This window comes from Dama dama, chromosome 32 (assembly GCF_033118175.1).
Source record: "Dama dama isolate Ldn47 chromosome 32, ASM3311817v1, whole genome shotgun sequence".
NCBI lineage: Eukaryota > Metazoa > Chordata > Mammalia > Artiodactyla > Cervidae > Dama > Dama dama.
The window spans coordinates 39,507,218-39,629,113 of record NC_083712.1 but is presented as its reverse complement, the minus strand read 5'-3'; the positions used below and the strand labels follow the sequence as shown (position 1 = coordinate 39,629,113).

The window sequence follows — 121,896 nt, the reverse complement described above, 5'->3', positions numbered from 1 at the left end:
AAGTACCCAGTCAAATACTTTGTTTGCACACATGGAAATGCATGGAAATTTATATGGCAAGGTCTGAATTCCAAAATTCGTTTTTTAATTAACACAGCCAACCAAATGCATAAAACCTCACAAAATGAGTGTAGTGGAAATGTCTTCTCTTCTATTTTTAGACTGAAATATGAAGCCCATAAAAGCGAGGCTGTCATGAATCTTCATGTTTGGGGATAAAGTGACTTATAACCAGGGGTGGGTGGGGGAAGAAGTCTCCACACAAGCCACATCTAACAGTGGTAAACAGTTTTTATTCAGGCAATGAAACATGGAAAAAATATATTAGTAATCATTATAATAATTTCATTTGTGTGAGTATAACTTTTACAAATATTTACCTGACATATAAAAGGGAAATCACTTGTGCATATAAAATTTATGTTGATGATTATTCCACACAACACAATCCTGACAGCAGTAGTCAATGCAGCGTTAGATTCCTCCGGACGAGGCTCCTCACACACTTCATGGCACCCATGGGAACACAGTGGAAGCAGATGTGCAATTAATTAACATTACTTGTTGGCACATTAGTAAGTACACAGGGGTGTCTATTGGCAAATACACACTTGGCTACAAGCGACACTGAGAAGTTTGCAACCTCTGAGATTTGAAAGAAATGCCTGGATCCTGTCTCACTGGGTGGAGGACCAAGCGCGAGGCTGAGGGTATAAAACCTGCAGACCACCCTGCATTGGCAGGGGGTGTGGAGGAGGTTGGGGGGTGGTTTCAGAGCTCACATTTTCATATGTCCCCTTGAAAATTATCCAGAGAGCATCACTTAACAGCAGGACAGGGAGATACTTTGTGGAGCACATTTCAGATGCCACTAAAAGGCAGAGGGGGAGAAAAGTGGCGTTCTTATGATTCTAAAGTGACGATGGGTACTGGGAAGGTTCAGGCCATACCTCAGCGCCGCGCCTGGCCTTCGCCGCCTCAGTCAGAGGGCTGGATGGACGGCTGCCATGGCCAGCATCGTTCGACCCATCTCCATGGTACAACTATAACCAGAGGGTGTGTACAGATATGTATGTGTGTGTGTGTGTGTGTGTATAGTAGCTGTAACCATATTATAGTTAATAAAGTCATTCCTTAGGAATCTTGTTAGTCCAAATCTAACTGCATGCTAAGAGGCACAGAAATGGGATTGCATTTGGACGAAAAAAACTATGAAAAGTGCAATCTTTAGTCTCCAGAATGCTAGCTCTGGGCACTAGGGAGGGAGTCTTCCCTGGAAAGTGTCATTCATACGACCTTCCAGAGGAGATCCTTAGAGAGAGGGCTCTAATACGTCTATTCCTTTGCTTTTTCTACATGGGAGACTCAAGGTTTGAGAGACAGACTGCTTTTTTCAAGTCACTGAGATCTGGAGGCCAGTCAAACCTTTTTGGACAGAAGTCTCCTTGAAATACTTCTTCATGAAAAGCTTTGAAGAAGATGACCCTATAGACCTTTGGCTTGACATTCTGGGATTCCCAGACTGTTATTTGTTCTTTAATAAGGAAATAATAATCTGCCATCTTTTCAATTCTTCAGAATATATACATCTTTACTTTAAAATGCTTTGCCTGAATCATTGAATCCTTCCAACCTCTAGTTTCTCTCTTCCCAACAAGAGGATAAAGTAAGAAACCACCCGAGTCCAAGAGCAAACTTGCACGGTTAACAAAACTACAAAGACCACCAGTCGTGGACGATTCACGAGACAGCTACGAACTGCAGCAAAAGACCAAAAGGGAAAAAAGAAAAAGGGAGCTTTAGGGACTTTACTCCACTGAAAAAGGACATGCTGGATCATTTCCAGTTAGTGCACTCAGACTCGCCAAACTCCTGTTCTTACAACTCCGTTTTGAGCTTCAGAGTCATCGAGTCTGTTACCTGTCGGTACCATGACTGCTTCCCTATGGCTGCGTTGAGTCAGCCCAGGGATATCTGGGGCACTTCACTCTCCCAGCTTATAACCAGTCAGGATGAATCCGGGACCCAGCTAAAAAGTGTCCAGGTATTTGTGTGAGACTTGCAGAAAGCATGGGATGGGAAGAAAGGGTAACTGGCTGGTGAGAAGATCTGACTTGAGCCATCCTCCAAAACCCAGTGTGAACCTTTCCTTGGACTCCATGTCACCTGGGAAGGCTGCCAGGTCCTCGGCGTCTCTCACGGTCACGTGCCTCCACACTTCCTAATCTTGGCTGGGTCTGAGGACACTAGAAGCCATAAGCAAAGTGGGCTTCTCACTGTTTCCAGGAGCATCTCCAAACAAAGGAAATGTCACGAGGTCTCTCAATGGCTTAGCCAACCAAGTGACAGACTGAGGAGTCTGGTTACATCAGATCCTCCCGTTAAAACACTTCTCGGTAAAGACCAGCTGCACTTTGGCAAACTCAGAAATTAAAAAACAAAAACAAAAAACGGCTCTGGATCCACAGCCTCAAGCAGACCACTCACGCTCCCAAACCACTGTCCAGGCCAGCGGCTTTTTCTCATTTCCCTGTCATGTTTGTCACGGGGTGAATTACTGCCCAATTCACAAGTAATTTGGCCCACTGGTGTTTTGGAGCAAAACTCTAGGCTATACTCTTATTCCCCAGAGTAGGTCTCTTTCCCTTTTTTAAATAAACATACTTCATTCTGCTCAGTATACTCTCTTGATGTGACAGTTGTACCTGCTACATTTTTTGTCCTGCAGGAGACTATCCATCCACTAAATCAGAAGGAAGACCATTTCCTTGTAATGGCCATGGCAGAATGGCCAGTGGCAAACATTATTTAATGTGGGCCTTTTCGCTTTCCTCATGCAGTGACTTTCCTCAGTAGGGTCTAGTTTCTCAGGGGTCTCTTCCCACTAGCGTGCTCAGGAAGGATTGTCATCACCTCTGTTTCAAGACACAGCTACTATTTTCTCTTTCAACACAAGCAAGAAGCCTAAAAAAAGAGGACTGTGGGATTCTAATGGAGACCATGATAATAAGCCTTTCATGCTTATTATGAAATAATAAGAGCAATATGAAACAAGTAAACACAGATACGTCACCAAAACACAGCAGCAAAGAGGTTTAGCAACGTTTCTTTCTGCAAAACTGCGAAGTGAGTTTCTCTAGTTGTGAAGAGTTGGAAGAGGGTATGGTCACACGGCCTGAGACACCTGCTCCTCCAGGGCAAAGGCTACAGCAGGGCACTCACTTCAAACCACGGGGACTGCTTCCAGGGCCCGAATGATTGTCACATCACTTCTCCAAACACAGATCATTTCTGCTTTTCTGGTTTGTTGTTGCTTTTTTTTTTTTTTTAAGTACAAAATGTTAAAGACAGTAGGCTTTAAAATACAGCCTAAGCACCAATTATGGGAAATGCATATCAGTAAAACGGGACTTCTGGCTTGAAAAGACATTACTGACCTCCGTGGGGCTAAAGATTGCACCCGTGTGAACAGTACGACGCTAAAGAAAAGGTCACCTTGAGAAAGCAAGGGAGGGTCTCGACGAGGCACAATTCATTGCTGAAGTTGTATCATGCAGTAGTTTTACAGGAAGAGGACCACAACTTACGTGTACTGGAGATAACACATGTCACCATGAAGACGCTCCGGGTGTTCAGGTTAAGACAAACAAGCGCTTTAAGATGCCTGCGTGGATTTGGTTTTGCCTATTGAACGGGAGGGGGTTCACACGGGAAATTTCCATTCGGGGGTTAAGGTTCCCCGCCACTCTGAATGGAGTCCAGGAACAGCTTGAGGAATTTGGTTTTGTGAGTAGGGGTCTGCTCCCTCCGCCAGTAGTCAAACAGCTGTGGTTTAAAAATACTCAAAATGCACTGATTTGGGGAGTGACTCATGTGATTTTCCTGCCCGTTTGGTTGAAAATTGTTAATTATACTATCTTTCAGCTTGAAAGGATTTTTTTTTTTTGAAAGGATTTTTTTTTGGGGGGGTGCTTTAGGGGAAAAAAAATCTGAAGACTAATTCATCACACTTGCAAAAATCCATCTGCTGCTTTACCTTACAGTTGCTAATGGGGTTCATTAAAGGAGGTCGTCTAAACCTTTTACAAGCAGATTTCCTTTGCATATTGCAAACAGAAAGAAAATAGAGAGCAAACGTCACTCTGGGGCAACAAATAGAAGTAGAGGGGACTGATGGCTCCAGGACGGACTTGCCAAACCCCAGTTGTGAGGGAACAAAGCAGATCCCCTGGGTCTGAGGACTAACCCCAGAGGGGTGGCGGCACCCAGGCTGAGGGCCGTCCAGACAGGGGGGGACAGGATGCCGTGGCCAAGGGTCCCCCCTATGTGACACCTGAGCCTGAGGTTAGGAGCCATGCCACACATGGAGTCTGCGGGTTTCACCTCTTCAACCCCCCAAATTCTGCAACTGGCATTTTGAGCCACAACTCTGTTTTCAGATAGGGTTTTAAGTTTATGGAAACATGCCTTTCTGTAGAGAAGTTCTTATTTGACTATGCTTCTGGGGGGCGGGGTAACAAACCAGCATCACGTATAAATATGCGCATATGTGTGTAAGACAGTGAACGTGTCCATAAATAGGTACTCAACTGGAAGTAACAATAGGCCAGATCATCTCCTCAAATAAAACCACTAATATTGAAAATTAAATGTAAAAGATGTAATAAATAAACTTAAAAAAATCAGGTGGACAGGATATGGTCCCAAGTAATAGCCATCAAATCATAAACTGAACACACCTGGGCAAAGTAAAGAAGACTTTAAAACGAACCAAAGATAGAGAATCGTGCCCAGAGCCCATCGATGGGATGGTCGGGCCACTCTCTCCGCGTCTGCGTGATGAATCCTCCAGCGTTTTCTCGGGGCGGGCGTGTCGGCAGCAAAGCGGGACAGGCAGCAGTAGGCATGTGCTTTCATAAAGTTTTTTTTTTTTCTCTGCAAAGGGGCAATTATTCCTGGATAAGGCAAGAAAATCGTGGTCACGAGAGAAGCAGCCGAATGCAGATCTGCTGAGCTTACAGGGGAAACTCAGTCAGTCTTTCCCAGCTTGGCAATCAGCTCGTCGCAGATTTTCGTCAGTTCTTCGATTTCTTGGTTCTGAAAAACAAACAATGGGATGATGCACTGTATGTTCCAAGATGAAAGGATTACGGTGAAATCGTCCTTAGACTGCCCATACCCTCTCTAGACACCTGACTCAGTGGTTCTTCACTGTTCTGCATCAGAAACCCTTTTAAAGAAAGTTTTTTGTTAGTCGCCTCAGTCGTGTCCAACTCTTTGTGATCCCATGGACTGTAGCCTGTCAAGCTCCTCTGTCCATGGAATTCTCCAGGCAAGAATACTGGACTGGGTTGCCATTCCCTTCTTCAGGGGATCTTCCTGACCCAGGGATGAAATCCCAGTCTCCTGCATTGCAGGCAGTTTCTTTACTGTCTGAGCCATTTGGGAAGCCCTTTAAAGAAAGGAAGGCTCTATACCTTCTCCCCTAGGAAATGATCATATGTTCGCCAAGTTCTGCTTAGGCTGAGTAAGGGGAGAGTGTAATGACTGGCCCTCTGAAGTTTGCTTCTCAAATGTCCTCGCTGTCACGGCAATCACTTGGGGGTATTTGTTAGAAATGCCGGATATCTGGGCCTCACTTGCTCCATCAGCGTCTCCAGAGACCTGGGATTCTGGAGGCTAAGATACCAAGGGCCACCGTCTCTGGGGTTATCAGACCCACCCAATAAAGCCCCTGCCCTGGTGGAACAGATGCCACAGTCCTGAAAACACGTTTGGAAACACAGTAACAAAAAAAGAAGAGGCACAAAGAATGAAGTCTAAGAACCACTGAGCAGCGATGGTTTTTGCTTATGTAGCAGTGTCTAGACCATGGCACCGCTGACATCGGGGCGGGGCGGGTCTTGATTGTGGGGTGTCCTGTGCACCTTGGGGTGTTTGGCAGCATCTTTTGCCTCTACCCACGAGATGCCCACAGCATCTCCCAGTCAAGACACATAGACCACATACACCTCCAGATTTTGCCTAATGGCTCCTGGAGGGCAAAACTGCAATGAAGTGGGACAATAGCTTCATGTGTTACAGAAAAAAAAAAGAAAAGAGAAAAAAGGCAACCTCGGAGCCTAAGCCTTTGGTCCACTGAGCTTCCGTGAACGCGACTTTCCCTCTGCCCTGCCTGTGGGCAGGTCCCACTCACGCCCCCCTCCTCTGTCTCCACTCCAGTAAGTGGACTGAAGCGTCTGAGCAAAGACGCAAGGTTCCTTCACCCAGACCCAAGATGAGGGAGCCGCGGCTGAGAGGGAACACCAAAGGCCTCCCGGGCATGACACCCCACCCCTCGTACCTTCTGCTGAAGGGCCCTCTCCAGAGACTCCACCTTCATCTGCTCCTTCCGGAGCCCCGCGTGCAGAGCCGCGCTCTCGGCCTTGGCTTTTGTTCGGACCTGAGCAATCTCCTCGTTGGCTCTGTCATGGAAGGAGGGGCAAAAACACACGGCCTGTCATCGTCGTGGCGCAAGAGCCAGGGAGCCGACACTTGTGACACAGGACGAAGTCAGCTGACTTCACCACAGAGGGGAGACAGCAATCAGTGAGCTACAGGATTCAATTTTAATTTATAAAAATTTAATTACACATAACCGCTAAGGAGATTTCCCTGGTGCAAACTACTGGCAGAATTCATCTCAAGGCACACGGTGCCCTTCAAAATTCACATGCCACCCGAGAATGGAATCACAGGCCAGTTTCTACAAAAATCTTAGATTTTTTTTTAAAACCCAGTACAACAGTAAGTAAGCAGGATCTTTGTGGATTAACACAGCTAACAAGTCAGGAATACCAACTGTTGGCATCTATGAAACACAGACCTACAGGCAACTTTATTAAAGAGATGCAAAAGGAAAATTTAAAAACCACAGATGTCATTTGATAAACAGTTAATTGATGAAAAGATGCTAAAAACTCACTGTAATCAGAGGTGTGCAAATTAAAACGATAAACTTTTAAAATATATCAGCTTGGCAAAAATTAGCCAGGATGATCTTGGCCTGTGTTGGCCAAGATGCAAAGGTAAACTGGCTCGGGTGCTGACGGGGAAAGAAAACCCACAGAGCCCTCTCTGTGGACACGGTCCAGCAGGAACACCTCCGCCCAGTGAGTCCATCCTGGCCATCTCCCCCGAGGAGCAGGCGCCCCAGCACCACACTGACGGTAGAAGGTGTTCACTGCTGCACTGCTCGCAACAGGAAAAGGGTGAAATGCCCATCCACTAAAGGGATGAGATAGTCTACAAACTAATAATTAGATTGAACAATGTTCTGACATGAAAAAAAAGGGCCATAATATACGATTACGTGAAAACAGAAACCTGTATAATACTGTATTATTTTTTTCAAAAAGTCCAAAGCCATTGGGTAGTATTTGTAAAGGCTCATAGAAAAGATTAGAAAGACACAAAATAAACCTTTAATACAAATACCTCTGGGGGTGGGGAGGGAAAAGGGGAACTTACAAGGCTTTACAAACAGGAAGGTGGCAGAATGTACAAGGATGTATTACTCTTTAGTTAAAAAATAAAGTTGGGTACATCCTTCATAGATCCTTTATTCCCCAGGATACATTCAAAATGCATCAGATTTAAGAATAAAAAAATTAAGCCTTATTTAATAACCTATAATGGAAAAGAATCTGAAAAAGAATATACATATGTATAACCGAATCACTTACTTGAAACTAACACAACATTGTAAATCAACTATACTTCAACTAAAGTCAAAACAAAACAAATTTTAAAAGACAAAAAGAAAACTAAGGCATTAAAAGTACTGGAAGGCAGGGACTCCCTTGGTGGCCCAGTGGCTGCGACGCCACACCACATGCTGCAACTAAGACCCAGCACAGCCAAATAAATCAATAAAATTAAATATTAAAAACATGTTTAAAATAAATAAATAAATAAAAGTACTGGAAGGCAAACATGGGAAAATGTTTTACACTGAGCATGATGAAGATCTTTGTTATTATGACAGACGATCCTAAAGCTATAAAAGAAATGACTGAGAAATTACACTATATAAAAGTAAATTTTTGCATATCAAAAAAACACTATGGGTGGAGCCAAAAGGTAACAAACTAGAAAAATTATTCACAACTCATATCACAAAGGGCTGTCATCTGTAATATATTTATAAATACATAAGCTGACACTAGAAAACTAGGCAAAAAAGAGTCATTCATGGAAAAGCAAATATATGTATAGATGGCTGCTAAAATATGTTCAATTTCACTCATAAAATACATATGAATCAAAACTACGTTGAATAAAAGAAATGCTCTATTGCTTGCCAAAATAAAAGAAGAAACTCAACTAAACTGAAATAACCATGTTTCGCTGGTTAGATGTAGTGAAAATCTGAATCCTGATCTGTTGGTGAAGCTGCATGGGAAAAGAGCTGCTTTCACACACTGCAGAGTTGTAAAGTAATAAAAGTCTAACGAGGGCAACTGGACAATATGAGCACAGTTATAAATCCATAAATCCCTTTGCCCGGCAGTTCACATACAGGGACCTCACCTGCCTCCCAGACGATAATATCTGAGGTTACTCACTTCACTGCAGCACAGTTTGCAGCAGAAGGTGCTGAGTAACCTAAGTGTCCAACAGGTGGGACTGGTTAAGTAAAGGATACATTCCGACAACGGAACACCAGGTTTAAAAAATAAATAAAGAGGCTCTTCACGGGTTGACACAGAAAGATTTCCGAAATAAACTGCTGAGTGAAAAAAAGTGAGTATGCTACTGTCCGTATATTAAAAAAAAAAAAGGAGTGTCTCATCACATTAAAAAAAAATAGGACTGTGATAGAGCCTCAGCCAGCTCGATGGTGGTGCAAATGTAAGTGCATCAAATCAATACTGTACACCTCAGACTTACACGACGTCACTCACAGCCCAATACAGCTGGGGTGGGGGGAAGAGGAGGGGGAGTATGTCTGGAAGGGTAAAAGGATGGTGATGTCCTGCGGTGAGGCAAGAGGTGGGAACCCTATGGGGGGAGGACGGGGTGGGAGGGAGAGACTGTATCTTTTCATTCTTTTTAAAAAAAATTTTCATTTTGTATCGCGGTACAGCTGATTAATAATGTTGTGAAAGTTTCAGGTGGAGAGCAAAAGGGACTCAGCCACACTGCACCCTTTCTCCCCAAACGCCCCTTCCGTCCAGGCTGCCCCGTAACTTTGAGCAGAGTTCCCTGTGCTGTATAGTATAGGTCCCTGTTGGGTACCCATTTTAAATAGAATCGTGTGTACACGTCCATCCCAATCTCCATAACTATCCCTCTCCCTTACCCTTACCCCCAGTGACCATAAGTTTGGTCTCTAACTCTGTGGGTCTCTTTCTGTTTTGCAAGTTAAGTTCATCTGTATCATTTCTTTTTAGAGTCCACATATAAAGGATGTCACATGATATTCCTCCTTCTCTGTCTGATTTACTTTACTCAGTATTCTCTTTGTTCTTTTTAATGTTTGAACTAGAGGAAGATTTCACCTATTCCAAAAAAAAAAAAAAAAGAAAGAAATGAGCTGATTTACAAAACAGAACCAGACTCAGAGAATGAACTTCTGGTCACCAGGGAGGAAGGGCAGAGGGGGAGGGAAAGCTGGGAGTGTGGGACTGACAGGCACACAGTGCTTTATTTAAAATAAAATGCCTTTCCAGAAAAATAGAACGACAAAAAAAGCACACACACACACACATGCAAAACAGTGATTCTTTTTTTTCTTTTCTCTGTTGGTCTTCCCACAACAACATGAAAAATGAAATTCTTCCGCACAGGCTCTTACTTGTCTAGTTTTTCCTCAGCGTGGATCTTCAGGGCCTGATACCGTTGCTCTTCTTGTTTAACTCTGGCTAAGTAATCTTGAGCACATTTTTTCAAGGCTTCTTCATTCTGTTACCAAGTGACAATTTAAAAGGAAAAAAAACAGGTCATTTTGCTTCTCTTCTACTAGTAACCTACCATGCATCAAAAGCTTTCCTTTTTTAAAACATGAGAAAACCTAATTACATTCAGATGCCTTCAAATAAGACTCCATGGTACTTTGAAAAAGGCACAAATAATTCCCACTGAGGAAACTGTAGATAACATCATGTATTAACTTTCAAATCAGACAGTGAGCTACACTGACACGCCTGCTTCAGGAAGTGTGCACGCAGGAGTGTGAAGTCGCTTCAGTCACGTCTGACTGTGTGCAATCCTGTGCCTGTGGCCCCCCGGGCTCCTCTGTCCATGGCATTCCCCAGGCAAGAATACTAGAGTGGGTTGCCGTGCCCTTTCTCCAGGGAAGCTTCCCCACCCAGGGATCGAACCTTCGTCTCTTATGTCTCCTGCGCAGGCGGGCAGGTTCTTTTCCAGTAGCACCACCTGGCTTTAGGAAGGCCAAAGTTATTCAAAACTGAAGGGCAGGACTTCCCTGGTGGCGCAGGGGACATGGGTTCGATTCCAGGTCTGGGAAGATTCCGCATGCCGGGGAGCAACTGAGCCCGTGGGCCACAGCCTCTGAGTCTGAGCGCAGCAACTGCCGGAGCCCACACGCCTACAGCCCGAGCTCCACAGGAAGCGAAGCCGGAGCCAAGAGGGGCTTGCTGCAATTAGAGAAGGCTTGAGCAAAGCAACAAAGACTCGGTACAGCCAAAAACAGACAAAAAAATTGAAGGGCAATCTGATTCCTGTTTTGGACACCCTGGACAGTCATTTTTATTTTAATATGAAAAAAAGAATACTCACTGCTATAAATGTGTCTTTAGTGATGATGGGTGACCAAATTAAGTCAATATGCCCACTTACACCTAAATTTGAAACTTCACACTTTCTTCTTTGATACTTTTAGCTTAAATTTTTCTGTGCTACGGCTTGACTCCCTTTTACTGTTGAAAAATTGGTGAATGACCAAGAAGAACGTTTCTAGAACTCTTCCAAGGTCTGAGGGCCCCAGCTTCTTACACGCTGTGCCACACTCTGGTCGTGTCCAGGGCTTGTTGCCCTGACTGAGGAGAGGAAGGATTCAGACATGCCACCCCAGGTCCCCGATTCCCTGCTTCCAGGCCACCCACACCTTGGGCACATGGGTTTGATGACCCATCACCAAGAAGACACACCACATCACCAAGACGACCCACCACCGAGGAGACAGAAGGCAAAGGACAGGTACCTTCTTGAACCCTTCCAGGACGCCCTTCAGGTTCTCATATCTCCTGAACAGGTCGGACAGGGACCTTTCCACCGAGTTGAGGTCGGCCAGGGCCTGCTCCTTCTCCATGGTCAGCTGCTGGAAGCTCTTCTGAGAGCTCATGCTTGTCCTCTGTTCATCTTCTGTGAGTCACGATCAGAGAACACGCATTCACCCAACGGGCAGTTCACAGCTGCCCTCCTGAGCTGCGAGGCAGCACTCTGGGGGGGTGGAGGGGGGAACCCAGCAAGGAAGGTGACAGGTTTCCACCCTCAAGGTCTGGCACTCTGGTGGGGGAGACAGGCCACAGGTGGTTGGAAAAGAATAAAGCAGGACAGGAGGGTGGGGTGCCTTTTACACCAAACTGCCAATCAGAGGAGAGATGTGAGCAGAGACCCAGAGGGCAGGAGCCATCGGGGGCATGGATGGCATAAGTTATCATCTCAGCACTTCGGTTAACACAGAGAGACCTGAAGTGACTTAGGGAGTCAGTCCTTATGACAGCGGCTACAAGAGGTTCTAAATTCAATGCAGAAGGATGAAGCGCTGTCCTTTCTGAAGGCCCTGATGGGTCTGACGCAGGGAAAGCGGGACCTGCAGTTGAGTGAGGCCCAGAGACGTCTCACCGGAGGGGGCGGGGAGCGGGGTGGGAGGAAGGATGTGGCGAGGCCGCCCACCCTGGTGCTGGAAGTGTTCATCCTCTACAAGGAATCTAATCTTAATGGTCCTCAATATTTGCAGATTCTGTATTTGTGAATCCGCCTGCTCGCTGGAATTCCTGTGTCGCCTCCAAGTCAAGACATGCAGTGGGTTCCCAGCTGTTTGGGGGCACGTGTGGGGCGGCAGAGAACTGGGGTCACCCGCCAAGCACGTTCTCACCTAAGGCTGGACCAGGAGGTGCTCTGCCATGTTGCACACTGCCAACAAGGGCCCTATTTAGTCTACTTTGGGCCTTATTTTTGCACTTTTGTACTTCCTGTTGGGAAATTTTAAATGGGCCCCAAGCCTGGGGCTGTGGAACTGTCTTGTATCCTAAAAGCTACAAGGCTGGAGGTGTCTCGGGGGAAAACACACATGAGATGAGCTTCGTCTGGGTACGAGCTCAGTATTAATGAAACAACAATACACCCTGGATAAGGTTAGGTATTGACAAAATTGTTGCGACCTCAGGCTCACAGGCATCTGTTTTGCCTTCCTGAGGATCAATGGGTTAGAATTGCCTAACTCAGTGTTTGTGGCAATTTTATAAAAACAACAACTGCATATAGTGAGAATCAACTGTATCTCAGGGATGGACAAACTGAGATTTATATTCTGATTTGAAAATCAACTTTGGATCCTGAGGTTCATATTCTAGAGAAAAATTTCCTTACCAATCATTTGGGCAATGGTCTTCTCATACTCAGCCACAATTTTCCTTAAACAGATAAAAAGTCTTATCAGAAGAGAATATCCAGACAAGGGAAGTTGGACAAATGCTGCCCTAAACAATTAAACACAGTAACATGTACTGACAAACTTACATAGCCCAGCTACCTGCTTTGGGGTGCCCCCCTGCTTTTTTTACATGTAAGATTTGTTAATGCTCAGAAAGGCTTTTCTTAAGGTTCTGTTTAACAAGGCTTACATTTTATTTGGGCTTCCCTAATAGCTCAGTTGGTAAAGAATCCGAGGAAACAAATGCCTTCATTTTTCTTTGCACCTGTGTGAACGACCCCAAGGCAGTCTATGAATTCTCCCTAGAGAAGTAACTCTTTTACAAAATGAGTTAATGATATCCTGGGGGCTCCTCCTAAGAGGCCTGATCCGAATTCAGGCTTTCCTGGCCCCAATCCACTCTTATAGGCAGTGGGTCCCCTGTGATTCAGATCCAGGTTTTATTTTATTGTCCTAATTCCAGAAGCATTTTAGTTATTCAAAGTTATTTAAAGATTACCCTGTCCTGTTCATGCAGGAAAAGTGCAATCTTTTCCTGACCCTCCAGTGACGGGTGCCCCTTCCTGAGACCCCTGGTGAGAAGAACCACTCCCTTGGTCCTCACTCTGATCAGGCATCCAAGTTCTCATGAAGGCGGCTAAAAGCTCCCCGAGATCAGGGACTGTGCCTTCCTCCCCAACAAGCCAGCACAGGGACCCAGCAAGCACTCAAAACACCAAATAATACAAGAGCCACACACTAGAGTGGACCCATTTAAAATGTTTCAATCAAGTGCCCACTGAACGGTTTGTAAATTATTTATGCCCCCCACTCTTTGATGCCATTTTTAGTTATTTCACAGCTCTTAAATGTACGAGTGAATAGTAAAAATAAAAAGATTCCAAGTTACAGTCAGTCAGCTTTGTTTCCTGTTAAAATGCTTTTTATACTCTATCTTGTGGCTATGAAATCTGAAGCTACCATGTATAATTCATTTTAGAAAAGGATTATGGATTGTAATGCCTCCATAATTGAAGATGTCAATAAATCTTATTCTATATTTCAAATGGGTATTTTTGCACAAATTTGTCTTTTCAAAAGACAAGGATTCTGTGGGTTCTGCTTACTTGTCATGTTCTGAACAACCCAAAATAAGCTACCACATTTGAATACAGAAACTGGTCAGTAATCCTCAGGAAATGACCTTACCCATCACAAATTAAGGTGCAAATAGCAAAGCCCTCAAGTTCTCAAGAGCTGGTTCTATGTAAGCAAGTACTGTGCTCACTTCCTTTCCACTAAATCTAATAATACATAAAGGTACCCACCCCTCTCCCAAACCTCCAGCCTAACCTCATCTCCAAGACTTCTTGTCGGGTTTCTTCGTATTTTTTCTTCCATTCATTCGCTTCAATCTCTTTAGTGATTATCTAGATTATAATGCAGACAAAGCTTAGTTTTACCGACTCAGTCTCTTTACAGTTTGAATTCAAGACTAGAGCCTGAAAACAACACACAGCCAATGATCATCCCAAGATACTCATGCAACATTAGGAATAAAGAACCTCAACTTCTGTGTGTAATGTTCATAGACACTGGGGAAATGTCAGCCACATAAGGATGCTGAAACGTGGTCACCAGGGTGAAGGGGAGCAAGAACCTCTCCCAGGAAAGCCCCAGGTGGGAATTACCATCTCTATAAACTCCACGTTGGTCCAGGGTCTGGCTCTTGGCCTAGAACCCTGCTGGGTCAGGACGCCAACAGCTGAGCCACTGGTCTGGCAGACTCCTCTTAAAGGTAAGACGCCAGAGCCCCACTTTATTAGTAATTAGGCTGAGACATGAAACCGTCACAGGATCAGAGCCGGGGGAGCTGGCCTGGCCAGGCAGTCTCTTTCTGCTGAGATTTCGGACTGAGTCAGAACAGGGCTCAGAAGGTCAGTCCCTCCGGGCAGAGGCACCCAACTCAAGGTGGGCAAGATCCTGCTTGTTAGACCAAGACCCATATCCTACATTTGGGAGGCCCATGCTAGCTGGAAAGAAACACTCTAAATTTACGGTCTCAGGCGCCTCTTCCCCTGAACAAGGCTCAGATGGGTACCTATCGTTCTCCTGCGATTATACTTCCCTGTGCTTCTTTCTGATTGGTACAATCTTTATTTTGGTGCCATGAAGCAGGATTTCAAGAACCAGAAGCCAGCCTCTCTGCTTCAGGGAGGAAGCAGGAACACCTTTGTGTTTTTTTGGTCACTCTTTACAGCATACAGGATCTTTTCTTAGTCCCCCCTGTAGGGGTGAAAGTCTTAACCACTGGACCACCAGGGAAGTCCTAGCACATCTTTGCTTTGATGCAGCTGGTCAGTGGTTATCTCATAATTTTAACTCTCAGAAGAAAGAAGACACTTTTCTCATTTACAAGACTTTGTGGAGCCTCCTGACCACAGCGTTTTGACAACAGGACTAGCTAACACCACTAATTACCAAAGTTACTGCTCTGTTTTAAAGGTTTGAAAGACCTAGGTCAGAAGTACTTAATTAACCATTTTCATCACATTATAAAAATAAAATCACTATACCAAGGGAATTACCTTCTTTTAAAAAAGTGGAACAAATCCAAGAAACATATAAACCAAACACATCAAACACAGCACAGAGCTGTAAGGAGAGGGTGGAAAGGAACTAATGGTACCTAACAAGTATCTTTCCTATTTTCCAGATCACCCAGGAAAGGCCTGGCAGTGATCTATTTCAAACAGAAGACGTTCAATAAACATGACAGAGGAACTTGAGAGTTAATTAAAGAATGGATGAAGGTAGGAAGCAATTTTATATTCCTACAAGTCTAGAATTTGAGGAACTCTTAGGCATGAGTCTATATCCTCTGTAAAACGAAGGTGCTGACTTAGTTACATATGTGGGTAAAGTTGGAAAAATTTGGTACTTAAAACTTGAAGGATAAGTGATAAAGAAGTGTGCTGAAAAGTTCTCAAGGACACTTCCAAGCGTCAGCTTTGCCCCTTGGACACCAGAAGGCCAGGACTGCAGCTCCAAAGGGCCGTTTTACAGGGAGCCCTTTATATGAGCTCTCCAGCCGGGGAGGAAGAACTCAAGCCAGCGGAGATGGAACCTCCTCACTGACACACGGGCTTGACAAAGAAATGAGCAACAGTGGACGTGGCACGGAAGCCTTCACCTCTTCCCTTATCAGGGTGAGCACGGCGGTCTTATCTGATTCGCTGAGGCAGATGCCGTCCAGGGGGCTCTCCACTCCGCAGCCCACGGACACGGGGCTCTTCTCCACCGGGGACTCCAGCAGTGCCTGTGGGGGGAGCAGGGGCAGGTAAGACGTATGGGCCTCGGCTGCTTAACCCCAAGTACCCTTCCACGACTTCCTCCTGATGAGAATGACCACATCCTTTAAAAACAGGTTGGAAGGGCGGGGGATGGGGGGAACCAGAGGGGGGCAGGGGAGGGGGGAAGGAACCAGCAGGGGGAAAGCTTTAAAACAAAAACAAAAAATTAAAGAATGACCTTACCATAGTGAGTGGGGAGAGGGGGAAGGACAGGGGAAAGGGATGGTTAGGGAGTTGGGGAGGGACAGGTACACACTGCTGTATTTAAAAATGGATGACCAACAAGAAGGACCTGCTGAATACAGCTCAGGGAACTCCGCTCAGTGTTCTGTTGCAGCCTGGATGGGAGGGGGGTTTCGGGGAGAATGTGTGTGTTAGTCGCTCAGTCATATTGGACTCTTTGCAACCCCGTGGACTGTATCCTGCCAGGCTCCTCTGTCTGTGGGATTCTCCACGCAAGAATACTGGAGTTGCCATGCCCTCCTTTAGGATATCTTCCTGACCCAGGGATCGAACCTGAGTATCCTTCGTCTCCTGCACTAGCAGACGGATTCTTTTACTTCTGAGCCACCAGGGAAGCCCTTGGGGGAGAATGAATACATGTACATGTAGGACTGAGTCCCTTCGCTGTTCACCTAAACTATCACCTTTTTAACTGGCTATGCCCCAATACAAAAATAAAAGTAAAAATTTTTTTAAAAAAGGAAAAAACATTCTAATGAGTATCAGGCAGGTCTGAGATTCTCTTTTAACAGGTGACTTAAGAGAAGTTTTCTTCTCATTCAAAAAGGAGAGAGTGCAATTATCTCAGAGGTCAGTCACCAGACAGTCATGTGCAGAAGAGAGAAAAACACCTGCTGTTAATATCCTGTGAACCTGGGGATCTCTGGGGATGACGTGGTCCATGGAAATAAATTTCAAAACGCGTGTCAACCTTTTTACATGCTGCCTCCTGTGTACTATGCTTTGGCCACTTTGGATGGAAATGTTTCTAAAATGACTCTCAGGCCTAAGCAGGCAGAAATGGCGAAGACAAGTGAACGCCGACCCCACCCCGGGACGACCTGGGGTCGTTGGGAACGGGAGAGGCCCCGAGGACTGGCGCGCAGGCCCAGCGGTGCCGTCGGGGGCACAGGCGTCAGGGTCTGGGCTGCAGTTCCTCCTCCTGGACCTTCCTGCCAGAGTTTTTAGCTCCTTTCTGCTAACATGTCACCTTCTGAGGTGCCAGCCTGATTTTTTACCATAAACATGCGTTCCCGGAGCCATGGGCGGTTAGGATTTTGTTTTTCACAGGGATGTGGACTCTGTACCACTTTTCTTCCTAAAAAGCATTTTTGAGGGCTATTTCCTCCCACCTACGTTAACTTTTTGCATAAGTGGAGAAAAATCTGATCCATTAACACCCAAAATGCCAGCCAAAGTGACCTGGGAATCTTTTTTTCTGTAATTATTAGAATTAGGGTTAGGATTCTGGAATAATCTTAATAATCTAAAATGTCAGCATGACTGACCAATTAGTTTACTGATTATAATCGATCTGGTTCTCTGGTGTCTTGTTTGAATCAAATTTGAATAGGAAATCCAAGATCAACTTAGACCAGGGGTTTGTAAACTTTTCAAGGTCATTATGGACTCACCCTCGCTTTAGAAAACACTCAAGACACACTCACCCTCCCTCTAGCAAGGACTCAGACACACACACAGTTTCTGCAAACAGCTTCACAGCCCTCAGCTGAGGGCCCAACACAGAAACCCTGGGCTGAGGCCACAGATACGGGAAACACACAAGCCACAGGCTGGCAGCGCCCTTCCCAACAGCGTTTGGGGGAGGGCGGCCCACCACCTGACAGAAGCCCAAGGCCCCCAGAAACACTCTTATCTTGGGAGAGACCCGTCACCAGAGCCAGAAGGCAGTCTCTAATAAGACGGCCCCAGTGACCCCAGCTCCTGCATGAGTTCTCCTGCAGCCTCCCACCACCCTGAGTTAGGCTGGACCCAGCGACGCTCGTCTAGGAACAGAAGATAGTAAACATCACCGGGTGTCACTGGTTTACAAACAGGCTTCAGGCTGTGAGAAGCTCTGGAGAAGCCATGTGGGGAGGTCCCGTCGTGTGAGAGGGCCTGAAGTGGATCCACCCCAATGGAGCCGGGAGGTGCCCGCAGCCTGTGACAGACCCCGAGTCAGGGGCACCCAGCCAAGCTGCTCTGGGACTCCTGACCCCAAAATTAGGAGACCAAGAGCGTGTGCTGTCGGTCACTTGATCACCAGCACACTGGACATCTGAGTCACCCCCTTACCTCTTGTGCCACGCACTCCTCATCAAGAAACCTCCCTCTGGGGACTTCCCTGGTAGGTCCAGTGGTTAAGCATCTACCTGGCAATGCTGGGGACTCAGGCTTGATCCCTGCTCAGGGAACTAAGATCCCACATGCCATGGATCAACTAAGCCTTCAGGCTGCAACTACTGAGCCCTTGAACCACAGCTAGAGTCCGAGCACCGAAATGAAAGATCCCACATGACGCAACGAAGACCCAATGCAGAAAAAAACAAACAAAAAAACCCAAACAAAGAAGAAACCTCCCTGCAGCAGTCATGCTTCCCCTGTGTAACTCGCCTACTAGGTACTGCCCACACTTTTTTAAAAAAAATTTTTTTTCCATTTATTTTTATTAGTTGTAGGCTAATTACTTTACAATATTGTAGTGGTTTTTGCCATACATTGACATAAATCAGCCATGGATTTACATGTGTTCCCCATCCCAATCCCTCTCCCCACACTTTTGGTTCATCTTGTTATACTGCTGATTTTAAATGAATACATTTTATATCAGTCTTTTGAATAAGTCAGAATCCCTGGGAAACTGGCCCCCTGTGCCTTCCATGACCCTCATGTTAGAAAGAATTTGGGAAATAAGCCAAGTTTTCTTGGTAGGGAAAATATTTGTCTCTTCTGGAGTTCTGCATCTCAGTCATCTGCGAGGGGATAAATGAATTCGGCCTGCCTGACTGTTTAACGACTTCGCTCTAACAGACGAGGTATCTGGAAGGGGCAGCGTTCTGCGCTGGAAGATCAGACAGACCTTAGACAGAAGTGAACACACCCAGAGGCCTGGGCTCTCCCTGGCCACTCCCGCTGCCTGGCCATATGCCACAAGCCTAGTGCTCAAAATGCAACAGCTCTTATGAGGAATTTATAGCTGTGGCCTATTTTAGCTGCCTTTCCTGGTCCTCTAGGATTTATTTAGCTTTCTTACATTCCTCAGTCCTTCATGATGTTTCTCAAACAACACAGAAAGCCTACAGAATCTACCATCATCAGAAACTGGCCTGGCCATCTCTTCCAAGGCTGGGCAACCTAGTATGTGTTTAATAAAGATGTTAAACCAATCAGATCACTTATCACTTACATTCTTCCGAAAGGATCCTGCTTCACATCTCCTAGTCCTTATCCCTGTCCCACAAAGCATCTACCCTTGAGGACCCATGAAGACCTGTCTACAGACAGTGGGGCCCAGGGATGTCTTGGCTGCAAGTTGACAGTGAGCACAAATGCCACAAAGTAATTCTCTGCACTTGTCCTGGTGATGGGAGAATCTGGGTTCCTCATCTGTCAGGCTCATCCCATTTGTTCTTGAACCTGTCAGAGCAGGGCCCCCTCCCCCCACCACTTCTAACAGAGACACATTGTGAACTTAACGTTTGAGAAGTTTAAGGTTTCTCTGAAAAAAAAAAAATAAACTCAATCCTAAGTTGAGAGATGCTGCAGACCAGCTGCTGAGAAGTGAGACGACTGTCCGCTGGCCTTAGTCATTTCACCCTGGCCATTCCCCCGAGCTGGATGGAGGATGCAATAGGAACGCCCTTCGAAGTGACACTCAGAGGCTCACAAATGCAAAAGCTAGATTGAACACATTTCTCTCCTTTTTAATTAATTGATCTTTTTGCTGCCCTGGGTCTTTGTTGCTGTGTGCAGGCTTTCTCAAGCTGCAGTGAGTGGGGACTACTCTTCGTTGCAGAGCATGGGCTTCTCACTGCGGTGACTTCTCTTGTTGTGGAGCATGGGCTCTAGGTGTGGGGGCTCAGTAGTGTGGCACACGGGCTTAGTTGCTCCCGGGTGGATTCTCTTTTTTTTTTTTTTAGTGTATGTGCTGCCGAAGAGAGCACCCAGGTGGATTCTTAACCACTGGACTGCCAGGGAAGCCCTGAACAGATTTCTTACGCGGTGTTTTGAATATCCCAAGTTCTTTATGCAGGGTTTATTCAACATTCTAAAGAAGTAGAAATTAATTTCAGCCAGTTCAACTGGGATTACCATTCAAAGATCATGACCCAGGACGTGCTCTTTGCAAGGGGCACTGCAGAGAAACCCCCTCAAATCCCAGAGGAGTGCTTCTGTCGAGAAACAACTGTCCTTTGTGACGTCCCTGACCCGTATGTGCATGTCCTCCTCCTGCCTGGTGTCCACAGGTCCCTCCCCTGCCCCACATCACTCACTCTGCGCCCTCCAAGGAAACACGTGGGTCATGGCCCAACAGTGAGTCATGAAAACAGTTCCTGGAGCAAACAATGTGCATTAAAAAGCTGTAACAGAATAGGAAAAAACCAGAATGAACCACTGGAAGAAACGTGGAACTGTCTTGTGCAATTTGTTTTATAAAAATACAAACGCACGTGTGGAGAGAGTTTCCTATGTATCTATTAGTTAAGATGCAAAACGTGGGCATTCCCGGTGGTCCAGTGGTGAGGTCCAGTGGTGAGAGTGGTGCTCTCACTGCTGGGGACCCAGGTTCAATCACTGGTCAGGGAACTAAGATCCTGCAAGCCTACTGGAGTGGCCAAAAAAAGATGTAAAAATGTATTTTTACTGTGGATCAAGGTAAAGAATGTTTCCATGGCAAATTCACCTACTCCTTCAGCTTCAACCATCCTAAGGCCCCTCAGATCTATTAAAGCCAAGCCACACTTTTCCTGAGCTTGGGCTGTGTACTTCTCACTGCCTACAGGACATGTGAACCGAGAAGCTGGCCACACAGACGTCTCAAGGCCACATGTCTAACACTGAACTTGTACGATTCCGCTCTCTCTGTATTCCTAGTATACTGGCTTCTGTGTTCAGCAGTGTTCACTGTGGTCAAGGCTGGGATACAGCAGTGAGCACAGTCATAGCTCCACCTCGTGGAGGAAGCCAGGGAGAAAAGACAGTGACCCCAAGGGGCAGGTCCACAGAACTGAATGAAACCCCGTCTGCTTGGGCACGTATGTGATGTGGGAAGGAGGCAGGGTTCGTGCAGAAAACCAAGTCAGCAGCAGTCGAGTCTGAGCTGAGCCTAGAAACAAGGAAAGCCAATGAAACAGTTTAAGCAAAAAGGAACAACTCCAGCTTACGGAAAAGGAGGACAGAATAATCCCTGGAAGAGGGAAGTTTGTTAGGAAACTGCCACCATATTTAAAAAGGCTGGTGGTGGCCACAGGTTTGACAAAAGTGGATGGATTTACAATACTTAATCAAAGTTAATTCCACTAATAACAGGACACATGGACACACTGACACCCACAAGGTCACTTCTGACGTACTTGAGACAAAAATGCACAAACTGAATTTCCTGAGGAAACACTAGATAAGCCCAAATCGAAAGAAAGTTGACAAAACAACTGACCAGTACTCTTCAAAAGAGTCAAGGTCGGGGAGGACAGAGACAGATTAGGAGCTATCACAGATTAAAGGAGACTGAGAACACGGGAACCAAATGCCTTGTGGGGTCCTGCCCTGGATCCTGTGCCAGAACATTACTGGGGCAGCTGATAAAACCTGAATACGGTTTACAGACTGGACAGCAATACTGCACCAGTGTTAATGAATTCTGATAACTGTATTGTGATCACAGAAAAGGTTAGTGTTTGAGGAGCATGGATGGGTACAGGAGGTACAGGAATTCTCTGTACTATTTTCGTAAGCCTAAAAGTTAAAAAAAACCTGTTTTTAGCTCAGCTCAAATCCAGCCTTCCTGACACCTGCCGTAGAGTGGGTCAGCCCTGGGGACGCAGCCTGTGCAACACTCACCACATGGGAACCATTTCCACCTTGCATCTGTGGCCAGGGAAATAACGGAAGCCGTGTCTAAGTTAAAAATTCTCAGAAGCCGCGTTTACAGAGTGAAAAGAAATAGGTGAAATCAATTTTAATAATATAGTTTCGTTAAAACAGCAGATCCAAAATGTCAACATGTCATCAACATAAAAAGCTACAGGCATTTCATTTTCCTTTCTTTTTGGTATGGCGGCTTCAAATGCTGGCTGTACTTTACACCTGGGGGACATCTGGGGACATTCAGCTACCGTCTGAGCACTGGTGGTCTCACTCAAGACACCTCAGACAGGCGCTGAGCTTCCCAGGTGAAGGAACTGAGCTTTATTTCTATTTCGTGCCCATCACCAAACACTGATGAGAATTTAATTACTGAGTTAACATGGGTTTCAAAACAAAAACTGAAAGCTCCCATGCCCACCCTGCACCCCCATGGGCCTGGGAACTCACGGACACAGTGGATCCATCCTTCTCCATCTTCTGACACAGATCCTTCTCGGTGCCTAAAACACAGAGGGTCATTTTTATAGTCATCCCGAGAGGTGGGTGCCCTTCCTTCCCACTGAGAGACTCCGGGAAACCCCAGTGTGGGCCTGGAAGGACATCTATGGACCCCTGAACCCCAGTATCTCAAGACCCTCAAAGGCACACTGCATTCTGTTGACCGCTGTGCTGTGTTCAAAGTCCAGAACGCCCAGAGGAAAGAGGCGCCAGTCGGCCACAGGCAGAATCGTGTCCTCAAGTGGAGAGAACGGCAAGACTGCCCCCTTGTGTCCATGAAGAGTTTTGCAAATGAGCTGTACTAACCACAGGATCATTTCACAAAAAGGAAACTGTAACACTGGAAAGTATTTTATTACCAAATTGAGGAGAGAATCTAAATCCCAGCCCTGAAGGGTACCCTCAATGGAATTAATGTAGCAGATCAAAAAAAAAGGCTCTAAATTTCGATGCCTGGAAACTCAATGTCCTCTCCACACCCTTCAAGCTGGTTTCCTCATTTCCACTCTACCACGGGAGTCAACATTTACAAAAAACCAACACTATGATTTTTCTAATTAAAGGTATATGCATCTGCTGAAGAAAAATTTTAAATATGGAAAAACACACAAAACTCTAAAGCTACAATCCTCCACCTACAATCACAAATTATTATTTTAGGGCACTGTCTAGAGTGAATTATTCATAACACAAATGTGACCATTGGTATTCCACTTAGAAACCCTATACTCAAAAGCCCTAATTCCTCAGGACAACCTTGCCTCGAGTTCCCACTGGCCCAGGACTCACAGGGAACTGCTGGGAATTTCAGCTGTGTGGCAGGCTCCTTCCCATCCCTGTGAGAGATTCCCTGGGGCACCTCTGTGTCTGTATCCATCAGGACCCAGTCCAAGGGTGACCCCCGGGAACAGCTCAAACACTGTACAATCACACCCTCCCACCCCATGCTCAATACTCAGTCATCAACAGGGCTAATAGGAGTCGCTGTTCTGTTAGCAGAACCCCAACTCTGTAAGCTTCGGCCAAAGGAATCTCCTCCTAGTGAGGAAGGGAGTAATTCAACAGACATGGACAAGGCCCCTGCAGCAGGGGAAATTTGAAGATGAATCACTCCCAGTCCTTAAACCTCAAGGAGTTATCAAAGATGACCTTCTGTAACTACTACACAGAACAGGAACAGAAGAAGAAATGCAGTGGGAACCAAGTGACTTTTCTGAGACAGACCTACAAGGAGGGGCAAAATTTCTACAGGGTGAGGGTACAGAGAGTATTTCATACACAAGAAATAAGTGTAGGCATGAGTCCTTGGGGTGAGCCTGAGTAACAGGTAAAGGGGCACAGGGGGAAAAGGCAAAAGGGGTCTTTGGGGAAAATGTCAAAGCAGGAAGAGGCCTGGGAAGAAATCTGGAACAGTCCCCTGAGTGTTTATTTTACAGACAGGAAACTGAGACCTGGATGGGGGCGGGGTGGTGGTGGTGGCTGGGGAGATAACTCTTGTAAAGTGTAGATTTCCACCTGCTTCTCTGACTTGATAGATCATGACCTTTTAAAATCTAAATATAAAAGCCCATTAAATTATGTTGCTGAAGATACTGAGTTTCCAGTAATGGTTAATGAAGTCAGGAACAGGGTGCCAAGCCCCTCACAAGTCAAGGTTAAGGCCACAGATACAATCTGGGACCTGGCAAAGGGCTTTGGATCTAGAATGTTCTAAGGTGGAAAATAGCGAGAAGCTTCAGCACAGGGAACTACCTGTGCTCCCTGATATAAATGCTGCCTGATATAAAACAGATAAACAGTAAGGACCTACTGTATGGCATAGCGAACTATATTCAATGTCTTGTAATAACCTATATTGGAAAAGAATCTGAAAAATACATACACACACACACACACACATACATTACATATATATATAATTGAATCACTTTGTTGTATATCTGAAGGCAAAACAACATTGTAAATCAACTGCAATTTAAAAAAAAAGAACACTGTCTAGTGAGGAGACATGACTTACTATGCATAAAGCACTCTAACCTGTGCCTACATGTGGAAGTAACTATATCTGTTAGTTACTACCATTTCTATACATGAAACAAGGAACTAAAAAATCACAACATGGTTGCAGATCACTACACAGGAAGCTGTGGCCAGACTGAAATAAATTATTGAAAGATATCAAGCAGTCCCACACACGGGTGTCTCCATACACTCTGTCACACTTATCCACATGTTGCCTGGCATTCCACGGATACCCCTTGGTGTCTCCTCTCCAGGCAAAGAAGCAAAGCACAGACCAGCAGCCTAACCTATCCTTCAGGGGGCCCGGTTCTCCAATCGCTCTAAGCTGCCTCCTTGCCCTAGGCTTCCAGGCATTTTTATGCGTATGTACGTAAGAAAGATGAAGATTTGCTTGCGTACCTGCTTCTGAGGATGAAAACGCATGATTTATGGCAGACACAGGAACATTGGAACATTCAAAGTACTCCAGGTCGTCCTCTGGCTCACCTTTCCCCTCGGCCCCAGTGGGTTTCTGACCCGATGACGTGGACGCCAGCTTCTCCTCATCGGTAGCATGACCGTCCCTGTTAGAAATGTCTGAGATCTGGGAGATCACTGCTCCTTCATCCTGGGAAAGGCAACAGAGGCGATGCTACCATTTAGGAGGGGAAAATAACACGTCAGGAACGGCAAAGCAGCCGCCATTCCATACAATGCTCTCCACGGACCTGGGTACCAACCAAGGAAGAAGCTGCAGCCTCTGAACCATGGAAGGTTGTATTTTCTAGGGCTTACCCTCTGTGATTCAACTCCAGGGTTTGAAAAATTAGGCTTTTCTAGCCTAAATTATAAGAAAGAAGCTTAAGTGGCCCAAGGCAGTAGTTTTCACACTTTTACCTCTAATAGTTAATAAATTACTTGGGAAAATTTATGTACTCCACTGTATTTTCAGGTGACATCTAAAACCTTTCAGTATGAGTTTAAACAGTCACAAAGGACATAATATCTGCTATGTATTATTTATTTGCTTATTTATCTTTCCATCCAGTTTTATTCAGATATAATTGACATACAGTACTATATAACTTGAAGATGTATAGCATAATGACCTTACACACGTTATGAAATTATTACAGTAAGTTCAGAGAACATCTATCCTCTCATATAGATACAAAATAAAGGAAAAAAATTTTGTTCTATTTTAAATACTGATTTTGCTTATTAATTCAACTTAGTTACTCTAGTGATCCGATACTTTATCATCTATTGAAAACTGAACATGAATATGCTCTTAATGGTCAGAAATTTACATCATTCCTTTTCTTCTCTAAATTTGTATTTCCTCTTTACTTCCATTGAGAAATTATCCCAAAGAAATATATTTGCATGCCTGAAAGTCTTTTAAAGTTCTACTATTATATTTATTAAAAAAATCTTTTTTCTACAAGCCTAAGTCTTTAAGTCAGACTTTACTTTTTTGGGCTCCAAAATCACTGCAGATGGTGACTGCAGCCATGAAATTAAAAGACGCTTACTCTTTGGAAGGAAAGTTATGACCAACCTAGATAGCATATTAAAAAGCAGACATTACTTCGCCAACAAAGTTCTGTCTAGTCAAGGCTACGGTTTTTCCAGTGGTCATGTATGGATGTGAGAGCTGGACTGTGAAGAAAGCTGAGCGCCAAAGAATTGATGCTTTTGAACTGTGGTGTTGGAGAAGACTCTTGGGAGTTCCTTGGACTGCAAGGAGATCCAACCAGTCTATCCTAAAAGAGACTGGAAGGACTGATGCTGAAGCTGAAACTCCAATACTTTGGCCACCTCATGCGAAGAGTTGACTCATTGGAAAAGACCCTGATGCTGGGAGGGATGGGGGGCAGGAGGAGAAGGGGATGACAGAGGATGAGATGGTTGGATGGCATCACCGACTCAATGGACATGAGTTTGAGTAAACTCCGGGAGTTTGTGATGGACAGGGAGGCCTGGCGTTGAGATTCATGGGGTCACAAAGAATCGGACACGACTGAGCGACTGAACTGAACTGACTGAACTGAAGTCTTTAAGTGTCAACATTTTTTTTCTTCTGGAGCGTTATTTCATTTACAAATGCACAATTTATTCTAAAAATACTAGTGTTTGGTAAGTACAGTCAAACACAACGGTAAATTTTTTAAAAATGGCAATTATAACATTTTGTTGCACCAATTTTAAAAACTTTTACAGAGTAATAAGTGTTATTTTTCTGAAGCAAGTCCAAGGTAAATTTTTCATGTGGGTAGTTTTCAAATTATCCTACTATAGCACAGGGAACTCTGCTCAGTGTTATGTGGCAGCCTGGATGGGAGGGGAGTTTGGGGAAGAGTGGATACATGTGATATGGATGGCTAAGTTCCTTTGCTGTCTACCTGAAACTATCACAACATTGTCAACTGGCTTTATTCTAATATAAAATAAAAAGTTTAAAAACAAAGGCAAACAAACAAACAAAAAAGGTAAATTTCTCATGGTTCTTTTTGCCTGCTCTTTAGCAGCATTTGAAAGTGGACAGTTCATACATTTGTAATAGATGAAAAATCAAATTGCAAATCTTTTTTTCTTTAATCTTAAACTATGTACCAAGTTTTGGTCCTAACTGTGTAAGTTCAACTTAAAATGCATTCTATTAATCAATGAATGTACTTCTGTAATGGTTATACTGAAATAAAATTTTAAAAAGGAAAAAAAAGTAATTCACTGCAATCAAATGGGCCTGGGTTTGGGGGGAGGGGTTTATTTGTGTTTCCCAATTAATTCATATAGTCAAGGATAAATATTTATTGCTAGAATGAAACAAAGGTCAGCATCAATTTTATTCCTGCTTTCCATTTTTATAATTAATTAGAAGCCAGAAGACTTACTAAAAATAAATAAGTGAAATAGAAAAAAGTTTGATAACAGAAACATCTCAGTTCTTTGAACCCCTTTCCAAGTTATGTACCAAAAAATTCTATCATCAATAATTTTCTTTTTAATGGAGATGTAAGTGACATATATCACTGTGTCAAAAGTTATTTTTAATCATCAGCTGACAATTCAGGTTCTCCTATTTGGTGGAAAGCAATGAACTGGAAAACCATCAGACTTTAAAAATATATTATCCCGTCATTGCAGTTAATCACCTTAAAACTTACACCAACATTTCAAATCCCTCTTTAGTGCTCAGAGATTCCATATCCAATAGTACAGCAATAAGACGGAGAATGAGAAGGAACTTTCCCCTCCAAAAAGTGAGAACAAAGTAACTGTGAAGGAACAGGCTTCCTTTGTCTTAAAGGGCCCTTTCTCAGATCCACTTAGGAAGTCAAGGGCCTGGGAATTGACTTCCTTAAAGCGGAGTACTCAGATCCCACTGGAAAAATCTTCGTTAGCCACCACCCTCAGGGGGAATACTGGTCTAAGAGATAAGCTGACGACAGGGACAGACTTACCTGAGAACACCCATCCAAAGCAAGAGACTGGGCTTCATATTTCTTCACTTTACAGCCACTCCTGGGGAAAAACAAACAGAACACCAGGCTGGTTTGGCATCACATGGAAAAGCTCCAGGCCGTGAGATGGAGCAGACAGCGGTATGGGCAGAAACCAGCCAAAGCGCACAGCCCCACACGAGTCACACCACCACGCGTCAGAGACGGGAACACCTTCCCGCCTCTGAATCCTCTCCTGAGAGACAGGACAAGCGAAAACTGTAATTCAGTGACCCCCTTGCTTGTTTCTGCGGGATGCTAAACACCGGCTCTCAGGCCCCTATGGTTTTTAACTGTAACAGCGTTCCCAAGAGCAGCCCCAGCATCTGGAGACGGCGGGTCACGTGATCCGCGCTCACCTGGCTTTGACAGTCACCAGAAAAATTACCACGCCGGACCACATTCTTTAAAAATTCTTTATTGTGGTAAAAGCCACAGAAGTCTGGTAAGACAGCTCCAGACCTGTGTGCTCACAGAGGGCTGTGGGCAACAGAAAGTATGAAGATAAAATATCTGAGCAATCTGTTACCACTCCTATTCAGTTGTAAGATAGAAAATGAACGTCATGGCCGGAACTGGGGACGCTCACACCGCCCACTATGTTTAAACTTGCATGTAATTTGTGATCTGAAGACTAGTCCAGATTCTGTTCTGTTTTAATGAACCTAAAACTTCCAATACCACCACTCTGACCCACTCACCCCCATCACCAAATTGCAAGTTCTTCTTGTTTCGTGGGACAAAAACAAAGACCAGCATATACGGTACCAGAATATGGACCCCCACCTTGTCAGTGACTGATTTTCTTTCCTAATGCCTGAGTGTCACCCTGCTATCAAACTCAAGCTGAGCTGACTCAGTAAAATGTATCCCCTGTGCGCCAAGGCGGCGGCCTTATCCTATCAAAAAAGTCAACTGTTCCTGCCGTGAAACAGCACAGCAGTTCCTCAAACCACCGCGGGGATGACCAGGCGGCCAAGCCAGCACGCAGCATCACAGCGCCACACGGGGCGTGCCAAGCCAGGGACGCAAGCTCTCTCACCTAAGGTGGGAGGGCCTGTCTCCAAGCCTTTGCGTACAGATGGCAAGGCTAAGCTGACTCATGAAGTGGCAAATGAAATGCGAAAAGTCATCAGAAGATTCAACTCAGAAAGGGAGGCCAACATGCTGTGGAGGAGATGGTCCAGGGAGGGTAAGGGAGGAACTGCCAAGGGTCCCAGGGGAGCCGGAAACAGCAGGAGTACTTACAACAGAAAACAGAGAAATTTCACTTGTTCAGTAGTCCTGATGCACCAACAAAATTAGAGACGGGAAAGAGACAGACAGATGGAGAAAAAAATCATGTAAAGCCTGGAATATTTATCTCTAGTCTGGCAGATGTAAAGGCTGCAAAGTTCTATGAGATGAGACAAATTATAAATGTCAGATTCGTCAATATGACCACTAGTGAGTGAATGACTCTCAGGAGTAAGAGTGGTAGACACTCAGAAATGCCATGCGGTCAAATTTAAGGATGAAAAGTAAACTATCAAATAGTTGTAAATGTAAAAAAAAAATAACATTACTTCTGAGTATGTTTACTCTTAAATGTCGTCATCCAGATTAAAGACAATCAATGCATGAATAAGATATAATTGAAAATATATCTGCTTATACCTACTGTCAGTGTATATCACTAAGAAACTCAAAATGACTTTACATAATTTATCTTATTTGCCCGACAAAATCCCAATCATAGGATGATCTATTTTATTTCATTTTTATTATACAACAGTGACTATATTTCCCTGTGCTATACATTAGGTCTTTGCTGTTTATTTTATATATAGTAGGGTGTATCTGTTAATCCCAAACTTCTAATATATCCCTGTCCCCTCACCTTTCCTCTGTGCTAACTGTAAGATTGTTTTCTATGTCTGTCGGTCTATATCTGTTCTGTAAATACATTCATTTGTATCATTTTTTCAGATTTCACAAACTGAGTGATGTCATATGACATTTGTCTTCCTCTAACTGCAAAGTCAGTGAGATTTTGATAGATTTGGCCAAGAAGATTTAAATATCATTTGAAATTAAAAAAATTTTTAAGTTAAAAAAAAGATTAGTAAAGAAAGTTTAGCATGCATTAAACTGTCTTTATACTGGATGTCTCTATGTTACAGGAGAAGAATCTGAGACGCCAGTTCTACCATCTTTTAAGAAGTCACACAAGGACCCTGTGAACTCTCTGCTAGGTGCTACCTACTTCTACCTGTTTACTTCCACTCTTTTCTACAATAACAGAATTTGATAAATAAAACCCCAGAGTTACACAAGGGGTTGAGCATCTTTCTCCTGTGGAAAGAAGGAGACAAGAGTCTTGGTTGCATAAGAGTTTTTTTAAAAAAATATACATAAGCTATTTTAGACCAAGTTCATTCATCAAAAACAGACTGGGAGGAAAATGCTAGCAAGTGAGGGAAGTATGTCTGGGAGAGGGTACTCCTTGCTACCGAAAACAAGATGTAGGATAAACTTTCCTCCCTTTGCATTTAATTTTATGCCACATGAATGCACGGGCTACACACCTTCAATAAGCGACTGAAAGAGAGGCTCCCAATGAGCCCTTATCAACCCTGAGAGGTAGGGTCACTAATATTTAGAGGACCCCATATTAGGAAGCACTTAGGCAAAGACCTGGCCATCACATCCCCCAGGTCACAGGTAACTAGATACAGGTAACTAACCTGAGCCACAGAAGAGCACCCTGAGGACACCTGATCAATAATATTTTTTGGCAACTGTTTAACTGCCCGTCTGGCTCGGCAACCACTTAACAATCGAAGAACAGAGCAAGAACGACAGATGACCTTTCATTCCCTTCAGACTTGGTGGGGATATTCTGAGGTTGCTGAAGATATGAGTCAGATTCAGGCAACTGGTTAAAAGATTCTTGATTCTTTTGGGAAACTCACTTCCTTACTAATAAAAGCCAGAAGTTTGACCAGGAGACGTAAGAATTCACAGTAGCTCTGAGTGGTAGGCTTGTTTTCAATAGGAATCACAGCTTTCTGTTCAAGTGGAAAGACATCCATACGCCCCTTCCCCATGTTACTGACACTACACGGGTAACCTGCAGCCCTGGGACCTTTGCTCCATCCAGAGAAGCTGCAGACGGTGGCTGGCACTGATCCTTGAGTTTTGCCTATGACACCCTACAGCTCAGACAGGATTTCTGAAAACCATCAGATCTCTACCTGCTTAGCTCATGACATTTTTTTTTTTTTAAAGGCAGGAAAAAACGTATCCAAGGTTAGGGGGGAAAGAACTCAGCGGAATAAGCTGAGAATTCAGAAGCAAGGCAGACATCTAAAAAGGAGACCCTCTGGCATCTCTGATTCCACAGCAGAATCAGGCACAACAGTGAAGGCTGTGTCAGAGGCTACAAGCTGTGTGTCTGCCCTGGGGGCCTCCCCCCAAACCAAAAGCAGTGGCCAGACTCTCAGAGAGGACACAGAACACAACGCCCACGCCCGGCCCCACTCACGTTATTAAACGCGACTTGGCCTTCTTGGGTGATTCTAAGATTTCATTAACATGATTACCGGCGGGAGAACCAAAGTCACCGCTGGTGAAAGTCATACTGGGTTTAAAGGGATCCTCGGACTCGTCAAAGTGGTCCGGGTCAAAGTGGTAGGAGCCCTGAGCGGAGAGCGGGGGCGAGTGCTGCCGCGCCAGGGGGCCCCCGCAGGGCCGCAGGGTGGGGCTCGCCCCGGGGCCCGGCTCCGATGGCACCCCGGCGCCGTGAACCTGTGGCATGACTCTGCTGCCCAGTTTCCGGCCGGGCTTCCTCGGGAGGGCTCTCCTGGACTCCGTGGTCTCCGCATCTTCGGCGAAATCGAACTCGCATTTCAGCGGGCGGCTCCTCGCCTCCTCCAGCTGCTCGGCCCCCGAGTCGTGGGCATCTCCGCCTGGCGTTTCCATCATCTCAGGGGCACACTTCTGGCTCCCGGCCTTCCCATCCTCCCCATCGGGACGCACACCCTCCGGGGCAGAGGCCGCTTCCAAGAGCTCGCCACCCAGCGCCTTCTTCCGCAGGGGCACGGGCCGGGGCTTCCGCAGGCGGCTCCGGCCGGCCCCGGGCTCTGGACGCGGGCTGCCCGCCCCGGGGTCGGCTTCCCGGGCGGCGCCCGCGGTCATGGCCTCGTCTTCTTGCGCGCGCGCGGCCGGGCCGAGGAGTGCGGCCGTGCCGGGCGCCCTGGGGAAGTCCCCGCAGTTCCTGGATTCTATGGAAAACGGCCTCACGACGGAGATCTTGCTCGCATCATGTTCGGGTTCTTCTCTGAAATCCTTGACTGCGCGAGACCCGCTAGCGGGCGGCGCTGCCTCCTGTCCTGCGGATTTAGAAGCAGCCGCAGATGAACAGTTTTCAACCACTTCTGCTACCAGCTCTTCGTCCACTTCTTGTGAGTCTGAAACAAAACAGAAAAGCCATCGGTTAACAAATGACCTTTTCAGCATTAGTGAATCTTCTCTACTAGCTGAACCCACAGGGACAGATGGCAGGTTCTCCCCATTTTGCTTTTACAAGCATCCCTAAGGTTCTGTAGCCATGGTGGTGTGGCCCGAAAGGGGAGACTGGTGGTACCTCTAAAGGGTGCCTGTGTATTACCCAAGTCATGATAATAATTTACTTGGGCTTCCTTGGTGGTTCGGTGGCTAAGACTGCACACTTCCACTGCAGCGCACATGGTTCAGTCCCTGGAACTAAAGATACCCCATGCTACCCATTTCAGCCAAAAAAAGTTATACAAATAACGATTATACCGAACAGAGCTATTTAAGAAAAGGCAAAGTAGATCATGGGCCCCCTGCAAAGCCCATTAAAATGATGCTGAAATTCCATAGGTTAAAACAACTGGTTTGGAAGAAGCTTTGGACCCTGACAGCTCACAAACAGGGATCTCATCTGGCACGGACACAGTTCCCAAGCGCTGCCTGAGAGGTTCAGGGTCCAGATTTTTATGCAGCAACTGGATTTTAATCTCTGGATGTTAAAAATAAGAATTCCTTCTTCTCCAGGATAGAATTTAAATAACTGGACTGTTTTAAAATTAAATGAAACACTCATCATGGTTTGCTCAGAATAACTTGTCTGTACATGTAAAAACTGAAAGCAGCAAATAAAAAAACTAATTAGAAAAAGCAGATATAGCAAAATGGTTTCAGGAACAAACATTCCTTATTTTACTAAGACACAAATCATAAAATAAAAGTTTTACTTCTTTAGAAGCTTTGTCTCCAGCTGACCTGAATTCTCTCAAATCATTTGTGAAAATGAAAGATCCTTTTTAATCGGGGTCTAATAAGTAGAATCACTGCTACCAGGAAGTTGTGTAAATGAGGGTATTTCTTAAAAGCACAAATGAAGATAGTGCTTTCTTGACTCAGGTATCTGAAGTGACAGCAGAGTAGCAACAAAAACCAAGTAAACTGGTTATTATCATACTGTCTCATGATTTAACAAAGACTCAGAAATGACCATCGAGTCATACTTCCTAACTGTAATCCAGGATCAAAGAGCTGAGTGTCACTAGGAGAGGTTTTGAAAGCACTCACACATCTTTTTACACGATTCCTTTATGGTTGGAACTGGGCAGTGCGTTTACAAACTACTCTGCACAGATGCTTCAGATACTCTACTAATGTTCAATATGTCTTGTTCTTAAAGATATATTTAACTGTTATTAATGCTAGAATTTAAAAAAAATATTTATTTTTATTGGCTGAATCGGGTGTTAGTTGTGACATGCAAAGTCTTAGTTGCAGCATGTGGGATCGAGTTCCTTGAGCAGGGATTGAACATGGGACCCCTGCACTGGGAGCGCACAGTCTTAGCCACTGGACCACCAGGAAAAGTCCCCAGTGCTGGAAATTTTTAAAAAGCTCTCAGTACGTGGTATCTAGGATTGAACATACTTCAAAAGGATTTTCTTTTAAAAGACAAAGCCAAAAAAATAAAAAATAAAAGACAAAGCCGCTGTGGCAAAATCTTGGTAACTGTTGAATGCAGGGCTGGGTATATTGGAGTTTTCATTGTACTATTTCCTCTATTGTATATGCTTGAAATCTTGCAAAATAAAAAAATTTAAAACTCAACTGCCTTACACAGAATTTTAACGAAAACATTTTAAAGTGTACTGACTATTTAACTTGAGTGCATACAGATTCTCTATTCTCCCTCTACATATTCTCTACATATTTGAGCTGTGATGAGGGTGTTATTGTTTCTCTGTGCTGATGGGAGGTAACAGTGAAAACATGCCATCAAAAACCCGGGGCTGCAAAAATCTACATGTGACAGTCTTGGTTAGAAGCCAGGCTGGGTTTGGGCACGCCTACTCACACCCTAGCATCAGTCGATTGAAAAAAATAAAAAATCTTTATTATCTCAAAGTACAGAAAATAACTACTTATTTTACATGAGCCACAGAGAATGTTTAAGCAGATTTACTTATAAATCAGATTTATGTTCTCAACAGCTCTAGCTGAAATGCAGGGAAGGGTTGGAAGAAGGTCAAAAAAGGAACAAATAGAACCGCTAGTGTGTTATTCTGGGGCTTCGACTAGGGCGGTGCTAATGCAAGGGAAGAGACGTGCACAGCAACTGAGAAAATGAGGTGAGACGGAGAAGGCTTGTGAGGCGCTGGATGCAGAGCTGCAGAAGGAGGCGTCCAAGTCGGCATGCACGTCTTCAGCTCGTGAAACGAGGGGAGGGTGCTACTACTCAGACTCGGGGGTACCAGCCAAGGAGCTTGGGGCTGTCAGACTGGGGCTCGAGGTCTGCCCTGGACGCAGAGCTGTCTGGGACCCTGAAGCAGAGAAACTGAGTAGGAAGTGAGTAAGTAAACGCAGAGAGATCTAAGCTGCGATGAGGACGGGACATAACTGAAGCGATGACGTTCATGTCATTACCTTCAGAGTCAATTTCATTCTACATTTTTAAGGTACAAGCTGATTATCTTTTTCTCTAAAAAGTTTACCTAAAAAAAGATTAATTTAAATAAAAACTTAAAGTGTATCTTTTGTAAATTAAAAGTAATACTATTAATAATGATATCTGTACCTTTATTAATAATGATACAATGTCAGCTATGTAGGAACATATCCACACATCTTACTTAAGATGCTTACTGAAACATCTGTGACATGCTATCTGGTATTTGTTTTAAAAATAACTGAAGTAATAAAACAGAAGAAAGAGGATGAGGGGATGATGGGACCAAGTCTGAGAAAATCTGGACAATGATTTAACCCAGGAGGTAGGAACAAAGAGGCTCCATTTTTCCATATGACATTGGGAGCTGAGGACAATCAAAGAAAAACTGTCTTTTGTTACGTAACTTCTCTCCCAATCTCTCCTTGCCATTGAGACATTCTAAACGTTTACGGTCAGTCTCTCTCACGGGAGCCCTGTCCTCTGTGTTCTTCCCCTACAGGCTGGAAGATCAGTTGAAGCGAAAGGGTGAGGCTGAGACAGGAGAGGACAGTGTCTCCAGCCCAGCGGCCCCGTCCCTTCTGGCAACATTTGGTCATTTCCTGATCCCTTCACCATCAATCCCACACCTCCCAAAGATGGAGAGAAGACCTCTGGAGTCGCCCTTCCCTGAGTCTCTCCTAGCTTTCTACTTCTGCCCTAGTCTCCCCTAGCTTTCTACTTCTGCCCTAGTCTCCCCTATCAGCAAAGGCAGGGCCTTCCCACTTCCCATCCCCCTCCACTTGCATCCACTCCTCCAGACCCCAACCTTCCCCATGACCACTGGCCATGAGGGATGAGGGATGAGGATGGATAAGACTCGGCAACCTGGGGACACCTGCGGGGCTGCTGCATCCTAGGGCACACCACCCAGCAAGGGGGAGGGGAAGACAGACAACACCCCTCGCCTGAATTCAGCCCCCAGTCTGAGCAGAAGACCCCCACCCAGCATTTCTTGTCCAACTCTAGGCAGGTGCCCAGTGGGCAAACCTGCCCATCCTAAGTGCACTCCCCGCAGGCCCCAGCCTGGTCCAGCACCGTCAGTCACCAGGACAGAGCACTGCCAGGCGGGGAGGGGAGAGGACAACTCACTGATTTAAGCCAGGTTGGAGAGTTTGTGAAAATGTAAAAGCAAAAACCAAGCTTCTCACCTAACTTGAAATGATATGTCTGAGTAAGGTTTTATTTGCATTTACACTCTCCGTCAGCAAGCGTCCCGGTGCCAGCTGACCCCGCCTACCTAGGGCTGCCCCAAAACAGGACCTAAAGGGCAAGCGCCGCACCGCTAGTAACTGAAGAAGTAAAACAGCCAAAGTGTCCTCAGGCTCCGGGTAGGTCTCCCACTGGTTAGCATGAGTTCTAACCTCGGTCTTCGGTCCTGGCTTTCATCTCAGAGCCCGTTATATAACTAACCTCTATTCATCCTTCCATTTTTACACAAATCCTGCTCTCCTTCAGAACCTTCCTCCCAGGGGCGCCGATAAGCTATCTCCCTGGAACGAGTCTCATGCGTTTGGATTCTGACAAGCACAGCACTGCCTGGTGGCATGGTGAACAGACAGAGATGAGATCAGTGGATGATTTCAAAGCAAACACTGAGGAAATCCAAAAATAGACCGATGTTCCCACTTCTGCCACGTCTGTTGCTGTTAATCAAACTCTTCCTTTCAAAAAGCACCCTCCCCTAGATCTAAAATGTGCGATGCACCCATGGGTGCCCTAACACAGATGCCTTTTATGCTTATTCAGGATGTAGGCTAGTCTCTTGTAAAAAGGGATCTTCCCTCCCCCCGCTTTTATATTTTTAAAAGAAAAGGCACAGAATGCCAAAATTCAAAAGGCTGAGGTAACAGCTTGACTTTCTGCTTTGCGCTCTGGTACGATGAAAATATGGGCTTCCCTTGTTGCTCAGTGGTAAAGATCTGCTTGCAATGCAGCAGACACAGGTTCAATTCCTGGGTTGGGAAGATCTCCTAGAAGAGGGCATGGCAATCCATCCAGTATTTTTGCCTGGAAAATCCCATGAACAGAAGAGCCTTGCAGATTGCAATCCACAGGACTGCAAAGAGTCGGACACGACTGAAGCGACTAAGCAGCAGTTGCAGCATGTTGAAAATATACTGGGTTCAAATACAAGTGCATGAAAAACCTTGAAAACCTCAGAAGAGGGGGAAATGCCATGCACAGAAAATATTTTTGAAACTCAGAAATGTATTCAGCTAGCATATACTTAGAACCTGCTCAGCTGGCTGCTTCCACATGGATAACCTCATTTAATAGGAGGTGAACCGCAACCACTCAGAAAACACTGTATATTAACACTGCAGATTTGGCATTTTTCTCAAATATGCTTGACTCTTCCACCTCAGATTTTAACTTTCAGGTGAAATGCTGTCAGCAAGCTCCATTTGGATCTGCCCATCACTTCCTCTGCTTCAGCTATAAGAGGTCTCTTTCATGGCTTTTTCTTTTTTGTGTGTGGACCATTTTTAAAGTATTGAATTTGTTATAGGATTGCTTCTGTTTTAGTATTTTTGGTCCTGAGGCATGTCAGATCAGTTCCCTGACCAGGAATGGAACCTGCACCCCCACACTGGAAGGTGACATCTTAATCACTGGCCTACCAGGGAAGTCCTCTCTCTTATGGGTTTCTAAGTACTGGACATGTGGGACTCCCCTGGTGGTCGAGTAGTTCAGACTCTGCGCTTCCACTGCAGTCGCCCAGGTTCCATCCCTGGTTAGGGAACTAAGACCCGACAAGCTTTGCAGCAGGGCCAAAAATCAAAACAAATACTGGACATGTAAACTGATAAATCCACCAAAATTTGAACAGGCCTCCTGTGTCAACACACACGCCGGCCTCCTTCTAACCTCAAAATTAACCAGCACATCACATCCAAGTCTAGGATGCAAGGTCCGACTCTGAGGCTAAAACAAAATCTCTTAACCAATACATGAAAATGAATGTCTGTGCAATAATTCAGGAAGAAAGGGTCTCAGATAAATGTTCAGAGGGTCCATGAAGCCCCAGAAACTCAGTGAAAAATTACATCAGAGCCTTCTCCAGGGAAGAAAATCCATAGCCTTCTCCAAAGCCTAGCCTCAGAAGCCAAGGAGCAGAAGCTTGTATTTCAGCACCATGTTTAGGGCAGCTCAAAGGGCTCCTCTCTTTACTTGAGAGTTACAACTTCAACTGCCTCCCCACCCCCCATCCACCCTGCAATCACCACACCGAGCTTTAAAGGACCCTTAGCTACTGGGGAAAATATCCTAACATCAAAGAACAAAGCTCACCACCTTTCAGAACATTCCAAGGGAATGCTGCAAGTGCTGTTTTAAGCAGTTTTAAGTGTGGAATGAACGTCTGAGAGGGTACACTCACCAAAACACACATTTCAATAGTCTGTTTAAACAGGACTTAGTCACTGGCTCTGCATATGTTCACATTAAGATGGGAATGATGGGTGGGTGGCCAGGCCCGAAGGGGCACTGAACGTGTGGTGAGAGCTGGTGGGGGTGGTCCTGGCAGGGCACTGGTGTGGAAGGAAGGGGCGCTGGGACAGACTACCCCATGGGGAGTCAGGCCTCTGAGGAACAGACCTGGGTGAATACTTTCCTTCTTTGGAGGGTGGTTTGGAATTGGAGGGCAGAGTAAGGGCAGGAGGCAGCCAAAACCTGGCCTAAGTCCGCAGAGCTTTCTCCATGCTCTGCTTAAAGGAGCCCCTCACCTTCTCTAACTGCCAGTGCCCGAGGAGCCTACCCTCGAGGGGCCGCCGCACTGCCAGGCTGCAGGGGCCCGGGGCCTGCACTGGCCCCGCAGAAGCCCAGTGTCTGAGGCCCCAGGGAGACAGGCGTGCACACCCGATGGGCAGGGGACACAGGGGTCGTGGCCGGACATCAGGGGACTGCGTCCAGCACGACTGGTACCGAGCAAGGCAACAAGGTGGAGAAGAGGAGGGAGTCAGGCATGGACTACTGGGCTTGCTTGGGGACGGGGGAGTTTACAAATAAGACTCATGTGATCACAAGGGAAGTTAAGGGGAACACACAGATGGTGTGGGAATGGAGGAAACAGGTTAATATACTAACACAGACCAAAAAGACTTTAATTCTACCAAATGCAATATGTGACTCAGTTTGGGTCCAATGTTAAAGACATTCTAAGGAGAACTGGGGAAGCCTGACTGAACATGGCCTGGGTTAGATGGTATTAATTAGGTTAACTTTACTGATATGATAGTCTTATGGTTAACAGGAAAAGCATCTTTACGTTTTAGAGATACATATTTAAATATTTAGAGAAAATGTCTCATCTTATAAATCCTTCAAAAAAAAAGAAGCAAGCATGGTAAAATGTTGACTGCTGTAATGGGGTGATAAGTACATGGAGATTCATTATACTTTTCTATTATTACATGCTTACACTTTTCATAAGGTTAAAAAAATAAGAATATCTAGAAAACACTTTGGAGGGATGTATTTTTAAATAGTTCATCCCTTAAATTGGGACGAGGGCTTATTTTTTTTCTCTCTTATCTATTTTCTACTTTGTGTCTGCAATGAATCGCACGTAGGTCATTTTCCACAGCTACATACAACAATACATATTTCCGCAGAGTTCAAGACAACAAGTTCCCTCTCTTCCCAAGCGCCCTCTGCCTCCCACCCCCAGCACAACGCCAAGGAACAGAAGCCCAGATCCCTATGATCCGACCACCCCCCCCCCCCCCCCCCCCCCCCCCCCCCGCCCAGTGCCTGGATGCACTTGACCGCTTTCCAAACCTGGTTTCAGAAAACAACCTCCAAACACAGCCTGTCACAGAAGGACGAGAAGCAACTTAAACACACTGTCGGTGCACCATGCGACCAGACAAGACATTTCCCCAAGAACTGAAGCAGGAGGGTAATCACAGTCTGGCTGTATCAGCAAGTGTAAAATTGGCAAGCAAATGGCAGGCGGTTTCAGGCAGAAATGGAACAGCACAGGCTGCGGGACGGAGCCAGAGGTGAGCCAGCTGTGTGACGGTGGAGGACGCGGGAGTGCCCGACGGGCAGACAGATGGAAGGACAGTCCCAAGGCGGAACAGATGCATCTAGTGCAGTTGTCTGCAAAGGCTCTCAGAGCGGCGAGAGGGCACCTGCCCTCCCCTCTCCTGTTCCTCCTCCCCGCCCCGCTCCCACCCTCCATCCTAAAACAGACACTCATCTGTTCAACGAACGACAGCAATACAGACGTCACACTACAAGCAAGGTAACTTTGCTTTTTTAACATTTATTCATTTATTTTTTATTTATTTGGCTGTGCTGCGTCTTAGTTGAGGCACGTGACCTCTTAGATGTGGGATCTAGCTCCCTGACCAGGGATTGAACACAGGCCCCCTGAATTGGGAGCAGAGTCTTAACCACTGGACCACCAGGGAAGTTCCATGTCAGGCAATTTTTGAGGGTCTCCAAATTCCTTTGTTGTTCTAATCACTGCTGTGATGAATAGTTTTCTGTACGTATCTTCATACTAGAAGAGGTAGTATAATAACAATGGCCTCTGTCCAAGGTTCCTGGCACAGAGCTCCTAAAACCCTCGGAAGTTTCCTGGATGACTGGAGTGTCATGCGACTGATAACCAGCCCCCTTTGATCACACCTGAGTTTAATGAGGTGTCTCAGGGTGGAGGCCCCCGAGGGTGTCCAGATGGGGCTGGTCACCGGAAAGACCAGACTCGTGATGAGAAGGTGGGAACTTTCGGGAGCTGGCGACTGATCGGGTTATAAGAAGTTTTCGACGGTGAGAGTCACAGGGCCCCCAGGAAGGTGGACCCACAGAGGTGCTGGCGAGGTGCCTGCCCCCACCTGGCCCCTGCAGCTCTGCCATTCGCCTGATCCTGAGTCAAACCCTTTACAGTGAACCAGTAAGCGGATCTTCCTGAATTTTTTTTGAGTCCCTGTAGTGAATTATAGGGAGAAGGCAATGGCACCCCACTCCAGTACTCTTGCCTGGAAAATCCCATGGACGGAGGAGCCTGCTACGCTGCAGTCTATGGGGTCGCTACGAGTCGGACACGACTGAGTGACTTCACTTTCCCTTTTCACTTTCACACATTGGAGAAGGAAATGGCAACCCACTCCAGTATTCTTGCCTGGAGAATCCAGGGACGGGGGAGCCTGCCGTCTATGGAGTCGCACAGAGTCGGACACGACTGACGTGACTTAGCAGCAGTGAATTATAGGAGCTGAGAGGGGGTTGTGGGAGCCCCCTCAAAGCTGCAGCCAAGCAGAAGGGAAGTGTGGGCAGCCTGGGGACCTGGGAAGCACCTGACAACTCAGGGGAGGGTAGCCTTGGGGGACTGAACCCTGAAATCTCTGGCGTCTGATGCTAACTCTGGGCATTAGTGCCAGACCAGGACTGGACTGAGGACACCCAGTCCCTGGGTCTACCCCTCATGGAATTGGTGTTTGAAAAGACACCACATATTTGCTGTCAAAAAGAAAACCCCTCTCAACTACAAGTGCTATTTACATTTATTCACATATTTACGTATGCTAATAACCTACAGGTTGACCACAGGCAGTAGAGAAATATAGTCTTATCTAGTAGTAAAATGAAGGTTCTGTCTCCATGTGATGGAAAATGCAGCTTGAATTCACGGTTACCCAGGGCTGAGGAACTTCACAAGGGAAACCAGGCAGACGCTGCAAAACGTCCAGCAGTGATAACCATCCCTGCCTGCATCCCCCAGGAAAAAGAACAGAGGGAAAATCTCCCCACAGCACTGTTTACCCTTATCGCTACTAGCTGTCTGATTCCAGGTCAATGATTAAAACAAAACAACATATTGTGGTGCAACATTAAAAACTGTGTTTGAAGCAGCTAATGACATGGAAAGATGCTGGCTGTATCTTATTAGAGAAACCAGTTTCTAGACAACACTGGGACCAGAGCCTCGGCTTCACTTTCAGAATGACTTATCCACAGACTGCTTTTTGTGTAACGATTTTCAGGCAATAAACCTTAGAGAGGCACTAAATTATCCCCCAGTGTTTCAGATGTATAAACAAATGACTAATATTAAGCCAATCCTCCCATTTCCAGGCCCAGAATCCTTCTTATTAAGCACAAAAATCTCTTCTTTCTCAAACCTAATCCGCTTCTACCCTTTCTCCTCTGTCTTCATCTCAACACAGGACTCTTGTTCCAAGATAACCCAGCCCCACCCCGCCTTCTTTTCCCAAGACAGAAGGGTGGGATTTATTATTGTTAAGGGCTGTTTGTGAAGGATCTCCCTCCTGACAAAATTCTTCATAGTTACACTACTATTGTAACTGTGCTGCGAGTTCCAGCACTTTATTTCACACTCACAACACCCCTACGAGGTGTTCCTTAACCCCATCTTACAGGTGACGAGCCCACAGCTCAGAAAGGTTAGAACCGAAAGCAAGGGAGCAGGAGAGAGGAGAGATGTGGAGCCAGGTCTAGGGTACAGGCGGGCCACGGCTCACCCATGCTATGCAGCCTCTGAATTAATTCTAGAGCTGTCTTCAATCACTCAATTTCTCTTCACTCCTGGGATGACTCTTAGAAAACCCTAACAGGGCCACAAGCCCAAGAAGAAAGGTTTTGAGGTGGAGGTTCAGTGCTACAATAGGACACAGTCAAGTATATCGCTCTGCGGTATTACGTCTATGAAGGGGGCGGGCACCCGAGTTAGGATGGAAGCAGGGACTGTCGGTGTCTAGGAACAAACCATCCATGCCGTGCTTCTGAGCGCTCACAGGTCAGGGACAGAACCACATGACCAAGTTGGGCTAGACATTCAAACAGGGGGGACTGGGGGCTTCCTTGGCAATCCAGTGGTTAGGACTCTGGTACTTTCACAGCCCTGGACCTGGGTTCAATCCCTGGTCGGGGAACTAAGACCCCACAGGCCACGTGGAACAGGCACAACGAAAACAAAAAGGTGGGACTGTTCCTCCCTCACTGCAGGGAGGTGATCTCACGGTTTCACACAACCCCCTGGGTGCAATGTGTCTCATAATAGGCAAAGCTCAATCTGACAGCTGCGAGAACAGGCCCCTGGTTATCAAGGCCCTGGGCCTGGACTTCTGAACTCTAGCCCACAGGGTGGGTCTCTGCAATTCGGGACCAAAGAGAGGATATACGCAGAAGTAACACAAACTTGGAGGGCCTGGCGATGACAGAAGTTTGACAATTGTATTACTGACTGTGAGCCAAGCTGACTGTGAGTCACAACACTAAGAAATCCTACATAAAGATCCAAACCAGATGTTCAGTGTCAGCACTCCCTAATTAGCTTAAACCCTTAGGTGCATCAGGACCTGAAGCCTTAAAATCAAATTATAAAATAATGTCTAAGATAATCATCTACCCAACCAGCCACAGCCCCTGTGAACCTGCGGCACGCGCTGCGCCCGGCAGGAAGTGACCACAGAATAGGCACGTGGGGCTTATAATCCCGTTAAGGAGACGAGAGCCATGCTCCAAGCCCCTTCGGAGAACAGTCAGGGGTTGAGCTTAAGGAAGTTCCTACCACCTTCTCACGTGACCTCCCCTGTTCCTATGGAGAAGATACCACCACTGCTCCACCTCTGGACTTGTCTTCCCTTTCTAAGAGGGTTATTTCCCCTATGAATCTGCCTCCATATTTAGCAAGAGGACTTTTCTTCATTTTTGAAAACCACCTAAGTTGTATTTTATTTTTTTATTTTTATATTTTTGGCTGTGTGGTTTATAGAATTCTTAGTTCAATCCCGAGTATATAGGATTCTTAGTTCAATCCCAAGTACATAGGATTCTTAGTTCAATCCTGACTAGGGATTGAACCCGAGCCCTCCATGATGAAAGCACAGAGTCTTTACCTCTGGACCTCTAGGAAGTCGCTAGGTTGTATTATAAAAGGACTTTTATTGCTGACAGAGCAGTAAGCTGGGAGAAGGTGAGATGAATGAATGCAGTGCCTCTAAGGTACAGGTTACAGGAGAGAGGAGGACATCTGGGGCTGAACCAAGCTGAACGCTTGTCCTCAGGCCTCCCTGAGGACAAGAAACAGCAGTTCTCGGGGCTGGGCAGGAGCTGAGCTCCTAATGCAGCACTGATGCCCTCCAACCCTGAAAGTTTATAAGCTATGTTCTGCTACCCCTCAAGAAGCAGGTAGACAGGCCCCGAAACCACTTTAATTCCCCTCCAGCCCAATCTTAGCTTATATTCCTTTGGTAACAAGGTCGACAATCTCACCCATGAAATGCAACTCACAAAGGGGGAATGTAGTAGAAACGTGAAGTTGCATTAACTGCGGACAGTGGTGCCCTGGAACTAAAAATTTACAACAAATACACTACTTCACAGTCACATGGTCTTCAAGGCACTTCCATACATACTGCTTAGCCTGATCCTCAAATCCACCCTGTGAAACAGGCACAGCAGGGCTTATTAATTAATTCTGTTTGAAAACAAGAAAATGACACTATGAATAACTGTATGTTAACAAATTTAATAAGTTAGATATAAGAGACAAAAACCTAAAAAGACACAAATGACTGAAACTGACTCAAGAGGAAATAGAGAAATCTGAATAGATCTAAGATAAATAAAAGAGACTGAATTAGTAAACTAGTAAATTAAAAGCTCACAATCACATACACAAAAAGATCTGAACCAGATTGGTGAATTTTACCAATCATTTAAAGAATAATTAACATCAATTGCTCACAAACATCCAAAGACTATATAGGAACAGGAAACACTTCCCAATTCATTCCATCAGGCCAACATCACCCTGATGCCAAAACCAAAGATATCACTGAAAGTACAAAACCAAAACAACTAGAGACTAATATTTCTTATTGAAAATAAGCACAAAAATCCTCAAAACGCCAGCAAACCAAGTCCACCAACACACGAAAAGGCATGATTCACTCTAGGAACGCAAGGGTGGTTTAACATCTGAAAATCATTTAGTGTAACGTATCACAGCAATAGAATGGAAGACAAAACCCATATTATCATCTCAATATAAATGGAAAAAGAATCTAACAAAATCCAATGTCTTTTCATAATTAAAAAAAAAAAACCTCAACAAATAAGGAATAAAAGGGAACTTCCTCTGACTTCCCTGGTGACCCAGTGATTGAGACTATGTGCTTCCGCTGCAGGGAGCATGGCTTCGAGCCCTGGCTGGGGAAATTCCACATATTGCACAGTGTGGCAAAAAAAAAGGACTCCTTCAACTTGATAAAGGACATCTATGAAATGTCCACAGATACTATCATATTTAATAGCAAAAGATAATATCATATTTAATAGTAAAAGCTGAATGCTTTTACCCTAAGATCAAGAACAAGGTAAGAGTAAGACCGTTAGCTCTCACCACTTCTATTCAAAATTGTACTCAAAGATCTAGCCAGGTCAATTAGGCAAGAGAAAGAAAAAAATGCATCCAGATTGGAAAGGAAAAGTAAAACCATCTGTACTTTCAGATGACACAACTTTTTATACAGAAAGTTCTGAGGCATCCACCAAAAATTATTATAACTAATAAATGAATTCATCAAGGTTTCAGGAAGGATCAATATGCAAATATCAACTGAATCTCTATACACCTGCAATGAAAAATCCAAAAACATAATTATGAAAACAATTCCATTTACAGCAGTATCAAAAAGAATAAAATACTTTGAAATAAATTTAACAAAGGAAGTGCAAGATGTGTTTTATAAAAATTACAAAATACTATTTGAAGAAATCAGAGAAAATCTAAATAAATGGAAAGGCATTCCATGTATATTTAATATTTTTAGGGTGACAATCTGCCCCAAACTTGACTATAGTTTGAACACAATCTCTATCAAAATTCCAGCTGACTTCTTTGCAAAATTAACAAGCTGATCCTAAAATTCTTGTGGAAATGTAATAGACCTGGAATAGTTATAACAAGTTTGAAGAAAATATAACAAAGTTGGAAGACTGACACTGATTTCAAAACTTACGATAAATCTACCATAATCAAGACAGTGTGTTTAAGGAGAGATATACAGATCAATAAAACAGAATCGAAAGTTCAACTCTTACATCTTTTGTCAACTGATTTTTGTCAAGGGTGCAAAATTAAATAAAAAGGGGGAAAAAGTCTTTTCAACATAGTGCTGAAGCACTGGATGTCCACATGCAAAATAATGAAGCTGTTCCACTTCTTCACAACAGGAATAAAAACTAGCTCAAGACTGATCAAAGACCTAAATGTAAGCGTTCAAACTATTACAAGTTTTAGGAGGAAACACTGTAGTAAAATCTCTATGACTGTGGTAGGGCAAAGCCTTTTTAAATATGACACCAAAAGCAGGGGAAAAAAAGAAGTACATAAACTGAACTCCATCAACACTAAAAACTTTTACACTTCAAATGCTATCAACAAAAGAGTGAAAAGACAACCCACAGAATGGGAACAAAATATTTACAGATACCTTATAGGGGACTTGTATTTAGACTACATAAAGTACTCTTTACAACTCTCTAAGATAAGTAACCTAATTAAAAAATAGGCAAGGAATCTGGATAAACATTTGCTAAAGAAGATACACAAACAGCCAAAAAGTATGTGGAAAGCTGCCCAACATCGTTAGTCATTAGGGAAACACAAATCAAAACCACCACGAGACATCACTTCACATTTATGAAGGTGGATACAGTCAAACAGATAACAAGTGCTGACTAGGATGTGGAGAAACTGAAAACCCCCATATACTCTTGGTAGGGATGTAAAAGGGTGCAGATACTTTGGAAAACAGTTTGACAGCTCTTCAAAATTAGAAATATTTACCTTATGACCTAGCAATTGCACTACTAGGTATACAGCTAGAGAAATGAAAACCTTACACCCATATAAAAACTTGAGCATGAATGTTCACAGCAGTATTATTCATAACAGCAAAAAAGTGAAAACAACTCAAACGTCCATCAACTGATGAATGGGTAAATAAAATATGGTTTATCCAGAGAATGAAGTATTAATCAAGAAGTAAAAAAAACAATGAACTACCAATATATATGCTACAACATGGATGAACTTTGAAAAACATTACGGTAAGTGAATAGAATCAATCAGAAAAGACTACTACATATTGTATAATTTCAATTACACGAAATGTCCAGAATAAATAAATATATTGAGACATAATACAGTAGATTATCAGTTGCCTAGGACTGGGGGTGGCAGAAAAATGGGGTCATGACTGCTAATAGGTACAGTATTTCTTTGGGGTAGGTGATAAAATATTCTTAAAATTAGGTTGATGTGATAGTTGTACAACTCTGTTCATATATTATAAACCCTTTAAATGGTGAACTGCATGCAAGTGAATTATATCTCAATAAAACTGCTTACAAAAGAGAGAGAACAGAGACTCAGAGGGTAACAGGGTAGAAAGCATGTCCTGCAATTCCTACAACATGTTCTATTACACCACAGACTTATTACACTTCAGAAAATGCTTTAGATAGTCTGTTATGCGTGTCCCATACTTGAGAGAGCTGGTAGGTCTCAGCATCACATCAATTTGGGATTTCAAATTTTTCTCAAGGAAGCCTACCATGTGCTAGATAAACTCTATTTACAGAAAGAGGTGAAAAAAGTGACATCACCCTTCTTTCTCTAACAGATGCAGCCGAGTGTAGGAAGCGTCTTAGAGACATCTCAGCTGGCATGCTCAAAAGGCTTTTGGTTTGTTTTGGGGGTGGGGGGGGTTGTTTTTCTTAAAAAAATTCTTCCATTTATTTCTTGCTAACATTTGCCTTCTCAGACCTCCCTCACACATTCCCTTGCTAAAACTACCTCCTGGCTGCAAAAACGTCTGGGGAAGCCAAGGAGGCCAAGGGGCCTGGGGACCAGAAGGCAGCCGGCGCCCTCCAGACTGAGGCCAGCAGGGATCTTACCCCGATTCCCTCTGTGTCCCCGAAGCAGAAACTGAGCGCCCAAGACAGAGCTGATGCGCAGGGTCCCTGCTGAGCAGACGTCTGATATATACAGGACCCCCTGCCACCTGATAACCTGTAACACAGAACAATGTGTACAGGGTAAGCGGCACTACAGCCGCTCAGCGCTCCTACCCACAGGAGGAACACCTGTTCTTCACTTGACACTTTCCCTGTGAAGACCCCGCCTCCTTTCAGGGTCTTTCCTCCCAGTCCTGCTCTCCCAAGTTTGAACCAAGGTGGGGCTTCAGAAGGGAAACAAGGCGTCTGCTCTGAGAAGACTGTTAATAAGGTACACATTCACATTTAGGCAAGTGTCCAAGATGTTACCTTTTTCTCAGTTTAATGTCTCTGAGTTCCCAGTCCCTCAAATTCCCCCAAAGTTGAAATATACTTCATATATGCATGCTCTTAGCCACTCAGTCCAGGACATCAGCCTTAAAATGGAGTAGGAGTGGACACAGTATACTGTCCACAGACAGGATAACAGGACACAAAGGCCTCTTCCAGGACTGCCGGGTAGACCCCAATGGTGTGGGCTGCAGGACTCACGTTCCCGACAGCCACGGGGCCCCAGGTCACCCAGAGAGCCTGGGCGTGGCGAGAGGGGTCCAAGCGGATGAGTCAGGGCAGGAAAAAGCAGAACCGCTTCTGAGGTAGGCTGCAATGTTAAGACGTCACTACTAAACAGCAGAAAAACACCACCAACACACACAGACACCCATGCCCGAATCCAGACAACATACTGTCTAAATCTCCTCCTCCCCGCAAAACCAAACAAAAATATCACCCAGGAGCTGGGGGAGGGGTGGGGGGAAATAACTAATTTATTTGCTTTTTGCAACAGTCAGAGCCAGGCGCTGGAAGCTTCTAACTCCTGAGAGAGGCAAGACTGACATGCAAGACTCCGCAGGTAAAGAACCACCTGGAAAGTCATTTGATAAACTGGAAAAGCTTTGTGCTAAGGATGAAGAAAGTGCCTCAAATTTCCAAATGAGTGCTCTGTGCTGTTTTATTTAGAAAGAGAGCCAAACCTTCCCCTCTGAAGGCCAAAGTTACCATAAGATAAGAGGGTGGGGCCCACAACCAGGAGGAGTCCGCCCTCCCCACCCTGAACCCAAGGTTCCCTGGAAGCTGAGCCAATGACAGGTGTGCCTTCTCTTCGCACTCAGGAGGTGCCCTGGGGTTTTGCAGCCACCTGGATTTGCTTAAGGCTGCATTCCCAATAAAGCCGAGACCCCCCCCCAAAATGGGCAGAAGCCCCAGAAGGCCCCCCAGAGTCATCTGCTCCCTGTCCCCAGCAGGCAGCAGCAGGAGCAGAGGAGAAAGGGCGCGTGCTAATAGTCGGCTCCTCCTCGCAGAGACCTGAACTTCACTGCAGCCAAACCACAATACGCAGCTCTTCAGAAATCATTAGGAGAGCGTTCACAACACCAACTGCCTCTCTCACAAAGTAGCAACCGCCCACACTGAGCCGGGAAGCTGACACAGGATAGAGAGAAAGAGGGAGAATGTTTGACAGGAGAGGAGGCTCCAGACAAAGCGACCAAACACCTCTGCGGCAGGAGCATCCCTGGTGGTCCAGTGGGTGAGAGACTTTGCCTTCCATCTCGGGGGGTGCTGGTTTGATCCCTGGTCAGAGAGCTAAGATCCCACATGCCCAACGGCCAGAAAACCAAAACATAAAACAGAAGCAATATTGTAAAAACTCCATAAGGACTTAAAATAGTCCACATCAAAAAATCTTTTTAAAAAAATAGGGGCAGAAGGAGGACCAGAGAGACAGAGCAAACAAGAGATTGACGGCAGGCAGCCTCCAAGGCGGCCCCCAGAAGTCCCACCTCCTGGGAGTCACACCCTTGGGCTCGGGTAACCAAAAGGATATTGGAGAAATAACAGTATGGCTTCTGAGGCTGTCATCAGACACCGCAGCTGCCATACTGGAAGAACGCTCAGGCAACCCCACAGACAGAGCCCCACCGCACAGTAAAAAACTGAGATCTTCCACCCACAACCAGCACCAACGTGCCTGGCATGGCTGAGGAGGCGTCCTCTGGCCCTGGTCAAGCCTTCAGATGACTAGGGTCCCAGCCAATGCCAGGACTGCATTCTCACCAGGAATCCCAAGCCAGAACACCCAGCTGGGCTGCTCCCAAGTTCCAGACCTCTGAAAACAAAGTGAGATAATAAACATCCAGTGGCTTGAGCTACTACCCAGTTTCAGAGTTATTTGCTATGCAGCCTTCAGTTCAGTTCAGTTGCTCAGTCATGTCCGGCTCTTGGTGGCCCCATGAACCGCAGCACGCCAGGCCTTCCTGTCCACCACCAACTCCTGGAGTTTACTCAAACTCATGTCCATTGAGTTGGTGATGCCATCCAACCATCTCATCCTCTGTCGTCCCCTGTTCCACCTGCCCTCAATCTTTTCCAGCATCAGGGTCTTTTCCAATGAGTCAACTCTTCATATCAGGTGGCCAGAATATTGGAGTTTCAGCTTCACCATCAGTCCTTCCAATGAACATTCAGGACTGATCTCCTTTAGGATGGACTGGTTGGACCTCCTTGCAGTCCAAGGGACTCTCAAGCGTCTTCTCCAACACCACAGTTCAAACGCATCAATTCTTTGGTGCTCAGCTTTCTTTATAGTCCAACTCTCACATCCATACATGACCACTGGAAAAACCATAGCCTTGACTAGATGGACTTTGTTGGCAAAGTAATGTCTCTGCTTTTTAATATGCTATCTAGGTTGGTCATAACTTTCCTTCCAAGGAGTAAGCTATGCAGCAATACAGCCTCTTAAGAAGCTCCTCCTCCTACGCCAAAATGGGCGCAAAGTCCCAGGAGGCTGCACACGCCCCCACACACCTGCCTCTCCTCACCCACACACGACTCACGGGTGGAGAGGGAAGCAAAATGAAGGCAAATGTTCCAGGTGCCTTTTTATTTCTCACGGACAAGCAGACACTGAGCACAAAGGAAGCAAATGTTTTTAATCCAACACTACTGCTTACCCAGTGATGCTTTTACTTTTCCCCCTTCTGACTCGATGTCTAAATCGTACTGTAAGCTTCTGATGTTCAAAATTCCTAAAATACATTTTACCCTTCATACATCATATATGCTAAGTTAACATGTGTGAAAGATGTAATCTCTTGATGATTTTTCTTCAAATTACATCATCTTACAAGATACTAAAGAACATGCTTTCCCCCATTACATACTCTGTCCTGGCAACATTTTAAGAACTTTTCATTTCCTCTGATAAGTCATTTCCTAAGTCAGTGAAGACAGAGATTCATACATTCCCTGCAGAGAGAAGCTGGGTGTGTGATCTTCAAAGCTGAATCTACAGGACTTCCCTGGGGGTCCAGTGGCTGAGACTCCACCCTCCCAACGCAGAGCTGGATCTTGGTCAGGGAACTGGATCCCACAGGCCGCAACTAAAGATCCCGCAGTCAAATAAACAACCTTCCTTTTGAAAGTTGAATTTATGACCCCACTGTACTACGAGCAGTATAGGCTCCGATTGTTTCCCAATTTCTAGACTGGAAACCACGGGTGGTCTATTTCAGAGCATCATTGTTATGAAGCCAAATAAGATGCTGAAAAAAAAATGCATTCAATACATATGATAAATGCAGCTGGAACAGAAAGTTGGTGGTCTGTTAGGTTGGAATTCTGCAGGGGGAAAGCTGGAGATCAATAATTTGCTGTCGTTATTTCCAGCAATGACATAGGGAACAGGGACTGGCCAGGACAGTATCCGGATCTGCCAACAGAACTGCCAGATCACATTTTTCCACTTGTGAATTAATAAGATAGTCCATTTGGTTACTATTCTCTTGCCAAGTCTGGCCATCATCAGTCTAGGCTCTGGGGATCTGATTATATTTGTGCAAGCCCATGAAATGAGGTTCATGTACGTGTGAAGGTGAGGGTGAGACCTTGAACTTACAAGCTGCAGTCCCTTCCTGGGCCCAAGGTTAAACCGTTCCTGGACACTTCAGTGACCCCTAGTTATCAAATCCCTACAGAGATGGCTATTTTGGGTGGATAAACCATGGTCTTCCTGTCACTCACCGGAGTTCAGAAGACTGTGACAAAATGGTATATTCTGCGAGGGCTTCCTATGAACAATATTATTACTAGTCACTTGAAAAAGAAACTATGACTGCTCTTTAAATGTGTTAAATGGCATCAGACCACATCCATTCTGTAGGTGGAGCACTGCTGTTGTTGTTTAGTTGCTAAATCGTGTCCGACCCTTTACGACCCCATGGACTACATGTAGCCCACCAGACTCTTCTGTCCATGGGATTCTCCAGGCAAGAATACTGGAGAGGGTTGCCACTTCCTTCTCCTGGGGGTCTTCCTGACCCAGGGACAGAACCCAAGTCTCGTGTTTCCTGCATTGGCAAGCAGGTTCTCTACCACTGTGCTACCTGGGAATTAAGCGATAGCAATGCAATTTAGCAGGGCTGCCCCTTCAGTACACCAGAGAAAACACCTCCACCGTCGGAAGCTCTCAAAGGAAGCTATACTGTTTTATCTGGGGCTCAAGTGAGCCCTAAATTGGGAAATGCAGGTCTGAGGTGAATATAATCATCACGATATTTAAGAAGGTCTTGAATTCCTATTCACATTAAAAGAATAATAACTACTTTGACAGTGACTAAAATAAAATCTTCATTTCCAGCAGGCAGACTCTGCCCCTGCCCCCAAGATTTTTATTTAATACTCTCTGAGTCTCTGCAGGGGGAGCACCACACAGAGGTAGCGGTGCTCCTTACACGGCTCCTTTCTTGTTGCTGTTGTTTAGTCACTAAGTCGTGTCCAGCTCTTTGTGACCCCATGGACTGAAGCCCGCCAAGTCCCTGTGTCCATGGGATTCTCCAGGCAAGAATACTGGAGTGGGTTGCCAGTTCCTTCTCCAGAGGATCTTTTCAACCCAGGGATTGAGCCTGTGTCTCCGTGTTTCCTGCACTGACAGGCAGATTGTTCACTGAGTCACCAAGAATGCCCACATGGCCCCTTTACGTTGTTATAAAATAAAGCAACAAAGCCGCACGGCCGCATCCCATTTACTAACTAGTGGGAATTTCCAAGCAGAGAGCTACAAACATTACACAGGGCTGGGGGTGGGGGATGGAACTATATCATGCTGCCGAGGTTTTTAAGCGCATTTCAGAATAATATGAAATAGAGTAACATAGAAACTTAAACTGTGAAAGAGCCAATACAATAAGAGCATTAACCTGGAATGCTGCTGAAGGAGCCACTGGGGTGGACTGTCAGGTAACATGAAGGGTCCTCATTGGTCGCACTGTGTGTGTTATGTCACTCAGTCGGGTCTGACTCTTTGCAACCCCACGCCAAGCTCCTCTGTTCATGGATTTGTCCAGGTAAGAACACTGGAGTGGGAAGCCATTCCCTTCTCCAGGGGATCTTCCTGACCCAGCAATTGAACCCAGGTCTCCTGTATTGCAGGCAGATTCGTTACCATCTGAGCCACCAGGGAGGCCCGTTAGTCCCATTACCTCTAAGACATTCTAACAAAGCAATCCCTGCAGCAGGAGCCTGGACAGGGCGTCAAACTAAGTCCCTAGGAGAACCACACTCAGATGCGACTGGAACACTTCAATGTTTGCATATTTGCTTATACAAGTAGCCCAAAGCCTTAGGATCAAACATCTAAGACTCAGAGTTTAATAAGATTTCCCTTCTAAGTCTTACATAGGTACAATCTAAACCAATCAACCATACAACTTATACCAAAAATACACCACAGCAACAGTCAAATTACAAATTCTCAAATACCCAAAGTTACATTAGAAACAAAAGTGAAAAGTCTCTGCGTTTGTACTTGTATTAACTGATTGCCAAATTCTCCCCACTCTTCCCTAATTTCCTTTTTTCTCATATCTTTTAGTCAATTGAAAATTGAGTATGAACCAGACTGAAACGTCACTTTGTGAGGGAGACAAATAGCCAGCCCAAACCAGTCTTTCCCTGGAACAGCACCCAGTACCCACAGTTCATTTGCTAATTAATCAGCTACAGCCTTGTAGCTTTTTCAAAACTAAAGTTCAATTATAAAGGTCATTTTATACAGTACTTAAACTTTATCATTTTACCAAAATCATCGCAAGCATGAATCAAGGTCGGCAAACTTCCTGTAAAGAGCCAGATTGTAAATATTTCAGGCATTTGCCTCTGTTCTGAGTATTCAATCTGCTGTCTTACTGCAAAAGCAGCCAGACTACACCTAAATGCACGGCTGCGTTCCAAAATGAAACTTTACTTATGGGCCCTGAAATTTGATCTTCGTATATTTTGCACACAAAATATTGTTTTCCGCCATTTAAAAACGTAGAAACAGTTCTCAGCTCTCCAACAGAACAGTAATAGGCAACAGCAGGCCTATGAGCTATTGTTGGCTGATGCCTTATTTACACTGACCCAAACTATGTCAACAAACAAGTCGGCAGTCCCCACAGGCCTCCGGCAGTAAACACCTATTGACTGACCCTGTTTATCTCTCTCCTGTTCTGGAGGACTATCTTATGTGTTTGGTGTATCTACTCATCTAATCAACACATCAAACAGGGTAACTGTTCCAAGGGCATAGAGAGCTTCAATGTGAATTAAAAGTCCCTCTCTCAAAGAAAGGTAACAATTTGTAAACAAAGGCCTGTGTGTTTGTGTGTGCGGGCTGGGGGAGGCTTCAATTAACAGAGGACAGCAGAGAACAGCCACTGCAGCTTTCACTTTTATAATCTAAAACACAGGACAAAACCACAGTCCATCAGCACTGGAAACAACAACAAAAAACAATGAACTTGGGACTGTACCTCTCAAGTGATGTCTCCTGAGTGATGTCTCCTTACTGATACATCTCCCAGCAAAGAGAAAGAACAGTAACATCAGCAACTTAAACACCCTTTGCAAAGCTTATAGATCATCCTGCCAGAAGACAGAGTCTTACATGATCTACAAGTGCTGTTCCCCTGCATCAAAGACTAACCATCTTATTAGGGGGCTTCCCACGTGGTGCAGTGGTAAAGAATCTGCCAGTCAAGGCAGGAGATGAGGGTCTGATCCCCGGATGGGGAAGATGCCCTGGAGGAGGAAATGGTAACCTGCATCTGTATTATTCTTGCCTGGAGAATCCCAAGGACAGAGGAGCCTGGTGGGCTGCAGTCCACAGGATCGAAAGAATCGGACACAACTGAGCAAAACTGAGAATGCACACCACCTTATCAGGAGTCAAATAATCAACAATTTTTAGAAAGAGAACCTTCCAGGCCGAGAAATTAAGACTTCAACATTTAGACTCCAGGAATTTTTGCCCACTGATATCTTCCCTGGTCAGACCTGTGCTCTGGCTGTATTTTTACACTCACTGTGTACGCATGACAAGGCCATCCACAGAACTCTGGACAAGGACTGGGGTTGGGGGAAGAAGCCCCAGAGGGCAGGATACTGCCAGGCCGATGGGGAATCATCCTGTTATTTAAAGACACTAAATGGCAAGACTTCATCATGTGTACTGCTTGCTTCCCAGTTTGCTCCACCTGCCACTTTCACGGTCCATAATCCTGAGCTACTTCACTGAGCTTTCTTGATCCACGCTCAGCTGCATCTGACTCTTTGTGACCCCATGGACTGTAGCCCCCAGGCTCCTCTGTCCATGGGATTTCCCAGGCTAGAATACTCCAGTGACTTGCCATTTCCTCCTCCAGGGGATCCTCCCGACCCAGAGACCGAACCCACATCTCCCACGTCTCCTGCGTTGCAGGCGGATTCTTTACCGCTGAGCCATCTGGAAAGCCCTTTCTTGGTCCGTGACTCTCTAAAAAGAAAAATTCTAAAGAGACCGAGAAAAGAGAGTCTGAGCCATAAGTGACCAAAACTTGTAAAAATGAGTCAGTGGTACAGGAAGGACCAAACAATTGGGTCTGTGTGGTTCTGGGGGCCTGGGCCATACTGGCCTCCATTCAATTAGCGAAGAATCTGTCAGGATGAATCAGACCACCAGCTGACAGGATGGTGAGGAAGCAGGCGGCCCAGGCTGAGCAATTCAAAGAGGCTTTCAAACTGTCTTGTGAGCTTTATTTAAATTTGAGGGGAAGGCCACAGAAAAGCTCTCTCAGGGTTTCAAATCTCCCTTCAGATCTGCCAATCTTGAGAGAAGAAAGGGGAAGCTATGAAGCAGCATCTTCTGTCATGGAGACTGCTACCCAGCCAAGTGGCACACACAAGTCCTCCAACACGCAAAGCTGCCTGTTCCCATGCGGTCTCTGCCTGAACTCATGGTAAAAAAGCGACCCAGGGCCAGCTAAGTGAATTTTCAGCAGGGCAGCACAATATGGAGCTCACCATTTATTGATTTATTAAAAAAATTTTTTTAGCCACACCACGTGGCGTGTAGGATCTTAGTTCCCTGACCAGGGATCAAACCTGTGTCTCCCTGCATTGGAAGCGTGGAGTCTTAACCACTGGACTGCCAGGGAAGTCCCTGGAGCTCACCACTGAAAGCAAAACCAAATCACAAAAAGCTGGTTTCATTTCCCCACTAAGTCCAGCTCCATCACGAAATCCAGCACAGACTTCCTGTGAGCTCCCCGGGCGACCTATGAGGAAGTTGCTAAGCAAGGAAATATAATAACCTTTGGGAGAATAAATGCACGACCTGATCAAAAATTAGGTAACATGGTAACTGAAAGCTGGCTCTATTTAGTCACTGCAGGTGACAATGCCACTCACCGGAATAGAGGAAACACAGGAAAAGGACATCCATCCCAGAGTCCCTTTTCCAGACAGCAGCCAGCTATCCTTTGAAAAAGGAAGTGACAGCACTGTCCCTCTGTTCAAAGCCCTGCTGTGGGTTGGACTATATTCCCTCCAAAAGATAAGCTCAAGTCCTAACTCCCCACACCTGGGAATGTGGTTTTATCTGGACAGTTGAGCCCTGAACAATGTGGGGGTGAGGGGTGTCTATCCCCAACCACTTAGCACAGGTGAAAACCCTCCATATCCACATTTCTCTATCCTTGGATTCAACCAATCGTGGACCGTGTAGTACTCTAGGACAGTGGTCCCCAACTTTTTTGGCACCAAGGACCCATTTCACAGAAGATAATTTTTCCATGGATGGGGGTAGGGGATGGGGAATGGTTTCAGGATAACCCAGTTGCATTACATTTACTGTGTACTTTATTTCTATTATTATTACATTAGATCCACCTCAGAAAATCAGGTATTAGATCCTGGAGGTTGGGGACCCCTGCTCTAGAACATACTTAGTGAAAAAAAATCTGTGTCAAGTGGACTCCCACAGTTCAAACCCATGTCGCTCAAGGCTCAACTGTAGTATCTCTGTAGATGTAACTAAGTTAAGAAGAGGTCGACTTGGATTGGAGTGCTCACTAAATCCAATGACTGGTGTCCTCTCAGAAAGCCACATGAAGAGACAGAGATACACAGGGAGAAGCTGACCAGGTAAGATGGGAGCTTTGCTGCCACGGGCCAAGGAACACCAGGAATCACTGGCAACCACCAGAAACTAGAAGAAACTAGGGAAGAAGCTAAGGAAGAATTCACCCCTAGAACCTTTGGAAAGGGCCAGGCCCTGACAACACCTTGATTTCAGACTTCTAGCCTTCAGAACAGAAAGGGAACCAATTTCCACTGTTTTAAGCTGTCTGGTATGAGGCACTTTTTAAAGGCAGTCCTTCCGATCTCACTCAGAAGGAAAATGAATGCCTTGTGACAACAAGACCCAGACCGTCCCCTACCTGGCTGACTCCGGCTCCCTGCCTAGTCACTGCTGCAGCCACCCGGGCCTCTTCCCTGACTTCCAACATGCTGCCCCCCTGGGCACTTCCCTCCCCACCCCTCCGCCTCAGGCTGGTGCTGTCACAGACCTTCCCAGGCGCCATGCTCTCTGCTAGAAGAGTTTTCCTCAGGAAACTGCACATATGCCCCGTCAATTCTCCTGCAGGACTCTGTTCAAGTCCGCTGATCAGTCAGGTTCCCCACCCCATCAGTCTTCAGCACCTCCTACCAACCCTCCCCCAGCTCTGTTCCCCCTGCCCCAGCTTCATTTTTCTCTGTCGTACTTAGGACCAAGCTGACAGGTGTGTGCGTGCGTACTAAGTCACTTCAATGGTGTCTGACTCTTTGTGAACCCAGGACTATAGCCCGCCAGATTCCTCTGTCCATTGGATTCTCCAGGCAAGAATACTGGAGTGGGCTGCCAGGCCCTCCTCCAGGGGATCTTTCCAACCCAGGGATCAAACCTGCGTCTCCTGCACTGCAGAAGGGTTCTTTACCGCTGAGCCACCAGGGACACCCAGCTGACAGGTAGGTACATTCTGCTTGCCCTCTGAAAGGCCTGTTACCCTCCATGATGCTGGCCTGCAGAGATGACTATTTTCACTGCTGAATCACAGCCACTCTAAACAGCTAACTGCCTGCCATCAGGCCAGGTGAGATTTTACTTCGAACTGGCTGAGGGACAAAAACGGTTTCCGCTAATTGAGAGGAAGAGCAGCAGCCTCTGCAGATAAAACGCAGGCTCAAGGTTGGGCTCTGAGCGCAGAAGGGCATCTCCATGCCAGGCTTTCTTGGGTGTGCTGGCGCTCACCACCATCCCTGGTGGAAGCAGGGGCGGTGAAGAACTTTGACACTGCCTCTTAAGATTCCTGCTTGTCTAAAAAAATTCAGCCCCTACCTATAATTCTTGTCTCCAGCCACACCCTGAAGAAAATGCACAGGCCTGAGAAATGTGTGAAGCCAAATCTAAACACACCTCCATCCCGACATCACCACCCACATTTTTGTTTTTCAGGGCCCAGCAGGAATGTTCTGATAATGATAATTTCTTACTGCAAAATGTACAACCTACTTAGAGAAGAAAGCTTCTGGCTTCCACACTCGGAAAAATACAAACAAACAAACCATTTCAAATATGCCACGAGCTTTCAAACAGCTCCTGCTCAGTAAGGAGACAACCCCCTACCTTTTAAAATGGCCCTGAATTAACACTTTCCCTTCCCTTATTTACATTTTCAAAACTTTAAACAACAGCAGCAAAAAAAAGGCAGAACAAGGGAAGTCTTTCCTTACCTTGGGTCTTGGCCCAGGAGCCTGCCAGTCCGAGGTTTGACTCACAGGATTCCTTGAGAGGGGATCGGATGGGCGTTTCAGTTTCAGGGGTCTCAAAATTACCTTCAGAATCCGAGCTGCCAAGGGGGAAAAATGAGGAATTACCACTTTCAACGGTATTTCCAACACCCCTTTACAGGCTACATCTCCACAAGGTCCAGTATTTCTTGCTAACTTTGCACCCCGCGCGGGGGTCCTCAGTGTGGACTGGCCCGGGGTGGGGGGTGGGGGGAGGGTGCAGTGCTGTAGCAGCGCCCTCCTCGGGCTTCCGTCTCCCTGAAATCTCCTCCATCCTCCGGGGCCTTTCTCCAGCAACGTTTATTTCTGAGGTCATCCTTCCCTCTGACAGCCCCCCAAAAGCCCCTTCAACAGACTCCTTTTCTCACAAGAGCCCTTTGCCAGAGGCTTAAAAATTCAGATCGCCCCTCAGCCTAAAATCACGAAGCCGGTTTTCTCCACGATGCCCTTTTTCTGGAGTTAGGCCTCTCTCTACCTGTGTGCAAGGCACCCGGCCAAAGGCCGAGGACGCTGTCACCTGCCTCCCGCAATCACACGGGTTGACAGCTTAGGAGAGACGACCATTTCTCCTCCAGCGGCCAGGGGGCCCGGCATCTCGCGACCTTCTTCACCAAGGCTGCATTTTCGTTCGGGGACACAGGGGAGTCCCAGGAGGGCCTTGGAGCGACTTCTTCCCCGTAGGGATGGCCCCAGGTGCCAGCGGGTGTGATCCAGGACTGTGTCTGTGTGTGTCTCCAGAGGGTGTGATCCACGACTGTGTGTGTGTCCTGCGGGTGTGATCCACGACAGTGCGTGTGTTTGTGCAGGGGCGGGGGCTGGGGGCTCGAAGCTTAGAGAAAGGGACCGAGGCACACGGGGATGCGGAGAGATTGCAGATTCTGGTTTAGGTTCAGAAAGCTCACACTGAAACGAGGGGAGGGAAACACCCGGCGGGAGGGCACAACGTCCTGAACTTTCGACTGCACAGCGGGGACCTGGTTACGGGCAGGGACGGCAGCACTGCCAAGAACACGGTTAACGCGGGTGGCGACCGCACACACACACAGACACGCACACGCGCGCGCACACATAATGAGCCGCGGATGGATGGATGGATGGCAGCGCGTCCGCATCTCGGCAGCAACGCGTGTACTTGCCTGAAACTCAAGGATTTGGTCTCGGCTTGCGAGTCCTCGTCCTCGGGGTCGCCCTCGGGCCCGGCGGCCTCGTCCTCTCCGGCGCCCCCGCCGCGCACCGCGGACCACGTCCATCTCGCCCACTGCACGGGCGACAGGATCTGCCAGGGGCTGAACGCCATGCGCGCGGCTCCTGGGAGGAGGGGAGCGGGGACCGGAGAGCGCTTTTTCCTCCCTTTCAAGATGGAGGGACCCGGTGACAGGGGCCCGGACGCGCTTCCAGCGGAGGCGCGGATGTGGTTTCCCGGGCGCCGTCGGGGGCGCGGGCGCAGCGCTTCCTCTCAGCCAGCCAGCCGGCCGGTTGCGCGCCGCTCCCTCCTCGTCCTCCTTCCCGAACGCGCGGCCGCGGCGCCGAAGCCCCTCCTGGGGCCTCCTCGGGGCGGGGTGAGCGGAGCCCGGGTCGGCGGCTCGGCCTCGGCGGCCCGGCGGCCCGGCGTCTGCGTTCCGAGGGGCTCCCGGCTCCCGCCTCCTGGCCGGCCGGCCGCGCCTCAGCTGCCGCGGAGCCGCGCCCCGGGAGCCGCCCCCCTCGGGCCGTACCACCTGCGCGCGCCGCGAGGGGCGCCGACGGAGGCGGGGCTTCGGAAGCGCGCGGCTCAGCGGCCGGGCCCCCCCTGCCTTCGCGCCGCGGTGGTCGCGCCCGCGCTGCGGGGGAAGGGGCTTGGCGGCTGCTACTCTGGAGGCGGCGACTGGCCGAGGACCTGGGCGCCGTCAACGGTTCTGCCGGCTTCCCGTTTTTCCGAGTCGGCGCACGCTTGGGTGTCCCTCCTTCCCTGTTTATTTTTTCATCTTGCTACTGCGACTTAATGGCGTTGGTGATACAGGCTCGCAGAGTTCAGCCTCTTATTGTAAAAAAAAAAAACCACAGAAAACCAACTTTTGAGGCCGCTGTTAACGGCGTTTTCCCCTTTCTGACAGAACGGCGTGGAAAATGTCAGCCTTTTCACCCTCACCCGTCAGATCCCTCAGTGGTGGTACAAGAGTAGCCAAGGGCTGGAATTTTTAGATGCTTTTTTCGCTCCCCAGTCCGCACTGGTGGACGCGCCGTGGCCAGGTCTTGAGTAAAGGGTGCTAAATGACACTGAAATTATAGCCTGATCCGTCTCCCATTCTCTGTCTCTCTCTCTCTTTTTTTTTTTTTTTTTTTGAGGCTTTCTTTTCATAACTTCGGTTTCTGACTCTTGTTTGCTGCTTCGAAAGTCGGTCAACAGGCCTGGTGATTTCAGCCTTCAAAGGGAAAAAAAAAACCCAACTCTGTTTGAAGGGAGAGGGAAGTAAGTAGCAGAGCTGTCCTCGGATTTTCTTCATTTTCATTCCAGGAATTCAGCTTAGGGACGGCGGAATCAATTGCCTCAATCGACTGGGCTTCACGATCTCCGTGCCTGGATAAAGGCGTTTCTTATCCTACTCTTAATTTTCAGAGTTGCAGGTTCCCACAGAAAGAGCAGCTCCAGAATTAAGAACAAAGGCTGACACTGCCAGATAGACGTCTTCCCCTGAAAGTGGTTGGCATAGCATACTGTTGATGAATCATGACTGCCTTACACATTTTGATAACAAGAACAAAAGCAAAAATGATGCAAGATAAGGCCTGGCGGGTGGGTCTTAACCATAACAGAAGGGCAGGTGTTTGCCTGAAGTCTAGACAGGAGGGCTGGGGTGTCTGGATACTTTACAATTCATCCAGCTCCCAGAGATAAACACAACAGTTTTGATCGTTCTGGAGACTACAAAATAAGCAAGAGTTGTTTTTTTAGGTCTACGTGAAATATGCCACAACACTCTCCCACTGTTTGTATTTTTAGGTTTATGGCTCACCACACAACCCTTCAGATTATAAGGTTCCCCAGGTTCCTGGATCTGACACAAGTGTTTTGTTGCTTGGAAATGATATTGTCCATATACATCAGTGGGCTTCCCTGGTAAAGAATCTGCCTCCAATGCAAGAGACATAGGAGACGTGAGTTCGATCCCTGGGTCAGGAAGATCCCCTGGCAGAGGAAATGGCAACCCACTCCCAGTATTCTTGCCTGTAAAATCCCATGGACAGAGGAGCCTAGGGGGCTACAGTCTAGAGAGTCAAAAAGAGTCGGACAGAACTGAGCAACTAAACGCACACACACACACACACATCAGTAATTGTCATATGCTAGGTCCTGTTCATTTTACTCCTGAATGTTCTCAAATCCTTTCATTTCTCTGCAATTCCATTATGATTCCTGCAATCCCCATTTTTCATAGATCCTCTGTAAATGTCTCCCAACCGGTTCTACCTCGGAGAGTTTTTCCAGCCCAGGTCACCTTTGCCTGGCTGATCTGTGACTCCTACTCTAGCCTTGCTGTTCCTCTGCTCCAGCCCTTTAAAGTTGTAGCCATAATCCCTACAGAATTGGTTCTTAACCTTTCCCATGTCCAAGAATCATCTGTGACCCTTCTTTAAAAATCCAAATCCAGGGGAGGTCCTCAGTGGTCCACCAGCTATGACTCCAAGCTCTAGGTGCAGGGGGGCTGAGGTTCGATCCCTGCTCATGGAACTAGATCCCACATGCCTCGACTGAGACCCAGTGCAGATAAATAAACATTAAAAAAAAAAAAAAAAAAAGACAAGCACTTAGACTGGGAAAAAAAAATTTTTTTTTAATCCAAATCCAAATTGCCCCAGCAGGTTCTAGAAATTTGTATTGTGACTAATTGTCCCAGGGAATTTATTCCACAGGATAAATTTAGGAATGATGACTAGCTTGAGTTGACTAAATGTTGCTTCTGGAACAATTTCCCTTTTGCCTGCACACTCTTCCCCCTACCCCCCACCCTGACCTCAAGCCCTCAGACCTTGAAGGTCCAAAGATACCAGCGCAGGTGTCTCCTCTGGGAATTCTCCCTGCTTTCTACCATCTCTATACCCTGAACATTCACAGTGACTCTCAGTGTGGCTCAGTGCTAAAGCATCTCCCTGCTATTGCAGGAGACATGGGTTCAATTCCTGGGTTGGGAAGATCCCCCAGAGGAGGGCATGGTAATCCACTCCAGTATTCTTGCCTAGAGAATCCCACAGACAGAGAAGCCTGGTGGGCTACAGTCCATGGGGTTGCAGAAGAGTCAGGCACTACTGAGCGACTAAACAACTATTAATAGTTATCACCAGAACAATAGGCATACATCAGGATGTCCCAGGACATAAGGTCACCCTACACACTATACATAATATGTTTGTTTACATGTCTTTCCCACGTCTGAACCATAAGCTTCTAAACAGTAGGGGCCACATCGTAGTTATGACTTATTTTCCTTTGCCCAGAGATCATTACTGGACTATACTGTCAGTAGGGTGTTGAATTAATGTGCAGAAAAGGAATATTCCAGTTTACAAACAGACCTAAGTTTGGCTAGCGTGCCAGAAATTCCTAAAGCCTGACTCTTCCTGGCAAAATCAAGATTTTGAACCAGCCTACAACGGAAACCAGAGAAGTGATGGCCCCAGCAAGACAAACGCTTATACAGAAATTTCTTGAAATTGGAGAAACAAAAGCCCAGGTTTCTGAAAATCTCTGCAGATTCCTGGACTTAATGGGAACAGCAATAAAGTAAGTATTCAATAGCTTGAATTAATTTTATTGTCTAGAAGAACAAATAATGAGGCTGATACATCAATTTTCCTATAACTCTGGAAAGAACGGGCAGTGTTTGACCAAGAAGGTAAATCAAATCACTTTGCTGCTGCCCTTAGCTTCAAGGACTAGAATGTCTACAAATGGAATGTCTTTGTTTTGGAAATGACCGGAAGCACAGGAAGGGCCCATCTGTTCTCTTCCTTCCTCTGCTTCTTGCCCTTCACAGAAGCTCTGGGTCAATACTCCACGAAAATCTTTTTTATTTTATTTTTTAATTTTTTTTCCACGAAAATCTAAAATGAAACTCCTTGAAACATCCACAGTGGTGGCCGGGGCAGACACACACACCTTACCACTAATGAATTCCCCAGAGGAATCTGCGAAATGGGTCTCTTTGGTAAAAAATAGAATAATATAGTAAGCCAACTCCACACAGGCAAACAACTAGTCATTTGTATGGCACAGCTACTGTGAGAATGTCGGGGTTGGAGGGGGTTGTGGCAGGAGGGGAGGGCAGGGGTAGGGCAGGGCCTGACCAGGAACAATTCCTAAACCTAATTAAGGTGGCGGTGGTGGTTTAGTTGCTCAGGCAGGTTGCCCACCAGGCTCCTCTGTCCATGGGATTCTCGGCAAGAATACTGGAGTGGGTTGCCATGCCCTCCTCCAGGGGATCTTCCTGACCCAGGGATCGAACCCAGGTCTCTTGCATTGCAGGTGATTCTTTACTGACTAAATCACCAGGGAAGCCCATTAAGCACTAGATCTTAACTCATACTGAACTTGATCATGCAGTGGGGCGAGCAAACACAATGCCCTTCCTGGATAATGTGTTGGACATGACTTAGCAACTAAACAATAAAGACCAATCTTTCACTTGAGAAGTATCGGAGCTGCAAGCAATCCACGCACAATGGGAACCCTTTTACAACAGAAGGAAGGAAAAACAGCTACTGTGAACAAAACCTTTTCCGACGGCCAGTGAAACGAGAAGGCCGTGTGTATGAGACGATGTTCCCAGAGAGGACGAGGGTGGTTCCAGTGTGGCAACGGGGAAATCACAGAGTTGAGGTCACCACCGAGAAAAAGCTCAGGCAGGCAGGCAGGCAAACGCATCAACTTATCTGTATTTCCTAACAATTTACAAATTCGGTGAGCAAAAGATACACCTAACTTCAATTAAGATGAAATGCCAAATTGAGGGATTCCCAGGTGGCGCTATGGAGAAGGCAATGGCACCCCACTCCAGTACTCTTGCCTGGGAAATCCCATGGACGGAGAAGCCTGGTGGGCTACAGTCCATGGAGTCGCTAAGAGTTGGACACGACTGAGCAACTTCCCTTTCCCTTCTCACTTTCACACATTGGAGAAGGAAATGGCAACCCACTCCAGTGTTCTTGCCTGGAGAATCCCACGGACGGGGAGCCCGGTGGGCTACCATCTATGGGGTCACACAGTGTTGGACACGACTGAAGTGACTTAGCAGCAGCAGCAGCTGGCGCTAGAGGTAAAGAACCTGCCTGCTGATGCAGGAGATGCAGGAGACACCAGTTCGATCCCTGGGTCGGGAAGATCCCCTGGAAGAGGGCATGGCACCCCACTCCAACCCACTCCAGTATTCTTGCTTGGAGAATTCCATGGACAGAGGAGCCTGGCAGGCTACAGTCCATGGGGTCACACAGAGTTGGACACGACTGAGCACACGCATGCCAGATTGATGAATGTCATCAAACCGGAGGAGTGGCTCTAAAGGGCTGAGAAAAGGCACCGGCCCATATGACTTGAAACAGCTGATGGCAACTAAGTTTGGATGACTCAGTAGAACCTTGACAGACCATCTCCCCTCCCAGTCCTGCTTTTGAGAGTCACCTTGTTCACAGAACACATGACACAGTGGGGCGTTCCTGGTGCGTGCTCACTCCATCAGCCCCGCCACCGGATGGTCTCGTCTCACCCCACTCACTGAGCTAAACCCCCTCAACCCTTCAGTTTTGTCTTGCACATAGGAGAGCAGAAGGTCTCTAAGATGCAATGATAACAGTACCTTACATAATCAAGTTTCCTCCGATCCCTACAACACTCTCCGGGAGTGGGGCCGGTTTTCTCATCCTCAGTTTGCTGATGAGGTAACTGAAGCAGAAAAGGCAGTCACTGGCCTAAAACCGTGACACGGGGCTGACTCTGGAGCCTGGTCTCGTACCTTTCAGTACTCTTCTTGAAGAACGCAGAAAGCACTCGCAGCCACTTGGCGGCCTGAGATTCCGTCAGTGGGACACGCTACTGAGTTTCTTGCTGCTGCTGCAGTGGTGGCTTCCTGCTTACCTGGCCAGGGCTCCGAAGTCCTAACTAGGAGTACCTCACTCCACCCACGAAGAAATGCCACTGCCAACAATGGCATCTGAGGTATTCAGGTTAAGTTCAAAATTACAGTCTTAAACCTTGCAAGATCCAATGTTATCCTTTACCTGCAGGCTACAGAATCTCAAACTTCCCTCCAACATGTCCAAACCAGGGGACTTATATTAATACTATGCGTTTATACCAAAAATTACATCCTAAAGAGAACCCTCTTCCTCATTTTTTTAAAAAACAGAAAACCTGGATTTATGCCCATGGCTAAGAGGCTTGAAGAGCTCCAGAAAGATGAAAAGGGATCCAGATTGCATCCATTAAAGACTTGGCCAAGCATCCCACCTAGAGGACCTGCTCAAAGACCCTTGCCCAAGCTCTGCTCTGGTGAATGACTCTCGTCAGGTCCACTTTCTCATTTATTTTGTTCTCTATCACAAAAGCAAAATTTGACTTCCCCAGAAAGTATGTCATTGCACCCAGATCACAATCAGACCTAGAGGAGAACATGACAGCTTTCAGAGAAGTGGGAAAAGGAATAGATATATGTTATCATGTTTACACGCAACTAGTGTCATGGAGGGGCTTCCCAGATGGCGCTAATGGTAAAGAACCTGCCTGCCAATGCAGGAGACACAAGAGACTCGGGATCAGTCCTTAGGTCAGGAAGATCCCCTGGAGGAGGGCATGGCAACCCACTCCAGTATTCTTGCCTGGAGAATCCCATGGGCAGAGGAGCCTGGTGGGCTACAGTCCACGGAGTCGCAAAGAGTCAGACACGACTAAAGTGACTTAGCATGCAGTATCATGGAAGAACCCATTCTGTGAGGTTTTTTTGCTCATCCCCAGCAGATGTCATGACTACATGTTCACTGACTTTATAAGAAAGTTCACTTTCACTGGAATGTTAGAGTACTAGAAAAACAGCTGTTGAATACAAAAGATATAAACAGACAGGTCAACCAGTCCGTCCTATGTGAGGAAAATAACCCAAACATTGTCACTGATCCTTCACCAACTACCACAAATCTACAGTTGAAAACAAACACAAAAGACCCACTGAGAGCAGTGAACTATCTTTAAATTCAGAAATACCTAATCCTAATAGATAAAGGTTTTTCCTGCTAAACAACATCACTGCAATTGCAGAGCCTGTTCAACAGGTATATCAGAATTACTGATTTAGCACATTCTGTTTTCTTCTGTGGAACTTACATTCTTTTTAGAAGATGAAACATTAGAAAAGGTCAGAGAGCTCCAAGACAGAGAGTTTCATGCATAAGAAACGCATCTGAAACCCTAAGTTGTTTATGAGTTTAAGTTTCTAATAATACACATTGCTCCAAATCTGAGAGATCTACTTTACTTCATGAACCTGTGAGGGGAGACTGGAATTGAGACTATCTGGAGTGAAGGAGGCTGAAGGGAATTTGGGAAACCTGGGGAACCTAGGAAATTAAAATAAAATGCCATTCCTTCTTCTGTTTTGATTCCCTTTCTTCTACCTACCTCCAAAACAGAATAACCCCCCCCCCAATAAACCTCTCCATGTATTAGACTAGAAGGTCATTGATCAGATGGCCTAGATTTTCCGAGATCATCCTGATGTCAAATATTCCATCCACCATCCTCATAAATACATGTCCCCATTTTCATTTATGAAACGTTGTCACTAAGAAGTTAGAAGGTATGGGGACTTCCCTGGCGGTCCAGTGGCTAAGACTCTGCTCTCCCAACACAGGGGGCCTGGGTTCGATTCCCACCCAGGGAACTAGACTCTGCATGCTGCAACTAAGATGGAAGCTCCCACGTGCCACTACTAAGACTTGGTGCTGCCAAATAAATAAATACTGAAAAAAGAAGAAGAAGAAGAAAAGAAATTAGGGTACAGACTGGGAGGGCACTTAGAAAGGGCAGCAGAGATTCATCGTAGGAAGATGGGAGAACGGTATGTACTCAGAAGAAAGAATAAAACCACATAAAGGTTTCCAGAGTAATTGGGAAACCCACTCCACTGAAGGGCTCACTCTGGACATGTGCGGGGATTTCATCACAGGACCTCATGTGTTCGTGGCTGAAAATCTCATGTTTCTCAAAGACAAAGATAGGAAGCTAAGAAGCAAATTCCATGACATGGTATGCAGCCTCCTGTTACTTCTGGCTTTTATCCTTTTACAGTAAAAGTTTCACTGCCATAAGTTGGCTCAGAAACTACATGTGTGTGGAAATTCAAGGAAACTATGTCCTTTTATATCTCTGTTACAGTACAAAGCAGGGAGAAGGGAAGTCTGTCCTTTCTGTGGGTGTTAAAATTTGTGAAAGTGCCAAATATTAACACATTGCTCATTTTCCTCACTAATAAACACAAGCTAAGTGACTAGCTGAAAGTCAAGAAGGGGATTAGTTCTGCAAACATTTAGAAACATTTATGCAGAAACAGGCATATCCTTGTTCTGTGAAACAGAACAAAAAGCCCAGAAAGGTAAAATATCTTACCTTGTCTTACAGGTAAGATACAGGAATTTGTTATATGATAGAGGAGAGGTTACAATACAGTGGGGAAGGAAAGATGACTTAATACTTGGTTGAAGGATTAATTGGTTGGCAATGGGAAAAAGATCACATTCAACCCTTACCTCAGAGCATATACCAAGATAAATTCCAGATGGATTAGATGGCTAAATAGTACAAATCAAACCACGGGGAGAAAACCATCCAGAAGCAACAGTATCTGCCAGAGCTCTGTCAGAAGGCTGACTGTCCAAACTTCGGAGTAATTAACAAAATAACACACAAAATAATGATCGGAGATTTGGCTCCATAAGAAGAGGAAAACTCCTCATGTCTGCCTTCAAATTAAAAGGCAAATCAAGAGACATCCCTGGTGGTTGAGTGGTTAAGAATCGGCCATGCGGTGCTGCGGATGCAGGTTCAGTCCCTAATTGGGGAACTAAGATCCCATAGCCATGGGGCAACTAAGCCCACACACCACTAGAAAATCCACGCGCAACACAACTAAGACCCGATGCAGCCGAATAAATAAATACATATTTAAAAGGTAAATTGACAGGCTGAAGAAAATAGTGGCAACCCAAAGCTGGCACTGTTATTATCTAAGGAACTCAGTAAGAGCTCCCCTCTCTCCTCCTCTGAGCACTCACTTCTTTCTAGCAATCCTCTGTCTGAATGTCTTTCTACTCTGAAGAGACCACAACACCATAAACAAAAATCCACCAAGTTTGCGGGCTTACAGACACCCCCATATCTACTCAAAGGAAGGCGCCCCCTTTATGGGCCCTTCCCAGCATTGGTTCTTGACCTCTGGACCACCAGGGATGTCTCTTGAATTGGTGAGTTCTTTAATGAGAAACCTGGCTAAATTCTGGTAGATCACTGGCTCCTGTTGCAGAGCCCGGCTCTAGGGCGCAGGGGCTCAGTAGTTGGGACCAGACTTGGGTGCCCCGTGGAATCTCCCCAGACCACGGAGAGAACTCGTGTCCCCTGCATTGCAGGTGGGTTCTTAACCACTGGGCCACCAGGGAAGTCCAAAAATAAAATACCTTCTGTGTGTGCTCTCTTTGAAGGTACCTCTTGAATCCAAGTGGTTGTTCAGTACTGTCAGAAATATTTACTGTTTGTTCCAGCTGACAGCTACGAAGTATCTCTGTGGTCAGAAACTGGCCACGATGCAGAGCCTGATAGAAAAACTTTTAGGCCTGCTTCCCTAAAATAAAACTATGTACTCAGAGGGAAAGAAAAACCTTCTAAAGCCCCTGTAAAAGGATTTATAGGTGGATCGACCTATGATATCATTTAAATTGCAGCCCAATTCCTCAGGAATTAAAAGCAACTGTCCTTCTCTCACATATCTTTGAAAAACCAGAAATTCTGCTCCAGCAACTCTTATTTAGGTCATCTCTTTAAAATACCAACTTCAAGGAGGCGATTCTTATCAGGAGGAAAACAGAAGGGATGAAAGTTATTTTGAAACTTAGGCAACTGAAAAATCCTAAAGATCTTCTCCATAAATATTAATAAAATGCTTTAGCCATCTGAACAGGTCACCTTAGGTTACTGCAGCTGTCAGAAATATAATTTGGATCCAATCTCTTTTATACTACCTGATTCATGGCTAAATCTTTCAACAAAAGCTATAAGGTCTCTGTTGGCATCTGTCTCTGGGTGTGTATGTCTATGTATATGTGTTGTATGGTATTATCCACCTTCGGATGGTATTGCTAAAATTAATTTGTAGAAGAGCTCTATTTAATTGGCTTGAAGAGAATAAAGCACTTGTATGTATGAAGGATACCTACAACTTTCAGAAATATGATAGAAACTAACTCAAATATTTTTCAAGTTTACTTGATCTGAGAAAATCTTTGGTAAATAAAGTCTAGTTTAAATTTGTTGGCTAGGTATGTCTTCAGAATTATCAGCATTAAAATAATGACAAAGCACATTATCCTAGTTGGGTTCATTGGTTTAAAAAGTTCATGTTATCTCTGTTATGAAATTTGTCAGCAAGAAAAATAGCTTGGGATGATGGCTGATTTTGTCAAAACATCTTATGAAAGTTTTGAGTTTAGTCTAGACATAATTATTGAGAACAGGAGAAATAAATAAGACACTGCAGAATAAAATTTTTATGTGAACATTTGAAATAATCTCCCCAAATCTTTTTGGTAACCTGAAACCTTAAAGTTTCGCCAAGTTCAATTAAATGGTGGATAGTTATCAAATATCTAAATCATTTACAAATAAAGCAAAATAATTATTGAACACAGATTTGTCCATTTGGGGATTTCTTCTACAAAGGAACTAAAGATATTTGGGTTTATTAGTAAACATGTTTTGTGCCCCATTGAAAAATTTACTATGAGAACACGTTTCTACAGATTATAGAAAGCATTTATACACAAACACATACACAGAGTATTTACAAATTCACCAAGCCACAGAATGCTAATATAAAAGAAGGTTCACAATTGTTTATCACTTTATTTTCACTAAAAATTAAGGTTTTCAGCAGCCATGAAATTAAAAGATGCTTGCTCCTTGGAAGGAAAGCTATGACAAACCTAGACAGCATATTAAAAAGTTGGGACATTACTTCGCTGACAAAGGTCCATGTAATCAAAGTTATGGTTTTGCCAGTAATCATATACAAATGTGAGAGTTGGACCACAAAGAAGGCTGAGAGATGAAAAATTGATGCTTTTGAACTGTGGTGCTGGAGGAGACTCTTGAGAGTCCCTTGGACAGCAAGGAGATCAAAACAGTCAATCCTAAAGGAAATCAACCCTGAATATTCACTGGAAAGACTTATGCTGAAGCTGAAGTTCCAACACTTTGGCCACCTATTATGAAGAGTTGACTCACTGGAAAAGACCCTGATACTGGGAAAGACTGAGGGCAGAAGGAAAGGGGGGTGACAGTGGATGAGACAGTTGGATGGCATCACCGACTCAATGGACACGAGTTTGAACAAACTCTGGGAGATAGTGAAGGACAGGGATGCGGCAGTTCATGGGGTCACAAAGAGTTGGACACAACTTATTGACTGAACAACAAGGAAAATCACTGCCTGACAGGCTCAGGAACCCCAAGATATTGAAAAGAGAGGAATTCAAACTATAGGTATTATAGATAAACTCTCACTCCTTCAGTGGAGTCCTTCTTTGACTTACTTTATTTTGATTGGTTTGTACCATGGGGATACATGCACTCCAAAATGCACTCCAAACATTAGGAAATTTTCCTGTTTGTAGTAATCGTAGTAGCCTCCCTGTCATGCTGTATTTTCTCAAAAGATTGAAATGTATGTTCGTAGCCACTAACCACCAAGAAAATGATCTCCCTGAGACTGGAAGGCCAGGAAAGGAATGAAGAAAATGACCAGCTGAAAAAATGTGAGCCTGAAGTTACAACCTGTAAATACCACATGGAGAATCAACAAAAACTGAGAACTTGAGAACAGTAGCTGAGAGTGGCACTAACACCTTACATTTTTACCACATTTCTCAGTGACAAATGGGCTTCCATGGTGGCTCAGACAGTAAAGAATCTGCCTGCAATGCAGAAGACCTGGGCTTGATCCCTGGCCCAGAAAGACCCCCTGGAGAAGGGAATGGCTACCAACTCCAGTATATTGCCTGGAGAATTCCATGGACAGAGGAGCCTGGTGGGCTACGGTCCATGGGGTCGCAAAGAGTCAGACAGGACTGAGTGACTTTCACTGAGTCTGATCAAAAGGGGGAACTGTTCAAAAAAAGACAACAGGCCCAAATGGGGTCACTTGTGCTAAGCCTACTATGCCAAATGGAGACTTAATACCTAACCTGATTGCAGTTTCAGCCTCTCGCAGGAATATGATCTTAACCAGACAGTCTGGAATTCCCTGGTCAGCACTAGGGAGGTAAATGCCTCATAGCCCCCTACTGCTAGCCCCCCATAGGGAAGTGATCTTGCCTGAAAACGACCCACCCTTGTTAGTTCCTCTCTCCTGTCCCTTCTGTCCATAAAAGCCTTTCATTTCATGCAGCTCCAGGGAACTCCCTCCTATTAGCTCCATAGGATGCTGCTTGATTCTTGGCTCACAGAATAAAGCCAATTTGATTTTTCAATTGACTTGGTTGAACTGTTTTCTAACATTCCCTTTAGGTTGGTTTCTTCCAGGAAACCATGTTGATGAGGCAGATGGCACTCTTGGGAGCCTTTCTTCCCATCTGGGAAAAAGCGCTAACATAGTGGGGCTCTGTGGAAGAAGGTGGCAATGAAGCAGGCTGCCAAAGCCCCATTTTGTGAAGCAGGAAGCTTAGGAACTTGTGGGGGGGGGGGGGCTCTTTTGAAAAAAATTACAAAAGAACCTTACAGAATGCCAGAGCCGCTCTGGAGATCAAGGAAGGGCAGCCCAACTGAGGAGTCTTGAAGTTCAAGCTTCATTAGCTTCATGGTAAATTCAAATTGGTAAGTGGAAATACTGATACACTGAGGGAAAGGAAGGTTGGATCGTGGACAAGGATATTATCTTGTTTGGGGAGATTTCCTTGAAAATAATGGTTTTTATAAATCCAGAAATACTATATAGTAAATATGAGAGTCTTATCCCAATTCAAAGACTAATAACTGGCTTCCCCAGTGGTTCAGTGGTAAAGAATCCTCCCGCAATGTAGGAGCCACAGGAGATGCGGGTTCAATCCCTGGGTCAGGAAGATCCCCTCAGGAAGGAAATGCGACCTACTCTAGTGTTCTTGCCTGGAGAATTCCACGGACAGAGGAGCCTGGCAGGTTACAGTCCATGGGGTCCCAAAGAGTCGGACACAACTGAGCGACTCAACAACAACAACAACAAAATAACTGGCTGATACTCTGTAAATGAATTAATCATTGTTATCCTTTGTCTGTAACACTAACTGGTGTTAGTGATGATTTTCAGCATGTGCGTGCTCAGTCACTCACTCACGTTGGACTCTTTGCAACCGCATGGACTATAGCCCTCCAGCCTCCTCCATCAGTGGGACTCTCCAGGCAGGAATATTGGAGTGAGTTGCCATTTACTCCTCCAGGGGATCTTCCTGACCTAGGGATAGTACTGGTGTCTCCAGCATCTCCTGCACTAATTGGCAGGCGTAGTCTTTTACCACTGAGCCACCTGGGAAGCCTGACGATTTTCAGCACTCACCCAAAAAAGGACTTCCTGAGTATTTTCTTTTTTTTTTTAATTTTAACTTTTTGACTAAGCCATGAGGCATGTGGGATCTTAACTCCCTGACTAGGGATCAAACTCTCACCCCTGCATTAGAAGCACAGAGACTTAACCATTGTGCCGCCAGGGCAGTCCCTAGAAACTATATTCTTATGGACTCATAATTAGTTAAAAAATATATATATATATATATGTATATATGCACACATATATGTGTGTGTGTGTGTGTGTGTGTGTGTGTGTGTGTGTGTATATATATATTTGACCATGCTCCATAGCTTACAGGATCTTAGTTCCCTGACCAGGGACTGAACCTGGGACCTCGGCAGTGAAAGTGCAGAGTCATAACCACTGGACTTCCAGGGAATTCCCAGGATATTTTGTTAAAATTATCTTACAAAACTAGTGTAAGCAAGGTTACCCTTACTGCTCTTTTCGGCACCTCACCACATACGATATAGTAAGATCATATGTATTTTCTATTTCCTTTGGTCAAGGCATAGCTGGCTACTGAGTAGTTTCCTGAACTAACAAGTCCCTGACTCCCAGCCTAAGCATCCACCCCAGATCTCGCAGAACCATAGGAAGTTTTAGCTGGAAAGGTCCTTTGCCAAAGATCACTGGGCCCAGTATCCTGGTTTCCGGACAGGTAGGTGAGTCCTCGGCGTCAAGGATTTCCTGAGGAGTAGCAGGCACTGAAGTCTGCATGGCTGGGACTCAGACCTCGTGGGGAGGACATCTGAATTCCAGGCTTTCTCCCCAACCCTTAAGGATATTACAGGGAAGCAAAATTCACTACCCCAAAATGTCTCTTTGGCGTGTGGATTATTTCACACACCAAGGTGAAAATAATCAAGGCCCCAAAACTCAGGAAGAAATTCTGACCTTCCCCCAACTGATTAAAACCATTCAGATAGGGGAGTTCCCTGCTGGTCCAGTAGTAAAGAATCTGCCTGCCAATGAAGATGACACAGGTTTGATCCCTGGTCGGGAAAGATCCCACAGGCCGGGAACTAAGCCCATTCACCACAACTACTGAGCCAGCACTCTGGAGACCCAGAGCCACAACTACTGAGCCTGTGCGCCCCAGAGCCCATGTTCCGCAATAAGAGAAGCCTGTGCACCGCAACTAGAGAGTGGCCCCCACTTGCTGCAACTAGAGAAAGCCTGCAAGCAGCAGGGAAGACCTAGTGCAGCCAAAAATAAATAAATTTAAAAAATTATTTTTTTTTAATTATCAAATCGAGGTCCTCTTCCCAGGACAGAGCTGTCACCAGGGTCATCTGCAGAGTGGGCTCAGCGTGGCAGGGGCATAAAGACCAGGGTCCTCTCTGGGCCCCAGTGTCTCTGCAGGCCCAACACACAGTTGCTTACCAAACATTTGCTTTTCCATCTTGATGTGAATTCCCTTCCATCCCTCCAAAGTCCCAAAACATTACCTCCAACATCCGTTCTCATCTTCAGCTGAAGGTGGTATACAAGGTGAGGGTTTCTGCCGCTTTGGTGAGTGACTCAGTTTTCCTGGGTCTCTCCCATGGATGTATGTTATTGAACTTTTGTTTGACTTTCTCCCGTTAATCTGTCTTGCTGGTGGTTTAGTCGCCCAGTCGTGTCTGACGCTTTGCGACCCCACGGACTGTAGTCCGCCAGACTCCTCTGTCCATGGGATTTTCCAGGCAGGAATACTGGAGTGGGTTGCCATTTCCTTCTCCAGGGGATCTTCCCCACCCAGGGACTGAACCTGGGTCTCCTGCATTGCAGGCAGATTCTTTACCAACTGAGCTACCAGGGAAGCCCTTATGTCCATTTAATTCCTAGACCAGCTAGAAGAACCTTGAAGAGCAGAGGAAAATATCTTCCTCCCCAACAATGTACACAGTTGACTTGAGCAACAGAGATACAACATCCCCCCAAATTCACCTCGTTTGAAAAGGCAACACGAACTGTTTAAAAAAGAAAAGGAAGGGACTTCCCTAGTGGTCCAGTGGCTAAGAACCTTCCTTCCAATGCAGGGGATGTGGGTTGGATCCCTGGCCGGGGAACTAAGATCCTACATGTTTTGGAGCAACTACTGAGCCCGTGCCACAACGAGAGAACCCACTCACTGCAACTAAGACCTGATACAGCCAGAGAAATAATTTTTTTTTTAAGTACACTTAAAAAAAAAGGAAGAAGGAACTTCTCCGGCTGTCCAGTGGCTGGGACTCCATGCTCTCAGTGCATGGGGCCTGGGTTCTATCCCTGATCAGGGAACTAGCTCACACACGACATATCTAAGATGGAAGGTCTTGTGTGCCACAACTAAGATGCAGCATGGCCAAATAAATACCAAAAAAAAAAACCTAAACACTGTCATGGCTGAGCAGAATCTCTGGAGGAGTGGTCTCAGGACATGAGTCCACCTTCTCCTTGCAACTGCCAGTTTTTCTGATGAAAGCACCCTTCCTTTCTATTGACACTTGCCTCTTGAATTATTGGCTTTTGAGTGGCATGAGCCGAACATGAGTTTAGTAAGAATTCCTTCATTCAGTCATCCCGCACACTTTACAAATGACCAGGCAGACCCAATTCTTGCCCTCACGGAGCCTGCACAGTGGTGAGTTCGGTAAGCAAAGAAAATGTGTAACTTATTAGCTGTCATGGGTGATATATAAGGAAAGTGCAGGACCTCCCAGGGAGGCCCAGGAGGCTGGGGAGGGAGGACGAGTGGGGATGAATCAGGGAGTCAGGGAGGCTGCTCTGAGGACCAGCTGAGGGAGGAGCCTGAGGACTGTGTGGTCAGCAGCCCCGGCTCAGCAGCAAGTGGGACTTAAGCCAAGTGAGTGAGGGGAGGATCCTCAAGCATCAAGGAGCATAGTCTTTGAAACGGTGGATTTTGGATGGCCCAGAAAAATACCAGGAAGAAAGGAAAACTTACCCAGAGTTCTGTTTTTGGCTATAAACAGCCAACTGTTAAAATGATGGTGAGCAACACCCCCGTTTTTATCTTTTTCTTAAAGCAACTTTTATACTTGGAATGAAGTTATTTCTATTTTTCCACTTACTGTCTTTCCCAACCAGAAGTGTGTTCTGTGAACACAAAGCGTCTTGTCTACCTTGTTTTGCTCTGTGATATGTGGCGATTGGATGAACAGACAGAAACCTCCCAAATCAACCTGATCCCTACACGCAAGCATGTACTATGACCATGGATGGACAGACAGATAAGCAGACAAGACAGATGAGCAGTTAAACAGACAACAGACAGACAAATAGGTACTTTTAAACAAACGAAATTTAAATATACATATTGAGGGAATATATTTATACATATGGGCTTCCCCTGCAGCTCAGCGATAAAGAAACCTCCTGCAATGCAGGAGACTCAGGTTTGATCCATGGGTCGGGAAGATCCCCTGGAAGAGGGCATGGCAACCCACTTCAGTATTCTTGCCTGGAGAATCCCATGGACAGAGGAGTCTGGCGGGCTACAGTCCATGGGGTCACAAAGAATTGGACACGACTGAAGTGACCGAGCACACATATGTTTACTTACAGCTGATTCACACTGTTGTACAACAGAAACTAACACATTTAGTCGCTCAGTCGTGTCAGACTCTTTGCGACCCCATGGACTGTAGCCCGCCAGACTCCTCTGTCCATGGGATTCTCCAGGCAAGAATACTGGAGTGGGTTGCCAGGCCCTCCTCCAGGGGATGTTTCTGATGCAGAGATTGAAACTGCACCTCTTACATCTCCTAAGATAAACCATAATGGACAAGAATATTTTAAAAATGTATTAAAAAATAAATGTACTGTTCTCAGTTAGAGGTAAGGGTTTATTCCCAGCATCTCCTGTTTTCATCACGAGCTCTGCTCCCAAAGGGAGGAAGTGGAATTCAGACAGTGGGGCCAAGACCCTTCCTGACCCCGCAGAGCCCACGCACTCATCTCCTCTCAGCCGCATAACAAGCCTTGGTGTGTCTACGTGATTTACAAAACTTGCTCCCCATGGAGGGATGTTTAGGCGCTTCACGGTTCCTCCTTACAAAAGAAACGGGATGAATAACACATCTTCTCCCGTGTACAGGATCACTTCCTAGAGTTAAAACTCTAGATCGCATTTTGTACCTGGAGACACAGAGCCAGACTGCCTGCCAGCAAGGCTGTACTGACTCACAGCTTTAAACAGCAGAGTAGGGGACAGCCCCTTCCCTAAATCCTCACCCAGGCTGCATTAGTCCATCTTCTAAAACGCTGGCAACTGGGGAGGAATGCGATGCCATTGCTGGCTTTATCTGAACACGTCTGATTATCCGTGAAGTCTGAACATCTTGTCCTGTATTGACTGAAACGCTGGTGGACTTCCTTCCTTTTCTTCTTTATTTCTCTTTTTGGTAAGTGGAGTGTTTCAATCCTTTGCCTGAAATTAGTAAAATGGGGGGCGGGGGGTGGGGGAGGTGTCCCTGACCAGGCAGCATCAGCATCACCCGGGAATTAGAAATGCAAACTCCCGCGCCCCATGCTGGACTTGTCGAACCAGAAACTCTGGGCGTGGGTCATCCAGCGGATGACCACTCTGGATAGACGCTGAAATGCCTTAAATCGTTGGGATTTCACTCACACTAGATTCTCATTCTCTGTACAGGAAACATGTCCCTAACTTCTAAACTGGAGTTACGAAGCTTTTGATCAACAGCAAGCTCAACACTTCCTCCTTAAATCAGCATTTAAGGACCTTTAGTCCAGAAGATTCTGTAGATAATTAATTAAGACCCTGGTGGCTCAGCAGTAGCGAATCCACCAGCAATGCGAGAGACGCAGGTTCCATCCCTGGGTTGGGAAGATTCCCTAGAGAAGGGAATGGCAACCCACTCCAGTATTCTTGCCTGGAGAATTCCATGGACAGGGAGTCTGATCAGCTACAGTCCATGGGGTTGCAAAAAGCTCAACACAACTTAGCAGCTAAACCACCACCACCACCGTATAACACAGGAAACTCTTTTCAATACTCTATAATGACCTATACAGGGTTAAAATCTAAAACAGAGCAGATATATGTATATGTAAGTCTGATTCACTTGGCTATACATCTGAAACTAACACAACATTGTAAATCAACCACACTCCAATAAAAACTTTTTCAAAAAGAGAGAGACTGTGAATTACCACAACAAAACTCACCTAACTCACAACAGCCAAATCAACGCTGAGAAGGGACTCCCTGTTCTCATCTGCCCAGCATCGGTCCCCTTTTTGAGCCACAATCTGTATTGTCTCTGCCCCTCCACTGTTGGGACCTGCGGTCTGGCTCTGGTATAGGGGTGGGAAAGCGACTCAGGCCTGACTCAGCACCACTCCCCCCACTGTCCCCAGACCTCCCACCCCGACAGCTCAGCTCCCCCAAGGACCCGGGACCCGAGCCCGTCGAAGGTTTCTGTGTCCTGGACAACCTCTCTCGACTCTTCCATCACTACCCCTCCTACTTCCTGCAGCAAATCCAGGCCCTTCTGCAGGATTCCCAAGGGAGGGTGTGCTGACCACTGCCCAGAGGGGCCACTTGCGTCCCCGGGGGACAGGCTGAGCTCACTTCAGCCATATCCGGGGACCGGACGTGCAGAAACGTGACTCTGTGCTGGGATCAGCCACCAGGATGGGCATTTCCATTAGTCACTGGCCTCCTGGGCCCATAATCCCTTTATTTGAGACTCTCCGTAAGCCTTCGGCAGCGACAGCTGGCAGACACATTTCCCAGGCTGCCGGGTGCCGGGGTGGATACGTGGAGACCGCGTGGCAACATTCCTCAGCCTCACTCCAGGGCTCCCGGTGCGTCTGTCGGGGAAAGCTTGGCCTCGGACGTTCCCAGAACTGCCCCCCTCGTCAACACCATCAAGGGCCAAATGCTCAGGACTTCCCCAACTCAGAGCCATCAACCTGCCCTTGTGCTGGGACCTTTACTTTTTCCCTCTGGATGCGGATTTTTGTTGTTGTTGTTCTTGCTCTCAAATAAGCTATTCAGGATGGCTTTATCTCTGCATCCACACTTGATGAAACTGACTTGTTCCAGAACGTCTATGGAGCAGACCCAGGGCCCCGCGGATACTCTCTGAACTCCGGACACATAAAGCAGACACGTTACAGACCACACAGCGCGAGGAGCTGATGTGTTCCACACACCAGTGATGCAAGTGCAGAAGGCTCCAGGCTGCCCAAAAAAGGAAGCGGCACGGTTCAGCTTCCTTAGAGGGCTTGCGGCTCGAGAGGGCCGCTGTGTGCGGGCAGGCGAGAGGAGGGGCCCGGCGGGGAGACGCGGGACCGAGAGCGTTTCAGGCCGGAGAACAAGGACGTCAGAAGCCGCCCTCCGCGCTCCGTAGAGAGAGGCAGAACTCAGGGTGTGATGGTTCACGCTCCCCCAGACTCACCCCAGGCGGTCAGCCCGGCAGGCAGCCAGGGCCTCCTGACACCTGTGTGTGCAAGGGTCAGCAATGCAGGCCTGGCAGCACCGGGACTCCACACACACACACACATATCTGTACACACCCTCACACCCCCGCACACACATATCTGTACACACCCACACCCCACACATATCTGTACACACCCACACACAATCACACACCTACACAAATCACAAACACACCCCCACACAGACACACACACCCCCCCACACACATCGGTACACACCCACACACAATCACACACCTACACAAATCACAAACACACCCCCACACAGACACACACACACCTTCACAACACACACCACACATATACGTACACACACCCTCACAACATCCCACATAAACTCACACACCACACATATACATACACACACACTCACACAGTCACATGCACGCCCCACACATATATACACACATACCTCTCATACATAGTCACATACACACCACACATACACATACATTCACCTCCTACACACCCACACACACACCCCCACATATCTGTACACACCCACACACAATCACACACCTACACAAATCACAAGCACACCCCCACACAGATACACACACCCCTTCACAACACACACCACACATATACATACACACACCTTCACAACACACACCACACATATATGTACACACACCTTCACAACACACACCACACATATATGTACACACCCACACACCCTCACAACATCCCACATAAACACACACACTACACATAAACACACACACTCGGTAACACGCACACCCCACACACATATACACACATACCTCTCACATATAGTCATACACACACACACACCACACATACACATAGATTTGCCTCCTACACAGTCACACACATCCCACATATACGTACACACCTACACAATCTCACACCCACACACACACCTTCACAACACACACACACCTCACATATACGTACACACCCACACACCCTCACAACATCCCACATAAACTCACACACCACACATATACATACACACTCACACAGTCACATGCACACCCCACACATATATACACACATACCTCTCATACATAGTCATATACACACACACCACACATACACATACATTCACCTCCTACAGTCACACACACATCCCACATATACACACCTACGCACAATCACACACACACATCACACATATATGTACACACTCACACACCCTCACATCCCACATATACTCACACATACACACTCACACAGTCACATACACCCCACGCATATATATACACATACTTCCCACACATAGTCATACACACACACACTACACATATACTCACCTCCTACACACTACAGTCACACATACCCCACATATATGTACACACCTATGCACAATCACACACACACACCCCTTCACAACACACACATACACCTCACATATATATATTCACCCACACATAGTTACACACACACACCACACATATATGTACACACCCACACACCCTCACATCCCACATATACTCACACATACACACTCACACAGTCACACACACCCCACGCATATATATACACATACTTCCCACACATAGTCATACACACACACACACTACACATATACTCACCTCCTACACACTACAGTCACACACACCCCACATATACGTACACACCTACGCACAATCACACACACACACCCCTTCACAACACACACAGACACCTCAAACATATATATATTCAGCCACACATAGTCACACACACACACCCCACTCAAGCATTTCAGTCCCAAACACAAAACCCTCCCCAGTCGCACTGACCATCCAAACAGGGGTATGGAATCAACCAAACTAAACAGACAATTGTCATGGATTAAAAACTTTTCCTTAAAAGAGAAAGGCCCTGAACTGGGCAAAGATTGCCGAATGGGAAACACAAGAGGAATTTGAAAGTGTAAAGCAAAAAAAGTGAGTAAAAGGCACGTTGGAAGAGCCAGTCAAGTCCTAGAACTGTCTGGGCTTTGGTCTCTGAAGAATATTCCTCCAAGCTGGGATGACCCGGGCCTGTTGAAGGGGACGCCCTGACCTGTGGTGTGGGGGGTCTCCCCTTTTCTGAGGATGAAACCGTACTCCACAGTAGCCACCAGGGGGCGCCAGAAAACTCTGTTACACATTCAATCAGCAAATTTTTTTGAAGGGCATTTCTTTCAGCTTTGTTTTTCTATCAAAGGTCACAGTGAGCCCCGTTTCTGAGTCTTGGGCGTTTATACTGCAGTTCAACCAGTGGACAGTGGGAAGGAGGGGGAAGACTTCCACAAAAATATGCTCTGAACCACGCAATTTGGAGCAGTGATGAGAAACAACACACCCAGGAGAGGTGGATCCCAGCCAGCAGGAGGAAATGGAAATATCAAAACCCTCAGCTTCATCCTCCCCCGCTCCCTAGTCTGTTTCCTTTTCCCTTACATGTACATGTAAGCTAGCATCCTTAGACTCTCTGGTTTTTATCCCACCCGACCCAGGAGCCGGCTAAAGACCGGCCTGGTCACCTCTGGCCAACCAAGGCCAGAAACTAAGCACGTGGTGGCTGGTGCCCCCTGGTGGGAGAACTAGAGAACAGCACCCTCTACCGGACCAGAGGCCGGTGGACAACAGGTGAAACACAGGTGAAGTCCATTGAGGACCTCTGTCTCCTCCTCCCCGCCAGCCACTCCTGAAATGTGGGCACATCTCTCAGTTCTAATCCTGTCCTCAACAGAACCTGCCAAGCCCCAGGTATCAGCTGTAAAGGTGGCCCATGTTATTCACAACTTGTTTCCCCAAATATCCATCAGCGGACATTTCACAGGAATCATGGCTTCACCCGTGGTGGAACCAGAGAATCACGGATCGAAAAAGGCAAAGGAGGCAACTGGGAAAGGGACAGAGACAAGACACCACTGGACCCAGAGAAATGCCAAGAAGGTGACATCCGGCAGGTACAACTTCAGTCCTCTTCCCACCATTATGTCCGGTCCAAGCCTTCCGAGTTTTGTTTTCTCAAGCTCCTACTTAAGAACAATTTTGAGGTCGCCATGGAAACATAACATTTTGCAGTTGTTAGGAAAGCAAGACTCACAGATGAAAATAATTCAGCAAAGAAACCCCAGGGAGGCGTTCTAGCCGCCCTGTGTAAATGCAGCACAGTGTTCGGGTATTTGTCTACAGAATGGGTTGTATTTTTCAAACATTTACTTTCCTCAAATATTTATTTCCCTGAAATTGTGCTATCAGTAGGGAGGAACCCATAAAGACTTATTTTCTAGCATATAAACAGAAGCCTGAGCTGGTTAATAATTTGCTCCACGGGAGACCCACTCTGGAAATGACCGGTAATCGTTTCCTTTCAGCTAGGTTCACTTGAATTCTGACAGCTCTGCAGCCTTAGTTTCTCAACTTTCCCAGGCCTCAGTTTACCCATCTGTAAAACGGAGGCAACAGATCTACTTCACAGGGTCCCTGAAAGGATGAAATGAGCTAATGCCTAGGCTCAGGACCTCTGACTCTCGTAACTTTTCTGTAATGTTCGGTGGTGTTGTTCAGTCGCTCCGTTGTGTCCGACTCTTTTGCAACCCCATGGACTGTAGCCTGCCAGGCTCCTCTGCACATGGGACTTCCCAGGCAAGACTACTGGAGTGTGTTGCTAGCCAGCCACTCCTCTTTCAGGGGATCTTCCTGACCCAGGGACCAAGCCCACGTCTCCTGCATTGGCAGGCAGATTCTTTACCACTGAGTTGCCAGGGCTGCCTTGTCTGTACTGTGTGGATGTGTATTTTTGTTTGGAAAAAGTCTATAAAAGTTTTATGTTATCACGGGATCTCTGACTCAATGAAGTTTTCAGAGCTATTGCTCTAAAGTGAAGCATCTTTGTCAGGTTCCTGAGAACGCTCATCCAGACCAGTGACTTCTCAAGCTGTCAGGCTTTTATGGGGACAAGTGGTACAAGATAGATGTACGGGTTATATTGGAAACAGAACTATCCTGCCTTCAGAAAATAGATACGATTCTAAAGTTTCTACATTCTACCCCCTAAATATAAGTAAGCCAAATATGATTCCTTGTTTAAAGCCAAACATAATTTCTTTTGCTTAAAATTTCTATTAATAACATTCACAGCAGACACACCATCAGATTGACTAAAGGTGAAATTGTACCAGGTACAGCAAAAAAAAGTAAAATAAAGATACCCAAAGTATCCTTAACAGTAAGAATCCAGAGAATGAAGAAATGTCAAAGTGAAGGATTCTCGCACTTTCCAAGGTTCCCAAGTCTCCAGAGGTAGAAGAGGTGTACAATCAGGAGAAGGGACAGAGAGTGGTTTATCATCTGTCATTCCTGATATAAATCTGCTAGGACATTGTATCATGTTACTGCAGAAACTAAAGTGTAGACTGTACATGAAAAATGTGAGCCTGCCAAAGCCTGCGGGTGTCCTCAGAGCATTTGGGGGTACCACTGTTTCTGCACAGGATGCTAAATTGTTTGAAATGAAACCTTCAGACGTACTGCAGAGTGACCCAGGGCGGTGTAAGACCTACAAGAAAAGTTCAGTTATTAATGTCCTCTTGCCCCAAACTCCTTTCGCAAGTTACCTCCCCTTGTCCTACTCTCTGGCAAATGTCCTGCCCCTCATACTATCGATGAATATTCAGATTTTATACGTTTAGAAATGCTTTCCTCGGCCCCTGTCAATTTCCATGTAAATAATAAACAACAGTCACAGTGCCTGAACATAAGAAAGTGGTTGACTCAAATTTGTTGAGTGAGTGAGAATAGAGAAAAAGCCATCAAGGGTTAAACAGAAGGAAAGGATTTTTTAAATGGTGTTACAGCACGGGGAATTGCCGGCGGTCCAGTGGCTAGGACTGGGTGCTCTCGCTGCTGTGGGCCTGGGTTCAAGTTCTGGTCGGGGAACTAAGATGCCACAAGCGGCACATGGCCAAAAAAAAAAAAAAAAAAGGTATTACAAATCGGTGGGGAGAACAAGGATTATTTTTAAATACTAGTACTGGAGTAACTGGTTATCTATTCTGAAAAATATATATATTAGAGCCTTATCTTACACTAATAATTCTAAAAATTTCAGATGGAGTAAATGGTTTCTTATAAAGAGAAGGACTTCATGAAACAACTATAAGAAAAGAGTTATCTCATTTAAGGACAGGAAGAGCTTACTATAAACACAAAACAGAGGGGGTAAAACCCAAAGCAAAGCATGATAGGTTACTTTATATTAAAAAGTAACGTGAAAAAAAAAAAGTAACATGACTACTAAATGTAATATGCTCTGGAACAGGAAAAAAAAATATCAGGTTAAAAACTAAGGAAATCTAAAGAAAATATGGACTTTAGTTAATAACAATATATCAGTGATGGTTTCAGTAACTGTAACAAAAGTACCATAGTAATATAAGATGTTAATAATAAGGAAAACTGCTTGTGGAATCTATGGGGACTCTCGGCACATCTGCTGAAATTTTCTGTAAATCCAAAACTGTTCTAAAATAAAAAGCTAATGAACACAATACCTTCCCTTCAAAACAAAACAAAACAAAACAAAAACGGAGGACAGTGGTTAACAGGTTTGTTTAAGACAATGGCCAGGCATGTAGGTCTCTGGATTCAGGCTGCCTAGGCTTGAATCTCAATTCTGTCACTCCAACTGTGATAGCCGGCTGCTGCTAAGTCACTTCAGTCGTGTCTGACTCTGTGCGACCCCATAGATGGCAGCCCACCAGGCTCCCCTGTCCCTGGGATTCTCCAGGCAAGAGTACTGGAGTGCGGCGCCATTGCCTTCTCTAGTATGTGACACCCTAGACAAGTTAATTAACCTCTCTATCTATTTCCTTGGGCTTCCCAGCTGGCAGTAGTGGTAAAGAACCCTCCTACCAATGCAAGAGACATAAGACACAAGAGTTTGGTCCCTGGCACTGGGTTATTTGGCACTGGGACTTCCTTGATATCTCAGTTGGTAAAGAATCCACCTGCAATGTGGGAGACCTGGGTTTGATCCCCAGGAGAAGGGAAAGGCTCCCCACTCCAGTATTCTGGCCTAGAGAATTCCCTGGACTGTACAGGCCATGGGGTGGCAAAGAGTTGGACACGACTGAGCAACACTTTCACTGGGTTATTTTAAGAGGTTTGACAGAAAACAACAAAATTCTGTAAATCAATTATCCTTCAATTAAAAATTAATTAATTAAAAAAGATCACATTAGTGAACGTACATGCGAGACTAACATTTTCCAAAAACATAAGTGCTCAGTAAATGTTAGCTGGCTTCATAGTATAAAGAATTCTCACAAAAAATATAGAAAAATTAGTGCATGCGTGCATACTAAGTCACTCTAGTCATATCCAACTCTGTATAGCGCCATGGACTGTAGCCCGCCAGGCTCCTCTGTCCATGGGATTCTCCAGGCGAGAATACTGGAGTGGGTTGCCGTGCCCTCCTCCAGGGGATCTTCCCAAGCCAGGGATTGAACTCAGGTCTCTTCCTGCATTGCATGCAGATTCTTTACCATCTGAGCCACCAGGGAAGTCCTGAAAAATAAGTACCTCAGTACAAAACTGGCAAAGAGAAGTTAAGACATTAAGAAATTACAAATGGCTGATAAGGAATGACTCGGTGGTCCAGTGGTTAAGAGTCTTCCTTCCAATGCAGGGGATGAGGTTTCAACTCCTGGTCAGGGAACTAAGACGCCACATGTCTCTGGGCAACTGAGCCCGCGATCCACAACTACTGAGCCCATGAGCTCTGGAGCTTGTGCTCCAGAACAAAAGAAGCCCACACGCTACAACTAGACAGAAGCCCCTAAGCCTTTAAACTAGAGAAAGCCTGTGTGCTGCAGTAAAGACCCAGGGCAGCCAAAAAAGATGACTAATAAACATACAGGGGGAGAGTTCACGCTCACTGATAAAGAATTTAAAAAGTCAAACCAAGATTATAAATTTTTCCTCTTGCCAAACTGGCAAAGATGGAAAATGATAGTGCCTGGCATAGGAAAGGATGCTATTATACTGCCAAAGTGACAGTGGAAGAAAAGCTATGACCAACCTAGACAGCATATTAAAAAGCAGAGACATTATTCTGCCAACAAGGTCTGTCTAGTCAAAGCTATGGTTTTCCCAGTAGTCATGTATGGATGTGAGAGTTGGGCTATAAAGAAAGCTGAGCGCCGAAGAATTGATGCTCTTGAACTGTGGTGTTGGAGAAGACGCTTGAGAGTCCCTTGGACTGCAAGGAGATCCAACCAGTCCATCCTAAAGGAGATCAGTTCTGAATATTCAGTGGAAGGACTGATGTTGAAGCTGAAACTCCAATACTTTGGCCACCTGATGCGAAGAACTGACTCATTGGAAAAGACCCTGGTGCTGGGAAAGATTGAAGATGGGAGAAGGGGACAATAGAGGATGAGACGGTTGGATGGCATCACCAACTCAGTGGACATGAGTTTGAGTAAATTCCAGGAGTTGGTGATGGACAGGGAGGCGTGGCGTGCTGCAGTCCACGGGGTTGGAAAGAGTTGGACTCGACTGAGCAACTGAACTGAACTGAAAGTGGCAGTGCTGGGAGGTGGGGGTATAATTTGGGATGACTTTTGGGGGAGTAATTTGACAATATACAGTAATACATAACTAAATATAGCCTTTAGAATATTTGCATTTTCACTCTATAATTAAACTTCTAGGAATGTGTTCTAAATTATTGATCAGAGATGCACAAATAATTATAAGAATATTTACTAACTGTGTTACTTAGATGAGCAAAAATGGCAAGCCTCACGCATAACTGGCAGGAATGTAAAATGGTAAAGTCCTTTGGAAAACAATTTGCTGGTTCCTCCAAAAGTAAAACATAGAGTTACTACATGCGTGTGAGCTCAGTCGTGTCCGGCTCTTTGTGACCCACGGACTGTAGCCCACCAGGCCCCTCTGTCCATGGGACTCTCCAGGCAAGGATACTGGAGTGGGTTGCCATTTTCTACTCCAGGGGATCTTTCTGACCCAGGTATCAAACCCGTGTCTCTTGTGTCTCCTGCATTCGCCAGCAGATTCTTCACCACCGCATCACCTGGGAAGCCCCAGAGTTATCAGGTGACCCAGCAATGCTACTCCTCAGCAAACACCCAAAAAGAACTGAAATCAGGTACTCAATCAGATACTTGCACATCAGTGTGCGTATCGGCACCATTTACAACTGCCAAAAGGTGGAAGCAACCCAAGTGTCCATCAAGAGATGAACAGATAAACAGAATGTGGTCTCTACATACACAGGAATATTACTGAGCCAGGCAAAGGAATGAAACTCTGAAACATGCTACAACATGAGTGAACCTTCAGGACATGATTCTAAGTTAACGAAGCCAGCCATAAAAGGACAAATATTCGATGATTCCACTTATATGAGGAACAGGTAAACAGAGACATAAAGTAGAATAGAGGTCACTGGCGGCTGGGGGACGGAAGTAAGGGGAGTGATTGTTTACTGGATGCAGAGCTTCTCTTTGGGATGATGACGAAGTGTGAACGGATGCTTGTGACGGTGACACAACATGGCGAATGGACTTAACTGAACACAAAAAGGATTAAAATGGTGAATTTTATCTTACATATACTTTACCACAATAGAAATTGCAAAAAAAAAAAAAGGACTCAGAGGGAGTTTCAGAACATGGACCTCCATGGCATGTTCCACGGCCATTCAGGATGCTACCGATTCATCTCCTGACCTGGGGTTAACAAATTCACACAGCCTGCAGCACACCCTGGCTACCAGCCAACAAAGATATTAAATAACCCGCTTCGCTAGCCCAGGACTCCAGCAGCTGTGCCCATCCCCCGCCTTCTCTTGATTTTTGACACAAAATATGAATCAGCCGGGAGAAGCTGTGGAGTGGAAGTAAGGGTGGGGAACCGCTGACGCTAAAAGAGAGAAGCAATTGAGCAAAACCAGACCAGAACCTCTTTGGAGTCTCAATCCTTGAGAGAGTATCTCTCTTACCTTTTAATGATTTGCAAAAAGGGATTTTTCTTCCCTTAGTAACTCTTATTTAGTATATCAGCTACCCTCACTGTCTAGAAGTTGTGCTATCTAAACTCAACATACACACACAAATAATTTCCATGTCCTGAAATGCAAACCATTTCCTGGGGGGGTTGACTTCACCAGAGAGACAGGCAGCCAACATCCTCTAAAAATTATATATTTCCACCATGTACCAGTCCCTCCTACAAGCTAAGTACTTCTTTTAACATTTATTCATAGAGCAGGTTTTTCTGGGTCTTTTCCACAAACTTGTTCTAAGTCTCTCTCTTAACTGTACAGTAAAACAGTTTAGATGGATGTTTGAAAATTTTCTACAGCAATCGGGGACCTAAATGTTTTCAATGACAGTAAAAATTGTGGGGTGAACAACACTGAATTTGAAAGCCGTGGGTTGCAAGTACGTTGCTTCCTAAGATTACTTGTTTTGAATCCTGTTTGCTTGTGTCTAAAACTTCAAAGCCAACACCTCTTCATGTCAGGACTTGTGTTCATCAAAAGGCTCTATCTTTTGTTGTTGCTATCTCTGTTGTTGTTGCTATCTCTGCAGTTCATGAGACCTTTATAGAACCTGCATGTAATTCACGTGATCAGAAAACCCCAAGGCAAAAACACTGCAGTTCTCAGAAACTCCTGACTTTGCCAATGATCTAATCCATTAGAACATATTCCAAATGCAAACTAAGATTGGCCTAGAAATTTAACTGAAAGCGTTGACAAGTGCATTATGGTTCATTCCTCATGGACAAACTCAACAAGCCCTAGATGAGTTAGTTATACACCATAGTCCTAAAGGAAAAATAGGTTCTGCTTTATGTCATTGTCCAAACCTCGCCACAAATTATTTACTGCTGTTAGAAAACCCATCTTGGCCCCATTGCCAAAAATAGTTCAACTCAGGAGTCAGTGTTTTCAAACATTTCACCAAACTACCACATCCCCAAACAGAGGGCCATTCTCAGGACAGAGCTTCTTTCTGCAAAATGGAAATTAATTGAGGAAAAAGTTAACTCAAAAGAGCCAGTCTTGGTTCTTCAAGAGGCCTCGCTGAATGAGCATGCAAGTCAACCTTCCCTTTAGAAGAGTCATGTGTGTGTCATTTCAGTTGTGTCCAACTCTTTGCAACCCTACAAACTGTAGCCCTCCAGGCTCCTCTGTCCACAGGATTCTCCAGGCAAGAAGACTGGAGTGGGCTGCCATGCCCTCCTCCAGGGGATCTTCTTGTCCCAGAAGTCAAACCCACATCTCTGGCATTGGCAGGCAGTTTTTTACCACTAGAGACACCTAGAAGGGCCCCAGCACAGACTCAGCCTTACTCAAAATACACATCCCACAGAAGCGAGCGTAGCGCCTGGTTTATAGGTACATACACATGGGAATGTATTAATAACTCAGGTAAGCAAGCATGCCTGGGTACCAACCCTGCACTAATAATACACACTAGTTCATAAGGTAGGTATGATTACTATTGCCATTTTAAAGATGCGGACATCTGCCCAACTGAAGAGTTAAGTGATTCCTTTCCAAAGCTTCCTGAACTAAGCTACTGCTGGACTTCCAGCCCAGGTCTGCCTGATCCACAGCTTCTGCTCTTAATCACTATCTGTGCAGCCTCCTTGAATAACTGAAATGACATTTCCCTGTAGCTTTTACCAAAGCCGACTCATTTGCTTCCTCCGGTTTGGGTAAGGTAGACATTCCTGCAAGCCTATAAGCTATAATCTTCCATAATAATCAGTCTTATCTTAAAATCAGAACTTTCTCTTCATACATGTCCCTACTTGTTTACATTTCTTTTCAAAAGTAATTTTATTTATTGACTGCACCTCATGGCATGCGGGATCTTAGTTCATCGACCAGGGATTGAACCCTTGCCCCCTACACTGGCAGTGTGGAGTTTTAACCACTGGACCATCAGGGAAGTCCCCCATATGTGTTGATATTTCACAGTAGAACTCTGTTAAGACAGATTTATCTGGTTAAATTTCATACTTGATTAAATTTTTCTGCAATATAAATTGTGAGCATTCTGAAACATACTTTTCTCCCTCAAAAGACAAATGCCAGTGTTCATGCATCACTTGTGAGATTTTCATGTATTTTTATGTTTTTTTAAAAAGGAACAATAGATTTTAAAAATGCAACGGCCCGAGTAGGGGAACTTCCTTGAGGTCAGTATTATCCATAGCTGCCATGTGTCCGGCAGGAAATCTGTAGCCAGTGACATTAACAATGACCGTGGAGACACTTGTGGCTGTACATCCGAATGAGGCAGGATAAAAAGCATGCGTTTCGCTTTTCATGTATATCACAGGCATCAAAGTGCGTATTTCTCATCTTTCACCTGGTCTGTGCCAAGTGGTTTATAGGGCTGACTCATTAAGCCTGCACACTCTGATGAGGCCGAAACTCTCAACACAGCCCACATGTGTTTATGTCCTTCTTAATGCCCTCACTGCAGCAGGGTAGGGCATTCCTGGGTGGTATTCCTAGGTTTAGACCAAGGATGGCTTTAATGATTATTTTTAGGCAAGCTTTGGTAAATATATAAGGCATGTGCAGAATCTCCTTGGAGAAAGAGAGACCTTCTATCTATTGCAAAAGCACAGGATAATCTGACAATCGAAAATCAAATCCTCACCCTGACAGCTGAATCCAGCACCAAAAACCCTGAGTTCATTTCTCCAGCATCCTATCAGAGAACGATTCAAATATTTACTTTTGAGTTACACCAGCCACATGCTCACCAAGATTAAATAGTCAACCGTCATCCTTGGCTAAAACAACTTACTGCTCAGAGATAAAACCTATTAGCTTGCTCTTCATATAAATACACGATCTTACGTCATCCTCAGAGCAGCCTGTGAACTGGACGTTGTCTTCATTCCCATTTTACATACAAGGAAGCAGTCTCAGAGAGGTTAAGGACCAGATAAAAGCGCTCCAGATACTAAGGAGCAGAGCCTAGAATTCAACCCCGGGCAATCTGCCTCTAAAACTGTGAACATCATCTCTGTATTACACTGCCTCTTCTGTTTGCTTGTTTATTGAATATTTATTTATTTGGCTGCACTGTGTCTTCGTTGTGGCACAGGGATTCAGTAGCCGGGGTTCAGTAGGTGCACTGCAGGGGCTTAGCTGCCCCATAACCCACCATACCCCCTGCAAACTGCTCCTGCCACGGGAAAGCTTAGTTCCCAAACCAGGGATTGAACCCTCATCCCCTGCACTGGAAGAAGAAGTCTTAACCACTGGAACACCAGTGGCGTCCCTTACGTTTGCTTTTTATAAAGTTAAATCAACTTCGGCAATTTTTTTCTCATTAGGTATAAGCATTGCTAATTCAGATTTCTCCCTCATTTGGGAGGAATTAAAGGAAAAAGTGGGATGTGTTCTGCCTGCTGAGATAAAAGTTCGTTTCCTAAAATCAATCCCAACACTCCCGTGGGAAACGGCCGCAGCAGGACCTCTGGAGTCAGAATCTGGGTCCCCCACCTTGTAGCTCTGTGACCTTGAACAAGTCACTTCTCTTTGTATTGATATTTCAGCTTCCTCACCAATAAAATGAGGGCCACAAGAGAAACAAACTCAGTGTTCTTGGGGACTAACACGCAGAGTATTTAGAACAGGGTTTGGTACATTTTTAATCTACTCCATAATTCTCATCTATTCTTATGATTAATAAGATGCCTGGACTAAGTTTAGATTCGTGATCATATGTAAACCATCAGGAGGAACAACTAACATGTCTATCATCTGGATATTCTGGAAGTTACTTTGTCTTGAAAAGAGAATCCAAAGAGGCCCCTCCCATGGCCTAGGCTGTCTGTATGTGATGGCTAAGTGTATCTTTCTCCAACTAAACAGCTTTGGCATTGGCTGAATTAAAATAGAGTATGGATTCTTTGACATTACCTCCAAAACACACACACACACACACACACACACACACACTTTAAACATTTTTCATTAAACGCTTAAAGATGGTTTGGGTTCTCAGATAAATAGTTATCATCAACGTATCCTCTCTGCGATAAGACAGCAAGGCCATCTTTCAAACCCCAGCAACTTGCTCTAAATCACGTTCCTAAAAACGTCCCTTCGAAACTTGCATTTCAGTACTCGGTGTCCCCAGTTGTTGCTGTCCCAGAACAAAAGCCTAATTGCTGCCGCTACAATACAGTCCTTTCTCTGAGATCATCATGAAGCCCTCGGAGCAAACAAGAGGGAGTTCTTGCAAACAACGAGCACGGCGTCAAGTTCCTGGACCCTGAAGGCCAACACGAGCCGAGTTATCTTTGCGACTCGAGTCCCTTTCTAATCTCTTCCCCTGCAGCAACTGGCTCCGTCTCCAGGGTGTTTCTGAGCCCTTGAGGACACGTGTGTGTGTTCCTGCTTGGACAAGTCTGGAAAACTTCGGGGTCCTCTCATCCCCGCCCCCTCCCCTCTCCGGGCGCAGCAAGGACGGGCGCGGGTCAGCAACCCGCCTGGAGGCGATACTGTCCCCGTGGGGTCGTGGTCGTGCGTCCCCCGGGCCCCGCAAGGTGAGGCTCGGGGCGGGATGTCCCACCAGGCCCACCCCTGAGCCCCGCAGGCGCGCGCGGGAGTCCCCACTTTCCCAGCCCGGGTGGGACGGGCGCCGTGCGCTCCCATCCCGGGCCGGCAGGCAAAGCCCCGAACAGCGGCCCCGGGGGTCTGGGGGGCGGGAGTCGGGGTGCTGGGACTCACGCGGTCTCTCGGGGTCTCGGGGACCTCTCCGCGGTCGGCTCCCGGCCCCTCGGGCTCTGAGAGTGGGCGCCTCCCATGGCTCAGAGCGCGGGGCCCGGGCTGCGCCCGCCGGTGGTTGCTCCGCGGCGCGCCGGCCCGGCCCGGCCCGGACCCCGCCGGGAGGAGGAGGCGGGCGCCGGAGGAAGGGTGGGGCCGCGGGGTGGGCGGGGGTGCCGGGGACAGGGTCCCGGCCGCCGGGAGCGCCGGCGAAAGGGCGTTGCTGGAGACGCTGCGACTTCTCCGCCAATCGCAGGGCTCGGCCCGCCCGGCGGCCCGGGGACCCCCGCCCGGAGATCCCGCCAGGGCGAGGCTGAACGCGCGGGTCAAGCAGCCAGGGAGCCCCCCGCAGGGCGGCGGAGGGCGACAGGTGGACTGGGGCGCGGGGGCCCGGCGGCCGTCGCGCTCGCAGTTCGCCCCGGCCGCGGGCCGGCCCCGGGGAGCCCCCGCGCGCGGCTGCCAGTGGCGCAGCTGGGAGGGGGCCCCGCGGGGCGGCCGTGCGGAGAAGCCCCGGGAGGGGGCGGTGTGCGCCCGCACCCCAGACCCGGGCCGCCTTCCCCGCCGGGCGGCCTCCCCCAGACACTCGTCCGGCACAGAGGCCTGCGCAGAGTCGTGTAGAAAACGACCTGTTCGTGCCCCCCAAAACTCGGGACAAGTTACTGCGCCCTCCCCGAGTCTTGCTTTCTTTTCTTCTGTAAAATAAGAGGGCTATGATCATTCTTGACCTCTTAATGTCCCTTCCGGTTCTGACAACCAATGAATGAATTCTCTTCCGAACTCTTGTGTTGGAAATAAGATCCTGTCCCTCCCATCACCCCTGTAATGTACCTACTCATACTCCTTACAGGGCTTCCCTGGTGGCTCAGATGGTTAAAGAACCTACGTGCAATACAGGAGACCCAGGTTCAATCCCTGGGTCCAATATTCTTGCCTGGAGAATCCCATGGACAGCGGAGCCTGATGGGTTACAGTCCTTGGGGTCACAAAAAGTCGGATTCGACCGAGAGACTAACATACACACCATACTCCTTATAACTTACTTTCAAAATATTTCAGGCTCTTCTTCATCCGTTCCCTTCCCACCTCCCAATTCGCTCCCCTCCAGCTATCTCTCCTCCATCCCAGGATTTTTTTAGTTTAAAATATAGAATGCCCTCTTTTCCTAACACCTGTTTATCCTTCCAGCCCCAACTCAGATTGCCTTCCACACCACTATCCTGTTTTCTGATCTTACAGCTTTTTATTATTGCCTGTTTCCTTCACTAGAAGGTAAACTCCGCGACGAAGGGGAGTTTGTTTTCACTGTCCTCCCAATACTGCCGGGCACATGCCTAGTAGATACCCATCATTGCTGATAAATGCATCCATCCTACATATGTTATCACCCTGCTCCCATATCACTTGTTAATTCCTCCAGCATAGCACCTACCGATCTTATTTTGCAACTATCTCTTCATTTATTTGTCTTTCTGTTCTTTAAGGGCAAGAAAACTTCCTTATCTCCGTATCCAAGCTTACTGCCTGGCACAACGCCTGTATCCTGGCTTATGTACAACAAATATTTGCCAAATGAATGAATGAACCTGTGGTTAAGCGCACAGACTGGTGCTGAATGTTAACTTCCTCCTTGAGTGGAAGCTACAGGCAGGAAAGATGTATGCAGCTACATTTTCACGTTTCCACAAGGGATGGGAAACCTCTCCTATATTTACAATGACTCTCTCTTTTTTTTTTTTTAATGTCAAATGTTGACTTCCTGTTTATACATTATCTTTACCCTCCTATAGCCAGAGAGTCCCCAGCATTCAGGATGCTGCTGCATTGTAGATAGACATAAACAAGCAGAATATTGGGGGCTGGGAAAAGAAAGATTAATTAGTACACCAGTAGAGTGAGACTGGGGCAATGAGGTTTTGTGGGGGAGGATTTCATAGAGCTGAAGAAAAGTTGACTCTTGGCAGATGATTTTTTTTTTTGAAGTTCGAATTCTCCCCGCATTCTGTCTGGAATACTAAGGCAATGTGATCATCGAAGTGTCATTGAGAAGGCAAACAACCCTGTCAGAGCTGTGGCCCCTTCCCCAGGAACTGTTCAGCCCCTCCCAGGGAGAAAGGTGGGTCATTCCAAAGGGGAAATGGGAGGGGAAGCCAGGAGAGAAGGAAAAGGGGGATGGGAAAGTTTTCTCCCCCTCCCCCACCCCCAGTAGACAAGATGGGCTGTTGGGAGGAGTTTTCTTACTGTTTCCGCAGAAAAGCGGAGGGTAGCATCACTAAAATGGTTGAAAGGAAAAGAAAGGAAGCCTATATCCTACTGCGGTGCAGAGAAATAGAATGAAGGAGAAAAGGAGTCTGCTCAAGAATGTGAAAGGTAGTCCCACAGGGGTGCAAAGGGCATCTCTACTGAGATGCTTGCGTTTACTGCTCTTACTGCCCTGGCTTATCCAGAGACGGTCATCAGTGAAGTCAGTGAAGGGAATTCTTTCTTTTTTTTTTAACTTTTTATTTTATATTGGAATATAGCTGATTAACAATGTTGTGAGGATTTCAGGTGCACGGCCGAGGAGATCAGCCGTACGTATCCATGTATCCATTCCCCCCCGACCTCCCCTCCCATCCCGGCTGCCTCATCAGGCTGAGCAGAGTTCCCTCCGCTGTACTGTAGGTCCTTGGGTATCCCTTTTAAATATAGTCGTGTGTACATGTCAATTCCAAACATCCGTAACTTTCCTTCCCCTCATCCTTCTCCTGGGCAACCATAAGTTTAGTCTCTTAAGTCTGTGAGTCTGTTAGTGAAGGGAATTAGTGTTTGGGGGAAATAAACAGAATGAGGGCTTTTCAGAGAAAAGGCCTGATGGGGACCAGGAGGGGTAGTGTCTGATACCCAGTGTTAGGGTTTCCCTTTGTGCTTTGTAATTCTGTTAGTAAGGCATTTTTTAAACATTGAAAAAAGAGTAAAAAAAGACAATTTAACAAACTGAAATTCAAGATTTCCCCCGAGATGGCAAAAGACATCCTTCAGTTATCAAATCCTACCCCCAGAAGGTGACTTTTGCTCAGAGGAGGGATGGGAGCTAATGCTCTTTGGGTACCAGAATACTCTGTGCTTGGTGGTTGACAAAAGTAACCAGTTAGTCCTCAGAGTACTGGGGAAGGATCACAGTAGGTAATATCTGTTGAACACTTTATGTGCCAGATTCTATTCTCAGTGCATTAGATTTATTAACTCATTTAGTACATCGGGACATTTTGGGTAGGTACTTTTAGTATGCTCAGTTTACAAAGAGTAAAGTGAAGCACAGAAGGATTAAATACACTTAAGGCCACTCCGTAAGAAATAGCAGGACTTTCCTGGTGGTCCAGTGGTTAAGAATCCACCTCGCAATGTAGAGGACATAAGTTTGATCCCTGGTCTGGGACGATCTCACATCCCACGAAGCGACTAAGCGTGTGCACCACAACTACTGAGCCGAATGCTGCAAAGACTGAGGCCCACACGCCCCAGAGCCTCTGCTCTGCGACAAGAGAAGCCATCACCAATGAGAAGGCCTCGCACCGCAACTAGAGAAAGTCGTCTCACAGCAATGAGAATCTGGCACAGCAATAAGTAAGTGAATGAATAATCACAGAGCCCAGGTTCTAACCCAGGTAGGCTAGTCCGGAGCTATCACACACAGCTTAGCTTCTATTTCCTTAAATTTGACACTGTCCACCCCACTTCAAGCTGAAGAAACTGACAAGTAGAGAGGTAAGTCCAATATTTAAATATTCAATATTTAAATGCCCAATTTCAATGGGCATTAAATATCAAATACTAAAATATTGGACTATTGGATATTCACTATATCCAATAATAAAATATCCAATATTTAAACCCAGTTCTGTCTTGATTACAAAGCTTATGTTTCACATGTATGCCCCCCCACCCCAGTAATCATGCCAAATGAATACCTTTCAAAGTAGATAAGTTGGAAAGCTACATGCTTATCTTAGAGATGTACCATCCTTCCTATTTTGGAAATTATTTAAATGCCAATTTATAAGCCACAGGATAAACTGGATTTATTGCTTACAAGTCACAAACTGTTCTTGAAACCAGGTTAATGTCAGTGCTCCAACACTGTTCTCAATTTTCAGAATAGTTTTGACTACTCTAGGTCCTGTGTCTTACTGTATAAATTTTGAAATAAAATTATACATTTCTTTTTATTTATTTATTTATTTTTTAAAATTTCTTTTTTAAAAACCTGTTTGGTTTTTTACAAAAAACAGGGATTCTATTGACTAATTCAAACGGGGATTCCCTGTTTAACAGTTTTGAGACTTCTGATCCATGGACATGATATAGCTCTCTATTCATGTAGATTTTCTTGAATTTCCAATAGTTTTATAGTTTTCAGCCAACAGGTCTTACATATCTCTTGCTAAATTTATTCCTTAGTGTATTTATACTACTGTAAATGGAATTGTTTTATAACTTACTTCCTAAATGTTAGTTGCTAGTAAATAGAAATATAGTTGACTTTTGTATATCGTATCCTGCAACCTTGCTAAACTCACTTATTACTTAATAGCTTTTTTGTGGGTTCCTTGGGTTTTTCTATACAATATCATTTGCACATATAGTGTTACTCCTTCTTTATAATCTGTATGCTTTTTTCCTCTTGCTTTGCTCCACTGACTAGGCACTTCTGCTGCTGCTGCTGCTAAGTCACTTCAGTCGTGTCCGACTCTGTGCGACCTCATAGATGGGGGCCCACCAGGTTCCCCTGTCCCTGGGATCCTCCAGGCAAGAACACTGGAGTGGGTTGCTATGTCCTTTTCCAATGCATGAAAATGAAAAGGAAAGTGAAGTCGCTCAGTTGTGTCTGACTCTTAGCGACCCCATGGACTGCAGCCTACCAGGCTCCTCTGTCCATGGGAGTTTCCAGGCAAGAGTACTGGAGTGGGTTGCCATTGCCTTCTCCGAGGCACTTCTATACATTGTTAAATAAAACTGGTAATCCTTGCCTTGTTCCTTATCTTAGGTAGAAAGCATAAAATTCTTCGCATTGTAGTATATTAGCTGTCAGATTTTGTAGATGCAGTTGAGAAGATTTTTTTTAATTTATAATTTACTAAAACATTTCTATGGTAAAAAGATGTTGAATTTTGACAAATGCTATCTCTGCACTTATTAAAATGATCATATTGTTTTCCCCCATATTCTATTAATTTGTTGAATTACAGATTTTTTTTGGATGTTAGATTAGTCTTGTATAGCCCCTTGATCATGGTGTATAGTTTTCTTATATGCTGCTAATATTTGGATGACTCATATTTTGTTGAGGAATATTGTATCTATATTCATGAGGGTTATTGGTCTGTAGTTTCTTTCTTAAGATGTCTTCATCTGGCTTTGGAATCAAGATAATAGTGGCATCATACAATGAGTTGGAAAGTGTTTCTTCCCCCTTTATTTTTTGAGAGTTTTTAGGATTGGTATTAACATCATTTCTTCTTTAAATGTTTGATAGAATTCACCAGTGAAACCATCTGAGCCTGGAGTTTTCTTTGTCAGAAGGCTTTTCAACTCCAAATTCTGTAATTGATATAGTGTTGTTCAAGCATTCTATTTTTTCTTGGGTCAGCTTCATAATTTACATCTTCCCCAGAAAGTGTCCGTTTCACCTAAGCAGTCATTTTTTTTTTTTTAAGCAACCACCTTTCTTATCTTCCTTTTCTTAATACTGATTGATTGATTGATTGATTGTATCAGGTCTTGGTGGCTACATGAGGGATTTTCCTTGCAGCGTGAGGGCTCTTCATTCCAGTATAGGCTCTCTAGTTGTGGCACACAGGCTCCAGAGTGCATGGACTCTGTAATTGTGGCGTGTAGGCTTAGTTGGCCTGTGGGATTTTAGTTTCACAACCTGGGACTGAATCCACATCCCCTTAGGTTTTTCTATACGATATCTGCATTGATAAGCAGATTCTTAACCACTGGACTGCTGGGGAAGTCCTTAGGTATCACATTTAAAGGCATAAAGTTGTTCATACTACTAATAATGGATTGTTGTTTGGATCTGTTTTAATGTCTGAAGGATCTGTAGCAACATATTCTTTCATTACTGATATTGGCAATTTCTTTTCTTCTTGTTTGTCAGCCAGGCTTGAAATTTATCAATCCTATTAACTTTTTCAAATGACTGGCCTTTGGTTTTACTGGTTTTCTTTTTTCTGTTCTCTATTTCATTGATTTCTATCTTATCTTTATAATTTCCTTCCTTCTGTTTGCTTTGGGTTTAATTTGCTCTGCTCTTTTTCTAGTTTTAAAGGTGGAAACTTAGATCAGTGATTTGAGACCCTTCTTTTTTCCTCTTAAAGGCATTCAAAGCTATAAATTATTTCCTAAGTGCTATGTTAGCTACATCCCACAGATTTTGAAATGTGTTTTTGTTACCCTTCAGTACAAAATATTTTCTGTCTCTTGTGATTTCTTCTTCACACCAGTCAATATTAAAAGGATGTTGTTTCATTTCCAAATACTTGGGATTTTCCTAGCTCTCTTATTGTTCTCAGTTTCTAATTTAATTGTGCTGTGGTCTGAGAACAAACTCAAAATTTACTGAGACTTGTTTATGGTCCAGAATATAATCTATCCTGATAAACCCATTGTGTGCACTTGCGTATACACTTTGCGGTTGTTGGGTGAAGTGTTTCTCTAAATACCAATTAGGTCATGGTAATGGCTAATACGGTTGTTAAGATTTTCTGTCTTTGCTCACTTTTGTTTGTTTATTCAATTTCTGAGAGACATTAAAATCTCCAGTTATGATGGCCTATTTATATCTTTAATTATGTCCATTTTTGCTGCATGTATGTTGAAGCTGTTCCTGAGCACAGACAAATTTGTGATCTTTATGGCGTCATGAGTAACTAACACTCATCATTCTGTTATCTTTAGTAATAAATTCTTTTTGGAATTTATTTTTGTTTGATACTAATTTTTGTTTGATACTAATATAGCCTCTCTAGCCTTCTTGTGCTTACTATTGATATATCTTTTACTATCCATCTGAAAGAGGAGAGTGAAAAAGTTGGCTTAAAGCTTAACATTCAGAAAACTAAGATCATGGCATCCGGTCCCATCACTTCATGGAAAATAGATGGAGAAACAGTGGAAACAGTGGCAGACTTCATTTTCTTGGGCTCCAAAATCACTGCAGATGGTAACTGCAGCTATGAAATTAAAAAGACACTTACTTCCTTGGAAGAAAAGTTATACCAACCTAGACAGCATATTAAAAAGCAGAGATATTACTTTGCCAACAAAGATCCGTCTAGTCAAAGCTATGGTTTTTCCAGTAGTTATGTATGGATGTGAGAGTTGGACTATAAAGAAAGCTGAGTGCCGAAGAATTAATTGCTTTTGAACTGTAGTGTTGGGAAGGACTCTTGAGAGTCCCTTGGACTGCAAGGAGATCCAACCAATCCATCCTAAAGGAAATCAGTTCTGAATGTTCATTGGAAGGACTGCTGTTGAAGCTGAAACTCTAATACTTTGGCCACCTGATGCGAAGAACTGACTCACTGGAAAAGACCCTGATACTGGGAAAGATTGAAGGCAGGAGGAGAAGGGGACAACAGAGGATGAGATGGCTGGATGGCATCACTGACTCAATGGACATGAGTTTGAGTAAACTCTGGGAGTTGGTGATGGACAGGGAAGCCTGGCATGCTGCGGTTCATGGTGTTGCAAAGAGTAGGACACAACTGAGTGACTGAACTAACTAACTAGTTTTCATCTATCTTTGCATTTAAACTATTTATTTGTTTTTTTCTTTAACTGGAATTTATTTTTCAGAGAAGTTTTAGGTCCAGAGTTAAAATGAGCAGAAAGCACAGAGAGTTTATATATACCCCCTGCCCTCAAACTCACACAGCCTCCCCACTACCAACCCCCTCCCTCCAGAGTGATACATATGTCACAACCAATGAACCTGCACTGACATGTCATTGTCACCCAAAGTTGATAGTTTACATCAGGGTTCACTCTTGGTATGTATCCTACAAGTTTTGGCAAATATGTAATGACGTGTCTCCACCACTGCTGTGTCATACGGAATAGTTTCACTGCCCTTAAACATCCTCTGTTCTCTGCCTGTTCATCCTTCCCCTTCCCTCTCCCCTGGCAACCAGTGATATTATATTTTTATTGTCTCCATAGTTTTGCCTGTTGCAGAATGTCATGTAGTTAGAATCACACAATATGTAGCCTTTGAAGACTGACTTCTTTCACTTAGGACGTGCATTAAAGATTTCTCCATGTCTTTTTTGTGGTTTAACAGCTCTTCATGAAAAGTGAAACTGAAAGTGTTAGTCACTCAGTCGTGTCCGACTCTGCGATCACACGGACTGTAGCCCACCAGGCTCCTCTGTCCGTGGAATTCTCCAGGCAAGAATACTGGAGTGGGTAGCCATTCTTTTCTCCAGGGGATCTTCCCAACCCAGGGATCGAACCCAGGTCTCCTGCATCGCAGGCGGATCCTTGACCATCTGAGCCACCAGGGAAGCCCCATAGTTCTTCATGTGTTAGACTGTATCATGGACATCATGAATATGAAGTTGTGCCGATTTCAGACTCCACTACTTTTCACTGGTGAGAGTTGTTTTCCTTTCATCTCAGCAGACCATTTTCTCGCGGGGCTTGAACTTCGCCCCCTGCTTCTTGGGTGGCAGCTCCAGTCTGAGTGCAGACTCCTGTGTAGCTGGGCTGCTCTGAGTATTTTCTGCACACGTGTTTCAATGGTTTGGCGATCTTGACTTATGACTCTTTCCTTTCTGGGTTCCCCCACTTTTTTCAGCATTCATCATTTCCTGACTTCACTTCTTTCATCCCTTAGGAGAGCAGGCAGAACTTGAGCGTTTCTCCTATATGCCTCTTTATCACACGAGCCACCGGGTGGACTACACTTAGCCCTGTGCAAAAAGCATTGGCCGCAGGGACTTCCCTGGTGGTCCAGCGGGTAAGTCTCCAGGCTTCCAGCACAGGGCAGGTGGGTTCAATCCCTGGTTGGGAAACTAAGATCCCACATGCCTCAAGGTGCAGGTGCAACCAAAAAAAAAAAAAAAGCTGTGGCACAGAGTCCACTTGTCTGACTCCTCATCTCCTCTTCTCCAAGCAACATGTAGCACCAGAGTCCAACTATTTCTCTTTCTTCAGTGCCCTTAGGTAATTGCATTATGTATTCTATCCAAGTTCTAGAGTTTCTTTTCTTTTTTTTATATATTAATTTATTTATTTTTGGCTGCTTCAGGTCTTAGTTGCAGCACCCAGGATCTTTCCTCGTGGCACGTGGAATTGTCATCGTGGTGGGTGTGATTCGCTCTAGCAGCAGCTCACGGACTCAGTTGCCCCAAGGGACATAGGCTGTTAGTCCCTTGACCAGGTATTGAACCCATGTCTCCTATATTAGAAGGCAGATTCTTAACCACTGGACCACCAGGGAAATCCTCAGAGTTACCTTCTGTAGGAATGGTCCTAATGCCCAGTAGAGCCTATAATATCCAGGAGTAAAAGCCCATATCTCATTCTTATGAAATGGTAATTCTCAGCTTTATCACACATCTTACTCATCACAGTTTTCCTGAGTGACTCTGGCCTGCTTTCAAAAATCAAAGTCACCTCCACAGGATATAGATTCATTTATTCATTTGGAATACTGAAAATAATTTGCTATGGGCCCTGCAGATGTTTTAAGAGACAAGTACCAAAGTAGTTCATTGCATAACTGTAATAAGTCTGTAATCTCTCAAGGTGACAGAGACTAATATTCTCTAATACCTGTTTTCCCCCTCTCTCTTAAAACAAACAAAAACAATGCTGGTTTTTAAATATTATGAACAAAGGCTATGTTTCCCAGTCTCTATTGCACCTAGATGTGACCAAGTACCTAAATTTTGGTCAATGGAATGGCAACCGAAGTGTCAAGTTCAACTTCCGAGAAGTATCATTCATGGCCAGTGGGGAGGGTACTATGGCCTGAATGTTCGTGTCCCTCTAAAATTCATGTTAAAATCCGAACATGCAAAGGTGATGGTATTAGCAGAGGGAGCCTTTGGGAGACACTGAAATCATGGTGGTGGAGCCCTCATGAATGGGATCACTGCCCTTGTAAAAGAGCTCCAGAGAGATTCTTTGCCCCATCCACCTCGAGAGGACACAGTTAGAAGGCACCGCTATGAACTGAGAAGAGGCCCTCATTGGAAAGCAGCCGTGCTGGGACCACGATCTCAGACATCCAGCCTCCAAAATTATGAGAAATAAATTTTTGTTGTTTATAAAGGACCCAGTCTGTGGTATTTTGTAATAGCAGTCCAGATGGACTAAGACAGGAGGTGATCCCCACCCTCAACTTTTTTCTTTTTTTTTTTTGTTCTTTCTTTTCCCTGCTGGCTGGAATGCTGTTGAGATAGCTGAGTTCACGCAGCCATACATAAACTTGAGGTGGAAGGACTCTAATCCATAACACCATGGAACCTCTAAGCCTGTCCTGAATTGCCTACCAACTGATTTCTTTTATGTATGTGAAAAATAAACTTACATGCAGTTTAGCCACTAAAGGTTTGGATTTCTCTAAGACTAAGCCAAGGCAAATACAAATCAATGTTCTGGTCATTAAACTGAGGAGAAGAGCCCCATTGTCTTGAAGTTAAATCTCCTGTAGCTGCAAGAATTATCATACTTAGCAGCCTACCAGTAATCACCCCATTTTGTTCTATTTATAAGTGTGCTAAGAAAACTAGTCTTAACCTTCATGTTTCCCAGGCCTGAAGTTCAACTTCGGCTGAACCTCTCTATAAAACGTCTTCCCAGGCATCACTGCTAAGCAAATCTATTTCTTGTTATTTGTCATTTAGTCCCTAAGTCATGTCCAGTACTTTCGCAACCCCATGACTGTAGCCCGCCAGGCTCCTCTGTCCGTGGGATTTCCCAGGCAAGAATACTGGAATAGGTTGCAACTTCCTTCTCCAGGGGATCTTCCTGACTCAGGGGTTGAACCTGTGTCTCCTGCATTGGAGGCAGATTCTTTACCATCTGAGCCACCTGGGAAGCCCAAGCAAATCTATGCCCTTTTCCAAATAAACTTCCTCCAATGGAATGCTAAGCATATTAAAAAGAGGAGACAACACTTTGCCAACAAAGGTCCGTCTAGTCAAAGCTTTGGTTTTTTCAGTAGTCATGTATGGATGTGAGAGTTGGGCTATAAGGAAAGCTGAGCGCCGAAGAATTGATGCTTTTGAACTGTGGTGTTGGGGAGGACTCTTGAGAGTCCCTTGGACTGCAAGGAGATCCAACCAGTCCATCCTAAAGGAGATCAGTCCTGGGTGTTCTTTGGAAGGACTGATGTTGAAGATGAAACTCCAATACTTTGGCCACCTGATGTGAAGAGCTGACTCATTTGAAAAGACCCTGATGCTGGGAAAGATTGAGGGCAGGAGGAGAAAGGGATGACAGAGGATGACATGGTTGGATGGTACCACCAACTCAATGGACATGAGTTTGAGCAAGCTCCAGGAGTTGGTGATGAACAGGGAGGCCTGTCGTGCTGCAGTCCATGGGGTCGCACAGAGTCAGACACGACTGAGCCACTGAATGGAATGGAATGCTTCCATTCCCTTCTCCCTCAGTGTTATCCTGACTGATTGATTGATTCACTCATCCATCTGACAAGTATATATAAACGCCTGCCTTGAAGCCTGTCTTAATCTCAGTTCATCTTTGCAAACATACTGGATGAGGTGAGAGTCGCCTGAAGCCTGCTACAAGCCTCAAGATGACCAACCCTCTTGCAAGAAAGACAAATATCATAAGGTATTACTAGTATGTGGAATCTAAAAAAGTGGTACCAATGAATTTATTAGAGTCATAGATGTAGAAAACAAACTTATGGTTACCAAGAGGGAAAAAGGTAGGGTGAGAGATAAATTGGGAGATTGGGATTGATATATATACACATACACACACTGCTACATGTGAAACAGATAACTAATAATGACCTTCTCAACAGCACAGGGAACTCAATGCGCTGTAAAGACCTACGTGGGAAAAGAATCTAAAAATGAGTGGATATATGTATATACACCACTCATTTGTATATATATGATATATATATATGTGATACATGTATATATACCACTCACATATATACACAACAGTGTAACTGATTGACTTTGTGGCACAGCAGAAATTAATACAACATTGTAAATCAACTATATTCATTAAAAAAATAAATTTTTTTAAATAAAAAAAATTTTAAAAGATGACCTTCTTGCAAATCTACATCCTAATTCCACCTTGCATCATTGCTTTAGCCTAAACAGAGCGAAAAATTAAAAACTAAGAGGCTGATTCCTGGAACAGAGCTGGAGAGGCTTTTAGAGGCCATCTAGTTCCACCTTCTTTTTTTTTAATTTAAGTCAACCAAGGCCCTGGTGTGCCAGCGACTTGCCCAAGGTCAAGAGACACAGCCAAGGTTGGAACCCGGAGGCAGATTTGCCCATCCCTGCACAGTCCTGCTCCTTCTTCAATCCTTATCTCCTTCATTCACACCTAATCTAAATACAAAGATCATACGCCTGTTATTTTGATTAGAAATAAAACATTTTACTTTAGGAGCCCTCCCGTATATCATCAGTGTCAAAGGGAGAAGTTACCTTTGTTGATTGTCTTTGAAATGATTCCCAGTCAACTCTGAAGAATGAACGCGCCCGCAGCCCAGACCAGGACCTTTTTTCCTCTGGCTTGGAACCCTTGGGACTGAAGAAAATTAAGTCAGGTGGAAGTCACATGCTGACTCACAAGGTAACTTTTTAGTGCAAGTTTCCAGCCAAATGCCCTTTCCCCAAGGCGACTTCTCAGCAATTCCTCTGTAATTCCAACAGCCACTTGCTGTGACTGTTCTCCAACTCGCTGTGCTAGCAAAAAAAAAAAGTGGGAGGGGGAAAGAAAGTGTTCCCCTATTTCAAGGTGAGGCAACTGTCATCTACCATAAGCAGGAAGTTTCCAGAAGAGAGCTAGTGCTTCAGACCTGTGACCTTGGTCTCCTGCGGAAGCAGCTGCCAAGTTTACGATTTCAATCTGTATTCTCAGGGAGAGGAATGAACGCACTTAAAAACCTTCTTCTTCTTCTTTTTTTAAAATTTCATTTGGTTGCCATTTCTAGTCCTACATAAGGCTTCAGGGACACTGCAAGCTTTGTGGGCTTTTTATTGATTTACTTTTTAAGCACAATATTTTTTTGCGCTCTGGCATTGTGTTCAGAGACAGAACCTGCCTCTAATTCAAACATCCTGGATTCAGTAACCACAAATATCTTCTTGGAATATTAACTCTTAGTACTTTTCTGGGTCTCATGTGATTTTGGGGTAGTGACCTGGAACAGCCATTGGGTATTTAAACATGGATTCCCACTCCATTGGTCTTCCCTGCTGGCTCAGTGGTAAAGAATCCGCCTGCCAAGCAGGAGACGCAGGTTTGATCCTTGGGTCGGGAAGATCCCCTGGAGAAGGGAATGGCAACCCACTCCAGTATTCTTGCCTGGGAATCCCATGGATAGAGGAGCCTGGTGGGCTACAGTCCATGGGATCGAAAAAGAGTTGAACATGACTGAGTGACTAAACCACCACCTACCACCTCCCACCCCACTTTCTGGTCCTGGGAGCGGAAGGTCAGAAGAGCTCATTCACCAATACTTTATTTCCACCCCCTGACCCAGCAGGTTTTTGACTTTAGTTATTCCACCAAAAAACGACAAAGCAGACACTAAAATGAGAAGGCTGGCAAAAGTCCTGAGGGTCTGGGTTCAAGGAAGCACTTTCACATGTGAGCCTTTGGAATTAAAATCAGTATGCATGGTTCACTGTATAAAAATAGCAGAATGAATATAAGAAAAAAAAATCTACTATTCTCTGGCTGGGCAAAACAAACAGGGTCTATGGAATCTGAAAATACTTCAAAGCAGAAACAAACATTAAAAGGAAATCTTTAAAGAGAGACAAAGTAAATATTAAAAGTCTTTTTGGCTCAGAAGCTAAGACTGTCCTAAGAGGTTATGTACAGACCTCGCTTGTTTATCTTAGGACATTTGTGAGCCAGGCAGACCTGCCAAGTTGCAAGAATAAAACAGGCTTTTAACCTTTTAAATAAGTTAAATAAAAGAAAAAGCAACACAGGTAGAACAAAGCATCAGAGCCACACTTTCTTCAGGAAGTTTTCCACTTTGCTGCAGGTTGAAAGACCAGAGTTGGACTGCAGTGATTCCACATCTGCAGATAAAAATCCAGGGGCACCCATAGGAGTTAGGATGGAAGAAAATAAAAGTATCCTGCCTTGCCAGGTGTGGTGTATGCACAGATCAGAAGGAAGTGCTGTTGTTCTGCAGTTTTTCATGTTCAAGGCACGGGACATTTCCAAACAGAATTTGGCCTGTGTAGTCTTAGCTTTGAATTTTTCAACTTTTTCTTGCTGGTACTCACAGACTTTTATCTATACTCCACATTGCTATTGATACTGTAATCTACCCTTCCCCCCCCCCCCCCCCCCGCCTTTTTTTGAGCATCTGGAGTCTAAGAAGGTGTGGGCAATAGAGTGGGAGTCATAGTTTCCATCCCCCATGAATATGCTTGGTCCCTGATCTTATCTCTAGGACAGAGCAGGGCATAAGCTAGCGAGAGTAAGAAGAGAGACAGGGGCTTGAGCAAGGTGGAATGAATATGAGAAATGGAATCCTTGATTCTTCAGGATCAAGGCAGCTCGTCGTGGGGCCCAAGAGCTGAAAGAGACCAGTGGGATCACCTCTGCTCAAGATTCCTGAAATGGTTAGCCAACTTCTCCTTGGAAACTTCAGAGGTCTTTCTGGAAGACACAGAGTTGGAGCACTTAGACTCTTGTCAAAAATGGATTTAGCAGCCCAGCATCAAGGAATGTGGGCTTCCCGGGTGGCACAGTGGTAAAGAACCCGCCTGCTAATGTAGGAGAGGCAAGCGACGCGGGTTCGATCCCCAGATTGGAAAGATCCCCTGGGGGAGGAAATGGCAACCCGTTCCAATATTCTTGCCTAGAAAATTCCGCGGACAGAGGAGCCTGGTGGGCTACTGTCCACAACTGAGCAACCGAGCACACAGCATATCAAGAAATATGGTTAGCGGCTAACGTCCAGCTGTTATTGCTTTCAGAGTCTTCCCAGGATTTTTCTTTTCTTTATATACAATCTGGCTAAACATTTATTATTTTAACTTTAGAAAAAAAGCCTTTTATATTGGAGTATAGCTGATTAACAGTGTTGTGATAGATTTAGGTGCACGGCAGAGTGACTCAGCCGTACACATACATGCCTCCACTCTCCCCCACACTCCCCTCCCATCCAGGCTGCCACGAGACGTTGAGCAGACTTCCCTGCACACTACAGTAGGTCCTTGTTGGTTATCCATTTTACATAGAGCAGTGTGTACATGTCCGTCCCCAGCTCCCTAACCATCCCATCCCCCATCATAACCCCCCTGGTAACCACACGTGCGTTCTCTAAGTCTGTAAGTCTGTTTCTGTTGCGTAGATAAGTTCATTTATGTCATTTCTTTTTGGATTCCACATTTAAGGGATATCATATGATATTTCTCTTTCTCTGTCTGACTTACTTCACTCAGTATGACACTCAGGTCCATTCATGTTGCTGCAAATGCCTGGGCTTCTGAGCTATCAGCCTTCTCTGGCAGCCCCCAGTCAGTGGCTGAGCAAGGTGGTGGTACAAAATCCTGGCCACTCCAGCCCAATGTGGGAAGTCTCTCTCTGCCAATCTTTGCTTTAGAGCTTCACGTTAGCTCAGCAGAGACTTAGTCTGACGTGTACCATCACTGTCTGAAGGCTGTCCTATTCAATCTTGGGAACAGAAAGTGGACATTAGGCAAAAACTAATGAAATCTAAATGATGTATGGACTTTAGTTAATAATAATGATGTATCCATATTGGTTCATGGCAGTCCAGTGGTTAAGACTTCACCTTCCAATGAAGGGGGTACAGGTTCAATCCCCGGTTGGGGAACTAAGATCCCACGTGTCTCATGGCTCAAAAACCAAAACATAAAAACAGAAGAAATATTACAACAAATTCAATAAAGACATTTAAAAAAATGGTCAACACGAAAAAATATTTTAAAAAATTGTTACATATGCACCACGTGCGTGCATGCTAAGTCACTTTAGTTGTGTCCAACTCTGTAACCCTATGGATGGTAGTCCTCCAGGCTCCTCTGTCCATGGGATTTTCCAGACAAGAATACTGGAATGGGTTGCCACGCCCTCCTCCAGAGGATTTTCCTGACACAGGGATCAAACCTGCGTCTCGTCCATCTCCTGCATTGGCAGGCGTGTTCTTTACCACTAGTACCACCTGGAAGTCTATGTATGCCTCACACAACTGTTAGATGATAACATTAGGGGATTTTGGAGGTGGGTTATATTGAAACACTCTGTACTCCCTTCAACAATTTTTCTGTAAACCTGAAACTGTTGTAAAAGACAAAAAAATTTAATTTTTTAAAAAATCACCCACTTATATTGTTTAAATTAACTTTCCTATATTTAATTAACATCTGCCTGTCAATCATTTTATTCAATGACATTCGGTCTTAAAGAGTAGCTCCAGATCTGAACTCTACCAATAGATAAACTCTGGACAGAGGGACTACTGTCTTCTCTGATGTATTCCTCTGTCAGTATGACCTATTTGCGCGGAGTGGTTTGCTTAATCAGCAGTGAAGTGATGCCCTTCCAGTTGTCCTCTGGCCAGAGATCATCACACTGGTGTGTGATGAGATATAGAACCTGTAGCAGAATGTGTACCGACTACATCATTAATGCATTGTTTAGTCCGGCTGACTTGTTTCCATAGCAAGGCTTTCTCAATGAAGGAAGCTGTGTGTTGCCTCCCCTCTGCCTCAGCCTGCTCGTCTCGTGCTGACCGGGTCACTGATCCGCCACAACCTTCAGCACCGTTTCCTTCTTCCACATATAAACACACTTGATGTCCAGTGCGTTCCTGCTGCCCACCAGCTTCTAGTAAGTGGGACTAACTGGGATAGAAATCCTACAAAGAGTATACAAAGACTGCTCAGAAGGAGGGCACTGGTGAGAAGGTGTGACGGTGTGGAAGTGGCAAAGCCCTCACACTGAGTCCTAAGACTTCCAGTCTTCTCCTGGATCCAGAGAATATCCAGCCACTGACCAGCTATGAGTAAGGACCTTCCTCTGCCCAGACCTCATTTCCCTTATCTGTAAAACAAGGTGGAGGACTCCAGTAATTTCCGAGGGTATTCAGATTTTCGTTTTGTTTTTGTCTACTGGCCACACCGTGTGCCATGTGGGATCTTAGTTCCCCAGCCAGAGATTGAATCCACGCCCCTTGCGTTGAAAGCACGGAGTCTTAACCACTGGACTGCCAGAGAAGTCCATGTTTTTTTTGGTTTTGGTTTTTGGGGACATTCTAGTTTTTGTGCTCCATGATTCAATTATTTTCTTCAATCTTATAGAAGTGTAGTTGATTTACAGTGTTGTGTTAATTTCTACCGTAGAGCAAAGGGATTCAGTGATATATATATATATATATATATACACACACACACACACACACACACACACACACATTCTTTTTTATATTCTTTTCCATTATGGTTTATCACAGGGTATTGAATATAGTTCCCTGTGCTATACAGGAGGACCTTGTTGCTCACCCATTCTATATACAAGAGTTTGCATCTGTTAATCCCCAACCCCCTGTTCTAGGATTCAACTCTGGAGTCAAACGACTTCTGCATCCATAAGGTCCCTTGGCTGGGCTCTTCCACTGTCTTGGTGTCCCCATCACACCTGCCACCATTTCGTCTCCTACAGCGTTTCACCTGGTGACAAATCTGCTGGCTTCAGCACGGGAATGTCACTGTGATGGCCAGCTGCCGGGCCCAAAGATAAGAGAACTGGAGAGTCTGGGAGGGTGAAAGGCCTTCTCAGCAACATGTATCCCCCAGTGACTGAATGATGCTTCCGTGAAGCATGTCAACACGTGTGGAGTTTTCCATTTCCGCATATAGAGAGCTTGAAGGTCACCACTCTGTCCTAACAACAAGGAAAAAGATAAACAGACTGAAAAGTCAGTAACTCTTCTGGGATTCATAAGAGGCGGGGAGGACAAAGTGCAAACCACTGCAGCCAGGACTGAAGAGACGTACCAGTGAAGGCAGGAAGTCGCCACTTAGCGGAGCAGAGATACAGAATCAGAACCACAGCCGAAATCATGCTGGGGTGAACAGTCACTGACAAATTGCTGGGGGCTCAGTAAGGACAACTCTGAAGGTTTAAAACTCCAAGGGGACCCAGCATTGTGAGATTTACCTCCAGGAGCTCAACCAGATTCCCACAGAGAAAAATCCCCTGGGGCTTCCAACAAAGGTAAGGGGCAGGAAACCATTTGAAACATTCCAGAGCATTCCATTCTTCTTTTTCAATTTTTACTTTACATTGGAGTATCATTGATTAACAATATTGTGTTAGTTTCAGGTGTATAGCAAAGTGATTCAGTTATACATACACATATATCTATTCTTTTTCAAATTTTTTTCCATTTAGGCTATTACAGAATGTGGAGCAGAGTTCCCTGTGCTATCCAGTAGGTCCTTGTTGGTTATCTATTTTAAATATAGTAGTGTGCATATTTCAATGTTTCAGTGATAGTGAAGTCATGTATGGGTGTGAGAGTTGGACCATAAAGAAAGCTGAGCGCCGAAGAATTGATGCTTTTGAACTGTGGTGTTGGAGAAGACTCTTGAGAGTCCCTTGGACTGCAAGGAGATCCAACCAGTCCATCCTAAAGGAAATCAGTCCTGAATATTCATTGGAAGGACTGATGCTAAAGCTGAAATTCCAATACTTTGTCCACCACCTGATGCGAAGAGTTGACTCTTTGAAAAGACCCTGATGCTGGGAAAGATTGAAGGCAGGAGGAGAAGGGGACAACAGAGGATGAAATGGTTGGATGGCATCACCGACTCAATGGACATGAGTTTGAGTAACCTCTGGGAGTTGGTGATGGACAGGGAGGCCTGGCGTGCTGCAGTTCATCGGGTCCCAAAGAGCCAGACACAACTGAGCAACTGAACTGAACTGATACGTCAATCCCATACTTCTCCCCTGCCCCCATTTCCTGCTTGCCTTTGAATTCTGTGAGTCTTCAGCGAAAACTAGTTAACCAGAGTCTACCCTGCTATGATCAGAGCCTAACTGACCTGGGAAGGGAAATACTCAACTCCAGCCCACCTGAACCATCCTCTCCTAAAGAGGCTGGAGTGAACACGGCCCTGATGATACCTTGATTTCAGCCCAGGGATGCTGAGGTTGGACTTCTGGCCTCCAGAACCTTGAGATATTAAATGCCTGTTTTTGTTTTGTATTGTAATTTTATTTATTTATTTTACTTTTGGCTGTGCTGGGCGTTCATGGCTGCACAGGCTTTTTCTCTAGTTGTAGTGAGTGGGGGGGCTGCTCTCTAGTTGCAATGCACGAGCCTCTATTGCAGTGGCTTCTCTTGTTGCCAACCACGGGCTCTAGAGCACAGGCTCAGTAGCTGCGGGGCGCGAGTTGAGTTGCTCTGTGGCATATGGGATCTTCCTGGACCAGGGATCGAACCTGTGTCTTCTGCATTGGCAGGCGCATTCTTATCCCCTGAACCAGAAGGGAAGCCCATGCCTGTTGTTTTAAGCCTCCAAGTTCATGGTCATTTCTCATAGCTGCCTCAGGAAACAAACCCACCCTCTTGCTGAATTTCATCTTCCTTTCGTATAGACTTTTCTTTCTCTAGTACACAAAGCCTCTTTTATCTGCCAGGACGTGGCAGGGTAACACTCTCCAATTGCAGAGCTTAATAAAGGGACTGTTTACAAAGGCCTTGAGCAGTCAGGAGACAGGAGAGAGTGCTATTCTGCAGGTGGGTGCAGTCAGGGAGACACCGCCGCCCTGGGCCTGTGGGGGTCGGAGGGACAGAGCTGTGGGGAGAGAGCCATCGACAGGAGTGTCAGGGACACGGCCACCCCGGGCGACACAGCAGGAAAGGGAGTGAGGGGAATAAACACCTTCGTGTCCTCTCTCTTCCCTCTGACCTCCCGCCTGAGGCCTCGGTTGGCTGAACCTAAACCAGGAGCCAGATGCAAAGGAGCCATTCAGGTCAGCCTCCTGGATGCAGGGGAGAGCGGAGATGCAGAGGTGGAGGGGACTTGGGGGCCCATGGAAACATCCAGACCAACTGCATCCAGACCGTCTGTCCAGCAGGCTGGTTTTGTGGGTCCAAGCTCTCCTCCGAAGGAAACTGTCTCCTCTTCTGTAAAATGACTTTTTTTCTGTTTTTTTTTTTTTTTTTTAAAGCCATGCTGCAGGGCTTGTGGGATCTTCGTTCCCCAACCAGAGATGAACCCACACACCCTGCCTCGGAAGCTCGGAGTCCTAACCGCTGGACCACCACGGAAGTCCCCAAAATGAAGGGTTTGGACCAGGAAGCCTCTGAGAGCCCTTTCGGGGATCTGAGGCTCACGGTTCTGGAAGCAGACTGATCGCCCTCCCAGGCTAAGGCAGATCCGAACGTGCCTGAAGTCCCATAACTGTTTCTTTCCTCGCATCTCTTCTCCGGGACGCCCCTCAGATCTGGGCGGGCATCACAGTGCACGCGGCCCAGAGCATCTCCCGGGAAAGGGGCCGGCCGAGCTCCCTCAGGGATGCTGGAAAAGGAAGGCCGAGGTCGGAAGAACAAGAAGGGGCTCTGGACAACCAACGGGGAGAGGCCAGCCCCTCAGCCATCGGGGAGTCAGCACTCAGGGGGCCCCGGCCCTCAGGCTGGCTGGCCAGGCACAGAGGAGGCTGCCAGCCCCGCGCAGCTGGTAATCATTAGCCAGAAAGCCAAACTGCGGGAAGTTCCAAGGGTCCTGACCGAGGAGCAGACACCAAACCTTCCCTGCCGCCCTGGGGCGTTCTGTTCTGTACTCGGGCTGCTTTTGCAACCACCCCTGTCTGCTCCTGTTTCACGGAAACTCCTTTTGAAGATAGAGGGTGAAGCCAGGAGACCCTCCAGGGCTGAAAGTGCAGAAAGTGTTACCTCCCCCCAACCCCCATTCCCGTATCTTGGGTGGGCTGGGAGGTACGACAGATTCCTCTTTTGTCCCTAAACCCTGCGTCTCCTGCATTGCAGGTGGATTCTTTACCAACTGAGCTATCAGGGAAGCCAAGTAAAGGAGATTACCCTAAAAAAAAAAAAAAAAAACCTGCATCCGGAAGTTACCCCACCCCTGGTAGCCTGACACTGTCTGAGGGCTGGGATTGCAGCTGCGCTGGGTCTCTCCTGTCAGGCACCTTTGCATCCTCTGACCTCTGCTCTCCATGTGCCTAAGAGGGCTGTGAGTAACTGCTTCCTCCATCCTTTTCCAAAGACAGCCCTCCTCAGGCAGACAGAAAGGGCTAAAATCCAGGAGGATTCCATTTGCCATAAATGAATGTGAATCACAGTCAGTCAGTCGTGTTCGACTCTTGTGACCCTATGGACTGTGGCCCACCAGGCTCCTCTGTCCATGGGGATTCTCCAGGAAAGAATACTGGAGTGGTTGCCATTCCCTTCTCCAGGGGATCTTTCCAACCCAGGGATGGAACCCAGGTCGCCCGCATTGCAGGCAGATTCTTTATGGTCTGAGCCACCAGGCAAGCAGAGTTAACCCCTCACACCCACACCCAGACATCCCGAGTTAGAACTCACACCCAGCGCTTAGCAGCTGTGTGCTTCTGTGCACATTATTTCCTTCTCCAAGCCTCATTATCTTCATTTGTAAACTGGGGATAATTGTAGTACTGTTGACCCTTGAACACCACGGTGGGGGTTCAGAGGACCACCACCCTCCACAGAGTCAACCCTCCATATCCAACATTCTGGATCTGTGGATTCAACCAACCCCAGGTAGGGTAGTAACTGTATGTATTTACTGAAAAAATGGTGGCTCAGTTGGTAAAGAATCCACCTGCAGTGCAGGAGACCCCGGTTCGATTCCAGGGTCGGGAAGATCCCCTGGAGAAGGAAGAGGCTACCCACTCCAGTATTCTGGCCTGGAGAATCCCATGGACTACAGTCCATGGAGTTGCAAAGAGTCAGACATGATTGAGCAACTTTCACTTTCTTATAGGGACTCACGCAGCTCAAACCTGTTTTGCTTAAGGATCAACTGTACTCCCCTGATAGGGAGATGTAGGGATTAAACATGAGACGCTGTGTATGAAGCACTTAGCACAAAGCATGACTCGTAGTAAGTGCTCAATAGACGGCAGTCCCCCAGTTTATTTCCTGCCTACTTTAATTCCAGTAAGGGTAGGCAAACGGGTGCATGCTACTCTCAAAACCATTGCAAACTTAGTCTAGACTTAGGCGGCGCTCACAAATTTGTCCTCTGAGAAAGCCACAAAATTCTTTTGTAAGTCATGATCCCTTCCTGGGTTTGTTTTTTTTTCTTTTATCAGCTATATTTAGCTCTTAAATTTTATATCTCAGCTTGAAATCTTAAAGTCATCCTTCCAAAAGTACAAGTGGTTTAGCCAATGGCATTTACAAGCAAGTTGTTTTTTTGGTTCTTTTTTTTTTTTTCCCCAGAAATAACAATAGGTCAGAGGTGAGACTGATTTCCATAACTCCAAAGATAAATAAGGTAAACTTCATTTTATCAAAGAATCCAATTTGGCAAGTCCAATTCTGAAGACTAGTTATTCCAGTTTTATTAAACTTCCAAGAGAACATTTAAGCTTTTTCTCGAAGGTTGTAAGCTGTCTCTCAGGGACCCTGGGTCTGGGTAAACACCCCACCCCCACCCCCAGCTCACAGTTGAAATTGTTGGTGTTTTTTCAATCTCAAATACTAGCTACTTCTTTTTTCCAGCCTGCCACCCAAACACCTAAGCTTAATCCAAACTCTTCTACACATAATAACATTTTTTTTAAAGATTTTCTTGATGTGGACGATTTTTAACGTCTTTACTGAATCTGTTACAATATTGCTTCTGTTCATGTTTTGGTTTTTTGGCCATGAGGCATGAGGGGTCTTAGCTGCCTGACCAGGGATCAAACCCACATTGGAAGGCGAAGTCTTAACCACTGAGCCACCAGGGAAGTCTCCATACTAACATATTTATTGAGTCCTTACTATGTGCCAGACACAATTTTAAATGCTTTATGTGGACTAAGTCATTCTCTTATAACGTTGTTATAATATAAGTACTATTATTATCATCTCTCTACATGAAATATTATTTTGGAAATTTGCATAAGAGGATCTAGCTGATATGGGGCAGAGCAGGGATTTGAGGCCATCGAGTCTGGCTACAGAGCTGGCTCTTGCCCACTGAACCCTATCCCCTCTCCTAAGAGAGGTGACGTTTCCCAGGGACACAGTTTGCACAAGAATCCCAACTCTCCGTGTTCACAGCAGCACCCTTCCTCCACAGAATGTTCTGTCCTAGCCCCGTTTCTCCCAGCCTATTCTCAGGGGGCATCCCTTACCAGAAACACGAAAGAAACACCCAACTAACAACAATGTCCTTCTTACCTCTGTCAAAGGGGGCTGCAAAAATATTCGAGGCAGGGTGGCTCAGACTTGGGGCGGGGGGGGGGGGGGGGGGGGGGCTCCAAGTCCAACCTCAGCTTTAGCTGGCTGGGCGCCCTTAGTCAAGTCATACCACATCTTCACCCTTACGTGCTCACCAGCAGAGCAGGGGACCAGGCAGAAACCACCTTCCAGGGCTTCTGTGGGGATTGCGTGAGCATATCTGTGCTCAGCACAGCGCCGGGTTCAATAAGGAAGCTGTCATCATTAAGGGAGATCAATAACAGCTATTATGAGTATTGATCGTACAGTCCATCACTGTGAGTAGAACTGAGAAGGGCACATTCCGAGAAGACTCAGAGAGAGCCCAGGTTGTCATAGACGCTCTCTGGGGCCCTGTCCATTATCCACCCCTGACCCTGAGGACCAGCTGCCTGAGACGGAAGGGTCACCCCTGAGCCTGCCTGGCACACAACACCTGTGGGTTCCCCAGGGCGGGAAAGGGTCATTAAATAGAAGGTGATGCGGAGAAGCAAGTGAGAACCCAGACTGGACCAAGCTGGAAACCCCTCTGTAAATCAACCCCGTCCTGTAAGCAGTCATTTTCTCCCTAGACATGACATTACCTGTCCCAGGTTAGCAGTTCTGAATATTGATTTCAAAACGTGCTTTCCACTTGGCCCCTTAACACACAGTCAGGTGAAGACGGAGCTGCTTTGTCGGGAGAGGGAAGAGGAGGCTCCTGGAGCATCCACTTGTTGAACTCCTCCCCAAAGGGACTCGGTGTCCCTTCGAAAGGGCACCGAAAGTCTTTATACCACAGCTTGAGAAACATATTCCAAGAGAAACAAACGCATAGTCATCCCTTGGCTCCCCCAACCCCCCCGCCCCCAAGACTGGTTCCAAGATACTTGAGGGTACTAAAATCCACCCATGCTCAAGTTCTTTTCATAAAAGGGCATGCGTGCTCAGCCGCTTCAGTTGTGTCTGACTCTTTACAACCCTATGGATTGTAGCCTACCAGGCTCTTCTGTCCATGGGATTCCCCAGACAAGAATACTGGAGTGGGTTGCCATGCTCTCCCCCAGGGGATCTTCCCTACCCAGGGATCGAACCCTTATCTTTTATATCTCTGGCACTGGCAGGGAGGTTCTTTACCACTAGTGCCACCTAGGAAGCCCATAAAATGGAACAGTACTTGCATATAACCTACATACATCTCCCTTATACTTTAAGTATCTCTAAAACCTAATACAACAAGAATGTAAATACAATCTAAATGTAAATACAAGTTCAATGCAAATATGATCTAAATGCTATGCAAATAATCACCTGCAAATTCAAGTTTTACTTTGGGGAACTTTCTGGAATTTTTTTGGAGATGGCCTTCCGAGGTTGGTTGAACGCAGAACCTGTATACAATATGAACTTTGCTCTTTGTGAATTTAGACTCTAGTGAGCTGGTGGCTACAGGTTTGCACTCGCTGGTAAGTGAACTCCAGGGTTCCTTGTTTAAAGTTCAAGTCCTAACAAGGCACTGTTGCTACCTTCTACAGAACCTTGAGGCTTTTCAGTTGCAAAAGTTTCCTTCATGTTTATACTGCACATGGTAGATAGAGGCTGGGTGGAGCATGCCTGCATCGTTCACCTGCTTCAGTAAAATAATTTCTAAAATTAACTTATCTCTCACAACACTTCTGTCAGGTGGGGTTATTACTGTCTCATTTTGCAGATGAGGAAACTGAGGCTGAAGACATTTAACGTGTCTGAAGTCACCCAGCTAGACAATGTAGGAACCCAGAGTCAAATCCCACCTTGGTTTCAGAGGATGGCGGCCTGGACTCAATATAGATTCCCTCTCTGCACTTACTAGTTGTTATCTCCAGCCTCAGTTTCCTCATCTGTAAAATGGGGATGATAATGATAACTGCCACCTTCAGAATGGTGCCTGGCACATAGCCAGTGCTCAACAAGTGTTAGTACCTGTCTGGGGATCACCAAATAATAGGTTATGACTCATTTGTCCAATTCACTCTCTCATTTATTTGGTTGGTTAGAATACTGGAGTGGGTAGCCTATCCCTTCCCCAGCGGATCTTCCTGACCCAGGGTTTCCTGCATTGCAGGCAGATTCTTTACCAACTGAGCTATCAAGGAAGCCCAGAAAACAGTGCAAGGCAGTACGTCGATAAGGAACCAAATGCGTCCTGCAGAGAAATAAAGGCCATAGGAGTTCAGAGAAAGGACATTTGAAATGCTTCACTTACTATTGCTTCATAAAATTTTGAGCACTCTTTGTGCAGAAGCCCTGCTGAGCTCACTGCGTCAGGCCAATGTCAGCATGTGCTGCCAGGGCCAGCCTCTCGGCCACCAGCTGGGGCATGTCCTTAGCAAGCCACATGCTGCCTTCCCGGTAGACCAGTTAGCTCTACCACAGACAGACATCCAAGTCTCCAGGGACAACTGGGTTCTGTCCATTAACACATGGCACTGGGGCCGTGTGCCATACCCCCATGCTGAGAAACAGCTCAAGGTGTGTGTCCTCAAGACAGCAGGTGTGCGGGGGGACGGGGTGGGTGGGAGGGGGGCATCAGGGGCCAGGAGGACACACCACCCAGGTCCTGGGAAACAGCCGGACCCCAGTTCATCAAGTAAAAAATGCCTTTTCCTTGTGCATACACGTGGTCCTTTCTCTCTGAATCTATTCAGAGGCGAAGGTCTTTATGAACCTTCCCTGATGTTCCAGGACTCCCCTCCCCATGCCGCCTCTCTCCAAGAAAAGAAAGCAAAAGAGAAAAGAAATTAGGGAATCCCCAGAATTCTGCTCTAGCATTTGCCACACCAGGCAAACAACGGCGTGCTTCCAGAGACCCCAGAATTAAAGTTAAATTTGGAAAGAAAGAGGGAAAAGAAAGGCTGACCTCCCCTGGAGTCCACTCACCCACCGCATATCCCCATCAACCAGAAAACGCCCCCAGCCCGAGGCTTAAAGGTCAAGCCCTCGCTTTGCTCAATAAATGCCAAGTGAGCCCAGGACGCTCAGCCCCCCGTTCCTACCTCGTGGGCAGTGGTCCCCGGTCGCCTCTCTCCCCCAGGCATCACCTGCTACGCCGGATCCAGCATCTCTGCTCGGGAAGCCGAGCGCCTCTCGTGTGGGAGAGGTTCCGCGGAAGGAAGGGGAGGGCAGGCTGAGATCACCGACGTGGGGAGGGGCGGGTCTCCCGAAGCAAGCACTTGGTTCCAGGGGAAAGGATGTTTTGTAAGTTTTGGCTTGAGTGTCCAGAGGCAGAACAGGAAGTGTGCACTAGGGCTGGGAGCCCAGGGTGCATCTCCGCAGCCTCCCTTTAGAGGGAGCTTCCTGGGGTCGCTCAACTGCGGCCCAGTCTGGAATGCAAAGCTCCGTCTGAATCCTGGAGCTTTCCCCGCCTTACGCTTTCCTCCAGCACTTTTTTTTTTTCTACTTAATGGACCGTCAGCTTCGTTCCTGACAAGCTGGAAAAATTTCCCTCGGCTTAAACTTGGCTCAGGAACACTCTCCCCTTGTGAAAGAACTTCTCCTGTTACACAGTTCAGATTGAAAAAAAAAAAAAAAAAGAGAGAGAGCTATTTGTTTGGCCAACTTTTGTACTAGGGACATTTTTGATGAATTTCCTCCCCTCTCTGAACCTCTGGATTCCAAGAAATATACACACCCACATCCCTCCTGACTTGTTTTTCCCCTACCCCTCTAATGAAAAATAACAAAAATAATAATTGGTGAAAGATGGCAGAGAAAATGTCCTTAGTTTGTGGGCTCCTGGGGTCCTTCCTGGGTCAGCCTCCTCCCACCCTCAAACACACCTTTGCCCACTGGCCACGTGTGTTGTGTGTCAAAGGAGAGGGGTAGGGATTGGCTTCCAAGCCCTCTCCTAGTTCTAGGTCT

The 121,896-nt window shown here is 45.7% G+C and overlaps 1 protein-coding gene and 2 long non-coding RNA genes across 9 annotated transcripts; 1 reads left to right on the top strand and 2 right to left on the bottom strand.

Annotated features, from left to right (window-relative positions):
* Positions 1-273: 273 nt before the first annotated feature.
* TACC1 (transforming acidic coiled-coil containing protein 1) lies at positions 274-94,431 on the bottom strand. Of its 7 annotated transcripts, none has more exons than XM_061134599.1 (13): positions 94,293-94,425; positions 59,215-59,330; positions 31,615-32,539; positions 28,050-28,110; positions 25,003-25,210; positions 22,531-22,583; positions 15,834-15,959; positions 13,994-14,070; positions 12,598-12,641; positions 11,207-11,367; positions 9,839-9,945; positions 6,344-6,464; positions 274-5,097 (listed from the first exon to the last, which is right to left on the bottom strand). In XM_061134599.1, exons 1-13 carry the CDS (start codon positions 94,367-94,369, stop codon positions 5,029-5,031), a joined length of 2,145 nt encoding a protein of 714 aa, XP_060990582.1. In that variant the 5' UTR covers positions 94,370-94,425; the 3' UTR covers positions 274-5,028. The 7 variants fall into 7 exon arrangements, with proteins under 7 accessions (XP_060990582.1, XP_060990584.1, XP_060990581.1 ...); XM_061134601.1 differs by having other exon boundaries at positions 25,090-25,210; XM_061134598.1 differs by lacking the exon at positions 94,293-94,425 and adding an exon at positions 60,408-60,847.
* An 8,181-nt stretch (positions 94,432-102,612) lies between these two features.
* LOC133050440 (uncharacterized) lies at positions 102,613-104,634 on the top strand. The gene is made up of 4 exons (XR_009691614.1): positions 102,613-102,965; positions 103,210-103,332; positions 103,489-103,538; positions 103,624-104,634. It is a non-coding gene; the product is annotated as an uncharacterized LOC133050440 (long non-coding RNA).
* Positions 104,635-112,006: 7,372 nt separating this feature from the next.
* LOC133050441 (uncharacterized) lies at positions 112,007-121,133 on the bottom strand. The gene is made up of 2 exons (XR_009691615.1): positions 121,032-121,133; positions 112,007-112,475 (listed from the first exon to the last, which is right to left on the bottom strand). It is a non-coding gene; the product is annotated as an uncharacterized LOC133050441 (long non-coding RNA).
* Positions 121,134-121,896: the final 763 nt, after the last annotated feature.

Excerpts from the sequence above, each read along its gene's own strand:
- TACC1 (XM_061134598.1), bottom strand. The coding sequence starts at position 60,568 with ATGGCGTTCAGCCCCTGGCAGATCCTGTCGCCCGTGCAGTGGGCGAGA. Across the intron at positions 28,111-31,614 it reads GCCAAGTCGCGTTTAATAAC|GAGTGGCTGTAAAGTGAAGA; the intron begins GTGAGTGGGGCC and ends GTTTTTCCCCAG. Across the intron at positions 6,465-9,838 it reads GCTGAGGAAAAACTAGACAA|AGCCAACGAGGAGATTGCTC; the intron begins GTAAGAGCCTGT and ends CTTCCATGACAG.